The sequence below is a fragment of the Alosa pseudoharengus genome, unplaced genomic scaffold (genome assembly GCF_046254945.1).
Source record: "Alosa pseudoharengus isolate Yale_2024_CS ecotype anadromous, Long Island Sound unplaced genomic scaffold, YU_APseudo_1.1 YU_APseudo_1.1_scf_6, whole genome shotgun sequence".
NCBI classification, from domain to species: domain Eukaryota; kingdom Metazoa; phylum Chordata; class Actinopteri; order Clupeiformes; family Clupeidae; genus Alosa; species Alosa pseudoharengus.
Window position 1 is genome coordinate 40,175,549 of NW_027468848.1, and position 121,835 is coordinate 40,297,383.

The 121,835-nt window shown below is 39.2% G+C and overlaps 2 protein-coding genes across 4 annotated transcripts; both read right to left on the reverse strand.

Annotated features, from left to right (window-relative positions):
* Positions 1–38,561: 38,561 nt before the first annotated feature.
* dbnlb (drebrin-like b) lies at positions 38,562–110,769 on the reverse strand. 3 transcript variants are annotated; one of them, XM_076270668.1, is made up of 14 exons: positions 110,507–110,769; positions 99,979–100,034; positions 97,508–97,620; positions 95,739–95,813; positions 89,608–89,754; positions 86,127–86,204; positions 85,782–85,933; positions 84,886–84,940; positions 76,249–76,339; positions 74,980–75,096; positions 71,786–71,851; positions 48,092–48,171; positions 47,200–47,275; positions 38,562–41,275 (listed from the first exon to the last, which is right to left on the reverse strand). In XM_076270668.1, the coding sequence occupies exons 1-14, from the start codon at positions 110,587–110,589 to the stop codon at positions 41,139–41,141; spliced, it is 1,326 nt and encodes a 441-aa protein (XP_076126783.1). In that variant the 5' UTR covers positions 110,590–110,769; the 3' UTR covers positions 38,562–41,138. The 3 variants fall into 3 exon arrangements, with proteins under 3 accessions (XP_076126783.1, XP_076126785.1, XP_076126784.1); XM_076270670.1 differs by lacking the exon at positions 74,980–75,096; XM_076270669.1 differs by lacking the exon at positions 71,786–71,851.
* Positions 110,770–113,706: 2,937 nt separating this feature from the next.
* Positions 113,707–121,829, reverse strand: LOC143106159 (AP-1 complex subunit beta-1-like). Its single transcript, XM_076270367.1, has 6 exons — positions 121,743–121,829; positions 121,505–121,634; positions 117,266–117,350; positions 116,804–116,890; positions 116,458–116,612; positions 113,707–114,942 (listed from the first exon to the last, which is right to left on the reverse strand). Exons 1-6 carry the CDS (start codon positions 121,811–121,813, stop codon positions 114,868–114,870), a joined length of 603 nt encoding a protein of 200 aa, XP_076126482.1. The 5' UTR covers positions 121,814–121,829; the 3' UTR covers positions 113,707–114,867.
* Positions 121,830–121,835: the final 6 nt, after the last annotated feature.

Below are 121,835 nucleotides of genomic sequence, written 5' to 3' on the forward strand. Positions count from 1 at the left end.
GGAAAGTACCCCATGCCAATCGTGAGATATGGTGAAGGGTATGTGATGTTTTAATTCCAAAGGACAAGGGAAATGTATCAGAATGCATCCTGGATCCATTAAATAACTGCCCTTTAAAAATAAAAATGTGCCTGCCTCTATGGGAATTTAACATATGGGTATATGCATAGGCCTACTTATGAGCCCCTGTATTTTAAGAAAAACCTTTATTTATTTACGATACATTCACAAAGAAAATTGGTGTCCTTAAAGGTTGGATTTTTCCTCATTTTTTTTAATTAAGGCATTATTAAGATCAGTTTCCTCTTTTTTCAACTTTAGCATGTAGTACAGGGTATGTCAACTTATGAGTGCAACTGTATGTTTCCCCTTGATTTTTCTGTGTCTTCAATGCCGGTTTCCAATCTAACCTTGATCCTTGTGCTCAATTTTTGAGTTTAAAGACAAACATCAATGTTAATGCAACTCCCAAGCATCAAATGGCCAGGATTACAGTGTGCTCATAAGTTCAATGTGCTCATATGTAACCATATGTTTGTAAAGTATTGCCCAGTTTTTTGACTGTCATTCAGAAACTAATGACTGATCATGCAGAAAACCTTTCTATTATTCAGGGGTAGTGGTCAGGTGAAGCCAATTGTTATCCCATAATTTTTGCGCCCTTTGTAATAATTAAGTGTGCTTGCAAAGCAGCAAGTTTTATTATTTTTCCCGTCTCCCTAATTTTTTGTCAGCTCTAGCGCCTAGGCCCTTTGAGACAGAGACACCGTTCCAACTTTAAAACGTCCGGTCAGTACTGGTGTAAGTTGGTCGCGAAGATGACGTCAGGTGGGCGTGTCGTTCGTCCGCCATATTGGATTGAACAGAAAGCGAAACTAAATTTTCACAGGTCACAAATTTGGTCCGAACGCCACGAAACTTGACGTACATTATCTTTGGACCAAGCCTCACAAAAGTTACCAGAAGGATTTTTGATTTTCGAAAGCGTTTGCCCGTCACAGCCAAATGAAATCGGCGGCGAAGCTCCGAAACAGGAAGTCGTCCATATCTCAGGAACACTGTCACATATCGATACCAAATTTTGTATATGAACTGGGGACTCCAATGTGAGGGTGCATAAGCTAAAAAAAAAAGAAATATTCCAAAAGTTTCCATCATTTTGCAAACCACCCACAGGTATTTGGTAACTCTCACCATTCACCTTTGCACCATTCACCTTCTATCACAACGCCTTCCAAGTATGCTCAATGCCTCTGGGCAGCCACAATGTCTCCGGGCAACCTTGCCCAATCATGAAATCCTTGCTCTGCCATGGGATAGTATGGACTTACGAACTGAAATAGCAAGGAGAACAGTAGCTATATATAGCTTACATAATAGAGTTGTTTTCACATTGACGGTATTCAAATTAATTTTTTCATTATTGTTAAATATCATGATGGGAGAGTATTATTAAAAATGTTACAAGTATGCAAATGCATATGTTTACGGGCATTTAGGTTTTACTGTGTTGTTTTGTTGTAAAGACATGCAAGGCATTCTGGGCCGTAATGAACAGTGGTCGGCAGCACTCCATAGGCTACGTATTAATAGGTGTTTCTGTAAACCTAGGGACAATAAACAGCTATCTCCGTTACAAAAACGAGCTGGTAATCGCTCATTGAAGAGGGAACTATGATAAAAAGATTGTTTTCCTAAAAGCATGGAGTTGACGAAAGAATAAGCAAGCAATGTCACGTTAATGTTAAATACATCTGAACGCTAGGTGGCAACGTTGTATTACATTTTACTAAATACGGTGGCATTAGTGAGCTTCATAAGTAAGGAAGGTGCAAATATGTAATTTATCATGGGAAATTATTGGAAATGTTATTTCTTGTTTATTCTAATTGCAAACCACACACATCCATTCGTAATCACTTGTACACTTTTGATACCATTGGTATCAAAGACTGTCATTTCGTTTATTTGTTGTTGCCTAGCAACTCTGGGAACAACAGAGCAAAGATTCTAGAACAGAGCTTCAGAGAGACACATTTTGAGTTCATGGCCAAGTGCCTAAAATATCTGTTTCCATGTGTATGTGCTGGATGGTGTGGGTCATTTATGAAAGTAAGTGTTTTATACAGTTACAGATATAACTAGAAAAGCATTTCCTGAAGGAAATACAGTGCATGAAAATGCAAAAATATGATGTAAAATATCATACAGAGTAAAAACAAACTATATTGGTTGCTAGGTAGATGAGGTTTAATATAGTTGGAATGACTGAACAGTTAAATAGGTGGATAGTTTAAATGGTTAAATTATTTAGGTAGATAGTTGACGATAACTGATAGTTGGAATGGCTCTAATGTTTGCTAGCAGTTGTGCTAACTATGTTAACAAAGATAATAATGCTAACCAAGTTACTTAACTTAGTTAATTTAGCTAATGTTTTCTAGCTGTTTTTTTAAATGTTAATGATGCTAATGCTGTTAACTATGTTAACAATCCTAACTGTGACTTAGTTAACTTAGCTAATAATTTATAGCAGTTATGCTAACTATGTTAACCATGTTACTTAGCTAACTTAGCTAATCATTTTAGTAGTTATGCTAACTATGCTAACTAACTTGTTAGCAATGTTAACATGCTAACTATGTTAACCATGTTACTTAGCTAACTTAGCTAATCATTTTTAGTAGTTTTGCTAAAAATGCTAACTAGCATGTTAGCAATGCTAATATGTTAACTATGCTAACCATGTTACTTAGCTAACTTAGCTAATAATTTTTAGCAGTTTTGCTAAAAATGTTAACTAGCATGTTAGCAATGTTAACATGTTAACTATGCTAACCATGTTAACTAGCTACAGTGGGTAGGAGTCATAGTTGATGACAAGTAACAGTTACAATGGCTGAACAGTTAAAAAGTTCAGTAGTTTAAAGGGTTAAATTGTTTAACAGTGAAATATTGTAGTGAGGACTTTTATTTTGAAACAGTTTTTGGCAGAGGAAGCAGTTGGACAGGGTGTGTAGTCTTAATAGGGCCAGTTTGTATGCTTAAAGCCTGAGACTGGCAGTTGATGCAGCTGGCCCGAACACCTGCCATAGGATTCTAATTGCTTAACGGCAGTCTTAATAGAGCCATATTGTATGCTTAAAGCCTGAGACAGAGTATATAGTTTAAAAGTTAAATGTAGATAGTGTAATGGATGTTGATAGACAGAAAGTTGAATGGATGTTGATAGGCAGATTGTTTAATGGATGTTGATGGATAGTTTAATGGGTGGATGAGTGAATGGTTTGAAGAGGATGAATGGATAGAAAGTTGGAGGAAATGTGTCTTATATCCTTGTAGAATGGAGAGACAGAGAGAGTTGGTCTAGTTCAGTAGAAAGCAGTTGATACAGGTGCAATCAGTTGAACTGATTCTTTGATGGGGCCTAGATGAGCAGCTGGAAGATAATACCAGGTGCAAATCAAGTTAATTAGTCCATTGTGATGTCATCAGCCCATGTTAAGTCTATGGGGAAATTTTGAGCAGTTTTTAATTAATAGTTTAAAAAGTATAAAAGTTACAAAGATGAAAAATACAAAGCCCACATGTCATAAGTAAGACCTACGCAACGCAGTTTGAATGAAGTTTCTACGTTAAACGGTTGAAGCTGCATTAACTGCGTTAGAAGAAGAAAAATAATAAGAATAAGAAGAAGAAGAAGCCTAGGAAGAACAGTAGAGTGCATTTTCATGCACTCTAACTAGAAAAGCATTTCCTGAAGGAAATACAGTGCATGAAAATGCAAAAATATGATGAGTTCATATGGTTAAATTATTTGCTTAGTAGATAAGGTTTAATATAGTTGGAATGACTGAACAGTTAAATAGGTTAATAATTGAAATGGTTAAATTATTTAGGCAGATAGTTGACGATAACTAACAGTTGGAATGGCTCCAATGTTTGCTAGTACTTATGCTAACTATGTTAATAAAGATAATAATGTTAACCAAGTTACTATGCTAACTAGCATGCTAACAATGTTAAAATGTTAACTATGCTAACCATATGACTTAGCTAACCTAGCTAATCATTTTTATTAGTTATAATAACTATGCTAATTAGCATGCTAACATGCTAACTATGCTAACCATGTGACTTAGCTAACTTAGCTAATCATTTTTAGCAGTTTTGTAAAAAATGCTAACTAGCATGCTAACATATTAGCATGCTAACTATGCTAACCATGTGACTTAGCTTACTTAGCTAATCATTTTTAGCAGTTTTTATAAAAAATGCTAACTAGCATGCTAACATGCTAGCATGCTAACATGCTAACCATGCTAACTAGCTACAGTGGGTAGAAGTCATAGTTGATGACAAGTAACAGTTACAATGGCTAAACAGTTAAAAAGTTCAGTCGTTTAAAGGGTTAAATTGTTTAACAGTGAAATATTGTAGTGAGGACTTTTATTTTGAAACAGTTTTTGGCAGAGGAAGCAGTTGGACAGGATGTGTAGTCTTAATAGGGCCAGATTGTATGCTTAAAGCCTGAGGCTGCAGGTGGCCTGAACACCTGCCATAGGATTCTAATTGCTTAATGGCCGTATTATGATGTCATAATCGGCAATGTTAAGTCTATGGGGAATTTTAAAAAGTTTTTCTTTGATAGTTTAAAAAGTATAAAAGTTTAAAAAGTTGAAAAGACATAGCAACCCGATCTGTTTGAAGACCTACGTTACAAAGTTTGAATGAAGTTTCTAAGTTAAACTGTTCAAGAGAAATTGCGTCTAGAAAAAGTGGTAAGCGGAATAATAATAAGAAGAGGAAGTTGCCTAGGAAGAACAGTACAGTGCATTTTCATGCACTGTAATAAGAAACATAAGTTGTTGCCTAGGAAGAACAGTACAGTGCATTTTCATGCACTGTAATAAGAAGCCTAGGAAGAACAGTACAGTGCATTTTCATGCACTGTAATAAGAAAAACTAGAAATGCAATTCCAAGGAATTACCAGTGCATGAAAATGCTAAAGTTGTGATGTAAAATATCATGCATAGTTAAAACAGATAATACAGAGATGGTTACTACGGTGATGCTAGGATAGACATGGTGGTTGCATAGCTTAATAAAAGTTGATAGTTTAATAGACTTTTTAAAAGCTGAATGTAGATAGTTTAAAAGTTGTTGATAGACAGTAGATAGTTTAAAAGTTGTTGATAGACAGCTAGTTTAATAGATAGTTTAATGATAGTTTAAAAGTAGACCGTTTAAGGTAAATAGTTTGAAAAGTTGTTGACAGACTGGAAGTTTAATGAATGTTGATATTCAAATAGTTTAATGGCTGTGTATTAGGGCTGGGACAACGCGTCGACGTAATCGATGACGTCGACGCAAAAAATACGTCGACGCAAAATATGAGCGTCGATTCGTCAAGCATAACGCGTGCCGCTAAATATTTTTACTTTTACACCTTCAGTGTTTTCCATACGTTGACTAATCTGTGGCTGGGCACCATGAAATCAAAACCGGCCACCACACATTGATGTTCTATGTTGTAGGCCTGCTATTTAAATTAAAGATAAGATAAAATAATTTCATTGAGCTGCACTTTTTACTCACACAGCCTTTCCTCGCCCCGCCCGCTCTCTCTCGTAACGAGCCCGCTGCTCCTCCTCTGCATGTGCATTTAACAAAATATTCACGATTGTTGCCACATAGAAGCACTGCATAGAACACAGTGAGCTACATTGGTACTAAATCCGCTTAGCATCGTGACCATGCTGCGCAAATTTGTTCAAAACCGCTGCATTAAAGTTAAAGTAAACTCTGCTAAGGTCTTATCACAACATAGTACATTGAGGAGACTAAACGAAGTTAAGTTACAGTATGCAATCAAGCAGTAGTCCTATCTCAAAGCTAACGTTAGAATACTGTTTGGATGTCAAGTTTAGCATGCTTACTTGCAGCTGCTTGTATTACTCATGCAGGGCTCATTTTATTGACCGATGGAAATGGAAAAGTGTTTTCCAAGACTCAAAAGTGCTTGTCCAAAGGAGAAGTACAAACTGTTATTTGAACTACGTTATGAATTGCATCCACACATGATTCCCACACGAACGTCTTAAAATGACAGGCACTCAATTAGACATACACTAGCCTACTGAACTTTATTGAATGCTACCTCTGACTAAGAATACATTTCTTTGCACTTGTAGTTACTTGCACTTCAGTCTTTTATTTTGGAATCTTAAGAGCAATAAACATATATTGCAATGTTAAAGAATTCATGTTTTTTCATTCAGATATGTAAATAAACATGTATAAGTTGCTATTAGTGAATTAATGGGGAGATAATCGATAATCGAATCGAAATCGAATCAGACTGAAAAAATGAATCGTTAGATTAATCGATGCATCGAAAAAATAATCGCTAGATTAATCGTTTAAAATAATAGTTTATCCCAGCCCTACTGTGTATAGGTAGATATTTGACGATAACTGAAAGTTGGAACGGCTCTAATGTTTGCTAGCAGTTATGCTAAGATTTTTAATTCTGCTAACCATGCGGAATAATAATAATAATAATAAGTTGCCTAGGAAGAACAGTACAGTGCATTTTCATGCACTGTAATAAGTTGTTGTTGCCTAGGAAGAACAGTACAGTGCATTTTCATGCACTGTAATAAGAAGAATAGTGGATGGAAAGCTGCTAAAGTTGGTGGGGAAATTCCTGAAAAAAAAAAAAAATCACTTAATCTTTGAGTTCATACAAACCCTCATACCAAAAGACCTTGTGTGTCAAGGCGTTCTTGAGATATAACACTCAAGGTGTTTTTGACCTTGACCTTTGACCTCCAACATCAACTCACTTCATCTTTGAGTCCATACAAACACTTGTACCAAATTTGAAGCACATGCGTCAAACCGTTCTGGAGATATAATGCGCAAAGCATGAGATATGGCTGTGACTTTTATTTTGACACACGGGAAACACTTAAACAGGATGTGTAGTTTTAGGGAGCACCAGATTGTATGCATTAGAAGCTGAGACAGTTGAATTCACAGGTGACACCTGTGTCAGTGTTCTAATTAGCCCGGGAACTACTCTGGGAGCTTAACAAGCGCAGCTGCCTTTAGGCCATTATGACATCACAGCCTTTGAAGTCTAAGGGGGAAAAATTAGCTTTTTAAAATTTTTAATCCCCTATTTCTCAAAAAGTATAAACTTTTTAAAAAATCTGAAAAAATAACTCTCTTGCCCCACTCCAGATCTTCACAACGGTTATTTCAACATGTCTGTACGTTAAGCGGTTAGAGTCGCATTAATTCTTGAAAAGGTAAAAAGAAAAAAAGGTTATAAGAAGAAGCCAGGAGATTTCAAGATAGTGGATTCCATCCACTATAATAATAATAAGAAGAAGAAGACAGGAGATTTCAAGATAGTGGATTCCATCCACTATAATTATGTTTCCCATTGTAATCGTTGGTGTCAGCTGGTGTGCGTTCATGAATGATAGAAGGATGGTGCGTGCACCTGCCAATATGACTGTTGACATGCGCTCTTAAAATAGCATATGAACAACTCGCCATTGACTTCTGACCAGGTTTAGGTGGTGTATGATAGCGATTTTTAGACAACGCGCTAGGCCCCTCCCTAGGTTTTTAATTGCCACACCCCTGGGCGCAATGCTTAAAAAATAAACATGCAAAATACCGAATTCAACTTTGCGCGGGTGAATAACGAACTTTACGCCATGCGCTGGTGCTCAAAATACAGCCCCATAACTCCGATACGATATAGAGGGAATGGACCGACAAGATTTATGAATTCCTGTAGCATAGCAGCTTTTTTCCATTTTGATTTACGAGGGGGGGCAGTGTTCCTACCCAAAAACCAAGCTTCCTATTGCTGTTTTACAGTAAGACCTGCTTAAAGAGCGGCAGAAGTGCCGTTCACCCTATTGAGAGTTTATGTGCCATAAATGATTAGGGTGACCGACGTCCCGAAAAATTCGGGACAGTCCCGATATCCAAGCAGTTGTCCCGAATCCCGAATCCTGCCCTAATTGTCCCGAAAATTATACTCAATCAGAATACTGAGTAGTTATTTTCTGATAAACATTAAAAACTGTCCGTAGAGAGGTTGAGTTGACTGCATGCAGCCCCCGACGGCAGCTAAGTGTCTGGATGCAGCCCGGCTACTTTGTTTCTTTTTGACGTTCTATAATTAGGCGCGAATATGCACTGATTTTGCAAAGCCGAGGACAGCGTGTGTCCAAAAAAAAATACGTCGGAAGTTCGGCCTAATGTCCATGTCGTTTTAACATAATCTACTTAATCTAACAATTATTTTGTATTCTTATGACCCATACTTTTGGCAAGGCTTGTTATTAGCGTTAGGCTATTATCCTTATTCTGAAAGGTCTGATTTCGCAGTCATTGTTTTTTTTGTTTTTTTCCCACAATGACATTTTGAGTTCATGATTTCTCTGTTGTATTTTGAGGCAGACTTGCTGTTTGAATAAAAATGTGTTTTGGTACAGGTTTGAAAATTCGCTGTAGGCCTAGCACCCCCCCCTCCGCAAAAAAAAAGCGTCCCGAATTTCAGCCAATCTCATCTGGTCACCCTATAAATGATTCTGAAAACGTTATTTTAAGGTAAAATAAACTCTTTGGGGGCACAGATCTCATTGTAAGGTTAATTTAAAAATCACATCTGAGGAAGCATAAAGTTAGCATGAGAAATGCATGTGTGGCGTTAGGGAGTGAGATGTCTCAATTGTCAATTTTCAGTTGTCAACTAGACTGCATTTCCGGCGGGAACTGCAAAAGTGTGCTTGCCCTGGTCCGGTCACCAACGTGAGCAGACAGTGGCATACGCTATGCTGAACCTGGCTTGATCCAAGCATTCTAACAGTGCCTTTCAGTGTTGGAGCAGTGGCAATACCGCAAAAGCTCTAGGAGAGGGCTATTCAACTATTGGCTTGCGGGGTGAATGCGGTTTGTTGGATTTTACCTGTGGCCTGCCTTTGAATTTAGCTTCTATGACTAAGATCAAATCAATAAAATAAAACAACAGCAGTGATTGGCTGCAAAAATAAATAATGTCACGCGTCTTGCACCTCTCAAACTGGGCTATCAGGTAACCTAGAAGAATTCAAATTATGAAATATGACTAAGGAATTCAAATGCTGCTTGTTTGTCAGGATACTTTTTCACTGATTTATTTTAAAAATATGAGCTATGAGTGTGAATGTTATATATTCCATCCCCTAATTCTGTTTTACTGGTTTATTTGACAAATAATCTATATGGATTTGCTCTATAAAGACCTTATGTCTGTTTAGGATTGTTTTGAGAGCCTATTGATGTATCTCAGAATAAAGTAATGTCCACAACATTAGTGATGTTTTTTTGTGTGTGTGAATGTATTTTACTTAACTCATTAAATGTAGCTGGACACTCATGAACGCATGTCTCTAATAGCCACAATAGGAGTCATTTTAGCAACACCGTATTTTGTGTGGCCCATAACGACCCAGTGGATCATGAAAACGTGCCAAAATTCACATTCCTTGCTTGATGTTGGTACATTATTCCCATTCAGATTGCCACTTATCTGTGATGTAAGAGTTCAGTATAGGTTTAAGGTCTAGGGCACGGATTTGACATTCTGTGACTTCTTCATTGAGGGCTTGCTTAGCAGCACTGTCCGCTTTCTCATTTCCCCTCAGACCAACATGGCCTGGGACCCAGCAAAAAACTACACTGAAGTTCTGGTTCTTTAGACATTGTAGTTGATCAAGCTCAGCTTTGGTTGTACTTTTTGCGTGACATTAAAGCCTACTGGAAAGATTTTTAATTGCAATTTAATTTAATGCAATTTACTTTTACGATTAAATAAAATTAATTTATCCCTCTCACCCATAGTTTTCTATTTATTTACAAATGTACATAGGCCTACTGTAATTACATTTATACATAGTTATTCTACTGATCTTCATACTATTCATCCTGCACATAGACTTATTCTTACTACTCTTATGATGTTGTTTCTGCACTACAATGACACTGTTTCCACACTGCACATAGCTGTATGTTATGTACATATCTGTTATATATTTGTCATATTGAATATCCATAATTATTCTGTTTTATTATATTCTGTTAATACACTGCATATATCTATATAATTATTTCTACTATTATACTGTTACTGCTACATCTACATACATTATTCTACTTATTGTATGAGGTAACTGCTAATACACTGCACATATTTATATTTAATTCATATTACTCTAAACCACCTTCTGTAAATCAACTGTATACTACTGTCTACATTGCACTATATTTCTTGACCTGTCTCTGTATATTTCATCACCTTTCTATACTTTGCATCACATTGAATGCATACTGTAGGCTACAGCTAAGATCTTTGGTTGCTATGAAGGCCAGTCATTCTAAATGGATGGTTGCTATGGCCAAAGGCCAGTTCTATCTCTGCCGTTGTCAAGCGGGCATATCCTAACCACAGTCTATGATCCTAACCCAGCGGTTCCCAAACTTTCCCCCCCACGTACCACCGCCTACATTCCGACTCGGCTCGCGTACCCCCACCATCCGACACATAAACACATAAAAAACCTAACACATTCTATAACCCCCCCCCCCCCCCCCCCCGACAATATTTGTCCGTTTCCCGGTTTTAGGTGCGTGCATTTGGTCAGTTAAAAAGTTATGAAAAGTAGCCTGCATAGTAGCCTAACTACATCCACATACAAAATCTTATAATAGGCCTACAACAACGCCTGACAAGGATGTATTCGTTTGGACAACATTAGGCTATACAGCCTAGAAAGGCTAAACTTAGGCTACCTTTAGTTTGTTATGTAAAGCCTAGCTTAATGTTACCTTTCTTGCCCATGAAATAACTCCTAGCTTTGCTCCTTCCATCCTTTCTGTTTTTGTTGTTTTCAAAAACCTGTTATCCGCGAAACTTTCCCCCCATGGACCACGGACCATCCAACGCATTCAAAAGTAACGCATTCTATTAGCTATTCCAGGCGTCATGTTTAATAAGCTGCCCTTTTTTTGATGAACACATACAGAGTTTATAAATGATATCCTTTAATTTCATGTTTCCATATCATTATGACCTGATTCGAAATTATGTATTTATTCATGAATTAATTACAAAAGATTTAAAATTTTCATTTTACACCTGTCCGCCATAGCCCTTTGCATCTCGCGTACCCCCTAGAAGCAGCTCGCGTACCACAGTTTGGGAATCCCTGGGCTAGATAGATTGATAGATGGCCTACTTTATTGACGCTTGGTGAAACAGCATGGAGTGCATGTTTTCGGTTCAGATGCTTGTTCTTTTCCTTTTTTGAGTATGTAATGATCCCAAAACTTTACTTGAAAACTTTAGACATTCTCTGCCGTTTATGGACATCTTGACTCCGCCATCGCGCCAACTAATTCAGAACATAGACATAATCTATGATTCAGAATGTATCACGATTCACGCGCTAGTGGTGTGCTTCCCGAACAACGGTCCGTGTTCCACAGTTTGGGAATCCCTGTCCTAACCTTATCTTATTTGAAGCATCTCTATTTTACCTAGCCTACTTCCATACAGCGAGTCCCATTAAGAAGTGCCCACTTCATTCACACTTACCGTGATCCACGCAGCAACATTATTAAATTAATCTGTCACCATATGCCTATGCCAACGTTTGCAAGGAGGAGAACATTTTAATTTGATTCACAATGAAACGTTACATTTAATGTACATGTTGACAATGAGTAGGCTAGTTTTGGTTGTTGTTGGTGGGGTTACTGCATCCCTTAGTTATGCCTACAATGCAAAATTGTTCCCTCGCGATTGTTAGCTCCTGCAGACGCATTTCAAAACATCGCGACGTGAAATGCCACCACAAAAAATTGTTCGGTCTTAGTGAGTTAGGAGTCTTCGCGATTTCTTTTAAGCTGTCACAGACTCAGGCGCTACTTTTAGGGCTAAAATGCTTCCTGAATTACTCTTAGTAAAAAAAAATTAAATAGGAGTCCTAAAGTTACGAGTACAAGCATCTCATATCAAATGACCATGGCATCACGCTAAGCAACATAAATCCCACACAGCAACATCTCCTCCCTAGCTTCTAGCCACACAATAAATGAATAATGTTAAATCTCTGCAGCATGCTTCTCCGCTTAGCATTCTAATAACAGAAGGGGCACATTTATGTTGACCACTACAATATGACTCATTACAGTGCATGAAAATGCACTGTAGGCTACTGTTATTCCAAGGCTTTTTATAGTGCATGAAAATGCACTATACTGTTCTTCCAAAATGTCTTATTACAGTGCATGAAAATGCACTGTACTGTTCTTCCTAGGCTTCTTATTACAGTGCATGAAAATGCACTGTACTGTTCTTCCTAGGCTTCTTCTTCTTATTAGAGTGCATGAAAATGCACTCTACTGTTATCCGAATTATTAGAGTGCATGAAAATGCACTCTATTGTTATCCGATTTATTAGAGTGCATGAAAATGCAATCTACTGTTATCCGATTTCTTCTTATTACAGTGCATGAAAATGCACTGTACTGTTCTTCCTAGGCATTTTATTCTTATTCTTCCGCTAACGCATTTAATGCAGCTTCAACCGTTTAACGTAGAAACTTCATTCAAACTGCGTTGCGTAGGTCTTACTTATGACATGTGGGCTTTGTATTTTTCATCTTTGTAACTTTTATACTTTTTAAACTATTAATTAAAAACTACTCAAAATTTCCCCATAGACTTAACATGGGCTGATGACATCACAATGGACTAATTAACTTGATTTGCACCTGGTATCATCTTCCAGCTGCTCATCTAGGCCCCATCAAAGAATCAGTTCAACTGATTGCACCTGTATCAACTGCTTTCTACTGAACTAGACCAACTCTCTCTGTCTCTCCATTCTACAAGGATATAAGACACATTTCCTCCAACTTTCTATCCATTCATCCTCTTCAAACCATTCACTCATCCACCCATTAAACTATCCATCAACATCCATTAAACAATCTGCCTATCAACATCCATTCAACTTTCTGTCTATCAACATCCATTACACTATCTACATTTAACTTTTAAACTATATACTCTGTCTCAGGCTTTAAGCATACAATATGGCTCTATTAAGACTGCCGTTAAGCAATTAGAATCCTATGGCAGGTGTTCGGGCCAGCTGCATCAACTGCCAGTCTCAGGCTTTAAGCATACAAACTGGCCCTATTAAGACTACACACCCTGTCCAACTGCTTCCTCTGCCAAAAACTGTTTCAAAATAAAAGTCCTCACTACAATATTTCACTGTTAAACAATTTAACCCTTTAAACGACTGAACTTTTTAACTGTTTAGCCATTGTAACTGTTACTTGTCATCAACTATGACTTCTACCCACTGTAGCTAGTTAGCATGGTTAGCATAGTTAGCATGTTAGCATGCTAGCATGTTAGCATGCTAGTTAGCATTTTTTGTAAAACTGCTAAAAATGATTAGCTAAGTTAGCTAAGTCACATGGTTAGCATAGTTAGCATGCTAACATGTTAGCATGTTAGTTAGCATTTTTAGCAAAACTGCTAAAAATGATTAGCTAAGTAAGCTAAGTCACATGGTTAGCATAGTTAGCATGCTAGCATGTTAGCATGCTAGTTAGCATTTTTTATAAAACTGCTAAAAATGATTAGCTAAGTTAGCTAAGTCACATGGTTAACATAGTTAGCATGCTAGCATGTTAACATGTTAGTTAGCATAGTTAGCATAATTGCTAAAAATAATTAGCTAAGTTAGCTAAGTAAAATGGTTAGCATAGTTAGCATGCTAGTTAGCATAGTTAGCAAAACTGCTAAAAATGATTAGCTAGGTTAGCTAAGTCACATGGTTAACATAGTTAGCATGTTAGCATTGCTAACATGCTAGTTAGCATAACTACTAAAAATGAAAACATTAGCTAAGTTAACTAAGTTAAGTATTATCCACCTATTTAACCGTTCAATCATTCTAACTATATTAAACCTTATCTACCAAGCAAATCATTTAACCATATAAACTATCCACCTATTTAACTGTTCAGTCACTCCAACTATATTAAACCTCATCTACCTAGCAACCAATATAATTTGTTTTTACTCTGTATGATATTTTACATCATATTTTTTGCATTTTCATGCACTGTATTTCCTTCAGGAAATGCTTTTCTAGTTATTCTTCTTCTTCTAACGCAGTTAATGCAGCTTCAACCGTTTAACGTAGAAACTTCATTCAAACTGCGTTGCGTAGGTCTTACTTATGACATGTGGGCTTTGTATTTTTCATCTTTGTAACTTTTATACTTTTTAAACTATTAATTAAAAACTACTCAAAATTTCCCCATAGACTTAACATGGGCTGATGACATCACAATGGACTAATTAACTTGATTTGCACCTGGTATCATCTTCCAGCTGCTCATCTAGGCCCCATCAAAGAATCAGTTCAACTGATTGCACCTGTATCAACTGCTTTCTACTGAACCAGACCAACTCTCTCTGTCTCTCCATTCTACAAGGATATAAGACACATTTCATCCAACTTTCTATCCATTCATCCTCTTCAAACCATTCACTCATCCACCCATTAAACTATCCATTAACATCCATTAAACAATCTGCCTATCAACATCCATTCAACTTTCTGTCTATCAACATCCATTACACTATCTACATTTAACTTTTAAACTATATACTCTGTCTCAGGCTTTAAGCATACAATATGGCTCTATACACAAATCCGGCGAAACACGGAAGTAAAGCAGCGCCGCCATTACTGCGTTGCCTTGCTGCTAAGGAAGTAGCAAAATAATGTGTTGGTCCCGTAGGCGGCTGTAGCAGACGTTAGCTGTAGATGCGAAATCTTCTTCTTTTTCTTAATTTTTATTTAGTACGTATGCTGTTCAGTGATGCCGGGAAAAGCGTGTTGTGTGGTCGGCTGTTTTAACAACAGTAGGAATATACAGACCTAGAATTAAAGCGTTTGTGAAATTCACAAACCTTTGTTGCACATTGAGTGCCCATGTTTACAGGCTTACGGATTACACAGAGTTCCTTGTCGAGTGGAGGACCAAGATGTGCGTTAAAAGTGGATGAAATACATACAATTAATAAAATAATCCTGAATACCTGTAAGAACATGTATTTTACTGCTACAAGTGGTCGTGGCTAATAGTTATTTGCAACTTCTGAAGCTTGTGAACATATTAGCAACACAGCTACTAATGATAGCATTCAGTTTATTGTTGTCATTAATTAATACACGTCTTAATACATTATGTTGTCAATAAATTACCTTAATCGGTAAGTTTTGGCCACTGCCTGACATCATCTACCCAATGTTCCCTTTCACCTGACATTTTTTCATGAGCAGGATCTCCTATTTGATATTCTCTGACAAGATGCTTTCATTGAAAAGCCATTAGCAAGTGTCACACCGTCACACTCCGCAGGCACGCAGTAATGGCGGCAGGCAAGATGGCAGCACCCATAAAGTTCGCGGCGGATTGGTGTATAAAGACTGCCGTTAAGCAATTAGAATCCTAGGCCAGGTGGCCAGGCCACCAGCATCAACTGCCAGTCTCAGGCTTTAAGCATACAAACTGGCCCTATTAAGACTACACATCCTGTTCAACTGCTTCCTCTGCCGAAAACTGTTTCAAAATAAAAGTCCTTACTACAATATTTCACTGTTAAACAATTTAACCCTTTAAACTACTGAACTTTTTAACTGTTCAGCCATTGTAACTGTTACTTGCCATCAACTATGACTCCTACCCACTTTAGCTAGTTAGCTAAGTTAGCTAAGTAACTTGGTTAGCATAGTTAGCATGCTAGCATGTTAGCATGCTAGTTAGCATTTTTAGCAAAACTGCTAAAAACAATTAGTTAAGTTAGCTAAGTCACATGGTTAGCATAGTTAGCATGCTAACATGTTAGCATGCTAGTTAGCATTTTTAGCAAAACTACTAAAAATGATTAGCTAAGTTAGCTAAGTCACATGGTTAGCATAGTTAGCATGCTAGCATGTTAGCATGCTAGTTAGCATTTTTAGCAAAACTGCTAAAAATGATTAGCTAAGTTAGCTAAGTCACATGGTTAACATAGTTAGCATGCTAACATGTTAGCATGCTAGTTAGCATTTTTAGCAAAACTACTAAAAATGATTAGCTAAGTTAGCTTAGTCACATGGTTAGCATAGTTAGCATGCTAACATGTTAGCATGCTAGTTAGCATTTTTAGCAAAACTGCTAAAAATGATTAGCTAAGTTAGCTAAGTAGTATGGTTAATATAGTTAGCATGCTAACATGCTAGTTAGCATAGTTAGCATAACTGCTAAAAATGATTAGCTAGGTTAGCTAAGTAACATGGTTAATATAGTTAGCATGTTAGCATGCTAATTAGAATAGTTAGCATACCTACTAAAAATGATTAGCTAAGTTAGCTAAGTCACATGGTTAGCATACTTAACATGTTAGCATGCTAGTTAGCATACCTACTAAATATGAAAACATTAGCTAAGTTAACTAAGTTAAGTAACTTGGTTAACATTATTATCTTTGATAACATAGTTAGCATAACTACTAGCAAACATTAGAGCCATTCCAACTGTCAGTTATCGTCAATTATCTACCTAAATAATTTAACCATTTAAATTATCCACCTATTTAACCGTTCAATCATTCCAACTATATTAAACCTTATCTACCAAATAAATCATTTAACTATATAAACTATCCACCTATTTAACTGTTCAGTCATTCCAACTATATTAAACCTCATCTACCTAGCAACCAATATAGTTTGTTTTTACTCTGTATGATATTTTACATCATATTTTTTGCATTTTCATGCACTGTATTTCCTTCAGGAAATGCTTTTCTAGTTCTTATTATTCTTCTTCTAACGTAGCTAATGCAGCTTCAACCATTTAACGTAGAAACTTCATTCAAACTATGTTACGTAGGTCTTACTTAGGACATGTAGGCTTTGTATTTTTCATCTTTGTAACTTTTATACTTTTTAAACTATTAATTATTAACTTTTATAAAATCCCCATAGACTTAACATGGGCTGATGACATCACAATGGACTAATTAACTTGATTTGCACCTGTATCTTCTTCCAGCTGCTCATCTAGGCCCCATCAAAGAATCAGTTCAACTGATTGCACCTGTATCAACTGCTTTCTACTGAACTAGACCAACTCTCTCTGTGTCTCTACATTCTACAAGGATATAAGACACATTTCATCCAACTTTCTATCCATTCATCCTCTTCAAACCATTCACTCATCCACAAATTAAACTATCCATCAACATCCATTAAACAATCTGCCTATCAACATCCATTCAACTTTCTGTCTATCAACATCCATTACACTATCTACATTTAACTTTTAAACTATATACTCTGTCTCAGGCTTTAAGCATACAATATGGCTCTATTAAGACTGCCGTTAAGCAATTAGAATCCTAGGCCAGGTGGCCAGGCCACCTGCACCCTATCAGTTTCTCAGGCTAACCGTTTAAACTATCCACCTATTTGACTGTTCAGTCAGTCCAACTATATTAAACCTCATCTACCTAGTTCAGTCATTCCAACTATATTAAACCTCATCTACCTAGCAAATAATTTAACCTTTTACACTATCCACCTATTTAACCGTTCAGTCATTCCAACTATATTAAACCTCATCTACCTAGTTCAGTCATTCCAACTATATTAAACCTCATCTACCTAGTTGTCATTCCAACTATATTAAACCTCATCTACCTAGCAAATCATTTAACCATTTGAATCCTATGGCATTTGTTCGGGCCACCTGTTTCAACTGCCATTCTCAGGCTTTAAGCATACAAACTGGCCCTATTAAGACTACACATCCTGTTCAACTGCTTCCTCTGCCAGAAACTGTTTCAAAATAAAAGTCCTCACTACAATATTTCACTGTTAAACAATTTAACCCTTTAAACTACTGAACTTTTTAACTGTTCAGCCATTGTAACTGTTACTTGTCATCAACTATGACTCCTACCCACTGTAGCTAGTTAGCTAAGTTAGCTAAGTCACATGGTTAGCATAGTTAGCATGCTAGCATGTTAGCATGCTAGTTAGCATGCTAGTTAGCATTTTTAGCAAAACTGCTAAAAATGATTAGCTAAGTTAGCTAAGTCACACGGTTAGCATAGTTAGCATGCTAGCATGTTAGCATGCTAGTTAGCATTTTTTGCAAAACTGCTAAAAATGATAAGCTAAGTTAGCTAAGTCACATGGTTAGCATAGTTAGCATGCTAGCATGTTAGCATGCTAGCATGTTAGCATGCTAGTTAGCATTACTGTTAAAAATTATTAGCGAAGTTAACTAAGTCACATGGTTAACATAATTAGCATGTTAGCATGCTAATTAGGATAGTTATCATAACTAATACAAATTATTAGCTAGGTTAGCTAAGTCATATGGTTAGCATAGTTAACATTTTAATATTGTTAGCATGCTAGTTAGCGTAGTTACTTGGTTAGCATTATTATCTTTAACATAGTTAGCATAACTACTAGCAAACATTGGAGCCATTCCAATTGTTAGTTATCGTCAACTATCTGCCTAAATAATTTAACCATTTCAATTATCAACCTATTTAACTGTTCAGTCATTCCAACTATAGTAAACCTTATCTACCAAGCAAATAATTTAACCATATGAACTCATCATATTTTTGCATTTTCATGCACTATATTTCCTTCAGGAAATGCTTTTCTAGTTATTTTTCTTCTTCTAACGCAGTTAATGCAGCTTCAACCGTTTAACGTAGAAACTTCATTCAAACTGCGTTGCGTAGGTCTTACTTATGACATGTGGGCTTTGTATTTTTCATCTTTGTAACTTTTATACTTTTTAAACTATTAATTAAAAACTACTCAAAATTTCCCCATAGACTTAACATGGGCTGATGACATCACAATGGAGTAATTAACTTGATTTGCACCTGTATATTCTTCCAGCTGCTCATCTAGGCCCCATCAAAGAATCAGTTCAACTGATTGCACCTGTATCAACTGCTTTCTACTGAACTAGACCAACTATCTCTGTGTCTCTACATTCTACAAGGATATAAGACACATTTCATCCAACTTTCTATCCATTCATCCTCTTCAAACCATTCACTCATCCACCCATTGAACTATCCATCAACATCCATTAAACAATCTGCCTATCAACATCCATTCAACTTTCTGTCTATCAACATCCATTACACTATCTACATTTAACTTTTAAACTATATACTCTGTCTCAGGCTTTAAGCATACAATATGGCTCTATTAAGACTGCCGTTAAGCAATTAGAATCCTAGGCCAGGTGGCCAGGCCACCTGCACCCTATCAGTTTCTCAGGCTAACCTTTTACACTATCCACCTATTTGACTGTTCAGTCAGTCCAACTATATTAAACCTCATCTACCTAGTTCAGTCATTCCAACTATATTAAACTTCATCTACCTAGCAAATAATTTAACCTTTTACACTATCCACCTATTTAACCGTTCAGTCATTCCAACTATATTAAACCTCATCTACCTAGTTCAGTCATTCCAACTATATTAAACCTCATCTACCTAGTTGTCATTCCAACTATATTAAACCTCATCTACCTAGCAAATAATTTAACCATTTGAATCCTATGGCAGGTGTTCAGGCCACCTGGATCTCAACTGCCAGTCTCAGGGTTTAAGCATACAAACTGGCCCTATTAAGACTACACATCCTGTTCAACTGCTTCCTCTGCCAAAAACTGTTTCAAAATAAAAGTCCTCACTACAATATTTCACTGTTAAACAATTTAACCCTTTAAACTACTGAACTTTTTACTGTTTAGCCATTGTAACTGTTACTTGTCATCAACTATGACTCCTACCCACTGTAGCTAGTTAGCATGGTTAGCATAGTTAGCATGCTAGGACATTAGCATGCTAGCATGTTAGCATGCTAGTTAGCATTTTTAGCAAAATTGCTAAAAATGATTATCTAAGTTAGCTAAGTCACATGGTTAGCATAGTTAAGATGCTAGCATGTTAGCATGCTAGTTAGCATTTTTAGCAAAACTACTAAAAAATGATTAGCTAAGTTAGCTAAGTCACATGGTTAGCATAGTTAGCATGCTAACATGCTAGTTAGCATAGGTAGCATAGCTGCTAAAAATGATTAGCTAAGTTAGCTAAGTCACGTGGTTAGCATAATTAGCATGTTAACATGCTAGTTAGCATAGTTAGCATAACTAATAAAAATGATTAGCTAGGTTAACTAAGTCATATGGTTAGCATAGTTAACATTTTAACATTGTTAGCATGCTAGTTAGCATAGTTACTTGGTTAACATTATTATCTTTGTTAACATAGTTAACATAACTACTAGCAAACATTGGAGCCATTCCAACTGTTAGTTATTGTCAACTATCTGGCTAAAAATTTAACCATTTCAATTGTCAACCTATTTAACTGTTCAGTCATTCCAACTATAGTAAACCTTATCTACCAAGCAAATAATTTAACCACATGAACTCATCATATTTTTGCATTTTCATGCACTGTATTTCCTTCAGGAAATGCTTTTCTAGTTATTATTCTTCTTCTAACGCAGTTAATGCAGCTTCAACCGTTTAACGTAGAAACTTCATTCAAACTGCGTTGCGTAGGTCTTACTTATGACATGTGGGCTTTGTATTTTTCATCTTTGTAACTTTTATACTTTTTAAACTATTAATTAAAAACTACTCAAAATTTCCCCATAGACTTAACATGGGCTGATGACATCACAATGGACTAATTAACTTGATTTGCACCTGGTATCATCTTCCAGCTGCTCATCTAGGCCCCATCAAAGAATCAGTTCAACTGATTGCACCTGTATCAACTGCTTTCTACTGAACTAGACCAACTCTCTCTGTCTCTCCATTCTACAAGGATATAAGACACATTTCCTCCAACTTTCTATCCATTCATCCTCTTCAAACCATTCACTCATCCACCCATTAAACTATCCATCAACATCCATTAAACAATCTGCCTATCAACATCCATTCAACTTTCTGTCTATCAACATCCATTACACTATCTACATTTAACTTTTAAACTATATACTCTGTCTCAGGCTTTAAGCATACAATATGGCTCTATTAAGACTGCCGTTAAGCAATTAGAATCCTATGGCAGGTGTTCGGGCCAGCTGCATCAACTGCCAGTCTCAGGCTTTAAGCATACAAACTGGCCCTATTAAGACTACACATCCTGTCCAACTGCTTCCTCTGCCAAAAACTGTTTCAAAATAAAAGTCCTCACTACAATATTTCACTGTTAAACAATTTAACCCTTTAAACGACTGAACTTTTTAACTGTTTAGCCATTGTAACTGTTACTTGTCATCAACTATGACTTCTACCCACTGTAGCTAGTTAGCATGGTTAGCATAGTTAGCATGTTAGCATGCTAGCAAGTTAGCATTTTTTGTAAAACTGCTAAAAATGATTAGCTAAGTTAGCTAAGTCACATGGTTAGCATAGTTAGCATGCTAACATGTTAGCATGTTAGTTAGCATTTTTAGCAAAACTGCTAAAAATGATTAGCTAAGTAAGCTAAGTCACATGGTTAGCATAGTTAGCATGCTAGCATGTTAGCATGCTAGTTAGCATTTTTTACAAAACTGCTAAAAATGATTAGCTAAGTTAGCTAAGTCACATGGTTAACATAGTTAGCATGCTAGCATGTTAACATGTTAGTTAGCATAGTTAGCATAATTGCTAAAAATAATTAGCTAAGTTAGCTAAGTAAAATGGTTAGCATAGTTAGCATGCTAGTTAGCATAGTTAGCAAAACTGCTAAAAATGATTAGCTAGGTTAGCTAAGTCACATGGTTAACATAGTTAGCATGTTAGCATTGCTAACATGCTAGTTAGCATAACTACTAAAAATGAAAACATTAGCTAAGTTAACTAAGTTAAGTATTATCCACCTATTTAACCGTTCAATCATTCTAACTATATTAAACCTTATCTACCAAGCAAATCATTTAACCATATAAACTATCCACCTATTTAACTGTTCAGTCACTCCAACTATATTAAACCTCATCTACCTAGCAACCAATATAGTTTGTTTTTACTCTGTATGATATTTTACATCATATTTTTTGCATTTTCATGCACTGTATTTCCTTCAGGAAATGCTTTTCTAGTTATTCTTCTTCTTCTAACGCAGTTAATGCAGCTTCAACCGTTTAACGTAGAAACTTCATTCAAACTGCGTTGCGTAGGTCTTACTTATGACATGTGGGCTTTGTATTTTTCATCTTTGTAACTTTTATACTTTTTAAACTATTAATTAAAAACTACTCAAAATTTCCCCATAGACTTAACATGGGCTGATGACATCACAATGGACTAATTAACTTGATTTGCACCTGGTATCATCTTCCAGCTGCTCATCTAGGCCCCATCAAAGAATCAGTTCAACTGATTGCACCTGTATCAACTGCTTTCTACTGAACTAGACCAACTCTCTCTGTCTCTCCATTCTACAAGGATATAAGACACATTTCATCCAACTTTCTATCCATTCATCCTCTTCAAACCATTCACTCATCCACCCATTAAACTATTCATCAACATCCATTAAACAATCTGCCTATCAACATCCATTCAACTTTCTGTCTATCAACATCCATTACACTATCTACATTTAACTTTTAAACTATATACTCTGTCTGAGGCTTTAAGCATACAATAAATATGGCTCTATTAAGACTGCCGTTAAGCAATTAGAATCCTAGGCCAGGTGGCCAGGCCACCAGCATCAACTGCCAGTCTCAGGCTTTAAGCATACAAACTGGCCCTATTAAGACTACACATCCTGTTCAACTGCTTCCTCTGCCAAAAACTGTTTCAAAATAAAAGTCCTCACTACAATATTTCACTGTTAAACAATTTAACCCTTTAAACTACTGAACTTTTTAACTGTTCAGCCATTGTAACTGTTACTTGTCATCAACTATGACTCCTACCCACTGTAGCTAGTTAGCTAAGTAACTTGGTTAACATAGTTAGCATGCTAGCATGTTAACATGCTAGTTAGCATTTTTAGCAAAACTGCTAAAAATGATTAGCTAAGTTAGCTAAGTCACATGGTTAGCATAGTTAGCATGCTATCATGTTAGTTAGCATGCTAATTAACATTTTAAGCAAAACTGCTAAAAATGATTAGCTAAGTTAGCTAAGTCACATGGTTAGCATAGTTAGCATGCTAGTTAGCATTTTTAGCAAAACTGCTAAAAATGATTAGCTAAGTTAGCTAAGTCACATGGTTAGCATAGTTAGCATGTTAGCATGCTAATTAGCATTATTAGCAAAACTGCTAAAAATGATTAGCTAAGTTAGCTAAGTCACATGGTTAGCATAGTTAGCATGCTAACATGTTAGCATGTTAGTTAGCATAGTTAGCAAAACTGCTAAAAATGATTAGCTAAGTTAGCTAAGTAATGTGGTTACATAGTTAGCATGCTAGCATGCTAGTTAGCATTTTTAACAAAACTGTTAAAAATGATCAGCTAGGTTAGCTAAGTCACATGGTTAACATAGTTAGCATGTTAGCATTGCTAACATGCTAGTTAGCATAACTAATAAAAATGAAAACATTAGCTAAGTTAAGTAACTTGGTTAACATTATTATCTTTGATAACATAGTTAGCATAACTACAAGCAAACATTAGAGGCATTCCAACTGTCAGTTATCGCAAATTATCTACCTAAATAATTTAACCATTTAAATTATCCACCTATTTAACCGTTCAATCATTCCAACTATATTAAACCTTATCTAACAAGTAAATCATTTAACTATATAAACTATCCACCTATTTAACTGTTCAGTCATTCCAACTATATTAAACCTCATCTACCTAGCAACTAATATAGTTTGTTTTTACTCTGTATGATATTTTACATCATATTTTTTGCATTTTCATGCACTGTATTTCCTTCAGGGAATGCTTTTCTAGTTCTTATTCTTCTTCTTCTAACGCAGCTAATGCAGCTTCAACCATTTAGCGTATAAACTTTATTCAAACTATGTTACGTAGGTCTTATTTAGGACATGTAGGCTTTGTATTTTTCATCTTTGTTACTTTTATACTTTTTAAACTATTAATTATTAACTTTTATAAAATCCCCATAGACTTAACATTAGATTATGACATCACAATGGACTAATTAACTTGATTTGCACCTGTATCATCTTCCAGCTGCTCATCTAGGCCCCATCAAAGAATCAGTTCAACTGATTGCACCTCTATCAACTGCTTTCTGTTGAACTAGGCCAACTTTCTCTGTGTCTCTCCATTCTACAAGGATATAAGGCACACCGTTTGACACATATGCTTCAAATTTGGTACAAGTGTTTGTACAGTGGGTCCCAGTTAAGAATTGACACTTCATTCACCATCAAGGTGATTCACGCAGCTGTGTGAAATGTAAGTACAACTGCAGCCACTTGGGGGCAGCATAGTCCGCTGTGGCGTTCCACGGTCGAACCGGACGGAACATTCGACAGCAAGGGCTGTGATTGGCCGAGTTTTCAGTGCGTTTCTCTGTGTTTTTAGCAGCCCCTACAACATGCTAGTCCACTGTAGCCTATAAGCTTTGTACATAATGTTAAACATAGTTTTGGATTCAGTGGCAAGATGTCTTGATTGTACAGTGCCTGTCTCTCAGTAATGTTTTAAAATGAGAGCTTCGTCAGCTGGCAGTAGGATACTTTGTCGGCAGTCATGAGAAGTTCGCTTGCTAACAGAACATAAATATGCTGCCCAGAAACCTCATGAATAGTTCTGATTTGTTTTACTACACTAACGATGTTAAATATAGCCTTTGCCTACAGCATCTCCTTAACAGTAATGTTAACAAAATGACAGCATTCATATGACAAAGGAAATCGAATTCGGTCACTCAAGACTGTGCCACAGCAACCATTGTAGGCTACAGTCCTACCCAATAGGCCTACTCGAAGCAGATAGCGTTGTCTGACGGTCGAGTGGGTTAATGCGCGTGTTTCCAGAACAGGTCTGCAACTTTCAGGCAGTTCTGAGTTCGAATCTAGGCAGGAGCAGAGCCATATAAAGGCCTAGGCCTATTGTTATCATTTTTTGCAAGGTGTTACTCCTGGCAATACTTGTTTATAAGACGTTTGGTGATTAGTTAATAGCTGTTTTTGGGACACGTTAAACGTTCTTTATAATGAGCGCATACAGGAGTAAAACGACTGTTACGCGCTGTTACAACTGTAGGCTACAATGATTGCAATACCAAAATATGCGCGTTACCCAGCTAACAATTTATGGTTTCCAAAACGTTCTGGGAACCATAGTTTTTGGTTTCGGAAACGTTAGTTTTTGAGTAAGTTTTGGTTCCCATGGAAAGTTTGCTGAATGTTCCAGAAACGTTAGTTCTTGGTTATATAAACGTTCCCTGAACGTTCCCCTAACGTTATCTAAAGGTTGCACCCTTTAGAGAACCTTCCCCTAACGTTCCCCAACTGTTGCAAACTTTAAAAAACCTTCCCCTAACCGTTGCAAACTTTAGAAACCTTCCCCTAACGTTCCCTAACTGTTCCCATAACGTTCCCTAAACGTCGTAACATTTAGGGAACGTTCCCCTAACATTGCAACCTTTGCATACTAATTGTATTATTACTTTAAACAGCATGAGCAGGAATGCATTATTATATATTAGCAGGAAAGAATGAACAGGCAAAATCGATGGAACTTATAACTTTAATATAAGAGAAAAAAAACAATATAAAAGGCCTAATAATATATATATATATATATATATATAAATTAGACTTAGTGTTAGCTAAGTATATTAACATAAGGCATTTGACTTTGCTAGGTGCTACATTCAACAAATAGACACACACTGTACAATAGACAACAATATACATTGTGGCAGATACCAACACAATATACAAAGACATAATACCAATACAAGTACACATGGAGTGGGCTGTTGAGTGCAAAGTAATAGTACAAATGTTGTGTGCAAGACGTATATTGGAATGATAAGTATTTGCAGGTGTGGTCAAAGTGGGGATGACCCCACTTATCCACAGAGTGATAACAGTGCGAAAGAAGCTGCTCCTGTGTGTGGTTGTTTTTGTGTGTAAAAAATACAATTGATGTAATACAAAAAAATACTATAGCTTTGATAGACAATACTATAGCTTTAATAAAAAAAAACACAAAAGGTTTAATACAAAAAAAATACAAAAGCTTTAAAAAATAATAAAAAAGAGCTCCAGTCCTTCAACAGTCCGAGTTGAGTCTCAACAAGATCAGTCCTCAGCTTGCCTAAAAAGAAAGAAAAAAGTTTGATGTCATACTAAGAATGAACATGTTGAAAAAAACAAGACAAAGTGCCTTACTAACAATCCTGTTTTATTCTGATCACAAAAAAAGTAGTTTTCCCAATCCTTTGATTGTTATGAACAAAAACATTTAGTGCAGGGAAGTTTTTCTGGGCCGCAGCTATAGTAGAAATCAACAAATGAGAAAAGTTAAGTCAAATTAAAACTTCTTATCAGCCAAGTTAAGCATAATACTGATGTGAACAATAAAATAACACCTGCCTGTTAAAACCCTGCAGAGGGTTAGGTCCTGAAAGGATTTTTTGGCCTTCCTGCCCCGCAGGCTGTACTCCTTTAGAACGTTGTTGGTTGCCACCCGCCGTAGCATACGAAAGCCATGAGAAAGGTGATTTTCTTACGTTTCAACAACAAAGAAGCCGATCTGCCATCGTTGTGAGAAGTTCCCAAATTTGTCGCTAATCGCTAAAAAGGTTTTCTATCGCTGGGGATGGCTAAACGTCGCTAAATACTGTAGGTAACGCTGACAATACAGGAGAACTAGTTTAGCGCTTCAGATCCCTGTACCAAGATGGCGGCGGTGTTGACGCATGCTGAGAAGCAGAATGCGACATCTAGTGTATATATCTATGACAAAGCCCTACGAGTGAAGGAAGTTACAGTTGAACTCCAAATCCGTACATTACAACCACAACATCATGAAACTGTAATATATTTCACTTACTTTTTCCTGAGATCGTAAAGCTGAGAAGCGAAGTAATCACGAGTAAATCCACGAGTAATCCACGAGTAAATCCAATCGAGTCAGTCGTGTCTCCAAGACTTCCTGGTAGTGAGCGGTCTACCGGGTTCTACGTAGACTTATCCAGCCTTCCAGCCAATCAGGAACGTCCGTGTTGCGTCACGTGCTTCGACGTCAGGCCACATTACCAATCAGCATTTTACAGGGTAATTTCAAACTAAAGTGGAGTGTGTTGCTCTCTCCGTGATATCCATGAAGCTCCTTTTTTATGTCTGTAACATTAGATATGGAGTTTGTTTTTTAATTTAATGTTTAAACATAAAAGTGTACGTAAAATGTAATGTGTGTGACATTACACATCCTTATTTGTTCGAGTAAGCAGACATACTGCATCATGGTTTGAGTCTACATGAGCAAAAATCGTTTACTGTCTATGGCAAAAACACAGATGCGACATTCCAAAATGCACTTTCTGATGGCGTCGAATGTCGAAGTTTAGAGAGAAGAACGTGTAGTGAAATTAGTGAAATTGCTGTTTTAATTTCACTTCACTGTTTTAGATTTTCAATTTCAGGGATTGGATTATGTCGACTATAGCTGTTATTGTCTCCAGTTTCTAAAGCTGATTGAGGCGCAATCAATCACACAATGCCATATAACACATTTAACAAGGCATGGAATTGGAATGAATAGAGACGCATTACCATTGACGTCATTGCCACCTAATCAGAAGATCAGAATGTGTGAATGTAAAATGGTAATGGTAGGCTACATGAACAAATGAAACATGTTCTGAATGTATTCTAGTGATAGCAGAAAACTATTATAAAAACATTTTATATTTTATTTACCGAAGTATTATTGTTTGTTTAATCCAACGTGAAACTGCAATCGGTTCTGAATGCAGACCAGGCGTTGTCTTCCCCCTACTGGCGTGGGGGTGTAACGGTTGGACTTTTATATTGAGCCAAGTGAAATGTGAAATGTAGAAGTGAAAATTGTTTTATTGATAGATTCGTGTTTTAAGCATTTTCACTTCATACGGTTACAAAACTGAAATCAAGCACAAAAGTATTGTTTATAGCAAAATTGATATCAGCCTAAAAATAAATATATTCTCTTACTCCTTATCTTAATTTGATTACATAAGGCCAATCATTTTTAGTGAATATCAAGTGACTGCAAACCTTGTATATGCTAGGCCTACTTCAAAAAAACTTAAACGGAGCTGGTTAACATAAACATGTCAAAACAGCACTCAGAACAACCAAAAACAACCAATAACAACCAAACGGGAACGTTGTGAGAAGGTACTGTGCAACCACAGGAGAACGTTTTGGTTGGTTGGTTCCCTTAACGTTTAGGAACGTTAAGGAACCCTTAGGTAACGTTCCCTAACCGTTAGTTTTTGGTTTGGTTCGAACTACCCTTTAGGGAACCATACACTAACGTTCCCGAACGTTCCCTTAACGTTTTGTGTTAGTGGGGTAGTTTAGTTAGTTTTGTGATGTTTTGCACTTTTGCATCATGTGTTTTCGGGTTTGAGGGCTTTTTTGGCAAGATTGACCTTGGTTAGACTGCATATGTTATTTCTACGTATGGAAAATAAAGTCAATTTTCGACACACGTCTGTTATTAGTTCAATAACAAGTGTTCCTTGTTAAAACATGTGACTAGTGAAACTCAAATGATTTTAGAAATATTTAGCCAAAGCCAAAAAGTGTTAGAGAGGAGAGACGCCGGTGCAGCTCAGATGTCTTCTTAATTTTCTTTATTCTTAGTAAAAGGTGCAGAAAATTATTAAACTTTGACTAACGTTTCGATGTTCGTTAGTCAAAAACATCGACACATCGAATCGTTAGTCAAAGTTTAATAATGTTCTGCACCTTTACTAAAGAATAAAGACAATTAAGAAGACATCTGAGCTGCACCGGCGTCTCTCCTCTCTAAAATATCTGTCCTGGCCTGGTTGCACCGGATTGTCGCCAAACGACAGAAGCACGGAGAACCCTCCTTTGTCTACCCCTCCCCCACTGCTTGTGAAAGAAGGGGGTGGGGGAGGGGTGCTTAACGTGAAAAAGCTTAAAGGAACACGCCACCCAAAATCAGTAGTAATATATGTTCTTACCTTAACTTTCACGAGTTGAGTCATACCTCTCCCGCGCGGCGCGAATGTGTTAGCATGTTGCTATGCTAGCGGGCTCTGCCGTGGCCATAGAGAGAGGAACATAGCAGTAATCAAACACCTCCACGTTTTCCCTACTTAAATACAGTTGCACGAGTAGTTGATAAAAATGTGTACGTCACACAACATGAAACGTGGCGATTTTCCAAGCGAATAAACAGGAGAACTACAATGTGTGGCGCAATAGCACTTGGGAGTACTTCGACCTAGCGTGGTAATATTATTAACACCTAATTGTAGATCCTATCCACCACAGAGTTTAGAATCCATGCTGGATCGACCCTCAGCCTCTCCCTCCCCTCTGAGCGAGAGAGAGGCACACACACTAGAGATGCGCTGATGGGCTATTATTTCAACCATAACTGCATAGCAAAACGTATCATCCATCAGCCATCCATCAGCACCAAAGTTTGTTGACCAATTTTCAAAACCGCACCCGCCCACCATCCGTTGGTTGTTTTAATGTAGGCTATATGGGTGATGCAGCGCTGCTGACGTGAGGCTAGAAAGCTCTTGCCTGTTCTAGAAAGACTGATCTAATGCAGCAAATATATTAAAAGGCTAAAGTCGTACATTGGCTAGGCCTATCCCCAGAATATCAGCAGCAAACGCAGTCTCTGTCGCGCAAAACAGTCTCCAAATAAAACGCACATCGGCCTGTTGCCTATTCTGCCATGCAGCTTGTGACAATATATCATCCAAAATGCTTGATTGCATTGCATTCTCCACATTTTTAGCTACATTTTCATGTACCACATCAGCATTTTTGTTCAGTGAATCTTTTGTAAATTGCTTTACAATTACCGTCGGGCCTATAGGCCTATTGCCTGGCTTGCCTCAGCTTCGGTCACGTCCTTTTACAATTTTATCATTGTAATAAAAAACGCAATTTGCCACATAATTAATGCCTATTGTACTTTATTTTTTGCAAAAAGAAAGAAATCCTTGATAAAATAACAAGTCATTCACATTATAGGCTACTTTACATACTGTTATGTCAGGTTGACTGACAAGCCTGTTCTGAAGACTCCCATTCATTTTGACTGCACGAGCGCGTCTTTTTCAGACAGACATCGCAATTCATTTTATAGCAGGCCATCGGACAAATATGACGCCTCGATATTAAAGAAACTCCGACTCCATTCATTCTGAAAGTCCACCGCACAACAGTGCAACGTGCATGTTCACATTTTTAGTAACAACCGTCAAACTTGCTTGCTTGCCTTACACATCTAAGTTTTCTGACTATTTTTCTTACCTTCTTTTTCCGCTGAGGATGTTATTGAGTTTGTAGAAGTTTTAGCTCTTACGTTCTGAACATCTCGCACTGCCATCGCCCGATGTCATTTCTGAGTCATATCACTCTCTGTCTCTCTTTTAAATGCCTATTCCCTGAATGGTAGGCTACAATTATGTGTTTTATATATAGGCTAATATCTAAACAAAATAACCCAGGCAGTCTCATCTAGGATATAACACAGGTTGAAGTCAACGTCAAGTTGGTTCTATTTAGGGAGGTGAATGTGTGTAAACATCTGTAGATGACTCAGAAATGACATCGGAAGAAAAGGAGTGAATAGTGGCAAGAGGCAAGCCGAAGTCTGCTGACAAGGGCCCGACGGTAATTGTAAAGCAATTTACAAAAGATTCACTGAACAAAAATGCTGATGTGGTACATGAAAATTTAGCTAAAAATGCAATGCAATCAAGCATTTTGGACGATATATTGTCACAAGCTGGCAGAATAGGCAACAGGCCGATGTGCGTTTTATTTGGAGACTGTTTTGCGCGACAGAGACTGAGTTTGTTGCTGATATTCTGGGGATAGGCTACAACATAGCCAATGTACGACTTTAGCCTTTTAATATATTTGCTGCATTAGATCAGTCTTTCTAGAACAGGCAACGGCTTTCTAGCCTCACGTCAGCAGCGCTGCATCACCCATATAGCCTACATTAAAACAACCAACGGATGGTGGGCGGGTGCGGTTTTGAAAATTGGTCAACAAACTTCTGATGGATGGCTGATTGATGATAAGTTTTGCTATGCAGTTATGGTTGAAATAATAGCCCATCAGCGCATCTCTAGTGTGTGTGCCTCTCTCTCGCTCAGAGGGGAGGGAGAGGCTGAGAGTCGATCCAGCATGGATTCTAAACTCTGTGGTGGATAGGATCTACAATTAGGTGTTAATAATATTACCACGCTAGGTCGAAGTACTCCCAAGTGCTATTGCGCCACACATTGTAGTTCTCCTGTTTATTCGCTTGGAAAATCGCCACGTTTCATGTTGTGTGACGTACACATTTTTATCAACTACTCGTGCAACTGTATTTAAGTAGGGAAAACGTGGAGGTGTTTGATTACTGATATGTTCCTCTCTCTACGGCCACGGCAGAGCCCGCTAGCATAGCAACATGCTAACACATTCGCGCCACGCGACAGAGCCTTTGAGTGCACCTACCGGCGCGGGAGAGGTATGACTCAACTCGTGAAAGTTAAGGTAAGAACATATATTACTACTGATTTTGGGCGGCGTGTTCCTTTAATGTCCCAAAACGGCAACAAGTCATATAGGCTACAGGAAGTGGGGGGAGGGTATGGGATGACCAGAGCCGTCTTCGCTGTGCTATTCAGAAAGCATCTTCTATTGTCTTTCCAGGCGCACACAGCTCGTTACCATATAGCCTATCGAGTGGCTTAACAGATAGGCTCTGCTCTTGGGTTTGGCCTCACAGCGAACTCAACCCTCTTGTTGCTTGCAGTTTGTTAAATAAAGCGATGCAGATTACATTATTTATTTCTGATTAATTGTGTCTTTTGATGTCTTTTGCAACATCTGCTTGTTAGGCTGGGCTACCGTCAATGTCCTGTACAGTTAAATGTTCAACAATTGCTGGTGTAGGCCTACAGGCTATAATCAATTGGGACTGTTCGTTATTTATTTAAGGGGCTACCGGAGGAGTTTTGGGAGCGTTAGTCAAAAAAGACGTGACCCTCCCTCGCCAGCAAGACATTTTTCTATGACCCTCCAAAGTGATTGAGAAAAAACGCAAACGAAAAAGCCGACAAACACGGGACGTCCCCCGGACCTTATACCGACATTCACGACGTCCCCGATTGGTCCCGAACGTCATGTTGTCTAGTGGACGTTCCGGTGACCTTATTGACGTCCGGAGCAAGTTATCGTTTGGTTATTGCGTGACGTCCGGTGCAGGACTTTCTGGGGACGCCACCGTCAGGTCCCTCGGATGACATTTGCATTTGGTCATTTCAAATACCTCCTAAGGACCCGACAATAACGTTATACCGGGGACATGGGGGGGAAGTTTGTTTATTCACACATGGCAGCGGAGTTGAGAGCGCTCTGGCGACCGCCTGCAGGACGGAGACATCACATCCATGCACGACTTCACGTTACACGTCTGGGGATGACTAAAGTATCTATCTATCTAGTCTCTAGCAGTAGCTGTATTAGCCTACCGTAGTCTAAGGCAACATATCATACAGTTTATGAAGTTGTGTGTCTATGAGCAAAGTAGAACCATATGTCTACTTTGCTCATATAGACGCACAACTTCATAAACTGGGAAAAGGTTTATTAACGTTAAACTCAAAATGTATGTGCTACATAATTCAGCATGTCTGCATATTACATATTACGTTACAAACTAGGGAAGGGATTTTATCAAATTGTTAGCTGATGTGATGCTTGGTGTAACGTTAGCAAAGTCGCTGTTAGCGTCTAGCTTAGCCTACAATGCGCATTTCTTCAGATAACTGGCATTACGTGATGCATGTAACATGCTCTAAATAGGCAGTGGTTTATTTAACGTAGTCACGTACTTATTATCTGTTTTATTTTCAGAAACACACACACGGCCGAATTGGGACTGAACCGACTTTTGGAGCTGTAAATACGATGCAATAAAAGTAGAGAAATGTTAAAAACAGACCACGTATTTGTTTAGGGTTGTCTAGCAACAGAAGTGACTACTTAATTTGTAAAGCAAAACGATCTAGCTCTAGGCCTACATTGCAGAAGAATTAAGGATAGGCTACCGCTTCTTCATGACTTGTTTAAATGTCATTGTAATTTATTTGACGCATGCTCACGTTTAAAAGTGTCACGCATAGCTGTCCCCGATGTTACAGCAGCTTCTTGTGGAAACAGCAAAGAGTGCATATATCCGATGAGATTTCTGACAAGGAGCAGAAGCTCTCTGCCTCACCAGAGCCTTACTGTTTATTAATAAAACAATGATTTAGAATAGAAACATCTGGAATCTATTTATTTCATCTTAAAGTTGGCTACAAAGAGCATTCATATAGCTTAGAGAAAACGATACATTTTTCTTTATCTGCAATGTTCCAGGAAGATAGGCTTACATTTAAAGGCTGTCCCTGTTTGATCACAGATCCAAGAAAACGAGTGGATAGGCTATAACGTCAATGCATTCTAGTTATGTTTCATGTAGCCTACTTTATTTCATGTTGAGTTTTGCTTCCCAGCATGCATTGCGATTCATTTAGTATTTTTGGCTATTATTAGTTTTTAATATTTTGAAACAATATGGTTTGAACAATTTATCTTAGGCTAGCCTAGGCCTACTCTGATGATGTTTTGAACAATATGCTACGGGATATGCCCATTAAAACGTCGTATTAGTTTATTAAGAAAATGACACCGTAGATGTGAAAGCAGCACATCCTAGCCCGGTATAAATGTCCATGTCTACTCATCATTAGTGTAATGCATTCGGAGGATGTGATTTCATACATGCGTGAAAATATGAGGTGAGTGAAGATGATTGTGTAGTTGTAGAACAAGTCAATAATGTGTGTTCATGTTCCGTCTACCTCTCTCCTAGCAACGCTGAGACTTACAGGATGTAATACCATACCAAATCACGCTTCATGTTTTTTTTTTTTACCATCGCGGAAACATAAACGTTGCGCGCATAACGTCACGGTGACCATTACAGGACGTCCTCTCAAAGTCTCGTGGATGTCTTTTAGACCTCCCGAACAGAGGTCCGCGGGACGTAAAGGGAACCCTACACAATGTCGAGGAGGTGACGTTCGCCAGGGGACCTTTAGGGGACGTCGCCAGGACTTTATTTTGTTCCACATGGAGCGACAGGCATTTGGACCAGTTGCCACTCAGTAGGAGAAGCCACCCAAACAGCCCTTGTTCCACCCAACTCCCTTCGCATTTGGACACAGTTCAGAATTCATTTTGGCTACAAGCACACAATCTCATTGATCCCTATAATCCGCAACCCTGTTTTCAAACCTGCCCTCCTGGACTCCGCCTTCCGTGTATGGTCCCGGAAGGGCCTGAAAAGCATTGCTGACCTATACCGTGATTCAGTTTTTATGTCTTTTGATTTCCTGGTCAAAAAATATGACGTTCCGAGATCACACTTTTTTAGATACCTACAAATTCGAGACTTTGCACAAAACTTCTCATCCTTCCCATTAGCCCCAACTACCAGCACCATACACAGCTGCTTATCCCTTGATCGGGGTGTATCTCCAAGCTTTACCATTTGATTCAAGAAACTTTCAGCCTGTCTCTCAGTCATGTTAAATGTGCATGGGAAGATGGATTACAGTTTGCCATTTCTGATGAAATTTGGGAGGCAGCAATTGAGAGAGTTCATAAATCGTCTCTGTGCATGGGCTACTACAGTTTACAGTCCTACACCGTCTGCATCTCTGCAGAAGCAAACTTGCTAAAATCTATGCTGACACAAACTCCACCTGTCAAAGATGTCTCAGTGCACCTGCTACTTTATCCCATATGTTTTTCTCATGCCAATCAATAGCCCACTTTTGGTCTTCATTATTTGACACAATGTCTCAGATATGTGGCCAGAAAATCACGCCTAACTCACTGACCACCATCTTTGGTGTGGTATCAGAAGAGGTGTCCCTCCCTAATAGTATCCTTTGCAGTTCTTTTAGCGCGTCGACTCATCCTTCTTAAATGGAAGGATAGGCTCCTACCCTCACATGGCCAGTGGGTCAAAGATGTGATGACCCACCTTAAACTAGAGGAACTAAGGTTTCACATTAGAGGCTCCTCTAAGAAGTATTATAAGGTTTGGCAGACCTTCATAGTCTCAACATAGAGGCTCAACATAGTTCAACAACTTCCCTCCTGCCAGTCTCATGAAAGAAAACAATCACAGAGATATTAGCCCGAATCTCGACATGCAGAATGAATGAAGAATGACCAGCGAACTAGACTAGATTTCTATACTGTACCAGCCAAAAACATATCCTTAAAGTGATGTTTTTAGTGCCGATTTATATGTCAGTTTCAGTCAGTCAGTTTTATTTGTATAGCACATTTAACATGCACAGAGTGCAACCCAAAGCGCTCCACATATAAGACATTGTCATTGACACATAGGCTAACAAAGACAATAGATGCCGGAGGGAGCGGCCTCGTCGCCAGCGTACCCGTGACACCAAGACATACAAGACGGACAACAAACAAATTAATAAATAAAAATAAAAAATAAAATTAGTCCAATTTCCAACCAGCTGAAAATGTCCAAGGGAATGATGACTCGCGTGAAACTGCACAGCTGTGTCTTCAAATCCGATGCAACGTCAACAAAGTTCTTTACAACTGACCAACCCGGTGAACTCACTGGCAGTCTATGACCCTGGGTCATATTCAGAACTACTGTACCATGACGTACAGTTTTTTTGTCATAAAGTGTGTGTATGGATGCAGAATTAAAATTTCAGCAGTGAGTTATGAACCCAATAAGCAAAACATCTGGGGCAGCCCTTTCTATTTCCTAATTCCAAAGCCTTATACAATCTTACTTCTAAAACCTCTTACCAGTAAGTGCTGCCTGCAACCAAAATTGGCTATTTGAACTGACAGCACTAGACATTAAAATAAATATTGATTTTAATATTTTATTTTTTAAAGGTTTTAGTTAGGCCATTGATCTCATTAAAGCATCAATATGCTAATGTTGATATAATAATCAATAATCATAATAACCCCTTCATCATAATATTGTAACGATTTGATAGCGAACCACACAGTTGTCCAATCAAAAGGTTTATTCACTGGGAACGAGAGCCGGGACACAGATCGACACAGAACACAATGCAAACAGGGCAGGTCAAGCACGCACACACACTACACATACAGGGGAGGACGCAGCCTCCCACACAAAAAGGATCACACACGAGGGAGAACTAAAAGGGAAACATGTTACAATAAAGACGCTAACATTACACACAAAACTAAGGAGAATAACGACATAAACCCCCCAAATGTTCGCTCTCGTATCCCAGGATCCCCTGCGCGGGAGAACGCGAACACTGTCTTTTTGCGCCGACGTTACACAGCTCCCCCAACAAGCCATTGCCGTCCTCGGCAATGCCCACGAGGTAGCCACATGCTAACGTCGGCGCGCGTCGCCCGCCACTCAGTTCAGTGCGACAGTACCGCCAACTCACGTGGGGTGCACGCCGCAGGAGCTCACTCAACGGGCGCCACGCTGCTAGCAATCCAGTACGGGCGTGCTAGCAGCCACGTGGCCGACCCGCTCGTCACCAGCTCCCTCTCAGCAGCCGCCCTCAGGCTGCACTTTCCGCGGCGTGACACCGCGGCACTCCTCCTCTCCAGACGGGGCCCTAGGTGGCCTTACAACCGTCGACACTGTACCAAGCACCGGGGTTCGAGGGGGGCCAGATGAAGCTGCGCCAACGCCACTCCGCTCCGTCGAGTCGCCGACCAGGACAGACAGGCACCGACTCCACAGCAACCGGACCGCGCTGAGCTCTCCCGCTGCAGCTACCGTCTTCGGCGTCCCTCCTCGTGTTGCCATCTCGCAGAGCCGTACTGCTCTGTTCCCGGCCCGTTCCACTCCTTCGCGGCCTCGGCGAAGGCACGACCCCCGAGATGGTCGTGTTATCGAACTCCACACACAAACTTTTTCAAAAGGCGCCGGCCAACAGGCCAACTAGAACGGGCGCCCACACAGCACAGTGCCTCTCACACGCACCCAAAAGTTTTTTTTTTAAAGTTCAGACGGCATTTCCGTCAAACCTGCCCCACCGTCGTGAGTTCGCTGCCCTCAGCGGCTCCGCCAACCGTCCATCGTCTAGGAACCTCTTCCTCGCCGCACTCCCTCGGCTCTGCACACGCGTCGCGGCTCGCCGTGGAGTCACCTGGGCGGCCAGCGTCATCTTCTCCGCGACCACTTCATCTGGCCAGATCTCCTCCCATGGCAGCAGGCAGGTCTCGGCGATAGCTCCTCTCCTCCGGCGGCGGTAACGATAGAAGGCCTCAAGCTCTTTAGTAGCCCTTACAAGGGCTCTCTCTGGATCCTCTTGCGTGGGCCTCCACCCAGCGGTGAAGTCTCCCGCTCCCAGCTTCTCTCGCTGAGCGGAGGCCATGTTCGAAAGTCGCTTCTGACACCAATGTAACGATTTGATAGCGAACCACACAGTTGTCCAATCAAAAGGTTTATTCACTGGGAACGAGAGCCGGGACACAGACCGACACAGAACACAATGCAAACAGGGCAGGTCAAGCACGCACACACACTACACATACAGGGGAGGACGCAGCCTCCCACACAAAAAGGATCACACACGAGGGAGAACTAAAAGGGAAACATGTTACAATAAAGACGCTAACATTACACACAAAACTAAGGAGAATAACGACATAAACCCCCCAAATGTTCGCTCTCGTATCCCAGGATCCCCTGCGCGGGAGAACGTGAACACTGTCTTTTTGCGCCGACGTTACAATATTAATGAGGTGCTCACTAGTCAGAAAACTACAACCATTCGACTGGCCACAATTTCCCGATCATTTGTGATATATACACGGCACATCTAAAAGAGTGATTTATGAATGTTTTTTTTGTGTGTATGTTCATTTTCTTTGAATCACGTGTACAATCATTTGAGAAATGATTTAAGATCATGAGATGAAGGGTGGTTTCTACACAATTGTTTTTCAAAATGAAGCCCCTGATCTATTTAAATATAGATGAATTTACATGAAAATATAGATGAATTTACAAAAGTATAATGTTTTTTAAAAGACAAGATAGTTGAGGTGCTGCTTATCGACTTGAATATGACTTTGGGTGTCAAATAACTCAAACTGGTGGAAGGTATTTATAGATTCCTTTATTTCTGAACCAAACAGACAATTCAGAAATGTTATTTTTATCTTAGTCATCAGATTTTCAAGATCACAAAGCCCTGAACATATAAATATTAATTTTTAAATAGTTTTACACTGGAATCACAGATGATGTTAATATCTGTTTGTGAATCTTCTACATACTCTCTCAATGGCTGTAGATATCTGGACAGTAATTGAAATGCTGATACATGAATGCATAATGAAAGACTTCATAACGTTAAGGAAACAGAAGTCAAGTAGAACATTTCTTATAATGACATTACTAAAATAAAAGCATATTATCCTTATGTATCCTGCCTGCAATACAGTGGGAAACTAATACTTCACCATGGTTTGATAGTGGATTACATTTTCAAATCAAATACCACAGCAGCATCACTGCAACATGATTACTTGATGAACTCTTCCCCTTAAAATTTTTTTTAGATCAATATGTTCAGAATGTTAGCCACACAATTTACAGGGAGCACAATAAAAAACAATAGCTATGTCTGTCAGATGTACAAAATAGGGATACTGCATAATAGAGGAATGTAGCAAGTTACCTGATTAAGTTACTGATTTAAAATTGATTTGAACAATAATTAAACATTCTTTGGAAAACAAACTAAGAAACAACAAAGAAAATACTTACAAAATAATAGTAATTTTAAGTCTTAATTGGGACTTGGCTAGTATTCAAATTATAAACAGTATACCACAGAAGTGAGTAAACCCCAGTGTAATATCACTTATATGTAAAATGATTAAAAGATGGTATTGCCTCTCAATAATTGCATTATTTTCAAGTTGACATGTATAGTATTTCCTCTTATGAACAAACAAAAACAACAAACAACAACTTTAGAAACTCTATATTAGAAATACAGGTCTGAAGGTGCAAATTCAATGCAACAAGAGTGAATACACCTGTGATCGCTGACATGTAATGTGATTTACTGTGCTATAAAGTGACCACCAGAACTTTCTGAGTTTTGAACATATGAGCTGTATCTGTATGTGTCTATAATTCCATGAAATAATAACCATGGAATTGCCAGAAGAATTGAAAATCTAATTCAGAGCCTTCACAAAGATAGTAAAGGATACAGGAATTAGTGACCAGCTAAAAAAATCAGCACAATCACAGCAACACAATCACAGCAAAAAAGAAGAGGTATAGAATGTGCCATAGCACTACTAATAAGAGTCACAGTGGCTGTCATACTAAAATGACACCAAAGACTGTGCATTACTTGCACAGCACAGTATAACTCTGAAAACAGAAATCTGAGTATTTATGACCAATGAGAGTGCAAAGGATGCATTGTGCATACTGTCAATGCAGCATAAACCTGATGAATATTGGAAGCACATTTTTATTCAGATGAGATCAAATTATATTTGTTTGGCTTAGATGGGGAGCAGCATGTTTGGTGCAAACCTGGCCGGGACTACAACCATGGTCTCAATGACAATGCACAAAGTTAAAATTGGGAATGTGTTATGGTGAACAGGAGTTCAAGTGTTGTCCTTTATAGATGGCACCATGAATGCCTGTAAATACACCACAATACTGACAAGATTACATCCATTTTACTCTTATACTTACATTTTATTTAAGATTTTATTCAGTGGTTGTGTTGTATTTTCTTGTTAATGTGTAAAGTGTATTAGGACTAGCTTCATGGTGATATTGCACAATAATATACCAAATTGATTGACTGATTGATTGGTTGATTGTTTGGTCCAATCTCCAGAAGCTTGGAAAAAAAGAGTTTCTGAAGAAGAAAAAGTCACAACTATTACCTGGCCAAGTATGTCACCTGCCTTGAAGCCAATAGAACAGCAGTGTTTTAAAGGTACATTTAGAGGCAACACAACCACCTCAACAAAGTGCAGCTAAGTTAAATTGTTGCTGAAGACTGGTAGTACATCTCTCCAGAATGTTGTGTAACGCGCAGCGGAGCCCTTTCTCTCGGTCTCTCTCCATTCAGCCCGAGCAAAACGCTAGGAACCAAAGCAACGCCATAGCGACCAACACTTTGCATGCACAGGTATTTCCTTCAGGAACCACATCTCTAGTTTTACATAAGAGCACAGATCCTAATGTTAAACTTAAAAATAATGTAATTACGGTGATACAAACTTGAATTAAAGTTAAAAGTTAAAGTTAAATTGACTGATATTTAGCAGACGCTTTTATCCAAAGCGACACAGACTCATAACGGCGGGAATCAAACCCAGGTTGACTGATTAATTACTTGACATGTGTGTGACAATACACGGGCGTGTACTCACTTCTGCTGCATACCTGATAAATGTGAACACTCAAAAAACAAACAAACAGAAAGCACACACACAACAATAACTGCACCAGCAGTGAGACATAAGATGGAAAATAATCTCACATTACATGACTGTCATGAAGTATACTCATAGTTGCAGTGCAGGTGCTTCCAATAAAAAAGGGGTCTTTCATTGCTGGTTCCTTTTGAGAGATTCTGTGACTTAGTCCTGTGGTCAATCGGTGTTCTGCCAATTGTCTGGATTACTGTATTAGATGAGCTCAACATAATTCGCAGGAAACATTCCAAAGTGGCCATCTGGACCAAATCCCCGCCACCAGCCTTCATCAATCATCTCAATGCCAGTGATGATTTCATCAGGGTCAAAGGAGATCTCTGTGTCATCAGCTAGGGCAAAAACAGTAAATTGTTAACACAACCTCGAGAGTTTTTCCTCTAATCAAAAGATATAACCTCATATATTGTATTTAGCCATAGTTAGGGCTTTGTCTTTAGGTCTTCGGTATTTCAGTCAGAAAGAATTTATTATCAAATTAATTAGGACACAACACTTATCTGTCTGTCTACATTTGATAGAAATAGCCTGGACGTAAAGTAGGAATGAAAACACTGGGGTATTGGAAGTGAATTAGGTCGGAAATGTGCATAATTTCAACATGACACCATGTCCTAACCAGATGTGATGCGAGTGAACATTAGTGATATCCGTTTAATTCCGTTGTTTTCAAGCGACGCGAGCAGCATGATGCAACGCACAGGTTTGAGAGAACTTTTGTCGGACGCTCGGCTTCTATTTTCTTTCTGTCGCTTGCTTTGCTCTGTTATTTTGAATGAGAAATATGACTCAATAGAAGGGGAACTGGTTCCAAAGAGTTGGTGCGGACACACAAAAGGCCCTGTCCCCAAAGTTAAATCTGGTGCGGGGTATAGCCAGCTGGTCCTTGTTGGAGGAAAGGAGAGACCGCAGAGGGGTGTAGGGGTGGAGTAGGTCAGAAAGGTATTTAGGGGCCAGAGCATGGAGGGTATTGTAGGTGAGAAGCAGGATTTTGTAAATGATGCGGAACTTGACTGGTAACCAATGGAGCTACATGAGGGTGGGGGTGATGTGCTGCCAGGGCTTAGTGCTGGCTGAGTTCTGTACATATTGCAGAGTGGAGTTCTGTACATATTGCAGCCTGTCCAGGGCCTTGGAGGGAAGACCTGTGAGTATGGCATTGCAGTAGTCCAGACGGGAGGAGATGAAGCAGGTGATGAGTGTCTTTCAAGTGATAGTCTTGAGATGTTTTTTCAAGTGATAGAATGCAGATTTTGGTGTTTTTAATGTGGGATTGGAATGACAGGGTAGGGTCCAGGATGACGCCCAGGTTGCGGACTTCAGGGGATATGGCAATGGAACAGCCATCCACGTCCAGGAGAAGATCCCCAACCCTCCTGAGCAGTGGCTTAGGAGGCACCACCATGAGCTCAGTTCTATTGCTATTCAGTTTGAGAAGATTAGAGGTCATCCAGGTTTTAAGTTCTTGCAGACAGTTGACAAGTGGTCCAGGTGGAAAGCGGAGTTGAGAGTTTGGTGCTGATGTACAGTTGGGTGTCAACAGCGTAGCAGTGGAAGCTGAGACCGTGGTGACGTATAATTTGACCCAGGGGGAGAATGTATATGGTGAAGAGGAGATGGCCGAGTACAGATCCCTGGGGGACACCATGGTTAACTGAGGCAAGGATGGAGTTAATGTCCTTCAGGGTGACATACTGTTTGCGGTTGGATAGACATTGGGGACATGGGGCAGATGGTGGCAAGCAACCCAGAGAGCTCTGGTACAAAGTTGGTGGAGACTTTAGGGGGCCGGTAGACAAATACCACCTGGAGCTGTGTGGCACCAGCCAGTGCAAAGTGGAGGCACTCAAATGAGGTGGAGTTGATTAGAAATTCTTTGACCTGTATAACAGATCGGTGAATAACAGCTAACCCACCACCACGTCCCAAGCTACGAGGCTTTTGGATGTATACATAGTCTGGATGAGTAGCTTGTTTGAGGGTTACAAAAACCTGCTGGCTCTGCCATGTCTCCGTACAGACATGAAGTCATAGATGAGTAGGGCTTTGTTATTTAGTGAGCGAGTGTTCAGCAGCATGAATGTGGCAGCCCTGTTAGTGAGTGCAGCACTGGGTCACAGTGCTGTTGACACAGAGCAGGGGTCGCAGGTTGATGGTAGGTGGGCGTGGTTTGTTTTGATGCTGTTGCCGCAGTGAAGCATGGCACCTAACTGCAGGAACAGCTGGAGTACTGTCCATGTAAACAAACTTATGTCGGGCAGCCCTATGCACGTAGCCGGGGCGACGTAGTAGGCAGAGAGATGTAATGACCTCCTGGCAGTTCGGAGAGGTCAGAGTCCTAAGTCTGAAAAGTTCAGCTGCAGAGTATTTAATGAGAGTCATGGCAAAAAGGAGCGTCCGGCTGGGAACGCCCCTAGCTTGCTTGCTAGCGTGGCTGCTAACTACAAACAGGAGAAACCTCAACAAGGTTAGGCCTACAACAGAGGGGGCAGTCCGGATGACCTGGTCAGTTCACTGTAAATCTGTGTCAAGGCAAGGTGTACGTGTTCCGTACACTCGTTGGTAGTCCACAGATCAATTGTTTAGCATGGTCTGTGTTCCATAGTAGAGTAGGCACGGATTACACAGGCTGACGAGAGATGCGACGCGAAATTGATGCAGACTAAAAGTTAGAACATCAACTCGTAATTCATTAATTTTCAAATCGCAGAGGCAACAGTCTGTAAACCGGTAAGTTTAGAGTAGGCTATAAGTTCGGAATCAGAGAATAAGTTTGGAAACTGAGAAACGGCGACATTCACGCCAGCGTCCTCAGCACCAGCTCCCTCTCCACATCCGCTGTGCCTCTTCTGTGGGCCTGTTCAAAAAACACCTCAAAACACATCTTTTCACTGAGGCCTTAGGCCTCTAATTCCCTCACCATCCCACCCAGCGCTCCTGCGCACACACACACACTTACTACCACCCCTTCTTGTAAAGTGACCTTGAGTTTCTAGAAAGGCGCTATACAAAACGAATGAATTAATTATTATTATTATTATAGAAGGGCATATTTAAAGGATTCAGTGTAGACAGATACCATTGACAGTCGCTCGCTCGGATCCTGTTAGGACATGGTGTGAGTCAGTTACATATATATTTCTTTCTAAATTGTTTGAATATCCTGTGAATTAATAATTAATGTGTGACCGCTACCCGTCTTACACATTGGAATCAATGATTCTAGCTTGCATTCCCCTAAAAAAGGGCTTGGTACTGAAACTTCATAGGCTCATTCATGATGGCACATAGAAGCCATGCACCAAATATGACACAAATCAGTCAAAAGGGGATAATTTGTGAAAATGTGAAATTTGTTGTGCTTATTCTTTTAACTCCCATTAACTCACTCCTAAACTGCAGGTACCTGTTTTCATCTGCTCAACTTGTAAACTAATTTCAAATTGCCTCTAGTGGCAGCCAAACTACTTGGACCCCATTAATCACCATTTGAGGCTACATTTATTTTTGTTTCTTTTACCAGTGCAAAGTTTAGTTAATCTTCCATGTTCTTTGGCGCTCTTCACTAAAATGTCCAAATTGTTGGTGATTTGATAAGACCCAGACTTTCGTCCTTTCTTTTTTCCTTATTCTCCCTCCACCCTCTCCCAAACAACACAAAACTAAGGTATAAACTAAACTATAGCTCAACAATTGCGGTTTAAACAGAACCATCAATTTGAACAATCATTATAATGCTAGCGTTAATGGGTCTACGAAACTGAAGCTTTATTCCATTTCAAATACAAATAGTATCTCTACTTTTATCCTTTACAACTGTAAGTTCTCCATCAGTTTTGTGGCAACTGATCCAATAAGATTTACATATCCTGTTAATTTATATTAATATCAATCTCATCACCGTCTTGCAACTTGCACCCTTCACTGGACATAGCCCTCCATGGGGCAAAGTAGTACTTATCTCATTCACTAACTCATTGAGTGCCAAAAACGTAATATTACGTTTTTCCTTCCCATGCGTTGAGTGCCAAAAACTTAATATTCAGGCTATCTGCACATTTTCCAAGTGCAAATTTAAAGACTTTTAAGACCTTTTCAAGACTTCTAAATGGAAAAATTAAGACTATACCACGGCAAAAAGATACATACGACAACTTAAAACTGTTTTATGCAATAGATTTTTTTCTCTACTAATTTTAACCCCCACCCCATTTTGGATGTCTACAGAAGTTACCAAATATATTTTGGCGAAAGAAAAATAATTGTGTGTGAATTACCTTCACAGCTATAAATGCCCAATTTTAGGGTCTGGGCTGCTTGCTTTTGAAGCTGGCTGTACATATCTGGTTGTGCTTACTGGCAGAGGCTGACTGTTCTTCACCTGTGTCTGTATAGGCTACTTGCCAAAGACATGTGCACTGGACTGGATTCCCTTCAATATCCCTAAGTTAGACTAAGCTATTTAAATATTTTAATAGGACTGCTTTACATAATTCACTATGTGCATCTATTGTCCCATATGCAGTTAATCCACTACTTTACATTTTGCATACCAGTTGTATCTAAACCAACCAAAAGCTTGAGTGAAATATTGTAAAACCATTGACTTGTTTTAAATTAATTAAGAGACAGGTCCTCCTCGCATGATCCTCCTGAAAACTACTGGTTTCATCTCAAGAACGCACGTATTATGAACGCACGTTGTTTTTTTATGTAGCCAGTCGCCGACATTCAAAAAAAATATGCGGTTATTTCACAACTTTTGCGAAGTATGCCTACTGGGAAAGGCTGGCAAGCAAGCTGCTGACAGATATTACAGGTATTATAACTTCGATATGTTCTTCCCTAGGCTAGGCCATCAACACACGCTGGAAAGATGCAAACAGATCAATTTAACATGTACAGTATGTAACATGTACAGTATTTAACATGTACAGACATTTAAGAAATGTCCTCGGGGGTGACGCCCATGGACTCCCGCAAACTGTATTGCCGTTTTGTGTGTCGGCCGCTGTTGATTTCCTAAAGTGTTGAAGTGCATACATTACTTCTCAAAAACCGTATGGCAACAATACACATGGGCGTTGGTATCGGGCATTTAATTGTTTGAGCACCCACCGATGGAAACATAAATCGGCGCCTATGGTCCGTGGTTCCTTCATAAATTGTGCAGCAAATTATAAGACGGGTGACAGAAGCACTGCGCATAATTTGACCAGCAGTCTTCGTGTCCATAGTTTGTGAAACGATGCTGCGTTCGAGCAAAGATTCTAGATGCCCAGCACAACTACAAAAAGGAGAACAAATGAGCGTCCGGCTTGAGGCTGCGCCGGACGCCGGACAGGGCTTTTAAAATCCATGTCCGGCCTAAGTTCAAACGTATGGCCACCCTATCGCTAACTGGCTTACCAACTCTTTCTCCCACTCACGTAGGCTACCTGCGTATCTCAGGCCTCGGCTACACCACGAAAATGTCAGGCATATTTGTACATACTGTATTATTACCGTTTTCACACCTTTAACCACACCCGTGAAAAACATCTTCACTCTGCAACCACTACACTTCCTCCTGTAGCCTTATAGTCACTTATACAATTACGTTTTAAATACACGAAACCGGATGAAGACATTTCACTCGCTCACTCGCTGGCGGTCCCATACGCAAATTTAATACCTCCCTTTCGAAAATTCAAGACATCCCAGACAATTGTAAAGTTGTATTTAAGACTTTTTAAGACTTTTTAAGGATCTGCGGGAACCCTGAATATTACGTTTTTAGCTTTTTTTTTAAATTACGAAACTAGACACTCTAGTCCTTATATGTGATTTTGGGAACTCTGTGATGAATGGAAATGAAATATATGACGATCGATCGAAAACTCATGAAAACGCACCATCTGGACATTTTATCTGGACATTTTATCATAACTCGGTTGCCGCTTTGGGTCGAATCAGTGACGCATGCACGTCAGCTCAAAACCAGGCCTTAACCATCTCCATTTCTAGAAAAAAAAACAGCGATTTTGATGAAAACTAGCCACTGTTTAGCTTGGGATTTCTCAGGAACAGAGGCGTGTAGAAATACACGGTTTGCACCCACTGAGAGCTTAAAGTCTCACCTTTTAAACGAGCCAACGAGCACAGAATATGCTGTGGCTGTACAAAAATCATCAACAATGGTCTAGATTGCTGGCACTCTAGGACAAAGCTTCCGAAAACAGCTTGGCATTCAATGAGTTAATAATGGAGGGCTTACCTGCTTGGTAGTCATAAAGTGCACGTGCACAAATGCCCCTGTTGTCTACATCTTCATGACTGCTTTGCTCTTGCACCTGTAGATTGACATAATTGTCAAGCAAGGTTTATTATACTTCTTCAATTTACATTTATTCATTTAGCTGACTTACAAATGAGGCACAGCATTCAAGGTATAGTGCAATATACCGCTCGCTTTGAGACTAAAAACTACTTTTTGTACAACAAACAAGATAACCAAGATAATAGTGAGGAGGATTTAAGTAAAAACAAAGATACTGTAAAGAGAGATAGTGGTAGAAAGAAGAGAAAGAAGTAATAGTAAATAGTAATAGTAAAGAATTAGTAATACTGAGTTCACATGACATAAACTAGCAGTGTATTTGCAATACTCTTATCACATTCAAATTTGAAGAGCTCTTTTCCAAAACACTAAATTAATTTAGACATTAGTTTAAGTTATTAAGTTAACATAATTAAGTTATGTTATTTAATTGTGTATTTCAGGTAATAACAATACAAGTGCAGTTGTGTTGTTTTGATTGAGTAAAGATAAATCAAATAACAATAATCCAATTACAGTTCCACTTAAAATTACTTGGAAAACAAAATGTAAAAAAAAAGTATTAATGAAAATGCATTAAAATGAAAATTTGGAAAAGAGCTCTTCATTTATATTTTACATAATGTCTAGCATTGATGTCTGTGATTTCAACTCAGAAAACATCAACAAAAAATACTGTATTATCAGCTTTTGTTCTCTCTCTCTTTTTCTTTTAAAGAGTGGAGCATACAGTGCTACAAATATGTGCAAGTGCTCCACGGAAAGGGTTTTCGATTCAATTTAGTGCCATTTCCCTATGAGAATATGTCCTGTACTTAATGAATATTACCTGGGCTGGCTCCTCATGCAAGCTGTCTGGCTCTGGCTCACAATGCTTCTCTTCAGGCTCTTTGTACTGCTTAGTAATAACTGTAGAAACATTAAGAGTGAATGAATCACAGCGTTTACAGCTACTGAGGTTTTAATACAACCCCGATTCCCAAAAAGTTGGGACAAGGTACAAATTGTAAATAAAAAACGGAATGCAATAATTTACAAATCTCAAAAACCTGTTGTATTCACAATAGAACATAGACTACATATCAAATGTTGAATTGACATATAGGGATGTAAAAATCAGAGAATTTTGAGGTAGTTTCCCTAAAACATAGTACAAACTGATTAACGATTACCAAAGTTGCCAATTCATTCATTGTCAACAACTATTTGAGTAATTGATTATTGTTGCAGCCATACATCTCACTACTAACTTACTCAACTGTGCACACAATTGAAAGATTTTGGTGTTTTAACATTTCAACACATGAATTAGATTACTTTGTTTCATGTCATGTTTCCTACAGTATCTCCCTTTGTCTGCAACTGCTAATTTGCTGATTTGATTGCATTAAAAAGACTGTAAATAGTCAGGCCTTCCTGTGTGTAGCTTTATGCATGTGAATTCACATTTATTGTTTCCACTCACTGCCCATCGAGCCTCAGTCTTAGAACCAGCAGTCGGTTACACTAGTAAGTTCGGGTAAATTGTATGTTGGACATCTAGTTGGAAATTGTTTGTAGATACTCAGGCTGTTGAGCGATTAAAAAATGCAATCTCAATTAACAGCATGAAATTGCATTATAACCTAAAGGGTCTGTGGGTATTTCTCCCAGGGAATTTTTCACAGTTCTGGTGGCCCCTTTTTTCAAGCAGTTTGAGACAGAAAGAGTAGGCCTACAGGCATTCAGGGCCCCTCATCTGACTCACATCAAGCATGATAGTTTCCACTGACAAGGGACACGCAAGGAGAAACGGTTTTGTCTTGAAGTCTCTCTCTCTCTCTCTCTCTCTCTGACGCGCATGCACGCACAAGCACACACACACAAACACTGCATACGTAGAAGCCACATTTCTCTCTCACTGTCTCTCTATCACACACATAGCGTGCGTGCCATGAAGTAAATTAGAAAAAGCCTTGCAGCCTAATCATGACCTGTCCTTCTCACTAGTGCACTTTCGGGTCAAGTCATTGTCAAATGCTAGCTGCACCAACTGAAGCACCGTGGATCTATGGACATTTTCTTATATCAATTTTATCTATGTCTTTTCGGTCAACTTTATCAGTTCAAGTGTGCTTCTCTCCCTTAAACTATGTTTAAATCCAGTAACTGTGGCCTACGTTTCGCTTGTATTTATTTTGAAGTAACAAATCAAATAGCATCAAGACACCAGACCAGTCAGCACCACGAACTACGTCCTTCAAATTAATTTCATGCAAATATGTTTTGTTTTTATGTCATGACATTTTAGTTGATGTTGGAACATTTAATATGGATATATATTAAATACACATAAAAGGAACATTTTGGGGCTAAAGGCTAGGCCAGGACTCGACAGCTCACACAGCTCGACTCTGTTCTACCATCAAACTTTATAACCCCTATTGACTATTCCCTCCCCCTTTCCTTTGTGTGTATGTGTCAGAGGCGACTCTTAGACTACAAGAGACGCTCCACCTCCTCTGAAATATCACGGAAAAGTTTATCAAATGTTACTGTATATACATTACTATTCCAACTAGAGCATGCTAGAACGTGTTCGACTTCATGGCTAGTTCGTCCAGCAATAAGTTTTCGCCGGTCGTCTATCGTGATTTTTTTTCTCATACATTGCTGCGACTACATGATCCAATTAAAAACCCATAGAAGCTCAGCTTCACTGGATTTTCAATTGCACTTCATAATGTACTTTTCTCAGTGCAGCAAAGCTAGACGTTTATTGGACAAACTCTCAAGTTTGAAGTTTTCAAGTTTCAAGTTCAGTCCATGCTTTGCAAAGTGTTGGCAGGTGAAGTCAAGAGGCAGGCTGCAGCTCAAATTCTCACATATTGTCAGCAATACAGTCAGTAAATAAAGCCATAAATATAGGGTAGTTGAATTTGTCACTTGCTTTTGTTTCAGTTGTGTATTAAAGCTACAGTAGGTTGCACTGAACTAGCTCACTATATAGCTGTGTATAGTGGCAGGTAGATGATGCTAATGTTAGACAAGGTCTAGGCATTTTTGAGGAAAGGTTATTGTACATTTTTTTAAAAGTTCAATGTCTTCTAGGGCTGCAGCTATCGATTCTTTTTGTAATCGATTAATCTAGCACTTTATCGATCGATTAATCGGATACATTTTTTTTTGCATTTTTAAACAACCGAAACAAATAATGCATAACGAAAATGACATGGCTGTAAAATGATCAAGCAATTGGCACAGAGGTATTTATTCTAACTCCAACATTTGGCTCCAAAACTAAGCCCATTTATTGCAATTTACCCATTTAGTGTTTATAAGTGCCAGTGCCAACAATTAAATAATGTTCAAAATGCTCTCTGTAAAATTGCAGCCTCTTGTGCATGACTTAGCTGGGCGAACAAAGCTGTCCATACTATGTTGTGAAGTGCTGGGAGGGAGAAGAGGGAAAGCAATTTAATGTATTAATATGCACAACAAGTTTCATGCTGTAATCTAGACCTGACATCAAAGTAAATATCTGTTTTATGTACAGTAGATTTCTACACCTGCAGCATTTGCCATTAGGCTACTAACAAATAATTGTACCAATAGGCTACTTAAAAATAGCCTAACATTAGGCTACTAACAAATAATTTTACCATTAGGCTAAAATCATTTCTGGGGTGAGCCTATTTGCTATGGTAACCTAGCAACCTGTTTGTGTGTGTGTGTGCACGCGTGTGGTGCATGAGGGAAGATGAGGGTGCATGCATGTGTGTATAAGAAGGGGTTCTTTTTGAGGCACTGTCTTGCAATTGAACATGAATAAATGTACTACTTAACAACATCAAAGTTAAACATTATATCACGACATCGCTACAAATACAGTATGTGATTAAAATCAGCCAACTTTATTGTAGGCTATAGGCTACGTAGATAGGCTAGCTGCTAGATAGATTGATAGATAGCCTACTTTATTGACGCTTGGTGAAACAGCATGAAGTGGATGTTTTCGGTTCAGATGCTTGTGTTCTTTTCCTTTTTGAGTATGTAAAGATCCCAAAACTTTGCTTGAAAACTTTAGACATTCTCTGCCATTTATGGACATCTTGACTCCGCCATCGCGCCAGCTAAATTCAGAATGTATCACGATTCACGCACTAGTGGTGTGCTTCCTGAACAACGGTCTGTGTGGAACAATCAGATCCCTGCGCGTATAGTGCGCGTCATAGGAATTTAACAAAGCTTCGAGGCAGGGTTTTTGCCTCGAGTATTTTTTTTAATCGAGTTATTCGAGTAACTCGATGAATCGTTTCAGCCCTAATGTCTTCTGAATATGGATCCACTGTATAACAATGAAATAATGGTTTCAGTTTTTGTAATTAAGTGTGCTTGCAAAGCAGCACACTTATTGTTCTTCTTAAGTTTTCTTATTATTAAGTGTGCTTGCAAAGCAGCACACTTATTGTTCTTCTTAAGTTTTCTTATTATTAATATTATTAAGTGTGCTTGCAAAGCAGCACACTTATTGTTCTTCTTAAGTTTTCTTATTAGTGGGTTTGATCCAGCAAGACCACAGCATGGCTTTGCCCTTGTCCCTTGTCGTTTTCGCGGTATTCCCGTTTTTCTGCGTTTTTCGGCCCCATTGAAATGAATGGCGGAATGTTCAAGGATTCTAAATCCGATTGTGACATCACAGCTCTGATTGTTTAAGCTTGCACCTGGAAGAGTTCTAAGCCACCTGGCAATGTCTAATGGCCTGGGCTGGGCTGTCTGTGTATAATGAAGGTGTGTGCATGTAACTTTTGACCCGTATGCCGTATGGTCAAAGCGCTGTCTCATCTTTTTTTTAAAGCCAAACCATGTTGATACAGGTCATTAAAAAAATAATATATATATATTTTCCAAATCCATTCAGCCCAGTTCAATGCCTTGCCAGCACCAGTTGTAAAGCCAAACCATGTTCATATAGGTCATTAAATAAATAAATAAATAAAGTATTTCACCAATCCATTCAGCCCAGTCCTATGCCCAGCTAGCTCCATTCAAACTTAGTCATGTGTACAGTTGTATAGATTATTACATTGAGAACCACACTTTCATGCAGATATTATGCACATCCACGCATCATTACTATTCAAGTTAAGTTACTCATCATTGCCCGGCAAGAAGTCCACAATCAATTCAATTGTCTTGCCACGATCTGTGGAGCTTACAGACAACGTTATATTACTATAGGTTCTGTATGCTATTTAAAGCCGACCTAACGATGAGTCCCTTCATGACGGTGTGTTGCAATGCATTCTGGGTGCTGTGCTGTGATTCGACGGCTCGTCACCTGACCCACCAAACAACAACTCTCTGAGATGTGGCGTAAATATCGCGTAAAAACCTTGTTGCCGGAACAACAGGGAAGAGGCAACAGGATAGCAGCACGAAAGATACACAGGATACACACGGAATTTTCATGGACGTCCTTATCAATCTATGGTCTAACTTATAAACGTGTCGGGTCAACGTCAACGATATGTAAGTTAGGCTAATGTAAACGTTAGCTATTTGCTGTTGTCATATGCTTTACGTGATGGCCATTCATCACACTGAATCAGAATTACCTTAGCTCTCAGTAAGTTACAGTTTATTATAGTCATGTGATTTACATAAAGTAGTAAACAACAGTAATGTTTAACGTGTGAACAAGTTAAATTCTACCCCACAAGCCACAATAGGAACGTTCAAGTAAGCGTTAGCACATATACAAACCTTTTAATGTTAGCTAACATGCTAAGCATTGAAAATGAATGCGTTAGCAATATCCACTGCTTTTTTTGAGCTGACAAGCCCTGGAAATGCGTTAACGTAATCAGCCAAATTGACTCACTTCTTAAGACCCTTGGTATGGTGTTACAAGGATGTGCAGTCGACATGTAAATTGTTAGTATGGTTTTAATGTGTAAACAGACCAACCGTGATTTTGCAATGACGTCATTTTAGGTACTACTTTCACGAAGTCTGTAGTTCTGTCAAAGTTTATCTTATCATTGAACAGACTACATGGTTATCTTCCTTAGACTTCGTAGATGTAGTTACTACAATTTGGAAGCGAAATTCGAAGTGTAAATATTGTTTTAATGTGTAAACAGACCAACCGCGATTTTGCAATGAAGTGAATGGAGACATTTTAGGTAGGCTACTACTTTCACAAAGTCTGTAGTTCTGTCAAAATGTATCTTATCGGTGAACAGACTACATGGTTATCTTCCTTAGACTTCGTAGATGTAGTTACTACAATTTGGAAGTGCAAATATGGTTTAAATGTGTAAACAAGACGCCTGATGTTTAATATATGTTACTGAATGGGCACAGTATTATTGTGTACAATAATGGGCTATCAGTAGTATGTAAACAGTTCATGTGTTATGTGATTTACATAAACTAGTAAACAACAGAAATGTTAAAAGCTGGTATTGTGTTTCCTGAATTCTTACATTCAGGCATTCAAATGAAATGTAATTAAATAGCATATATATACTCTATCAGTGTATGATGCTTGCATGAGGGAAACATCCCAAAACAACGGCACCCATATAATTGCTGTTGTTTTGAGAAGTATTTCTCATGCAAGCATCATGCAACAATGCAAAAACAAAGAAACTAGTGTAGGTACTACTTTCACGAAGTCTGTAGTTCTGTCAAAATGTATCTTATCGTTAAACATACTACATGGTTATCTTCCTTAGACTTCGTAGATGTAGTTACTACTACAATTTGGAAGCGAAATTCGAAGTGGAAATATGGTTTAAATGTGTAAACAAGACGCCTGATGTTTAATATATGTTAATGAATGGGCACAGTATTATTGTGTACAGTAATGGGCTATCAGTAGTATGAACAGTTCATGTGTTATGTGATTTACATAAACTAGTAAACAACAGAAATGTTAAAAGCTGGTATTGTGTTTCCTGAATTCTTACATTCAGGCATTCAAATGAAATGTAATTAAATAGCATATAAATACTTTATCAGTGTATGATGCTTGCATGAGGGAAACATCCCAAAACAACGGCACCCATATAATTGCTGTTGTTTTGAGAAGTATTTCTCATGCAAGCATCATGCAACAATGCAAAAACAAAGAAACTAGTGTAGGCCTAATTATATTTTACATTAGTAAAGCAGTACTCTGATGTGCATGCTTTCACAAACTTTTGTGAACAATCTTAGCACTTTAAACATTGACTGTTTTGAAGTGCATGTAGGCAATATAGTATAAAAATAATAATAATTGTGATATCATTACAATTTGATGGGGGGGTGGGTTCATGTAGGTGGGCCCTATGACCCCAAAGTATGCCTTGACTGGGCCTCAGGTCAAAGAAGTTTGAGAAAGGCTGATGTAGACGACAAAGCAGCAAGGAGGCGTCGTGTGATCATTTAAACAAGTTTTATGACAAGGTCGATGAGGGTGGGAAAAATTGTACATTTCTGTGCAAACTTTGCCCGCACTTCAGTCACATTGTCTTTTAAGAAAATGCAGTCCATTTTTCGGTTTCAGCAGTCAACAACCTTGACTATTCGAAGATACTAATCTATTGTGTACAGTAATGGGCTATCAGTAGTATGTAAACAGTTCATGTGTTATGTGATTTACATAAACTAGTAAACAACAGAAATGTTAAAAGCTGGTATTGTATTTCCTGAATTCTTACATTCAGGCATTCAAATGAAATGTAATTAAATAGCATATCAATCATGCAACAATGCAAAAACAATGAAACTAGTGTAGGCCTAATTATATTTTACATTAGTAAAGCAGTACTCTGATGTGCATGCTTTCACAAACTTTTGTGAACAATCTTAGCACTTTAAACATTGACTGTTTTGAAGTGCATGTAGGCAATATAATATAAAAATAATAATAATTGTGATATCATTACAATTTGATGGGGGGGTGGGTTCATGTAGGTGGGCCCTATGACCCCAAAGTATGCCTTGACTGGGCCTCAGGTCAAAGAAGTTTGAGAAAGGCTGATGTAGACGACAAAGCAGCAAGGAGGCGTCGTGTGATCATTTAAACAAGTTTTATGACAAGGTCGATGAGGGTGGGAAAAATCGTACATTTCTGTGCAAACTTTGCCCGCACTTCAGTCACATTGTCTTTTAAGAAAATGCAGTCCATTTTTCGGTTTCAGCAGTCAACAACCTCAGAACTGACCCTTCAGGCCTCTCAGGAGGCGCTGGCCTTCTAACCTAGCGACCACCTGAGCAACCAGCATGATTGCCCTAGCAACCAGCATAGCAACCACGTTATTTATGCGTTTTAGCTTATTGGATGTTGCGTTAATGCAGATAACTTTTGATCCGTGTGCCCGATTTTCATAAATGAGGTACCGTTGGAATCCTTGGATGAGGCCGAGTTCCGTGCCCCAGATCAAACCCACTCTTGCAGTTCCTCGGAACCGCAATTCTAGTTAATATTATTATTATTCCCGACTCCCTAATTTTTTTCCAGCTCCTGTGCGTAGGCCCTTTGTACGGAGCCCTCCGGGTGACATGGGGGGAAAAAAACATGGGTTAGAAAAAAAAAAAAAAGTAGTGGGGAAAAAAAAACATGAGGAAGAAAAAAAAAACGATGCACTTTTGCAGGATCTTATTGCGGGATCTCGCAAAGTTTTGCGGGATCTCGCAAAAAGTTTTGCGAGATCTCGCAAAACTTTGCGAGATCTCGCAAAACTTTTTTTCTACTTTTGGAACTTGCTGGGCTTCCTACTTGACCCCAATAGGCCCACAAACCACTACCGCCAGATGGCAATCTATCATGATACTATGATTGCTCTATCCCTGTTGCGTGTTGTGGGTTTTCTGGACACATTACATAGGCCTATGACACGGGAGGGAGAGGGAGACACCTGCGTGCAGACACGCACACACGCAGGCGCGTAGCAAGCATGGGGGATGTGGGTGTTATAATGTACACAGTTTTGCTGGAACACGATTATATCCCTCACACTTTTTGTCAGATTAAATTGAAAGTAAAATATGGAAATAAACGCTCCCGTAAAGAGTTGGAACCGTATCTATAACGAACACACAGAGACACAAATAGGTCTGTTGATTTGATTGAACGGTCATCCAGCCAATCACACCAAGTTAGGTGAAGAACCAGAGCCGCTCTGATCAAATTCAAAGTGTACGTCTTTCAAGGCTGCTGCTTGGGTCTGCATTGTAACGTCTGCAGTGAGCAGATTTCAGATAGAATTGAAATGATAATTGTTACCGCATTATGCTAATTTAGTAAACCAAAATTCACTGTCTGACTGACAGTTTTTGCCACAATGCAGGGAGTCAAAGTAAAAGCGGGGTGCGTGCACCAAGGCACCTGTTTCTGCAGGAAAACCTTTGGCTACTGTTCTCAGAGCATTATGCTTTCTCTGCCTATGATCTGCAGCTTTTCTCAAACTATGGGCCTCCTCAACAATGAACCTACTACTGCTCCACGTAGCCGCGAAATTAAGTTATGCCCGGTGCTTCACACATCTGCTCATTTGCAGCATACTGTAGGGAATGGCTACTCGCGAACGTTGTGGATTACTTGCGAACATTGTTGATTACTTGCGAACACTGTGGATACTTGCGAACTCTGTGGATTAGGCTACTTGCGGACTCTGAATTATCTCTGGACACTTACGGTCAGTCTCATAACGCTCCAGGCTGGAGCTGCTGTACAGACTAAACCAGTACTTTCTCAAAGCCGGTCATAGGACCCTGTGATCTAGCGCAGTCTATTGATTGCCTTGTTATTGCAGTCTAGTGTGGCCTACTGTGTGTGTGTGTGTGTGTGTGTGTGTGTGTGTGTGTGTGTGTGTGTGTGTGTGTGTGTGTGTGTGTGTGTGTGCGTGCGCGCGCTTTGAGTTTAGCCCCCGGCCGGGGTTAATGGCCAGTCCCTTCCCCTAGTTTAACTCGGCCATAGAGAGGGCTAGTTTAAGCGGGTTGTATGAATGCGGGGTGGTTGTGTGTGGGAGGTAGTGGTGTATTAATTAATTCTTGTGAATAAACTGTGAAAAGTAAATCCCGAGTTGTGTGTGTGTGTGTGTGTGTGTGTGTGTGTGTGTGTGTAACTCCTCCTCCGACTACCAATAACATAATTACAATACTTATTCATTTGGTGTCATCAACTATATAGACATAGCCCAGTCAGCACACATACAGTACGTCTCCAAGACGCTTGGAAAGGAACAGCTTAATTACATCGCGTTCCATTTAGAACGTTTTATTTGATCTGATCTTACAAACGGCGGCGTCAAGACACATTTGAGTTCTACATCGGAGATAGAACGCTTATGATCGATCATGCAATGTGTGCGTCCCTGCAGCAAGTGAAACTGGAGGTAACGTGGGCTAGAAGCAACAATAGTTTAAACAAAACGTGGCTTCCTGTAACTATCAATGGAAAAATGCATAGAAACTGCTAATCATAATCTTTAAATTGACATTAATTAAGCTGGCTATATGCAACACAATTTATATATATTCCCTTTGCATATGTTTGGGTAGACTTCAAACGTTTTTGAATTTGAGCTTACAGTTCTGTGTCCTTTACATTTATTTAATAGGTATTAGTGATACCCAGGGTGCGATTTGTGTAAAAAACAGAGGGGGGTGGGGGATTTTGAATATGTTTGTAACCCCCCCCCCCCAAAAAAAAAAAAAATGAACGAACGAATAATTTCATAGCTAATAATAGCCTATATTAATTTTGCCAACTTTGTAACATTTACCTTTAGCTTAGTTTTAGTTTACCGTTGTGTATGACTTTAAACAGCGAGTGTGCTCAGCTCCTCTAATGCAGGGTTGGACTACGTTTTGAGAAACATACAAATTCACCTTGTTCTTGACCCATCTGAAATGACTCCTCTACCTTTGCTGCCTCCATCCTTTCTGTATTTGTTATGTAAAATGTTGTATATGATGACACTGAAGTCTTGAGTTAGTGAATTGGCTAACAGTGTTAGTTGGTATACAAATAGCCTACACATTGCGCTACACGCTGCGTAGGCTGCGTGCATTCTCTCTCCTGCAGATTTGCGTTCAGTAGCCAAGTGCGTAATATTGTAAAAGTTGAAAAAATATATGTGTTTATTGAAGCCTACAGAAAATAAATAGCTTACTATCATACTGTCAGTTAATTGGCTACAGTGCAGTGAAGAGTTTGGAGAGAAGTTATAGGGCAACTTGAAGTTTTATGAAAATAATTTACGAACCAGAACATATGGGCCATAAGCTTCTATTTCTTGCAGCTGTTAAAACACCCGCTAGATAGTTTAAATACCCACCAACATTTGTTTTTGCTGTACAGATTATTTCTGTAAGTTATTTGTCTACTAGGCCTAGCCTACTGGCTTATTTATCAAACGAGTGCTTTCTCGTTTCTCGAATCGCACCCTGGTGATACCTCGAAATTAGGCTGCTGTCTGTTAGGCAATTTATTGTAGCCTGCTGTGTGTGCGTGTCTGCACGCAGGTGTCTCCCTCTCCCTCCCTTGTCATAGGCCTATGTAATGTGTCCAGAAAACCCACAACACGCAACAGTGATAGAGCAATCAGAGTATCATGATACGATTGCCATCTGGCGGTGGTGGTTTGTGGGCCTATTGGGGTCAAGTAGGAAGCCCAGCAAGTTCCAAAAGTAGAAAAAAAGTTTTGCGAGATCTCGCAAATGAGATCCCGCAAAAGTTTTTTTTTCTTCTTCATGTTTTTTTTCCCCCACTACTTTTTTTTTTTTTTTCTAACCCATGTTTTTTTCCCCCATGTCACCCGGAGGGCTCCGTACCTTTGAGACAGAGACACCGTTCCAACTTTAAAACGTCCGGGCAGTACCGGTGTAACTTGCTCGAGAAGATGACGTCAAGTGGGCGTGTCGTTCGTCCGCCATATTGGATTGAATAGAAAGCGAAACTAAATTTTCACAGGTCACAAATTTGGTCCGAACGCCACGAAACTTGATGTACATTATCCTTGGACCAAGCCTCACAAAAGTTACTAGAAGGATTTTTGATTTTCGAAAGCGTTTGCCCGTCACAGCCAAACGAAATCGGCGGCGAAGCTCCGAAACAGGAAGTCGTCCATATCTCAGGAACACTGTCACATATCGTTACCAAATTTTGTATATGAACTGGGGACTCCAGTGTGAGGGTGCATAAGCTAAAAAAAGAAAAGAAATATTCCAAAAGTTTCCATCATTTGGCAAACCACCTACAGGTATTTGGTAACTCTCACCATTCACCTTCTAACACAATGCCTTCCAAGTATGCTCACTGTCTCTGGGTAGCCACAATGTCTCCGGGCAACCTTGCCCAATCATGAAATCCTTGCTCTGCCATGGGATAGTATGGACTTACGAACTGAAATAGCAAGGAGAACACTAGCTATATATAGCTTACATAATAGAGTTGTTTTCACATTGACGGTATTCAAATTAAATTTTTCATTATTGTTAAATATCATGATGGGAGAGTATTATTAAAAATGTTACAAGTATGCAAATTCATATGTTTATGGGAAATTAGGTTTTACTGGGTTGTTTTGTTGTAAAGACATGCAAGGCATTCTGGGCCGTAATGAACAGTGGTCGGCAGCACTCCATAGGCTACGTATTAATATGAATAGATGTTTCTGTAAACCTAGGGACAATAAACAGCTATGTCTGTTACAAAAACGAGCTGGTAATCGCTCATTGAAGAGGGTACTATGATAAAAAGATTGTTTTCCTAAAAGCATGGAGTTGACGAAAGAATAAGCAAGCAATGTCACGTTAATGTTAAATAGCCTAACGCTAGGTGGCATCGTTGTATTACATTTCACTGAATACGTGTGAGCTTCACAAGTAAGGAAGGTGCAAATATTATGTAATTTATCATGGGAAATTATTGGAAATGTTATTTCTTGTTTATTATAATTGCAAACCACACACATCCATTCGTAATCACACGTATACACGGGTTTCCCGTTTACCAACAAAACTAGATGCGCGCGCAGCCGTGAGGCAGAAGACGCTTGGTGGCCGTCCACAACGTTATAAACTTAACCTAAATAGTCGGCTGCTGTAAGCTACAATCGGATTTTTTTTGTATATCCCTGTTGTCTCAATGATAATAACATCTCATTTCAGACTATATTTCAAAGTTTGCCGTTCATTTGGATTATTAATATAACATCGTATTTTGTCATTTTTGGCGAAGACATGCATTCCGATATTTAACATTCTCTAACCATCGTGATTTCGAATTGGTGCCGTTTTCAGCACAAAAACTCATTTTATTCTTTTGCTCTTTTGCATTGCTCTATGCTGTTCTATGGTGCTTTCTGCCTCTTGGTTGCGCACGCATGTTTTCGTGACGTTCCATAGAAATCCATGTATAGGGAGGGAAAGTAATCTCATCGCCATCTAGTGGTTGCGTTCCTAGAGTTTAGCAGAGGGGATGGGATTTTTTTTTTTAGAAAAAATATATCTCGGTGCACATTGGGATCTTAATTTAATGCCTTCCATATGTTAGGCACTGGGGTCACCTCTATTGCTTCAAGTGGTCATACCTTATTTTTAGGATCAGTTGAATTGTTTTGAGTTTTTGTCGTAACATGATGATAACAAACTACAGTTGCATGTGACGTCACAGGTTTGGGCGCTTAATCTCTAACTGATCAATACGGCGAATTTGCTTAACTGGCTTACATATTTTTGTAATAACGGAAGGTGATGTAAACCGCGTGGTGATAACCTTTATGTCTGGATAACTGGTGTTGTGCTTCTACTCACATGAAGAGCTGGCAGTAAGTGTTAAGTGGCAATGCTAACCAGGCTAATAAACAAACCATGCTACGTGAGTAACGTCGAAGGGTAAAGTCACGTGGCTTTTTTGTAGTTCGTTTATGAAACAAAAGGAGCAATTTCGATTTTTTTAAATAAGGCAAAATAGGGTCTGACATTTTCACAGTTAGAAGATTATTACTGTATAGACACTGAAAATATTTTTGGTGGATAAGATCGCTGATTTGGCTTCACAGTATTTTTTTTAAAATAGGTCTATGGGACTTAACATTGGAGCTGCTCTTCGATAGGAACGCAACCAATTGGGGCGCTGGTTTTCACTTTCCCTCCCTATACACATTTAATACTGGAAGACTGTCTATTCGTTTATTTGATGTTGCTTAGCAACCAAGACTTCAGAGCAAAGATTCTAGAACAGAACTTCAGAGAGACACGTTTTGAGTTCGTGGCCAAGTACCTAAAATATCGGTTTCCATGTGTATGTGCTGGATGGTGTGCTTCCTTTATGAAAAGTAAGTGTTTTATACAGTTAACGTTACAGACATAATGAGTCATGTTGTAGTGGTCCACATAAATGTGCCCCTTCTGTTATTAGAATGCTAAGCGGAGATTTTAACATCATTCATTTCTTTGTGGCTAGAAGCTAGCTAGCTAGGTCATAGGGAGGAGATGTTGCTGTAACGTTATGAGATTTATGTTGCTTAGCGTAATGCCATGGTCATTTGATATGAGATGCTTGTACTCGTAACTTCGTCACTCGTAACTTTAGGACTCCTATTTTGTTTTACTAAGAGTAATTCAGGAAGCATTTTAGACCTAAAAGTAGCGCCTGAGTCTGTGACAGCTTAAGCGAGGACTCCTAATAAGACCGATTCACAAACAATGTTTTGTGGTGGCATTTCACGTCGCGATGTTTTGAAATGCGTCTAACAATCACGAGGGAACAAAAACAAAAAGGCCTATGTACATTTGTAAATAAATAGAAAACTATGGGTGAGAGGGATAAATTAATTTTATTTAATCGTAAAAGTAAATTGCATTCAATTAAATTGCAATTAAAAATATTTCCAGTAGGCTTTAATGTCACGCAAAAAGTACAACCAAAGCTGAGCTTGATCAACTAGAACGTCTAAAGAACCAGAACTTGAGTGTAGTTTTTTGCTGGGTCCCAGGCCATGTTGGTCAGAGGGGAAATGAGAAAGCGGACAGTGCTGCTAAGCAAGCCCTCAATGAAGAAGTCACAGAATGTCAAATCCCTGCCCCAGACCTTAAACCAATACTGAACTCTTACATCTCAGATAAGTGGCAATCTGAATGGGATTAATGTATCAACAACAAGCAAGGAATGTGAATTTTGGCACATTTTCATGATCCACTGGGTCGTTATGGGCCACACAAAATACGGTATTGCTAAAATTACTCCTATTGTGTCTATTAGAGACATGCGTTCATGAGTATCCAGCTACATTCAATGAGTTAAGTAAAATACATTCACACACACAAAAAAAACCCATCACTAATGTTGTGGACATTCCTTTATTCTGAGATACATCAATAGGCTCTCAAAACAATCCCAAACAGACATAAGGTCTTTATAGAGCAAATCCATATAGATTATTTGTCAAATAAACCAGTAAAACAGAATTAGGGGATGGAATATATAACATTCACACTCATAGCTCATATTTTTAAAATAAATCAGTGAAAAAGTATCCTGACAAACAAGCAGCATTTTAATGCCTTAGTCATATTTCATAATTTCAAATTTTTCTCTAGGTTACCTGATAGCCCAGTTTGAGAGGTGCAAGATGCGTGACATTATTTATTTTTGCAGCCAATCACTGCTGTTGTTTTATTTTATTGATTTGATTGTAGTCATAGAAGCTAAATTCGAAGGCAGGCCACAGGTAAAAGCCAACGAACCGCATTCACCCCGCAAGGCAATAGTTGAATAGAGCTTTTGAGGTATTGCCACTGCTCCAACACTGAAAGGCACTGTTAGAATGCTTGGATCAAGCCAGGTTCAGCATAGCGTATGTCACTGTCTGCTCACGTTGGTGACCGGACCAGGGCAAGCACACTTTCGCAGTTCCCGCCGGAAATGCAGTCTAGTTGTTATTGAAACAATATGTGTATTGTAATAGGCGAGATAGTACAGGTGAGTAGGGTGAACATTTAAATGTATAGATATCACCATGAAACTTTCCCAGTTGGTTACTTACATTAATACCAGTATTTTTTTTGTATTGCAAGTTTTCTGAAATGTTATTGAAATGATTCTCTATGCAAATTATGCTTTATGCACTAATTTGCATACATTTCCAAAAACTGAAATCTGAACACTGGATGAAGACAACTTCAAAATTAATGTTTCATTCTGGATATCTCCATCATTCAATAAATCAAATATTGCTGTCATTAGTATTTAAACATTGGTACATACCTTAGCACAACATAGATAGGAATACATCTGGAGAGTTTGATGTAGGTAAGTGTTACTGAAATGTTTTAGAATGTGAAAAACAATTCTTTTCAGGAAACTGTCTCTAGAAATATGTACTGGAATTGAAATCTGCCAACTCAAATCAAAAGTGTAGTAAAGCATTACTGCTTGCGGACGACACCAGGATCGATAGCTGCTTCTTCAGGCCTCGCCCCATGAAGACAGTTGAGACACTAAGATCTTGACAGGACTCTGCCTGCTCTGTGTTGTTGACTCCTGGTAAGTACGGCCACCACAGCTAGACTCGCTGCTTGTGTTCATGACTGCTAGCCTTATATGTGGCACACTCTGATGGCAGTTTAGGACAAGACATGATTGTCCATTGTCTCTAATGAGGAACTGTAGGTTACTGTATCAATATAAGGGTACAGTTTGTCACATGATTGGATAACGTTTCATGTTCTCCATGAAAGAACTGAAAATATATTCATAACCGTTAGATTTTCCATCATTTACATGTTTTAAGAACCTGTAAATGTACAGTATTGTTTTAATAAACTTAAGATTTTAACTGTACTACACACTTTTGGTTGGTTCTTTCTTGACTTGGACTTCAAATGGGTTAAAGACGGTTTTGGGCAGTCATTTTCTTTTTATTATTTATGACTAAACAGTAACTTTTATAGCTTGTTATACAGCAGAAATAGCCTGGCTAGCGCCACCACTTCTTAATGAGACGTGGTCTGGGAACAAAGCGTTAATTTTCTCGTATTTGAAAAAAATGCCCAGATCCGTTTATTGGGTGCCACGGATGTCTATCAAATTCGTCTGTGCATAGCTCATCATCGTCTTGCTTTCCCCCTTGTTCTGTGATTGGTCCCCTATCTCAGGCGAAAATTTGCTCCATGGTCTCCAGGCTGCCTTAGCAGCGTGAATCAAATCGCGCGCAAGGCAGCATGGGAACACCCAGGCTACAGCAGAAATGGATTCGGCACCTAAAAATCATCACGACACAATACAAGGTACTTTTCCTCAAAAATGCCTACTACATTTTTTCCTGGGCCTATTTCTCAAATTTCGATCCGGACTATATTGTTTACTTGAATGTTTAAAGCGATTTGATGGTCTTCTACACAAGGAGAGATTCAGAATAAAACAGCAAGGCAGATGCACGCCGAAAAATGATCTAATAGTCTATTTCAACTCCCCCTAAAGGCATCTGGCTGACTCGTAGAGCTGTGAGCCAAATGTAGCCAATGTTTGGTCTAAACTGGGTTTTGGGATAACTTCAACCCTCAAAGAATAATATAGTACTTTAATATTAATTTGATAACAGCTTCCCCTATTTCAAAGAGCAGCATCCACCACTGTGTGTGTGTGTGTGTGTGTGTATGTGTGTGTGTGTGTGTGTGTGTGTGTGTGTGTGTACAGTGGGCAGTGCTTCGACTTGGCCAGCTTCACTCGCGGTCCGCGCGTGGGATCACGCGACTTTAATTTGTATTTTCCCAGTGAGACGCTGCAACAACCCAAACAACCGGTAGATGGCTCAAGTGAGCAGGGTGTCTCGTAAAAAGAAATGGAGCCTGGAAAACCCTACACAGACTTCACTACAGACTTTATCAGACTGGTTTAGAAATAATTTAATAGCCAGAAATATGCCTGCCCTGCCCTAATAAAGAAATATTTGGTTAACTGCGAGTGAATCCCGTTTGCAGCCGTAGAAGAAATGCAGGACAAATTAAACATTCTGGTTTTCTCCGAGTGCAACGATGATAGACAGACATCATTTGTACAAAATATAGAGCATATTAACCTCCGTTGCTCAGCCAAATGCCTTCCTGTTACGTCCTGTTATCACGGAGTTACAGGCGATAAACGATTTTTTAAGGTCACAAGTTTACTTCATTAGCGGTTTATTTTTTTGATTATTAAAGAGTGTTTTTCATTTAAAGGTTTGACTTCGTGCTTATTCAGTAGAGCATTTAGTGCTCTTCCCAATCCCAGACGTTCACATTGCATGTTTGTTTGTAATGGATGCAACCGCGAGATAGGCTACGCGTTTGACGGCAATGAGTTGTGAACGGACATGAACCAAGACATATAGCCCAGCAACAATCTAGGGACTGTTCGTTATTTATTGAAGGGGCCACCGGAGGAATTTTGAGTGCTTCAGTCAAAAGTTGCATGACCCTCCCTTGCCTGCTAGAAATTGTTCAATGACCCTCCGACAGAATTGTTAAAAAAGACATGACCCTCCCCTTGCCAATTGTCGCATGTCTTCCGCCCGCGCTGCTTTGCGCCACAGCCACACACTGTGATAACGTTCTTAAATCAATCTTTCGTGAGCTTGCATGCTACCAGTCCTTCCTTTTCAAATGTGTTGCGCCTGTTTGCACAATTTCACAAATAATCATATGTGATTAATAATATGACAAATAATCCCTGTGCATGGGGACCGAAACAATGCATGCCAACTTGTTCCATGTTTATCACGTATTTTAACTTTCCCCCGCTGTCTTGCCGTAGAATAGGCTATCCCAGATTTTAATACTCTCATAACAACCCTGCCATCGGGCCTGTCTCTGTGTTGCCCTGTTGCTACCCCTTGCCCTTCCAACGAAACAGATGTCTTCAAATCATCGTTTTCCTTGCTTGAATGTCATAAACATACAACTTTATGCAGCAGAATTAGGCTACTGGAACATAACACATTTGACAAAGGACAGATGTATGTAACACTCCCAATTATCACCACTTTTGTTCAGAAATTCTAAAACAACGATGTTTTTTAACACTTCAAAATAACATTTGCTAAATTAACCTTACATTTTTCAGTAGCCATAGGTGTGTAGATTTGAACAAAATCTGGTTTGGTTTTTAACGGCACATGGACGGTTAGACCGAGAATTCTTGTCGTGAAATTAAAATTCCACTGGAGCTCCAAGCGGTTGTGTACACGCAGCCTTACAACACTGTTTACAGCTCTTTGAGTCACGGTAAAATGTCGTTTTTGGTACATAGCTAATTTAGATACACCTATGGTGTGGGTGGTTGCGTCTCTTTAGGAGCCCGCTGTCTTGGTTTGTATAAAAATGGATATAAGTGACACGTAGGCCTACACGCAAGACGGTGGAAATACGGGACCGACGGTAATAGGGGGAGTTCCGATATGTTGCTAGTGACAAAATATTAACTTTCAGTGTTTTACGATGTCTTTGTCATGGGGAAGTGTTTTTCCCCATGCATTTATTCTAGGCTACTGTCAGTGACTGACGCGAGAGAAGCGGTGTCTGTATTGTGTTGATTGCGTTGCGTTAACTAAAGCAGTTTAATTAAATGGAATGTTAGTTGTGAACAAACGAGCTACTTGGTGAGGCTTGGCCTCACAGATGCGCTCGTGCCTTAGATCAGGGTCCCCAACCTTTTACGTACCATGGACCGGTTTGATTCCCATTTTTTTTCCACGGACCGTGGGGGGGGGGTTGGGGGTTCCATGTTCCATATGTGTTGTGCATGCATTACTTGAAAAGAACTAGCTCCAGTTATGTATGAACAGTGACGGTAACGAACTCTTAAAACGTGAAAAACGTGAACTTGAAGAAGTGAAAATGGAACAATATGAACTATGAAAATTGAACAATTTGAAGCTACATCTATCAAGTGTGAACATGCTTAACAAAATATGGGAACAAAACATGGGAACTAAACGTGCATTACGAATATAATCAGTGGGAGCCCTGTGCTTGTTTCCCTGCAACAAGACAGTGACACCCTCTAAGACCACCGTCATTTGCAATTTCGATCAACTGCTCTTCCTCCTGCGCTGACATGTTAGGACTATTCGGGATATTGACAAATGGGTTGCGGACCCACTCATTGGTTTGCCGTGGATCTTTGGAGGATGGGAAGTAGCCTAACGCTCAAACTCATTTGAAAGCGCAACAAGGTGATCGCGCACCAGCTGCAAGAGAAAGGGCCCTGCCTCAGTCTCTCCCAAAACCCCCACTACTGTTTGGAACATATCAAATACACCCCGTCCCCATTTGTCCCCACAAATCAAGCTTGGCTTTAAATGCAGCGACTTTATCTGTCGTCATTCTCCCCTGGAGAGGCAGGTTGAGGTCATTAAGCAACCCGAATATGCCACATAGGTATAGCGAGTTTTGACACCCAGTCCTCATCACTAAAATGTGCAGCTAACGGTGACTTTTTTTCTGTAAGAAATCTCTGCAGCGGCTCTCGCAACTTAAACACCCTGGCCAGTGTCTGCTAAAAGATGCTTGTTTTTTGTTGCTCATTCTAGCAGTTTAGCTAACTTCGTGTGACTACCGTTAGCCAAGAACTGATCAAGTGAAGTGAGCTGACCTGAGGCTGCGCAGCGCTGAAGGCAATATGTAAAGTGTTGAAGGCGGGACAGACGTAAGAAAATAGACCTTGCCAAATGCAAACATGCGTGCAATCAAACAACTGCATATAGGCCTATGCCATGTAAAAACGTGACATTATTGCGAATTAAATTGAGTTTAGTTTGCATGCATTTTTTTAAAACTCATGTCGTAGGCTACGGCCCGGTTACGGGCCGCGGCCCGGTGGTTGGGGACCGCTGCCTTAGATGGCAGGAAAAATCTTCAGCCTATTAACTGACCACCCGATTCACGTTGGCTGGGGGGGAAGGGGGGCCATCAGACATTTGTGACCAGTTAATCCGGCCCTTCCCCCCAACAAATCACACCTTCCCACCTCTGACAGCTTAAAAGAACTCACAGACCTATTCACAAACCTGCGGCATTTTGCCGTGTTTTGAAATCCTATGCAGCTTTCAATAGTGAGGAAGCAATTTTGTATTGTAGGCATAACTAACATGCAATAACGCCACCAACAACAACCAAAACTAGGCTAATCATTGTCAAAATGTAAATTAAATGTAACATTATTGTGCATCAAATTAAAATTTTCTCTTTTGCAAACGTAGGCATAGTAACAGAATAATGTAATAATGTTACAAAGATACTACATCAATCCGTATGTTTCATTAGGCTACTAGGCTATTTGTTTTGCCTTATTCTTGATTCATTTAGGCTAGGCCTTTTTATTCAGGGGCCGTATTCACAAAGAATTTTAAGGCTAAAAGTAGCTCCTAACTGGCGAATTTAGGAGCCACTCCTAAAAATAATGGGCGTATCACTCCTAACTTTAGGACTCCTAATTTTTTTCACAAAAAAGTAATTCACGAAGTATTTTAGACCTAAAAGTAGCACCTAAAAGTCTGGGACAGCTTAAAAGAATTCGAGAGGACTCCTAACTCACTAAGACCTATTCATAAACAGCTTTTTGTGGCATTTTACGCTGCGATGTTTTGAAATGCGCTATGTGGCAACATGAGCTTCCAATCGCGAGGGAACAATTTTGCATTCATAAAAGGAATGCAATAACGCCACCAACAACAACCAAAATGTTAACATGTAAATTAAATGTAACATTTCATTGTGAATCAAATTAAAATGTTCTCTTTGCAAACGTAGCCTAGGCATATGGTGACAGATTAATTTAATAATGTTGCAAAGGTACTGCATCAATCCATAGGCCTATGTTTCATTAGGCTACTAGGCTATTTGTTTTGCCTTACTCTTTATTCATTTAGGCTAGGCCTTTTTATTCAGTTATTAATCATCTTCCGTCCTTCTCACTACTTGTGTAGCGCACGCATTCTCCGGCCTGTCACCTGTCACTCATCATCGGAAGGGAGGTGTTTGGAATCATTCCCGCGTTACAATCGTCAGCCAATCAAGGTGGTCACTTCAGTCAAGCTCGTGCATGAGTAATGACGTCATCTATAGCAACGAAGACTCACTCCTAGTTTAGGAGTTGTCTGAAAGGCTTTGTGAATAACTTTTAAGAGAACTCCAAGCTAAAATCTTTTAGTGCGATTTAGGAGTAGCCTACTCCTAGTGGTAAGATAAAAGCCTTTCTGAATAGCCTACGGCCCCAGTTATTCATCATCTTCCGTTCTTGTGTAGCGCACGCAGGGCTTAATTTGAGCCGGAACACGCCGGAACATGTTCCGGCACCTCCGACGTTGGATCCGGAAAGTTTTTTTATTGGATCCGTCAACTCTTACGTCAATATAAAAAATAAATCGCCTAAAAAAATAAAATAAATAAATTACTGTTTGTGTAGTGTTCAATGTTAATATCTTTCTTATTAGTCTTTAGAAATAGGGGAAAGACCAAACAGGATACAACAAGCTAATCGAGGATTAGAAAGTGCTTTATCCACAATATTGGCCACAGGAGGGTGACGCGCTGTTCGGGGAGAGAGAAGTTGAGATGCTCTGCCAGCAGTTTTGCATCGATAGCCGCGCATTATAATGGATAATTGCTGTTTTTTTATTTAAATTTTTTACATTTTACACCCATGAAGTGCAGTGTTGCAAGTTCTGAAGTTAATAAACATTGCCCTGGTGTACACACCGCGTTGTTTAGTTTTTTTTAGTCAGAGCTATGTACGCAGGTTTTTTTGTTGTTGGTCCGTAACCTCAAATCCCCGTTTTGAGTCGCCGGATCCACCCCCCCTATGCGCTCCGGCACCTCCCACTTTACAAATTAAGCACTGAGCGCACGCATTCTAAGACCTGTCACCTGTCACTCATTATCGTAAGGGAGGTGTTTGGAATCAAGCCCGCGTTACAATCATCAGCCAATCAAGGTGGTCACGCTTGCCCATTTACACAAATGAATGGTCGAATATTACTGATGATCATTGTTATTTAAGAACATGCAGTGTGCGTAGGGCACCAAAAACATCTTGCTCGTAAAAAAGCATCATACCGCACATTGTGGCGGGTCTGTTATTTACTGTAGGCTGCCCAAACCACAGGGCAAGCCTGCATTCGAGGCCTTCTGTTGAAGAATTTTATATAAAGCCTGCGCTAACAGTAATCCGCCTGCCCCTGATAGGCCTACCACAGCTGTGGATATGTGTGGAATGTTCAAGTAATAACACAATCCAATGTGTGTCTCAATTGTCCCCCGCTGACCACCTCACACATTTCTCTAGATTTTGCAACGAATTTACATAACACAATGCCATAAAATATGCCAGTTTTAGGACACAGAATAATGTTTGTAATGATACCAGTTAGGCCTACGTTTAACAGTAGCCTAACAAGTGTAATGAGCTATTCATTGTCGAAGGTGCATGGTCAAGTGAAATTCTTACTTCGGAAAACAAACATTTGCCGATATCATCGCCGATCATCAGAATATTGCTCTGGACTGTAGGTAACTTGTTAAGCCAGTGGTTCTCAAACTTTTATTTAATTCCCCACTTTGATCAAGGGGCATGACTGATGATAGTGGAGATAACGTGTTATCCCGAGGCCTTTGCCAGTCAGCATCTCCGACGGTAGTCTACCCTATTAAAAATATAAGTTTTCGATGTCCCAAACGGAGAGACATAGGCTACTTTATTGTTTTTAACAATCTCTATGCTACTCACAAAAATGTAGGCATGGGGACATGATGAAGTAGGCTATCCAACTGTCGTGTGTTAAATTATTGTGATTACGAGCCAGTGGTTTTCAAACATGCGTGACTCGGACATCTAACTAAATGCAACAGGCTCATATCGTCCTCGCATTCGCAAAATGAGGACCAGTGTTTTGTCAAATTGCAAATAGCTATTCGTTTTAACGAATTTTTATGATAGTATGCTTTTTGTATAGGCTACTATCTTAATCTTGGAATATCGGGAGGGAAGTGGCGCGTCTGCAGTCAGCCAAATATGAATGTAATTCTGCGGCATAAAGCAGATGTATTTGTTTATTGTACAGAAAAATAAAAATGACATGTCAAGCAGTCAATTGACTACATTGCAGTCAAGAAGTAGGCCAAATTAAGACACTGTTTTGATTTGCGTAGTTGCATTGCCCCCAACACTGACAATAACATAGCAGATTTCGATTTTCGCTACCACCGTGTAGTCAAGCCTTAAGCCATACCCAAGTAGCCTTAATCGAGGTAATGTTTAATTATGCATGATTTATTTTGTTATTGAATTCGTAGGCTGGGATTCCTCTCGGTAACAATTATGTTTGGTAGCCTCCTGCTTTTTCAGAGGGGGCGGCAGTCAGGCTACTGACAGAGCGATGTACAGTAGCAGAGCGACGCACAGTGGCTGAAAGTGGTACTAAAGCTTCACGCAGCTTCACGCCTCGTAATGCGCGACTGAAGTGGCCATTTGAAAGCGATGCCCACTGTAAGTCTGTGATCCTACCTTCACTTTCTGTCTTGAGGGTGACAACCTTACTTTCGTGGTTGGGTTCATCTTTCACATTCAGCTCTAAATACATGCATAAACAAAAAAGACAACAAAAGAATGTAAGCTGAACAAAAAGGAAACATTCGTACATTACCATAGGTATATTTTAGCATAATTAAGTTATTTAACACAGTGGTTCTCATACTGTATGAGACGCAGACCCCCTCTAGTGGTACTCAGGGAGTACTTGGGATTTTATTTTATAAAGAAGAAATAATCACTTTGATTAAATTCAAAATATACTGTATATAATATAGTAGAAAACCACACAATCACTGAAGTTAGTGAAGGCTAGTTAAAACTGTTTGGAGCATTAGCAAGTGGTTGACAAGCTAAGTTGTGATGGCAAAGGAAGCATGATGGATGTTGCCATCAAGGCTCTAAACAGGAAGTATTAAAAAGAGAAGTGCGGTGAATATGTCGAGCAGCAGAGCAGTTGGCAACAATGGCACAAGTGCTAGTGGCGACTTAAGCACCTTCTGTGTTAACTACATAGTTAAATTTAAAGCCGGTCATAATGGTGGTACTCATTGTTTTTTCTGAGGTGGTACTCATTGTAAAAAGTTTGAGAACCACTGATTTAACACATACATAAAGGGGATAGGAGAAGGAAAGCAAATAGAAGAAGGAGAAACATATGAAGAGATAAAGACATAAAACAGATAAGGGAAATGGAAAGGTGTAGCGAAGCTAGAGAGCAGTGACCCCACCTGGCCTCGACTTGGTCTCCGGGGTATTAAACCTGCAGCTTGACCGCAATGCCAAAGAGCCAGGCTCGTTGGTATGGCAATCAGAAGGCATACTCAAATATAGTGAAGGCACTCCATCACACTACCCTCTCCTTCGGGAAATGTGCCCATGCGCTTCACGCACAATGACATTCCTCACGCAACCACCAGCCGTACTTCTCCCATCCCAGGGTGCCCCACACACACACACACACACGTGCTTAATCCATCACTGGGGTCCTTCATGCAGGGGTTAACCTTTGTTTGCTGATGGGACGCAATTATATTTTGTGACGTATAGTAGGCATGTAAGCTCCGTATGAAGAGTTCCAAAACGCTAGATCTCCATTTTTAGAAACATTTAAAAGTCAAACGTTTTTTGTAACCCCTACAGGTCAATAGCCATTACAGACAGGTAACAATTCACGAGAAAAAATGGTTTCTGGCAGCATGACTACCTTAAACTTCCTTTTTGTGTTTGTATTATTTGTCGAGATGAGACTGTAGACAATATATATATATATATATATTGTGGACTATTGTGAATATTGTGACATTGCTGCACCCTTTGGAGAAGATGCGAGAACAAACCATTGACAAGGTATAATTACTATGGGCTGTATTTTGGGTCACCAGCGCATGGCGTAAAGTCCGTTATTCACCCGCGCAAAGTTGAATTCGGTATTTTGCACGTTTATTTTTTAAGCATTGCGCCCAGGGGTGTGGCAATTAACAACCTAGGGAGGGGACTAGCGCATTGTCTAAAAATCGCTATCATACACCACCTAAACCTGGTCAGAAGTCAATGGCGAGTTGTTCATATGCTATTTTAAGAGCGCATGTCAAGTCATATTGGTAGGTGCACGCACCATCCTTCTATCATTCATGAACGCACACCAGCGCACGTCCATGCAAAACATTACAAATTGCACGATTACAATGGGAAACATAATTAGAACAAAGATATTACAAAATACTGTACATCTCATGATGAGTAGTTATTCACCATCATTTGCAAATTGGTAATGACGGTTAAAAGTGATTAGGGGAGAGGCGAGAGACACGTATGGAGCACAGCTGAAGACGCACTGTCACGAGATATAAGCAACTCCTCTGCAGGATAAATGTTGTTTTATTCAGTCATTTGAGCAATATTAGGGTAAGTGTTGCTTTTTCCAGCCTATGTTTTCGGTGGTAACCCATTGTCAGTCAATAGTGAAAGTAACTGCATATAACTGTCTTGTCGTTGACTGACTCCTTGGTGAAGTTAGTTTCACTTTGCCAATGAGTTCAAATAGACGAGTGCAAATGCGTGAAGGCTATGCTAGGTTTTAGTAAAGCATGGTTTAAGAATGACTATTCTATACGGTCTCGCAAGCAGCCTCCTTCAAATGCGTCTTTGAATGCCAAAATACCGATGCATTTATTTGACATATCGCGCGTTGCGCCATTGAAGGGAATGACAGATGTCTGACAGATTGGTTTAAAATGATGTTACGCCCCAAACACACCCATATGACTGATTAAAAGACCTACGCCATGCGCTCCACTTTTGATAGCGAAACCCCTCCCAATGTGAACTGGACATCCTACTAAATTTGAAGACTTTTGACGAGTGACGATGCACTTTAGAATGTCATGATAGGGCCCTAATTGTGTTTTTTTTAGCTATTTACTATCCTTAGATAAGATTAGTAGATTACTTAGAAGTATTTAATGGTCACTGAAAAACATATTGTAAATTCGTCATATACCATTTACGTAACTAGTTATTACGTTTTTTGTAGCCATCAGATAGCACCGGTAGATTGCTTACAAACAGTTTATACGTTTTAAGCTGATGGTCCAGCTCTATGTCCACTCTCGATCACTGTAATCCTCTAATGAGCATCTGCTGTGTCAACCATACACAGTCAAAACTGTTCTCTATTTTAAACACTATTTTACTCTAATTTCTGTCTTGCAAACATTGCTACATTAAAGAAGCACAATCATTCTATTTCCTTTCTTCCCCTGCCGAGTGCAGTCCTGAGATCCCCAATTGTTCCATAAACATCATAGCTTCTGAACCAAAAAGAAAGCGTACATAGTACTATGCAAATATAGAAACATTAAGCCCCTCGGGTTGCGGATAACAAGTTATTTTGATCATGAGGTCACATGCTGAATGGTCCCCACTGGCATTCATTGACCCAAACATTACTCACTAGAATTTCACACACACATTTCCATTACAAATGCATGAAAACACAACATGTTATTTTTTAACTTTAAGTGGTACCTGGTATATCAGAACCAGAAGTACAGAAGTACTTTACCAATTCATTAGGCAGCGTTGGAAAGGGTCTGACCATATTCATGGGTAAGTGTGAATGCACTGAAGTTGTGAAGAGAGAACAGAGAGACAAACACACTGTGTACCTGTGTCAGGTACAGATGTGACAGATGTGGCAGGCATCAGGATTGGTTGGCGAAAGGATGATGGTGGCCTATCTGGCTCACATTGCAGCTTAGATAGAAAAGGGCTTTGCAATCGCCCTGAAGCATAGAGACAGAATGGGACAGATGTTCATAAAAGGTAGCAGCAAGCACAGAGGTTGCAGACAACAACACTGACTAAGGCTATGTCTACATTATTGTGGATTCCTTTGAATCAGACAGACCTTCTTTACGCATCGCTGTCGAATACTCGATTGTATTCAAGCTCCTGAAACGTAAAGATTAGAATCTGCTGTCGACCCTGTATTCATTTGAAGACACAGGCTTTGCGAATTAGTGTGGACAATTGATAGTGTGACGATTGTTTCCTTCCCCGATTCATTGTGCTCTTATCACCTGAAAATGGCCATGTGCTCCTTCTGTAGAAGTAAAGAAATTCTCCACGACAGTCTTTTGAACTCCAATAGTGGTGAATGGAAATGGATTTATATGCAACTTAGTTCAAAGACTCTGTATACTATTATAACTGTATATTTGACAAATAAATGTAGATCGTTTGTTCACTTACCACTTGCTCGCTAACGTAAACTATTATGTATTGTATGTATTGCTATTATGTGGTGACTATTTCGTCCACCATATCCATAGTTGTTGACTGTACATTTGTCATAATTTTGGATTCGGTCTTACTGTGGACGTAGATCAAATTCGATAATGGAATCCATTACAAAACGGAATTCGCAATAATGTAGGCGTAGCCTAAACAAATCATTTTAAGGCCTTAGGACAGACAGTGTAGAAAAGACAGAGAGGACAGATGACAATTATTTATTGCATGCAGGTAAGATGAAGAAATAGAATGTAGTTGGACTGTATGCGAGTAAGTATTCCTTTGCTGTTACTGTACATATTAAGTTTGATACCATGACACATTTAACAACTTCATTCCATAAAAATGTATTTACAGTATGTGACATCCTACATGGCTTCTTAACACGAGGTTACTTAACAACTTGTAAATGTTTACAAATAGCAGGTACTTCCATACTTCCATACTTCCTGATCAAATATATTAATTCATAGACTTACAGTATGCTGGCTTTTTGAGATGCCATGGTTACATGACCACCCCTTTTCAAATATGTTAATTCTATCAGCCTGAATGCATTGGAAGTATTAGAATACTGCAGCGGTCAGTATACTCTTTTTTATAACTGCAGTTGCATTGAACAGGAGTGAATGCTGAATTACCTGGCTGTGGACAAGATGCAGTGGTGTCAACATTACCAGGAGTGATGCCCCTCTCCCTCTGTTTGAACATCTCTCTGGTGTTGCTGATGCACTATAATATAATAATTTAGATACATTTTTATAACAACAATATGGCCAGGCACAAGTAACAACAATAGATTCATCAGGTTCCCAGAATTTTTATGAAATGTGGCCAGGTAAAATTTTTCAGGTCGATGAGTGCTTGAGATTAGGGATGGACATTCGATAAAATTTTCTTAGTCGATCGTCGGGAGAATTAACGATTGACTATCGATTAATCATTTAATATTTTTATATTAAAATTCATTATTTATTTCACTTTTTATAAATTCAAAATGCAATGGAAATACATAAATACATTGTGTTTTTCCTCGATGAGATCTTTATTACAAGAAGAACAATTTGTGGCAGTTAAACTGGACATTTGGGAGTCCTCGTCACGAAATCAAAATTCCACTGGAGCTCCAAGCGGATTTGTACACGCAGCCTTACAACACTGTTTACAGCTCTTCGAGTGACTGTACAATGTACACTTATGTGGTGGGTGCTTGCATTTCTTTAGGAATCCGCCGTCTTGAGACTGAGAGCAGGATGCACCACCAGAGACATTAACCAGGGTCGGATGCACGTTAAGTGGTAGCCTAGTCTACATCATTTGAGTCGTGGCCATATTGTAGGCTACTTATACACGGCATCACAGTGTTTGCAGTGAACTAAGTCGTTATTTTTTTAAATCAAAATGGTCGCACGCCACACTTTGCCATGACCTCTTCATGATTAGGCCTACTTTTGAAATCAAAACGGAAACTTGCAGGTAACTGACTATGGCGTCAAATATTGCCCCCGGTTGGTAAAATGTTTAATTGCTGCCATACAGTGAAATTCATTTCATTGCTTCAAGACTCATACTACACAACGCAACCTGCATTAGTTTAATCGATAACAAATTAACGTGATCTGCGAAATTCTTAATAATCAATTATCGATCGTCGATTAATCATACCCATTCCAACTTGAGATATCACCATACACTCTATCAGCCATCCAAGGATAACGCAGAGTCCTAGAAAATGTCAATGACAATTTCCATTAAAAAGAGCTTTTAGACTAGGACTAGGTAATCCATGACCATATGTGAAAATGTGTGCCTGGTACACAATACAGTATGAAAATTTAACATGACGATTATTTTGGTTGTCGGTATTATCGCAGTATTTTTCAAAATCAGGACAGGGAAGAGAGTGACAGGAAGCAAGTGGGAGAGAGATGGGGTGACTTGAACCCTGGTTCCTGTGGGTATGTGGACCCGAATGTGGTATGGGCGCTGTAGCCAGTTGCTCCAAAAATGAGAACAAAAACAATAGGATTCCCACAGCTCTCTGCTTGGACCCCTAACAATAAGTTGCATTTATATAGCACCTTTCTCAAACGCAAGGTCACTTAAAGTGTAACTTGAGCGAAAATTGACCCCAGGGTCTTTTTCTGCATTAAAACACATCCAATAAGCCATAGAGTCAGTATTTTTCATTGATCAACCACTACAGAGCTTACTCCGGTATACACTACAGTAACCTGACAATATCCAGATGAATTTCGCTCCGCCTAGCTCCACTCATCCATCTGGAACCGATCCATTGAAGTGTTGCTTCAGAAGGCTGGGCCTAATCAAAAAATGCTTGCATATGATTGAATAAGCCACTTGTCCGTCATCTATTGACGTGCTACTTCAACCACTCACATCGAAGCCAACCCGTGACACTGATAACAGTCTCACAGTCGCTTCTACGCTATGTCACATCTATGAAACTCCCGCCCTGCATCCTGATTGGCTGAACCATAAAGTTGGTTGCAGAAATCACTCTCAATGGAAGAGGTCCCAGATGGATGTGAGTGAAGCTAGGCGGAGCTAAGCGGAACGACATTCATCTGGCTATTTAGGCTAGTGACAATGGCCCCAATTTTTTTAGATACCCCTACCGGAGGTAGAACTAAACCCAACAATGTTTTTCCTCATCTCTAAGGTCTCCCATATATGAAATGGATTCTTAGCTAAAAATATTTTACTGCTAAGATTGTTAAATTAACAGATATTGTTATACACCCCAAAACCAAAAAAGAACTAAAATATAGCCTGTCCGTATTGGAGTTAAGGCATGTAAATTAGTGCAGATCAATCACACAAGCTCTGAGACCTTTGAAACTTGGCATGTTTATAGTCAGGAAGTTGCTTTACCTACTAGAAAAGACTGGATGTGAATATCTTAATGTATGGAATGAGTAGAGACATGTAAACATACACCTAAAATAAGCGGACATGCAAAAAATTAATATCTATGCAGAATGTTTTCATTTACTTTGTGGCTGCTTTGCCAGGGATTATCATAGAAACACATATGATGGCTTGTTGGAAAGGTGGGGTTGTACTGAATCCAACAATACCAAATATATAAATATAGTATGACGAATTAGGGTGTTTGATGTATGAGGTGTCCAAAATGAAAGAAAACGGAAAACTGGCAAAATACAGTCTCAAGTCCAAATCACATTATCAGTGGTGAGAAGAATGTTGACAAATTCATTGTTACTGCAAGGTAAGTTACATAAGGTAAGTGCTGCTCTATATTTACATTTAATAATGATACATTTCATATGTCCCAGTATTAAACAATTCATATGAAACACAGATCCAATTGAATCAGGTTAACATTGGGATGGAACACCTTTATTAAAATATTTATATTCACTTGAATTTTGTTTTGGTCAAGTCATTACTGAATAATGGAAAATAATATTGTTAGCTTTTGTCTGTCCAGACCAGCAGTGGACAGTAGAGCCTACACTGCTTACTTCACCCCTAAGTAGCTAAACAGTTAGTTGTAGAAACTACTTTCCCTAGCTAAGAAAGTACTTAGCCCTCTGACCAATGTTGCATGTGTAATTCAACTTTATTTGCATTTCAATGAAAATTCTGAAATGTATAACATTTTTCCTTTTCACTAGTCTTTTGAATTATGGAGAATGTCTTACAGGCATTGGATTTTGAAAAGGGCAAGAAAAAAGATCCCTATGTCCAAAACCCCACAGTAGAAGGCCTCCAACGCATACTTACCCTTGCTCAGCAGAGAGAGAGATGGTGATGTCCATAAAACTCTGGCTCCATATACAGATGATATTTCCTCCAATATCAAAGTTTCATACCATGTATCATGTAGAGCGAACTACTGCAGTAAGACAAAAATCAGTGAGCAGCAGCAAGTTGCAAATGTTGAGAGTGAGAGCACATCTGCACCAAGAAGGCTGAGTAAGGCTGAAACAACATCATTTCAAATATGGAGAGATTGTTTCATTTGTGGGAAGGCCAGCTCTAAACCAGAACCTCTGACAGCAATTTCAACTGGAACAGGCGCAAGTACCAGAGACAAGGTCCTTCGGGCAGCTTCTGAAAGGCTTGATGAAGATAAAAAGGGAGATCCAAGGTCTAACAAGAGCCAAGGAGCAGGACCGGAGCACTCAACCTACAGCAACAATCACATAGTGAAATTTGCTGACGACACAACTCTGGTGGGTCTCATCACCAAGGGCGACGAGACTCAATACAGGTTGGAGGTCGACCATCTGACCACGTGGTGCAGGGACAACAGCCTCCTGCTGAACGTCAGCAAGACCAAAGAGATTGTTGTTGACTTCCGGAGAGGTCACACCCAACACCTGCCACTGACCATCGACGGTGCTGTGGTGGAGAGAGCGAGCAGCACCAAATTCCTGGGGGTGCACATCAGTGAAGACCTCTCCTGGACCACCAACACTGCATCACTGGCGAAGAGAGCTCAGCGCCGCCTGTACTTCCTGCGGAAACTCAGGCGAGCAAGTGCTCCACCAGCCATCATGACCACATTCTACCGAGGCACCATTGAGAGCATCCTCTCCAGCTGTATCGCTGTGTGGGGCGGAAGCTGCACTGAATACAACAGGAAAGCCCTGCAGCGCATAGTGAACACAGCTGGAAGGATTATTGGTGCTTCACTCCCCTCCCTGAAGGACATTTACACCACCCACCTCACCCGCAAGGCGACCAAAATTGTGAGTGATGCAAGTCACCCCGCTCACAATCTGTTTGATCTACTGCCCTCTGGGAAGAGGTACAGAAGCCTGCGCTCCCGCACTACCAGACTCACCAACAGCTTCATACACCAAGCTGTTAGGATGCTAAACTCTCTCCCTCCTCTCCCCCCTCCACCCTCAGCTACATAACATCCTGGACATTGGACCCACAATGGCCGCCTGCACCACTCCACTTGCACACTTGTACACTTTGCAACTTGTTGTTGTTGTCCTGAAAACACAACACTTCTGCTGCTCTTACATAACTTGCACCACTATGCCACTTTATTTCTTACTTAGGTCAAACAGAACTACCTCAGCCTTTTATTGGCCTGACTTTGCACTAGTATTTTATTTTATTTTATTGACTGTCTATGCACAATTTCAACCAAATTTTGCTGCTCTTATTTTTTCATTATATGTGCCCTCTTATTTACTTACTTTTTTGTTTACTTGAATGTTATGTTTGTCTGTGGACTTAAATTGGTAAAATATGTCTTGTCTCCACCGTGGGATAGTGAGAAACGTAATTTCGATCTCTTTGTATGTCTGGAACATGTGAAGAAATTGACAATAAAGCTGACTCTGACTTTGACTTTGACTTTGACTTTGACTCAATGCTTAAAGTGATTTTTATTAGTGCAAACTGACTAACGTTCCGACGCCCATGCGTATTCTTCAGAGTCAAAACCAAAGATGATGAACCAAAGAGGATGAAGATGTACATCTTTGAATTCTTTCATGCCCAGATCTCTTTGCATATGATACCAAATACCATAAAATGCCTTGCACACTACATATCTAAATTAAATATAGCAGAAGCCATAGAAAAGAATACAAAAAGCAGACCAATGTCTATAACAAAGCCTTTATTAAGCTCACTGAAGACATTGATAAAACAGTATTGTCCAAAGGTATGAAAGTGAGGACTCTCAACTCGTTCACTGATAGCTATGAGAACATACTAAAGACCATTGCTGAGCAAGAAGGTGTGTCAACACAAGAAATATAGATCAAGGACAGTGGTGTCTACATCCCAACTGTTCTCACTTGAGACGCTGAACATGGAATTGTTAATGCAGCCATCAACAACTTTTACCAAAATGAAGACACCCTGGATGGGAAGCATACAACTCATGTTATGGCGTCGTTGTGTTCCGAAGAGGCCAAGTCTCCACAGCAGATAAATGCCTATAGCACAGGTTCCACAGAGGTCCCTCACCACCTTAAACATGTTTGATATGAATGGAGATAAACTTTACAGGTACATTTTGTCCATTCTTTTGTCCATTCTTCACATCCAGGGTGTCTTCATTTTGGTCAAAGTTGCTGATGGCTGCATCAAAAATTCCATGTTCAGCAACTCCAGTGAGGCCAGTTGGGATGTAGACACCACTCTCTGTCCTTGATATCTGGTCTGCTGCAACAGATGTCAGAAGTGCCTGACTTCTGTATAGGAAACACAGTGCCCCATTGCACTGAGCTCATTGATGACTGGCTTACTACCAAACTCATGATGTATCAAAATGGAAGGTCCCAGTGCGATTGGCGTATGGATGTGACAGCTCTGTTCAATGAGATGATGACAAATTGCGATAACACACAGATTCTCCTTTGAAGCTGGGTCATCATCACATGTTTGGTAATCTCTGTGGGCATGTTAATCAACACACCAGTTCACAAGTCATACAGGATGTTGGGTACATATTGGCTGCATTGGAAACATAATAGACAGTCACTGCTGACATATTACTCACTGTCATACTCTACCTGATCCATGCTTTCCCTCAATATGTCTGCCGCCCTGTGTAATATTTGGATTTTATGTCTGTGAGTTTAGCAGCTTCCCTCAGTGCACAATATGGTCATACTATCTGAGCAGATCAGATCTGACAGTCTTGGACGTGGAACAAATGCAAGCCTGTCTTTGTGCTGTATCACCTTTTCCTTTAGTTTCCAGGATCTATATTTATTGTGTTGAACTATGGACACACCTTCTTGCTCACCAATGGTCTTTAGTATGTTGTCATAGCTATCAGTCGAAGAATTGAGTCCTCACTTTCATATCTTTGGACAATACTGTTTTATCAATGTCTTCAGTGAGCTTAATAAAGGCCTTGTTATAGACATTGGTCTGCTTTTTTGATTCTTTTCTATGGCTGCTGTTATATTTCGTTTAGATATGTAGTGTGCAAGGACATTTTATGGTATTTGGCATCATATGCAAAGAGATCTGGGCATGAAAGAATTTGAAGATGTACATCTTCATCAAGCCTTTCAGAAGCTGCCCGAAGGACCTCGTCTCTGGTACTGGGGACAGCCGTGGCCTACTGGTTAGGGGTTCGGGCATGTAACCGAAGAGTTACCGGTTCGATCCCCGACCCAGAAGGAAAAAAAGGAAAAAAGGTGGGGGAAGTGGTTGAGCACTGCTCTTCCATGCCCACATCCATGGTGCCCTTGAGCAAGGCACCTAACCCCTCACTGCTCCCCGAGCGCCGCTGTAATAAAGCATCTCACTGCTCCGGGTTAGTGTGTGCTTCACCTCATTGTGTTCACTGTGTGCTCTGTGTGTTCACTAATTCACGGATGGGATAAATGCAGAGACCAAATTCCTTGTATACGCAAGTACTTGGCCTATACCTGTACCAGTCGAAATGGCTGTCAGAGGTTCTGATCTAGCATTCCCACAAATGAAACAATCTCTTCGTATTTGAAATTATGTTGTATCAACCCTACTCAGGCTTCTTGGTGCAGATGTGCTCTCACTCTCAACATTTGCAACTTGCTGCTGCTCACTGATATTTGTCTTACTGCAGTAGTTCACTCTACATGATATGAAACTTTGATTTTGGAGGAAATATCATCTGTATATGGAGCCAGAGTTTTATGGACATCACCATCTCTCTCTCTGCTGAGTAAGGGTAAGTATGCGTTGGAGGCCTTCTACTGTTGGGTTTTGGACATAGGGATCTTTTTTCTTGCCCTTTTCAAAATGTTTTCCACAAATGATACAAAGCTTTGGATCCAATGCCTGTAAAACATTCTCCATAATTCAAAAGACTAGTGAAAAGGAAAAATGATATACATTTCAGAATTTTCATTGAAATGCAAATAAAGTTGAATTACACATGCAACATTGGTCAGAGGGCTAAGTACTTTCTTAGCTAGGGAAAGTAGTTTCTACAACTAACTGTTTAGCTACTTAGGGGTGAAGTAAGCAGTGTAGGCTCTACTGTCCACTGCTGGTCTGGACAGACAAAAGCTAACAATATTATTTTCCATTATTCAGTAATGACTTGACCAAAACAAAATTCAAGTGAATATAAATATTTTAATAAAGGTGTTCCATCCCAATGTTAACCTGATTCAATTGGATCTGTGTTTCATATGAATTGTTTAATACTGGGACATATGAAATGTATCATTATTAAAGGTAAATATAGAGCAGCACTTACCTTATGTAACTTACCTTGCAGTAACAATGAATTTGTCAACATTCTTCTCACCACTGATAATGTGATTTGGACTTGAGACTGTATTTCGCCAGTGTTCCGTTTTCTTTCATTTTGGACACCTCATACATTGAGTGACAGAACACCCTAATTTGTCATACTATATTTACATATTTGGTATTGTTGGATTCAGTATAACCCCACCTTTCCAACAAGCCATCATATGTGTTTCTATGATAATCCCTGGCAAAGCAGCCACAAAGTAAACGAAAACATTCTGCATAGATATTCATTTTTTGCATGTCCGCTTATTTTAGGTGTATGTTTACATGTCTCTACTCATTCCATACATCAAGATATTCACATCCAGTCTTTTCTAGTAGGTAAAGCAACTTCCTGACTATAAACATGCCAAGTTTCAAAGGTCTCAGAGCTTGTGTGATTGATCTGCACTAATTTACATGCCTTAACTCCAATACGGACAGGCTATATTTTAGTCCTTTTTTGGTTTTGGGGTGTATAACAATATCTGTTAATTTAACAATCTTAGCAGTAAAATATTTTTAGCTAAGAATCCATTTCATATATGGGAGACCTTAGAGATGAGGAAAAACATTGTTGGGTTTAGTTCTACCTCCGGTAGGGGTATCTCAAAAACTAAAGCCCTTTCTGACCATTTGTCACTAGCCTAATTGTCAGGTTAACACTACAGCCCCAAAATTGCAAACTGTGGATAAGCTAAGGGCTATGAGCGAAACGCTTCCCAAATAGAATTTTTTTGGTTAATCTATTATTTGTGCTGGGGTTCGCTAACTACGTTGCTGGTGCTTCGTTTTATGTGTAGGGACACTGAGCAAGCTACTGACGAGGTTTGGTGCTGTTTTGAACAATATTACTGGTTAAAAAATGCTATTTGGGAAGCGTTTCTCCACGGCTTATTTGATGTGTTTTAATGCAGAAACAGATCCTGGAGTCAATTTTTGCTGGAATTACACTTTAACTAAGAATTAGTACAATTAGATATAGAAGAGTTGCTTAAACTGGCAGATGGGGGAAGACTTACTGACTGCTGTCTCTCATTTTCGCTCTTATCAACTTCCTGTTGCTGCTGGTATTTCCTGGGGAAAAACAAAGCTTAGTTTGGCTTCCTTCAAGTAGTCTTGATAAATAAAAAGTGTTCTAACAGGAGGTATAATGACTTCATACAGGAACATAAGGCAACAAGACTATTAGGCCTGCAGACGTTGGTCAGGTCAGCCTGACACACCACTAGGAGTTCATTTTCCGACCGAAAGACTATTTACACTAGCCCAGATAACAAGAGGCTGGCGGACCACTGTCGGTCCATTGGGGGCATAGCTGGCGGTCCGCTGGCATTTTGCTCATCGGTTCTCTGGCGGTCCGCTGGCGGGTTGCAGACAAATTACCTAATATCTTGCCACTATTGGTCTGTACTCCATATATCATTTTATTAACTTTTCTTAATATTCATGACATGTTAAATTTAAAGAGATGGTGGTCCAACGGCGGACCACAAGTGGCACGCCATCGGCGGCATACCACCAGCGGTCCGCTATCTGCCAATCTGATTTTGCTATCTGGGAGGAGGTGTCGGTGCAGAGCCAACAAAATCAAATCAAAGATCCCACTCATCCTGACAATAGCCTTTTCTCTATGCTACAGTCAAGGAAACATTACCGTTGCCTGAAGGTCAGTAAAGCGAGACTGAGGAAAAGCTTTGTAAACATGTGTGAATCACAATACATTTTTTTATATTTTATATGTTTGCATAAGTTGTATATGCACACAGTCATTGGAGTCAAGCGACTAAGTCTGACCCATGAGTAGTAAAAAAACTCCCCCCCCCCCCCCCCCCCATCAAAAAAGGCTGGTAAAGCCAACAAATATAACTTACTTTAATATAGACAACCTGAACATATGTGAATCAATGCTACTTACTTCTGGTCATTAATTTGAGATGCTCTCTCCTTGTCCCTTTTCTCCCTCGACATGGCTTCCTTTGCCTCCCGATCTTTTCTCTCTTGTTCCAGCAGCTGCCGCTCTTCTTCTGTTTTACGCCGTTCTTCTTGACGTCTCTTTTCCTCATCTCTCTGAGATAAAAAAAGACAAGCAAAGAGTGTGACAAAACTGTAGGTGAGGGTTAAAAAAGGGGACATTAGTGGGGAGGAAAACAATTAAAATTGACTAATTTAAGAAGATAGAACAAAGTAATAGTGATAGATAATAGTGTCATTATCACTAGTCTGGAATAAACACTTGAACAGGCAAACAGTATGGTGTTACCTCAGCTTGAGCCCAGAAATTGTCTTTATTGATTTTCTTTATTTCTGACATGGCATTGGTCTTCTGATACACTGAGCCCTGTTAAAAAAGAAAAAGTATGAATTAAACCAACCAGTTGTATTAGACGTTTTTGAAACCTTTTGAACCCAACTGCATTTTTATCCACTGATAAATATTATTACATATTACTTATGGAGGCAAAGTAAAGCAAAGCCAAATATTGACCCTTCATCTAATTTTCTTTTATTGACATTGCATGGTTTGTCCACCAGAGAGCCCACTGGTATGACCTTCTTAACTTTTAGGGCACAGTTTTGAAAATGAACGTTAAGGGTTGTTTTAAGGACACTAGTGCAGTGCCCGTTCAAACATGCTATTCCTGTAACCCAATTACATGCCTGCAGGTAGGCCTGCTTTCAAAATAGAATAGGGAAAAACATAATTCCAGGTAAGCATTCAATAATGAATAGGCCTACAGATAATATAATAATATAATAAATGTGAAGTGAGCAGAATTTAAGCATTTTTTACAAATCAAAATTACATAATCCTAACAGCTGTTTTGAGTCAAGGCTATATGCTTAGCCTATTGAATAACTTGATGATAGAGAAAACAAACCATTTTGTCTCTGGTGGCCTATAAGTGACATCACACTCTGTCTGCCACTCGTTGCTTGTCGCTTATGCTTTGCATGTGTGGCATTCTGAGACGTTCTTTAATTCGGGACCATTATCGCTCGTTTCAATTTAGGACCTTGCAGTTGGAACTGTCGTTTGCTTATTCAAAGTCTAAAAACAGTCCAAAGTAGCCTGGGTTATTCATATAGCATCACACTCTGTCTGCCACTCGTTGCTTGTCGCTGGTTATGCTTTGCATGTGTGGCATTCTGAGACGTTCTTTAATTCGGGACCATTATCGCTCGTTTCAATTTAGGACCTTGCAGTTGGAATTGTCGTTTGCTTATTCAGTGTTGCCAACTATTTCAAATGGAAAGTAGCTAAAGCCAGCTCCAAAAGTCGCTAAATGTCGCTAGATGACGTCACGCACTAATTTGCATATCAATTACGTCACCAGGTCATGACCCCCCCCCCCCCCCAAAAAAAAAAAAAAAACGGTGATGGCCCTTTAATTCCCCTTTACACCTGTTTGCTTTTCTCCTAGGCCTACTCAAATAGGCAACTAAGAGCCTAATTTAAATATATTTAATTTAATATACTTATATAGGCCTATAGGCTACACCAGAATGAGCATTAAGTGGCTGAAAATCAGTCATTTCCAACCTATTCCCAACTGCTGCATTTGCTTTGCACAGCTTGAAGTCTGATTATAACTTCACCAGATGCTACACACAATTTAACCTTACGACAATGGCTATATTTTGGATTTATTTAGTTAATGTCACTTGGACAGACCGACAGAATTGTTTTTCCCTCAGCCGACAGTCTGTCCTGCATTAACCCTAGGAAAATTTAGGCTACATAGCCTAAACGAATGCTTTAGGTTTTTCTAACTTGTATGCTCGATTTTGAACTATCTGCTTGTGAATGACGTTGTAGCCTACTTTCCTTTGTTAAACGGTGCTGGAAAGCGTGCCCCTGTTTCCCTGTTATCATTACTCTCGTCTCGTTGACTCTGGTTGTAATCTCACCCGAAGTTGCTGCACCTTCCAATAACGTTGTCTGAGCTGTTAGATCTATAGAACATCTACTTCCGTGGATAACATGGGCTGATACTACATAGGCCAGTCATTACTTTTATAATCATGGGGCAACGCTTTGGGCGAACTCAATGTAGGTTAATTCACAAATGAAACAGCGCTGAGACTCTTACACAGCACAGCCAAACTCACTGCTCACTCAGAAGAGTAAAAAGGGACATTACATGGCATCACATCAGAGTCTCAAAAAGTCTCCAAGAACGCCAGAAAAAGTAGCTAGATTTGTCGCTAGTCGCTTTTTACAAAAAAAGTCGCTTGGGGGGGTCTGAAATCTCATACATAAATATGGCGACAAAGTCGCTAAGTTGGCAACACTGAGCTTATTCAAAGTCTAAAGACAGTCCAAAGTAGCCTGGGCTATTCATATGTGACATCACACTCTGTCTGCCACTCGTTGCTTGTCGCTGGTTATGCTTTGCATGTGTGGCATTCTGAGACGTTCTTTAATTCGGGACCATTATCGCTCGTTTCAATTTAAGACCTTGCAGTTGGAAATGTCGTTTGCTTATTCAAAGTTTAAAGACAGTCCAAAGTAGCCTGGGTTAATCATATGTGACATCCCACTCTGTCTGCCACTCGTTGCTTGTCGCTGTCCAAAGTAGCCTGGGCTATTCGAAGTGTCCGTTTATTGCACATCATTTTTTACGTCATTTTGAAGAGCCACTATACCTGTGTGTCTTGGCGTGTTGTTGCAAAATCCGCGGAGTTCACTTTATTGTTGAGGTCAGTCATGTTAAGTTTTTAACCGTGTAACCTACACTGATCCAGCTCTGCCAAAGCCCTGCTTCTATCCTCACTGGTAGCTTACAGTACAGTGGTGTGTGGGAGGGGGAGTGGCTAGCGGCGAAAGCCAATGTGCTTCTTTTACCGATATATTTAACGATATCTTTTGCATTTCTTATTCAAACAACGTCAAATTTGGCACTGCACTTACTCATGCCCATAGCAAGACACCTGCCGTCTGACAAACGGTCAGCGAGATATGCGTGCCACAGACACACAGACAGACAGACACACAGACGCTTCTTGCTTTATAGATAGATGTTTGTGCATGCCCATAGACAGCCACTCTGAAACAGTCAAAGGCGATTCAAAACAAGTCAGAAAGTCGAGACAGGACCCATCGTCAAAATTTCTGTGTCCACCACTCTAGTTCATCCAAAACATACCAGAAAAGGGACTCAAAGTGCTAAATACCAGAATTATCCTTTAATGACTGTGTGTTGAGTTATTTTGAGGGGACAGCAAATTTATACAAGCTGTACACTCACCACTTTACATTGTAGCAAAGTGTCATTTTTTCAGTGTTGTCCCATGAAAAGATATAATAAAATATTTACATAAATGTGAGGGGTGTACTCAATTTTGTGAGACGGTATATGACCGCCACTTTGCTAGCGTGGCAGTCATAACTAATCTTGTGGTCTAAGTTTTAATTTTAATGCCATGCCATGTTTTGCCATGCCAAAAATGGATGTTTCTGTAGAATGACTCATAATTATTATTATAATGACTAATGATTGCATTATAAGGTGTTATGAATGTATGCATAACTCATTATAACAATGATCTTCATAAAAAGTGTTACCAAAAACAGATTTGATTATCATGGGAATCGACAATTAAGCAATATTAAAATGTATGGAACTTCAGTACCTAAACTCCTATTACTGATTATTATCAAAATGATTGAGATTATTATTGAGGTACAGTATCACACTCCATTTACAAGCAGTGCAAGTAAACACTGCAGTAAGACTTACCACAGGACCTTGAGGTCCATCATCTTTGAAGCGGTTAGACTCTTTATGGAAGCTGTAATTAGCACCAGAAGCCTTTGCCACTTTCTGCATAATGATCTCAGGTTCGACATCCTCATCTGCACGAGCATTTATGGTCACATGGGCCCCCTGCAGAAACAAAGTTTCATTAGTACAGATCTTTCTCACAACAGTCTATGTGCCCTCACATACACACAATAGAGGTGGGACAACATACCATTTCACTACGTTTTACAACGGTATAGTATATCATGTTGCCAATTGGCAAGACTGCAAGTCACTTTTTTGGGAGTGAGAGTTAGCCATCTAAGTTAGCCTAGTAAAAGTTAAAGGTCCCATATTATACTTTTTTAAGTCAAAATAGAAAACTGAAGCTGTTTGCGCAAAATCGTCGCCAGCTTCAGTCCCTTCCTAGGCTGTTCCTGGGGTCTGTAGCTTTAAATGCAAATGAGCTATTGCTGGCCACGCCCCAATCCAGAATTGATCCATGTTTACAATAGTGTCATTCGACTTGATGCAGTTCTTCAGGTTTGTTCGAGAATAACTTTGTCCTTAATCCAGAATGAAATAGATATTTTTCAAATAGTGTTCTGTACCAACGTTACATAGATGACATTTTTTTTCATCTGGACAGCCACGATGCTCTAAAACAATTTCATCAGTATTTGAACTCTGCCTGTGAACACCTTAATTTCACCTTAGAATTTAGTCCAGAGAAAATTAGCTTTCTAGATGTCATGATCATCAAACAAGATAAAACTCTCCAAACAGATCCATGCAGGAAACCTACTGATAGGAACACTATACTACGTGGGGATAGTTTCCACCCCACTCATCTCATCAAGAGTCTCCCCATTAGTCAATTTCATCGTGTCAGGAGAATCTGTAGTTCTGACACCAGCTATAAAAATCAAGCTACTGACCTATCTGACAGATTTATAGAGGCTGCTGCTGACCGGTTCAGTGCCATCTTTCAGAATGAAGCTCTACATCCTAAAGCTAGACACAATAGGACCCATTCTGTGTAACTAAATACTAACCAATAGGGTCTAAGGTTAGGAAAATTATCCAAAAGCACTGGCATGTAGTCAAATCTGACCCGTCACCGGAGACTGGGAAATATTTTTGAGTTGCTACCTAAGCTGGTTTTTAGACGCCCTCCTAATATAAGGTATCAGGTAGTGAGATCGTATACACCTGGGTACAAACTTCTGTTTGTAAAACTATGTTTTATCTGGTGACGGCATACTTATCCATTCCCTACCCCATGCTTAGGTACATTTTATTTGTTTGTAATATTTTCATAATATGTCTTATGTGTAATGTGTCATTTTATCTTTTACATCTAATGTGTGTAGACTTTCTTTTAGGTGCATCTGGCCTGTTAACATCAGCCAATGGACAACAGATACAAAATAGCCTTTTTGGCTAATTCTGGCACATTTACATTTTTATGTTCATTAATGTGCACTGTCCATCTCTAAATAAACCTTAAATAAATAAGCTGTTGTTGACCACGCCCCACTCCGGAACTGATTCCATGCTTAGGTCAACGGACAACATGGTCGAAATCCAGGGAATACGAGTCAGTTGGTGACACGGCGATGGAGGATTCTCCACTGGAGAGCATCCGACTGCCAGTGATAAAATGCAATTTGTTATGCAGGAATAATAAAGAATGTGTGACAAACGTCATTGCCGGTTCTGTTTGAATGTCCGTAGTAAAGTAGACTAGTCAATTGGAATTTAGCCGAAACGTCTGCTAAATACAATAACCATAGCAGAATCAATTCAGACAACTGTCTGCATGTATGAGGTAACATGGTCTAGCAATGTCAAATGATAATGGCTAAAACTTTATTTGGGTCGGTATATAAGCTCAGTAAAGGTGTTTAAGAGTTTAAAAGAGTTTAAAAGCATTTGTGAAATTGGCTGCCTACTACCGGGTGGCCTGGGTCGCATCCAGTGAAGGCTAGGCTAAGTGGGAATTTTCAGATGGGGGTGGGAACATTCACATTTCCCTTATTTTGACTAACCCTATCGCAATAGAGCTGCACAGTCCCGCCCACAGCCGATGCCAGAAGTAAAAATTCAATGCAATTTCTCCATTGACAATTGCGGTATAAGCCATAAAAACTTAACTGCACATGGTAGACTTAAAACCAGCTACGGCTGTACTAAGCGATTGTATATGCTCATATAGACGTCAAGAGTTCATGGGGCACTAACCTTGTTTTCAGATAAATGCCTTTTATTCGCAATCTCTTGGATAAGTACTTCATTACCCACAATCCTGAACAATCCCACAATCCCACAGTGATGCCTCTGATTGGTGGAAAGGCCGTTATGGTCATAGTTTGAAACTTTCTCAGCGAAAAATATTGACAAAGATGGCGGAGTCTTTTACTGCCTATGGCGAAAATCTTAATGTGATTAAAAACTTTCTTGACGAATATTGGTACTTGTATCAACAAGGATTGGGGTTTATACATCACACGAACTTAGTCAGGGCCAATACACTATCAAATAGACCACTGTAAATGTTAAACACTCAAACTTTTCAGGTAGCCGACAGGCTAACCTTTAGCATTTCCGACATTGTATGTCATCATAGATATATACACTAGATGTCGCCTTCTGCTTCTCAGCATGCGTCAACACCGCCGCCATCTTGGTACAGGGATCTGAAGCGCTAAACTAGTTCTCCTGTATTGTCAGCGTTACCTATTTAGCGACGTTTGGCCATCCCCAGCGATAGAAAACCTTTTTAGCGATTAGCGACAAATTTGGGAACTTCTCACAATGATGACAGATCGGCTTCTTTGTTGTTGAAACGTAAGAAAATCACCTTTCTCATGGCTTTGTCATTTTTGAATTCAGCTACATCTCGTTTGCCCATGGCACTGACCCATGATTATAAAAGTAACGACTGGCGTAGCCTATGTAGTAGCAGAGGTAAATGTTCTACAGATCTACAGCAACTGCTGGTGAGATTACAACTTACATGAGTAAACGAGACGAGGGGTATGTGGCCTCAACCAGAGCCTGTCTACGAAGAGCCTGTTATGTTTACTTTCATTGTATCGAACCTGTTTGCAGTTTACTCATTGTTCCTCTAGGGGCCGCCGCTAACTAGTGCAGAATGAATGGGAGTCTATGGGGCTAGACGGGTAAAATGTATCTTTATTATCGTCTTAAGCTTAGTTTTCTCTAGACTCAACCATATATACATGCCTGTCAGTTGGAACAACCCAAAAAACTAGATAATTGCTTGAGATTTTGACGATTTATGGTGATTTTATTTTCGCTAGATCTTTGCCCAGATTGACGCTAATGCATTATAGAGGAGTGGATCACTGAAGCAAGATGGCGTCTCGATTGACGCATTCGTTCCAATAAACAGCAGTAGTCATGCGACATCTAGTGTATATATCTATGGTATGTCATTACATAATGCAGCTAACATTAGCCTACATGCTGCAACACAGGTATGAAATATATTATGTTTTAGTGAGTGTCCAAAGGGGTGAAAGCCACTTTAAATTGGGTCACATTATTGACTGTTGTATGTCCGAGAGTCAGTTTGTGGGTTTTGTAAGGGCCAGCATGAGGGACAAGACCTACAAAGTTGTGGTGAGTTAAGCAGGGAGGTTGGTAACGTTAATGCTGCTAGCAGTGCTAGTTAACATTAGCTAGGCTACTGTAGCCTTCATACTGTATGATTCATATCAATCATTAACCTAGGAATACTTCTTCGTGCATTTAATGAACATTTTGTGTAATAATTCACGGCAAATCACGCGGGTCGGTCGGGTCAAGTTCGGGCAGAGAATCTAAACTCTATGGCAATCATGAACGCCTACTTTTACAACGTGAAACTTATTATATACATGCCCTTAATACTATGGGACCGTTTGGATTAAATTAGGAATTTGATATAAAACACTTTTTATAATTGTTTTCTAAAATTTATGTTATCTGTCTCTCTACAGTGTTTGATATTGGCCATACTGCACAATCACTCTCCTTTCCAGGGGCGTCATGCAAGGCAAAATTCAGAGGGGGCACAATCAGGCAAATTTTTTCGGGGGGTGGGGGGTTCCTGTTAGAGGGGGGCCGGTGATCAAATCCATAGTTCTAACTATTTGATCATCAAGTCAAAATTTCCTGGTCAACTACAAATAATTCCACTACTTTTTATTGCTTACCTAGACTACTTACCACTTCAACACCATTGACTGTATCTGTTTAAACTGTAACTGTAACAGTTCAACTGTTCAAACTGTAGCCTAAAGTTAACTGTAACAGTTCAACACAAGCAAAACATTGCGAGCTGAATGCACGTGTGAGTTGTTACGGGAACACAGACACTAATTTTAGGAAAAGGGCTGTTGACTGGTCTTCAGCTATTTTGCTACGGTTTATTACACATCTAGAAGAATACATTTGAGTCGTTATAGGCTCTGGCTTATTATGGAGCATAATAGGAACAAAGTTATGATCAAAAAAATGATCAGGGACGAAAAATCCGAGGGGGCACGTGCCCCCTTAACTTCAGTGGGCATGACGCCACTGCTCCTTTCATCAGCTACAAGACATTGGAGACTTTGGAATATCTACTCTTTTTTCCTCTTTTTTCTTTTGTTCTTGATATGTGTGGCACTTGTACAGATGTGAGGGATTGAGTTTATTTTTTCTATCTGTTGTATAATGATATATTCAAAATATTGAATTGATGCAAATGTAATACTTGGTGGGCTAATGTAGGCCATAGGCTATTTGCTCAAAATTGTCTGATTCATTGACACGAAGATCTGACTGATTGGTGGACATGGGGCATTGCCCACTATTTTGTATATTTATATCTCCACCCACTCATCTGCTTGATACCTGACCAAGACCTCTTGTCACTTACAAAACAGTGTGCGGGTATCTCTTTATTTTTTCATATGTTGATTCAGCCTTATACCCAAGCACTTTTTTAATTTTTTGTAAATGTGCGTGCACTTTCAGTCAATAAATACTTTGAAATACTTTGAAATTTGAGTCGGATCAGCTCCAAAAAATAATGGGTTTTCCTCAACATGTGCTACAACTTTCCACCATTCCACCGAAAATTGTACCCGTACTTTTTGCAATGTTGACAGACGGCTACCGCACACCACTAACGTTTATAAAAATTATATATTTATGGAATATTACTAGACAGGTACATCTGATTAGCATTACTGTTTATTGTTAAACTGCAATGAAGTGAGCACCAGCCAGCGGATGACTCTTATAGTCTACCATGCACCCGGACAATATTGTGCGCCTTGCCCTAAATCTAAAGCAGCGCTACAAAATGAAGAGGAAACACTGCGGAAGAAAGTTTATGTATTTACAATAAACTAGACTACATCACAATATGGGGACTATGAAACTGGACTGGCCATATTAACCTCTGACACAATCTACTTATTGTTAAATTGCAACGTGAGCGGCAGCCAACAGGGGAGGATGGATACGTCGGCAGGATCATTTAAAAGGCAACCACACCTACATTGTGTGTCTGGCCTAATTCTGATACCGTGACAGCATTAATTTTGCCGTGGTGGGCCGCCATCCCAAAATCAACGTAGAGGAAACGCTGTTGACCAATAGCATAAATGAATCATGAATGCCTTGTCCACTCATGAAAGCCATATCCACTTAACTTTGGTCTCATACTCATTTAACACTAGCCTAGAAATCTAGACGCACCTTAGCGGCAGCCAGGGTAGTCTAGCAACTTTCTTTTGGCTTGAGAGCTGGAAAAATTAAACTCCGATAAGGCCAATCACATTATGTTGAGGCGGTAGGCGGGCTTAACATAATGATTGATGGCAACGGTTCGGCGTGAATTCCCTACTTGAAAACAAAGAAGATGCTATTGTGTACAGAGGGTATTTGAAAGACAACCGATTATCCCACCCCTCGGACTGAGCACTGTGAATGGTGAGTCCCCAGACCCTACAGTACATCTTGATGTGGGTCTGGCTCGTCAGGCTAATTTAACACATCATCAAATCAAAAATTATTATTATATGGGTATACTGTACTAAATAATGGGCACCATAGGAATTTGCTGTTACCTTGAGAAAATTAGCAATGGAGCTAACATGATTGGCACAGATTCCTTTTCTGGCATCCTTCACCCCTTCACCTGTCTAAAAGAGAAATAAAACAATAGAACAAATTGTGAACTAACTCTTGTGTCCAAGACACTATGATTCTACAAATAACTCACTCTTGCAGACCTGCTGTTTGAGTACCAGTAAAAAAAATCATCTTATGTAGGCCTACATGCGAGCAGCCAAAGCCAGATGATGTTGACAAAAACAACAAATACGCCTGTCAGAGGTGTGAAGTAACAAAATACAATTACTTTGTTACTGTAATTTTCAGGTACTTTACTTGAGTAAAGTTTGTCTTTCAGACAATTTTGAATGTTTTCTGCAAACACTTACTATATAATATAACTTGGAATTTACACTGAACCCCTTAATTTAATTTAAGTGCCATTGAATTTTCAGTGGACTGAGTAGATTCATGCACAGATGGGGCAAAAACACAGTGAAATGAGCCCTTATTTTTTTTACCTTAATTTCCAAATAACTGTAAAAAGTAGCCAGGGATTAGTCTTGCATTCATGCACAAACAAAATCTTCTACAAAATCACATATACTCTCTAGTAGGATAGCATATTTGTAATAAGCCTATTTGTGAAAACATAGACTATTTAGTTAGTTCAAATTAACATGAAATCACACTGCATTAACTAAAAGCCCTAAACAATAATTTCTCAACAAATTCACACAACTAAGGTAGGTGACCTATTTTGAAACGAAAATTACACATTCACATCACACTTAATGTAATACATGATGGGAAGTGACCACCATGCACTATTGCCAAAGGAGTACTTTCAAAAATAAAAAACTCACCTTTTTGTAAAAGTTAAAAAATGGTGATTGCTTTCTATCAGCTGGAAAATACTAAAACTATCCATCTAGGGGTGTCACGATTCTCCAAAACCTCGATTCGATGTAATTTTCGATTTTAAAGTCACGATTCGATTCGATTTTCGATTTTTACAAATATTACTATTAATGCATTCCTTATATGTTATTTACTCTTTTTGGCCTTTTCCTTTTCTTTTTCAGGGGGCTTTTATTTTGAAACCGCTTTGAAACCGTTCCAACCGCGAGGTTGTAATGTAACCAGAACTAACATTAGGCTAAAACAGAGACGTGAACATAGTAAAATGAAACAACACAGAATGTTAATTTGATTGTTTCAGCACACTCCGAAGAGACCCAAGGTTAGTGTTCATGGAATATGTACTTATAAATGTACATTTTAAGCCTTAAAGTAACTTTGGACTGTAATTAGACCATCTTTTCACTTGCTAAGTTGATTAGGCTAAGTTAGGTTTAATTGACGTGAATGAACGAATACTTCCACACCGGTGATTTCAAAGTAGCAAGAGGGGCTTTGATTTCGGTAGGTTGATGTGTAGGCCTACATGTATATTTTAACTGGCTGCAGCCTAAAATTAGAGGAGTGTTGATGCTGCAGTTCAGCACGTGCATGTGTGTTTGTGCGTCTTGGCATACATGCTGGACGTGATATTGGGGGTGTGGCTGCATCGTCGATTCTACTTTTAAGTTCGAAGTTCGAGATTGAGATGTAATTTCGATCGATTTCGAAATAAAATCGAAATCGTGACACCCTTATATCCATCTACTTTATCTAATGATTGATGCATTATTATTAGTTGATTTTCTGCCATTAACTCACCATGCAGACTTCTATGTGTAAACACATCTTAAAAGAAAGTGAAAGAGGACAGGTAACTCACCCAGTTGATCAGAACATACTTGGGTAGGCCAGAGTTAGGGTCTTTAACGCCGCAGAACCCATACATCACTTTACCACTGTTCAACTCTTCTATGAGCTCTTCCAAGCCACCATCTGGAAAAAATACTTCATTTAAACAGGTGCAATAGAGTGGGGAAAGAACCCGTAGCTTATAGTTTCTAGCATTAGCATTTTAAAGGTGCTCTAAGCGATGCCACAAGTTTTTTAGGCTAAAACATTTTATGTCACTTACTGCAAACATCATCTAACCAACCGCTAGCTGCCTGTGTCCTCACTGTAAAAAAACGTGATCTCTGTGGACAGCCCAGGCTCCAAAAACAGCAACAAAAACAACCCGGGCAAACCTAGCCCATAAAAACATAACAAACTGTTCCACCAAATCACAGACGAGATGCGCGTTTAGGAGAGTTTCAATTGCACGGGAGCAGCACAGGAGGGAGGGGGAGGAAGTAGTGAGCTAGCTCTCTGTTTGGTTTGAAAGTCAACAAAAGTGACATTACCCAGCATCGCTTAGAGCACCTTTAACCCTTCCTGGTTCGTAAGAAAAAATCTCAATGGGATCACATTAACGATCATGAGGAGAATGGAAATGTTCCATAATGGATGCCTCCGACGAATATGCCAGATCTTTTGGCCTAATAAGATTTCCAACAATGAACTGTACAACAAAACGGAAAGGCGGAGCATCACCAAAGAGATTACGCACAGACGCCTGAGATGGCTAGGACATGTGTTAAGGATGGAGCAGAACCGCATCCCAAAAGTTGCCTTAAGATGGACACCACCAGGCAAAAGAAAACCTGGGAGGCCCAAAAAGCGTAGAACTGTGACCCAAGCGCTGGAACAGATGAACCTGTCATGGGGAGAGGCCCAACATGCTGCCAGGGACCGAATGCAATGGAGAGTGCTCATGAAGCCTTATGTCCCATAGGGGATGAAGAGGAGTAGTAGAGTCAACTTGAAGGAAACAACGTCGTCTTCTAATGTGCCAGCAACAGTCCTCATTTGCATGACTGTGAATGTTTGGATTTATGGGCATGCTGAGCAGGTGCATGTCCATTATGAGAGAAAGTGAGAGCAGGCAAGGAGAGGCTGCCTGAAGGTGCAAATAGCTCTACAATGAAAGAGCTATGACATTATGAAATTATTATTTTGAACAACGTAGTTATGGTGGGAGGCGTGTGTTGCTTGTAATGCGCTTCAGGAAACACCGTTTTTAACCCTTAGAGGACTATTGACGCAAAGTGCGTCAAAAACCACACCTATTCTTCTCTGTTGAATTGCTCCGGAACTATTTGTCGCAGCGATATGAAACCTTTATCGTGTGACATTGCAGAAGTGGGGCTTTCCAACGAGGCACTTGTCTGTACAATCAAGTATTCAAAGAAGAAAAAATCATGAAATTAAACCTAATTGCATCATATTTAGTCTATACTTCTCTGCGTTCACCTGCGCACCCATTACTCTCGTTTGAATTACTCGCGAACCCGTGATCGCATAGATATGGCACGTCCTTCTGGGTCAAAGGGATCACGTTATAAAAACAGACGAAGTGACAGCAAAATATTAAAAATCAAATCAAATCAATGCAAGCATTAATACATGAAATGGTGGCAGCCTGGGTAGCCTAGACCCAATATATACAGTAGCATGTGTCATGGCACTTACAATGACCAGGATAAATACTTAAACTAAAGGTAGTGAAAATAGAGCGGGCCTCATAGGGTTAAGTAGCAAATGATTTGTAAGGAGTTTTTCTTCTTTAAAAGGCAGCTTCCCCAGTCGGGACTTTGCTTCTTCATTTCTCGGCTGTCCTTTCCCTCGGTTGCATTATGACACTGGTAGGTTGTGTAGCTTTATTTGCCAACCTCAGTGCTAGCACATAGGATATTAGCCTGAGATGGGAGGGATGGTGAGATGGAACATCTAACCTTCTGATTGTTTGCTTTAGCCAGCAGGGGACACTACAATTTAAGATCATTCATTGCATTTAAACTTAAAAAGTGAAGATCTGGAAAATCTAAGGCGGGAAACATTTTACCAGTAGTGTATTAGGGGTATGATCTGTGAATTATCTGTAAATGCCCAGATAATGGTAAATGGTGGAGACAGGCTCAAAACTAGGGGTGATAATTGTAAACCGATTTTCAATTCCTCTCATCGATGCGGGCATGTTTTTTGGCAGTTGTACTGTGCATTGCAAGAACTCAAGTGTCGTGACATTGATATCAAGTCTGATGGCAAGTGCAAATATCATGTAATTCCCAAAAGCATTCATTTAATATCCATACAGCCACTTCAACAGAAAGCAGCCTAGCCAACCCAAGAGGATTAATTAACAAAATCTATATTTTAACTTTTCAGGGACCATCAACATCTTTAACATAGCACAACATTTAAAAAAAAAAAAAAATGCTTATATATATAATATAATATAAATGACTCTCTCACCTCCCTTTTCTGCAAGCCGAATGTCATTGGTATTTCCTTCATAGGTGAACAAGGCCCTGTAAAAACAAAAAGCATATATAAATGCTCTCTCACAACAAATTCTGAAATATTTTACACACCAATAATCTGACTTCAGAAATAAGCATTAATAGCACATCTGACATCCAACATGTTGCCAGCAGTTTCCAAACTGAACAACTAAGATATGATACTATGACACATGATTATATATTTTTATATACCCATTTAAATGTCCATAAATACAATTGGTTGGATGGTGGTTAAATAAAAATGGGTATATAAAAATAAAAACACAGCATTCACTGACCAAAGTACTGTACAAAGAAAAACAAATTATAATAAGTATGCAGTTGACATATTAGACTGAAAAGTTTTTTTAAAAGAAAAAAAAAAGTCCCATCTATTCCATTGAGATTTTTATGATTTAGAATGCTATACCCCAAAAGCTGGGAATTCCGGCGATTTTTCAAATGCATCTCCATTTTTCGAGGTCATCAAGTACTGTCGGTATGGAAAAAACCCCTGAAAACAATCGGTTTTACCTAGCTCGAGTTGCTGCAGCCAACAGCTAAAGCAGCAAGGCAGCTACAGCGCTACACTCTGGGGGCATGTTGATGAGCCCCCATGTACACATCATATGCGCTTTTTTCCGTACTGACAGTACTCGGTAACCTTAAGAAACGGACATCTATGTGAAAAACATAGACGCTGGAAAAAAATGTGTATGCATTTCACAAACAACCAGAGGCGGACAGAGTACACAGCTTCATTACTTGAGTAAAAGTACAGATACCCTTTGCTAAATTTTACTCAAGTACAAGTAAAAGTACAACAGTCAGATGTCTACTTAATTAAAAGTACTGAAGTACTTGTTTTTAAAAGTACTTGAGTATCAAGAGTACAAGAGTACATTTTCTAAATATTGCATTACTACTGCCACAGTGCTTACATTTCAGAAACATCCTACATGGAGTTATGAAAAATGTTAATGTTAATACTAGGGGTGTCACGATTCTCCAAATCCTCGATTCGATGTAATTTTCGATTTTAAAGTCACGATTCGATTTGATTTTCGATTTTTAAAAATATTACTATTAATGCATTCCTTATATGTTATTTACTCTTTTTGGCCTTTTCCTTTTCTTTTTCAGGGGGCTTTTATTTTGAAACCGCTTTGAAACCGTTCCAACCGCGAGGTTGTAATGTAAACAGAACTAACATTAGGCTAAAACAGAGACGTGAACATAGTAAAATGAAACAACACAGAATGTTAATTTGATTGTTTCAGCACACTCCGAAGAGACCCAAGGTTAGTGTTCATGGAATATGTACTTATAAATGTACATTTTAAGCCTTAAAGTAACTTTGGACTGTAATTAGACCATCTTTTCACTTGCTAAGTTGAGTAGGCTAAGTTAGGTTTAATTGACGTGAATGAACGAATACTTCCACACCGGTGATTTCAAAGTAGCAAGAGGGGCTTTGATTTCGGTAGGTTGATGTGTAGGCCTATATTTTAACTGGCTGCAGCCTAAAATTAGAGGAGTGTTGATGCTGCAGTTCTGCACGTGCATGTGTGTTTGTGCGTCTTGGCATACATGCTGGACGTGATATTGGGGGTGTGGCTGCATCGTCGATTCTACTTTTAAGTTCGAAGTTCGAGATTGAGATGTAATTTCGATCGATTTCGAAATAAAATCGAAATCGTGACACCCTTAGTTAATACCTTGGAGAATGTAAAAGGAATTGAAAGTAAAATCAAGTCATTTATATCTTTTTACCATGTTGCCAGGAATGGGCAGTATTTCTAATACATGTATATACGTATTTCAAATACAAATACTTTAATTTAAACATTTGAAGTGAAAACTATCATTAACTTGTTCAAAAAATTGAAATAGTCTGGCAAGGTGGGGCCACAGGTTGGCACATTCCCGGGATGGACCTGCTGCGTCTTCATCCATTGTTTCGTCCATGGTTTCATCTCTTATCTAAATCTAACCATGGAGTTGACTTTGGCGGAAAGCTGAAGGTGATTGCTGATAGGCTGTCCCAATCAGTGGCGCCTGCACAATCCAATCACATTTGAGAGGGAAACAACAAATTGAGGGTTTCCGAGATTTTTGCTTTTTCCTTTTTTTTAGTAGTAGTAACGGGTACTCACGGCTATGGATAGAAATGTAGTGGAGTAAAGAGTACAATATTTGCCTCTTAAATGTACTTTAGTAAAGTCATGAGTACTCCACCAAAAATGATACTTGAGTAAAGTACAGATCCCTCAAAACTGTACTCAAGTACTGTACTCAAGTAAATGTACTCCGTTACTGTCCGGCTCTGCAAACAACCAAAGGCAGGTTAAGACAGGTAAATCAATTAGAAAATTGAATAGCAGACTTACAAGCACACGTGTTATCTTTATCGTTATGTCACTGTGACTTGTGGTTGGCATATAGTTTTAGATGCACGCACCAAATTTGGTGGGTGTATGTAACTCCCAAAAACAAACAACTTTTATATTAACATGCCATTAGCCACGCCCACAGGAAGTGAGGTAATTGAGATTTTGTGCGTTGTGGACATGATCAATTTTAACGAAATGGACAAAATGGACAATGCCTTAACTCATACATGGGCAACATACGGCCCGCGGGCCAGATCCGGCCCGTGGGCTTTCCCTGACCGGCCCGCATAAGGTCCGTGTAAGAACAATAGTCAAGAGCCTAGCATAGAGATAATGCATGCAAATCAATATCGTTGCTTTTATTTTGAAAGCGACTGCTATTTGTACGCCCATACATTTGTGCGTGGATGCATACGACGTAAACACCCTCACTGATGTGCTGGTGAATAGAATTTATGCTTCTGCGTCGACACAATGCAGTTGCCTTTACGTCGGCGTAAACCTTTCAAAGTTTTGTGTCTCTTATGTCTGCGTCGCTCACCACCGCAAAGGTTGTTAGAATGAACTCCTACTGCTGCTCGTTGGCGATACGAAGTGTTCATTTCAAAACGTTACTGGCAGATAGACAGTTTACAATCGGATAACCCCATAATTGTAACCAAAATATGTCTGAGTTTATTTGCAAAGCTTATGTTAGCGAACTAGTATGATGCTACTACCCACAGGTTGCTTGAAGCAGCCGGCTCAACACACAGAGCGAGTTGACCAATCACAGTTATGTGCTTAAAGTTAAAGCAAAAACATAGCCTACATTTTTTAAATAGTTTTCTTTGTGCATGTTGATTAACTAATGACAGCCTACTATTGTCTGCTCCACATTTTCGTAGTCTAATTCTGTAGTCTAATTAATTTAATGATGGTAATGATTTAATGATGAAATATTGCTGAGTGTTGATGAAATGGTGGCACAGGCCTATCGGTTGTACTGACTCCTCCACATTTTCATAACCTAGCCTAATTATATAGATATTGTAGTACTTTTTTATATCAGTCTTTGAAAACTGAAAAAAATGTCAATGTCAAAAAATCATTTTCGAGAATGAGGATTAAATACTGGACATAGATTAAATATTGCTGTTTTTCCTTTGTCTCCCTCACATTTTCATCTGTTCTTACGACTAGTAAACAAAACCATATGATTTACTTAATGTTATACAAGAACAGAATAGAATTGAGTTCAGACTTGAGTTCGGTATTTTGGGTCCGGCCCTCCTCAACAGTCCCAGTTTGTCATGTGGCCCCTTGGGGAAATTAGTTGCCCACCCCTGCCTTAACTGATTAATCTGAAACTATATAAAATATTGGATATTATTGTGATGATATTCACATGTGTAATTCACATGCCTAGCATAGCGCCACCATCTGGCCAAGCAGGAAATGTGCCAGAAATGTTCTATGCTTTGAATGAATGGTCTGAAACTTCTCAGGTTAACCCTTAGAACCCGATTGACGCAAAGTGCGTCAAAAAACACACCCTTTCTTCTCTGTTACATTGCTCCGCGGCTGTTCATCCTTTATACCTTTATAGCATGACAGAGAAGAAGTGGGGCTTTCCAACGAGACCACGCACTTGTCTGTACAATCAAGTATGACATTTTTTAAAAATCATGAAATTAAATCAAATAGCATTAGGGCTGAAACGATTCATCAAGTTACTCGAATAACTCGATTACAAAAATTACTCGAGGCAAAACCCCCCCCACCACGCGTTGACAATAGTTGTCCGTTACCCGGCTTTAGGTGGGTGCATTTGGTCAGTTAAAAAGTTATGAAAAGTAGCCTGCATAGTAGCCTAACTACATCCACATACAATATCTTATAATAGGCCTACAACAACGCCTGACAAGGATGTATTCGTTTGGACAACATTAGGCTATAGCCTAGAAAGGCTAAACTTAGGCTACCTTCAGTTTGTTAAATGTAAAGCCTAGCTTAATGTTACCTTTTTTTGCCCATCTGAAATAACTCCTAGCTTTGCTCCTTCCCTCCTTTCTGTTTTTGTTGTTTTCAAAAACCTGTTATCCGCGAAACTTTCCCCCCACGGACCATGGACCATCCAACGCATTCAAAAGTAACGCATTCTATTAGCTATTCCAGGCGTCATGTTTAATAAGCTGCCCTTTTTTTGATGAACACATACAGAGTTTATAAATTATATCCTTTAATTTCATGTTTCCATATCATTATGACCTGATTCGAAATTATGTATTTATTCATGAATTAATTACAAAAGATTTAACATTTTGATTTTACACCTGTCCGCCTTAGCCCTTTTCATCTCGCGTACCCCCTAGAAGCAGCTCGCGTACCACAGTTTGGGAATCCCTGGGCTAGATAGATTGATAGATGGCCTACTTTATTGACGCTTGGTGAAACAGCATGGAGTGCATGTTTTCGGTTCAGATGCTTGTTCTTTTCCTTTTTTGAGTATGTAATGATCCCAAAACTTTACTTGAAAACTTTAGACATTCTCTGCCGTTTATGGACATCTTGACTCCGCCATCGCGCCAACTAATTCAGAACATAGACATAATCTATGATTCAGAATGTATCACGATTCATGCGCTAGTGGTGTGCTTCCCGAACAACGGTCCGTGTGGAACAATAAAATCCCTGCGCGTCATAAGAATTTAACGAGGCTTCGAGACAGGGTTTTTGCCTCGAGTAATTTTTACATAAGAATTTTTATAATACGCTTTTTATATTTTAATTCTTTAAAAATGAAAATAAAATCAATGCTAGTACTAATACATGGCAGATCTGGATAGCCTAGACTCTGCTGAAAAAAACAATATATAATATGTGTGTGTGGCACTCACAATGACCAGAATAAATCCTTATGAATAAAGGTAGTGAAAATGCCCTAAAAACAGCTTAGGGTTCTAAGGGTTAATAGATATTATGATTATGATGATATCCAGACACCCAATGGGCCTGCCTGGTATAGCGCTACCACCTGGCCAAGCAGGAACATGTGCCAGAAATTGCCAATGCCTTTATTGATTGATCTGAAACTTTACAAAATATTAGATATCATTATTGTGACGATATTCACATGTGTAATTCACATGCCTAGCATAGTGCCACCATCTGGCCAAGCAGGAAATGTGCCAAAAATGTTCAAGGCTTTGATGGATTGATCAGAAATTTTGTGTGCCAGAAAAAAAAAAAAAAAATAGCACACGCATCAAATATGTACATTTCAAAAACGGACCACGTCGGGGCTTTGTTGGATTCCGAAATGTCACGGGTTGCGGCCCGCCATTGCCGCTTGCGGCTATATTTTTCATTGTTTTTATTCAAAAACAAACTGTGAAATGTGCTTAGGACAGTTACGCCATATGAGCTTTGTCTGGTTTGGTTGAAATTTGTGAAAAACAGGAATATGAATGGCATGCTCTATACGTTCATATAAAACAGCATTTTCTGAAAAAAATGACCACATTTCTTTTCTTTACAGATTTTGCTATTATTTAGTTATGTTTGACACTCAACGAAAAAAAAGACCATGCCACGTCAACCACCCCAAATACAGAATGAGACCTACTGTACACCAGCAAACAGACACATTAACAACAACCAAAGAACAGGGGGTTAGGGGGTTAGAAAGCCCAAATAATAAAGGTGGTAAAGACTTAACTTAAAAGCAGCGATGAAGGGAGCATGTTTTGTGTCAAGGGGTAACTGGCTCCACAGACGTGGTGCAGCAACTGCAAATGCTCTGTCACCTTTATTCGAGCTGTGACTGAGGTACAGACGTGAGCTTTGCCCGCATACCCGAGAGACCTGCGGGCTATATCTATCTAGCCTACCTATTAACGACAGGAATGTCTGTGTGTGTTTGTGTGTAGTGTGACCACATCTCTCTTGAACCGTAATCAAACTTGACAGTTGTCTTGTCAAGGACATTGAGTGCAGTGCCAAGTTTGACTTTGTTTGGATAAATTATGCAAAAATAATATTGTTTAAAAAAAGCACATGTTGGCTTTTGCAGCACGGAGGGGGACGGGGGGCGGGGGCTAACAAGAGTTAAGATGCAAGATGCTGACTCAAAGGTTCGTGTCACATAGCCTACCCATCTATGTTCTGCCCCTAGCTTTGGAGAAACCAAAAGTGTGGCACCGCCTCTCATCTCTGGGTCATTCCGTGTGAAATCACCCAATTTCAGCACAATTTGGCAGGTGACCCTCTCTGAAATCTGAAAAAAATCACAGGTGTTTGTAGACCAAATACATGCATACATCTAAAATAGTATATCTGTATAACTAATCGTTGCAAAACTACAGCCCTTTGAAACTTCAAGTCATTTTAAGCATTGTGGTGAACAATCCTTTTTGTTCAACTTCCAACCTTATTGGCTCTTTTGCTATTTCACACACATTAGTGAAACTATGTGAATAGAAGTACATTTTCCTGTTGAATTAAAAAATCCAATCGGATCAGACGTATCTTGTGTACTTTCCCCTCTGCAAAGCTCTGAAAATGGCTATAAATTCATAATGTGAAAAGACATCATCATCTTTGAGGGCTTCTCATTCAATAAGTATGTGACACAAATTCATCAGATTTTTTTCCTACTCATGTATGTATTATAAGGTCATGTCCATGCATTAACTTTGGTTGTTATCATTATCATATTTTCAGAGCATTTCTTTAAAATTGGGCTTGATTTTCAAAAAGCCTGTTTTCATCTTCTCATTTCACCACGTGGACAGTTAACATGATTTTTTTTAATTTTCCCATATATCATTCTGAATGTGAGGATCATCTGCCCAAAATGTGGGCTTGTTGCTGAGTTTCTTCATTGAGATAAGATTTTTTACAAATATTGTCTATAAATCCACTGAATTTGTACTTTATCTGCAGTACCACTTTGCACCACACGTGGTGCTCTTTTAATACAATGGAAGTCAATGGAAGAGTAAGAGAGTCACTTGTTTGCTGCACATATCCAATCTAAACACACAGTTTATGGTTCATAGTTAAATTGCTCCAAATAATTATTGCAACATGAACAACATACTACTCATACATACATTTTATTTAGAGAAAATAAACTGATCAAGTAAATTATACACTCATAAGACTGACTGGTCATCATACATGCAGCAAGAGGATTTAGCATAATTACCATCTTTGTAACGGGTTTTCTACACCAGCTTCAACCTATCAGTGCCTATGTGAGTACTTTAATAATTACTAGCCAGCTGGTTAGGCAAAGTCTATATCCATCGTCATATGCATGGGATGCAGTCCTCTGTGATACACAGACAAAGAGCATTAAGATGGAGATCAGTGCTTTGTCTCCATGTGATCTGGGAGTTGGAAAATTAATGTCATAAAGGAACATATTCAAGAAACAATGGTTTTCTAAAATTCAGTTCATCAAGGTATTTCACTTGATGAAGATGACCATGTGTGTTTCCATCACAAGTATTCATAACAAGGTTTGAGGACTCGTGGATCCAAGAGGCATTCGTAAAAAGATGATAACTCTTTAGTATTGATTTTTCTGCATCTGACAATGCACTGAATTTTAGAAACCCCTTTTTTACTTGAATATGTTCCTTTATTACATTCATTCTCCAACTTCTTTCCTAGATCACATGGAGACAAAGCACTGATCTCCATCTTGATGCTCTTTGTCTGTGTATCACAGAGGACTGCATCCCATGCATATGACGATGGATATAGACTTTGCCTAACCAGCTGGCTAGTAATTATTAAAGTGCTCACATAGGCACTGATAGGTTGAAGCTGGTGTAGAAAACTCATTACAAAGATGGTAATTATGCTAAATCCTCTTGCTGCATGTATGATGACCAGTCAGTCTTATGTGTGTATAATTTACTTGATCAGTTTATTTTCTCTAGATAAGATTTATGTATGAGTAGTATGTTGTTAATGTTGCAATAATTATTTGGAGAAGTTCAACTATGAACCATAAACTGTGTGTTTAGATTGGATATATGCAGCAAACAAGTGACTCTCTTACTCTTCCATTGACTTCCATTGTATTAAAAGAGCACCACGTGTGGTGCAAAGTGGTACTGCAGATAAAGTACAAATTCAGTGGATTTATACACAATATTTGTAAAAAATCTTATCTCAATGAAGAAACTCAGCAACAAGCCCAAATTTTGGGCAGATGATCCTCACATACAGAATGATATATGGTAAAATTTAAAAAAATCCTGTTAACTGTCCACGTGGTGAAATGAGAAGATGAAAACAGGCTTTTTGAAAATCAAGCCCAATTTAATAAAAATGCTCTGACAATATGATAATGTTAACAACCAAAGTTAATGCATGGACATGACCTTATAATCCATACATGAGTGGGGAAAAAATCTGATGAATTTGTATCACATACTTTTTGAATGAGAAGCCCTCAAAGGTGTAAAATGTTTTTTACATTATGAATTTATAGCCATTTTCAGAGCTTTGCAGAGGGGGAATTACACAAGATACACCTGATTTGATTGGATTTTTTAATTCAACAGGAAAATGTACTTCTATTCACATAGTTTCACTAATGTGTGTGAAATACCAAAAGAGCCAATAATGTTGTAAGTTGAACAAAAAGGATTGTTTACCACGATGCTTAAAATGTCTTGAAACTTGAAAGGGCTGTAGTTTTGGAACCATTAGTGATACAGATATACTATTTAAGATTTATGCATAGGTTTGGTCTTCAAACACCTGTGATTTTTTTCAGATTTTTTAGGAGAGGGTCACCTGCCAGCCACTGGGTGATTTGACACGGAATGACCCCTCTGGGCTCTAGGCCTATTTGCACAGCTAGACACTAGCCTGGCTCAGTGGCCCAGTGTCCATATACGGATTAAGCCTAGTGCTTCATACTCTTTCACAATGAAATTCTTTGACGTTCTCCTTAACTTTGGGACTAAAACATAATGCATGTATGGGAAAGCAGTCCCCTATGCAATAATGACATTATGGTTAGGCTATCTATGGTTATTACTTGTCTGTAATAGATGCAGGTTTTTAAGCAAGGTCTACATACAGGTCCATCTAAAAAAAAATAGAATATCATGGAAAAGTTCATTTTTTTCATAGTTAATTTCAAAAGGTGAAACTTTCATAAGCTATATTCATTACACATAAAGTGAAATATTTCAAGCCTTCATTTTGTTTTAAACTAGATTACTCTAATCTTGATGATTACGGTTTGCATCTTATGGAAATCAAAAATCCAGAAACCTCAAATTATTAGAATAAAGAATTTATGACACAGAATGGTCAACCTAAGATGAGCTCTTAAGTCAAAACACCAGCAATAGTTTCCAGAGCCCTTTAAATATCTCAGTCTATGCAGGACAATGGACTTTTACATGATATTCAAATTTTCTGAGATGCATCAGTATTTTATGAATGTAGGCCTGGTAATATCAAAAGTGCTAATGTGCCCCTTTATTTGAAGATTTACAAATAAGATATAAGATGCCAACATGTATAAATGGTCTCATATGCAAAAAGTGGAGAAATAAAAGGTTCCAAACGTTATACCATCTCCAAGACAGTGTTAATGGCGAGGTTCAAGCACAAAATTATGACCAACATGCTAACGTGACCCCTAACAACTGTAACGTTAGGCTAACCAATGAGGAAGTAATACATTTATTGCAACTAGCTAGATTACAACCGGAAGATGCTGTCTTTGGATGTATCAGTACCAGAGAATGTCAGCGAAACCGTTATAACTACAATAACAAACAGGAAGTGTGCAGCCTGTCAAACAAACTAAACTCATTTAGTTAATAATCACACTGAAATACCTTGCAGTAACCGTTTAATAACGAACGGTTTAAACTAAGACCCAAATTGGTTTTGCCAACGTTAAAGTCTATCCAACTTACCTAGCGATAGCGATCTGAAACTGCACGAACCAGGATACGTTAACTGGACCTAGGCTTTTGTAATTTGTGTCGTTAATCAAACATAGAATGTAGAACTAGCCTTACGTTAATTGTAGAAACCCTACCTAGTTAACGATCTAGCTGTCGGAAAAGGAATCGGACTTACCAGTTTGTTTTAGATTTCTCATCCACCACTTCTTTATATGCTGCTGTAAGGGCAGGGCCGTTTTTACTCAGATTTACTGACATATTGTGTGATGTCAGTGTTATAAGCCTGTAACGAGTTCAACAGAACTGGTTGCTGGGTGTACGAAAATTACGATAGCTGTGCAGTTGTATGCAGGGTTGTATGAAAATGCTTCCTCTAACGTTATTCTATCAGTTTCTAAATAACAAGCGTTCTCATTGCGTTACTGTACCGCATGCGTATTCGCATCTTTTGCGAAACCGAGGCAGAGAGCGAGGCATTGGCTATGGAATGCCGGGTAGTTCAAAAACACGCGTATGTGAAATTCACGCGTTTTATGTGCACTCCATGGGGTATTTCATGGCATATCCACATCGATTTCTAATACACATTCTATACACATCAATACATATTTTGCACTGTGATCTACTTTGCACTTGAAATATGTGTGAAATACGTGTTTAATACATGATACTTACCAAAATCATGATACTTTCCATCATCAAGTTTGCAGATGACACAGTGATCTTGGGCCTATTAGTAACAACAATGCCTACTTGGATCAGGTTGATGAGGTGGCACAGTGGTGTCAATCTAACAGCTTGACACTGAATATCAATAAAACCAAGGAAATGGTAGTGGATTACAGAAGGAAGCAGCAGAACTACAGTTACACCCCACAGTTACACCCCACTAATGATCAGCGGGCAACCATCCCCAACACACACACACACACTTACATCATCACGGTCATCACCTCACATACATACAGCACACTGCTTGCTACAGTAAGCCTCCTCTACATACTTACAGCACACTGCCCCCACCTACCCACACACACACTACACACACAGTCACTGCTCCACTCCCCTCCCGCCCACACACACATCTTCACTGTCATCACTCACATACATCATACATACAGTACTCTGCTTGCAATAGTAAGTCCCTTCACCATACTTGCAGTACACTGCCCCCCCCTACCTACACAGCACATTATTTCATCAGGAAGCTTCTCCAACACACATCCCCAACATACTTACAGCACACTGCCCCCCCCAATACACAGCACATTGTCTCATGAGGAAGCTTCTCCAACACACATATTGCACACTGCCCTCTTCCGACATATACAGCACACTATCCCAGCTCCCTTGTCATCCCCCCCAACACACACACCAAGACCCCTGGCAGCTGGGTTAGCCCCTTGAGCCGTGGATCGATCTGCCCAAGGTTTCTTCCTTGGTAAGGGAGTTTTTCCTTGCCCCTGTTGCTCGCTCTTGGGTGCTCCTTGTTGGTGCCCCCCCAATCCCAATCCTCCCCCACCTTTCTTATGCAGCCCTTGCCACTTAATCTACTAAACCCCTCTTCTACTGCACTTTTTACCCCCCCCCCCCCCCCATAAATGCACAAATAGGCTGACACCAGACATAATTTCACTGCATTTCTTACTTCCAGTAACTATATGCATGTGACAATACACTTCCTTGTATCCTTGTATCCTTAAAATGAAGCATTTCATAGAATTGAAAACTTTGTTGACCTTGGCATAGGCCTAGTTGAATATTGGTTGGCTAGTTTGGTATGTAAAATGGACACATACAGGGAACCTCAACATCCCATAATCATCTCCTTCAATGCAAATCTGACAACTTGAAACTACAGCTGCTAAACGAGCAAATCACAATGAAGCCCCACCGTATAAGTAAAAGTGTATATACTCTTTTGATCCCATGAGGGAAATTTGGTCTCTGCATTTATCCCAATCCGTGAATTAGTGAAACACACTCAGCACACAGTGAGGTGAAGCACACACTAATCCCGGCGCAATGAGCTGCCTGCAACAACAGCGGCTCTCGGGGAGCAGTGAGGGGTAAGGTGCCTTGCTCAAGGGCACTAGTGATTGGCACTAGTCGTGCCTACTGGTCGGGGTTTGAACCGGCAACCCTCCGGTTACAAGTCTGAAGCGCTAACCAGTAGTAGGCCACGGCTGCCTGTGACTAAATATTCCAGGACTGCACCCCGAAATTTACATTAGTAGGGTGGCTAAGAGCAGTTAATTCAGTGGAATTCAGAGTTATTCAGTGGAATCGTGCACATAGTGATGCAAACACCAAATTTGGCACAGTTGTTCTCTAGGGCATAGGCCTACTAAAACAATTTGTCCGATTGTCCACTGGAAAATCCAAATTTCAACACCTAGGAAATAGGGCCCTATTTTCACTGGCGGAAAGCCGATTATTGTTTTTTCTTATCTTGCACGTCTCTTTTTTTCAGCAACGCGCCAAGGGGTGTGGCAATTAACTACCTAAGGAGGGGTCTGGCGCATTGTCTAAAAATTGTTATCGCTGTCGTATAGCCTACACCAGTGTTTCTCAAACATTTTCAGACCAAGGACCACTTAACCAGTAAAAAATAACCTCACAGACCACTTAATTGAAAGAAATAAAAAAACAACAGTAGACCCACCTCAACAGTATATTACACAATAGACCTCACTGAACAACCTTGCTTATTGTTGGATCATAGGATATTATTTAAACTAGCGTAGCTTGCAGTGTTGCAGAACTGTTTGAATTTACATACAAATTTGTTCAATATTGCAAACAACTCATCTATATTATATTTTACCATGTCTGCTTGCGGACCACCAGTGGTCCCCGGACCACACTTTGAGAAACACTGGTATACACTACCTAAAACACTACACTACGCCACTGACCAAGAGAAACCTGGTCAGAAATCCATGGTGAGTTATTAATGTTATTTTAAGAGCACATTATCAACAGTGATATGGGTGGATGCCCAATGCACCCTGCTTCTCTCATCCACAAACGCGCACATTCATGCAAAACATTACAAATGACATGATGGGAAACATAATTACAGTGCATGAAAATGCAATGTTCTGTTATCCGAAGTCTTCTTATTATAGTGCATGGAAATTAGTCATAATTGTGTAATCTCTGAATAAGATCTGATTCATTTCTGAGACAAAGACAACATGGTTGTATGCATTAATATGGGCTAAGGTGAAAAAAAATGATCATGCTATGTACGTACTGTAGGTATGTATGTATACATACATGCATGTGTGTGAATGTGTGAGTATGTGTGTGCATGGCAAAGCATTTAGAAAAGCTGTGTGTTTGTTTTAAATCTGAAAACAACTAATAAACTTAATTTCATATTTTATTACACACAACAGATCATGAACATGAAAATAATGGACATTTCAGACCACATTATCTATTGAGGATTTCCATACAGCAACATTGTACTTTTGATTCCTATATTAAAATTCAAAGTTTCATATTCTCTCATCTACTTTGAATTTAAGGAAATAAAGGAAATATGAAAACTCATTTTGGTGTGTATTTTGCTTTTCATTTCACTGGCTGAATCTGTAATATGACTGATAGGTCAAGGGTTGTATTCCATTGATGTTTTGTTGCCTATTGGTTCTTTTTAGCCTAACACAGTCTGTGAAAAAGGTAGTGTTGTCTTCACAAGAACAGGAATGGAAGGGCCTGTCCTAGGAATACCAATATACTGTAGTCACATCATATCTGATATGAACATAAACTAAGGGATACAAATTGGAATGATTCAAAGGTGAGAAGAGGTGGGGGATCTGGTATCCAAATATCCAAAAGTGAGAAACTGATGATAGCACACACTTTACAAACAAGTAAGTGCACACAACCACTTCAGTTACATGTGGGAAGTTGCAAAATGGTCAACAAGGAAATGCTATACGAAAAACAATATTTAATAGTTATTATTAGTGTTTCTCACAAGGCCAAAAGGAAACCAGTCCCTTTAAAAGTAAAATCTAAAGATTTTCCCTACTACTGAATTAGAGCTAAAGGCTCACATGGAAATGGGGCCCTAATGCTAAGGCTGACAAAACATGCACATTAACAACTTACTTGAGTTAAACTTGAGCACAACAGAAATACCAAATTGTCAAAGTGTTGCTCTGTAAGAGGAATATGTGGGATCTTATATGTATCAACTGACTAGCTAAAAGGTGTCCCAAACCATGAAGTCAAATCTAAATGGGGAAACAGGGAAAAATGAAAACACTGATTTTGATGGTTGTGAAAAACAATACAAAGGAGTTTCAAACTAGCATATCATGGTCAGAAAAAAAAGTCTAAAATCATAAGAACAACCTGATTTGTTTTAAAGAACACAAAGTGATCAAGAGATTAAAATGTGTTTGAAAAGCCAGAGTACACTGCAACATAGAGAAAATATTTATGCAGGGATGGGCCAAGTCATTTTTCTTTGCATGCTGAATGGTGAGGTCATCTCTGATCAATCTTACAGCTGGTTCAGTTCTTCAGCACCATTTCATAACACTGGTACACAAGCTGTGCGACTTCAGGTGCTCTGCATTTCACTGAGAGCTAGGGAAGAAATAAAGAGAAAAAAAGAAAAGGTATGTTTTTGTAGGTTGCTGGTTCTATAACCTTCATAATCATGGTGATGTTACTGTATGTGCAGAAGGGGATAAACTGTTGATATTTACTTTAGCATTTGCTTGCTAGTGTTTTGGTTGTATACAGAAATTCCTTCCTGCCTCTTTTACCCCCGAGTTCAGAAGTACTTTCAGGCATTTCTCATACACATTGATTTTCTAGTAAATATGCAGCTCTCATACAAGTGGCTATACTATGTAGCCTATGATATTAGCTCATGGTACAATTTTACCATATGCTGAGCAGGTGGAGGAGTTGAAATAGAATAATAAATAAATGCATACAAAATGTATAAGAGTGGTACTCTAATCATAAATGTAATACACTACCGTTCACAGGTTTGGAGTAACTTTTTTTTGAAGGAAAGTATTGTCCATAAAAATATATAATTAATAATAAAAACATACACTGTTAAAGGTGCTATATGTAAGAACGACTACTAGCATTTAAAACGGACATTGCAGTCAAAAATCAAAACATTTGAGAGCATTAATTAGGCTAATCTGGCAATCCAAAGGTCACAATGCTACTAGCTTTGTGACTGGTAAATTGGCGGAGGGTGGCGCAGCAGGCCAAAACACAACCTCAAAACAGTATTTGCACCAAAGTTTGGTTTGTGAATATCCTGTCATTGAAGCCAGTATTTGGGGAAAAAAACATGTTTCTTTAATCTCTGATGGCATATTATTTTCATTTTATGATTTATTACAACACATGTGTTACATATAGCACCTTTAACATTGTGAAGGACTATTGCAGTTAGAAATAGCTGGTTTTCATGAAACATCTTTATAAGGACACAGGCCCTTAGGCAAGGATCATTCCTATGTTCCTACGTGCTAGTCAAAGTTTTTCCTTTTAAAAGGGTAACTGATCATTAGAAAACCCTTTTGGCAATTAGGTTGGGATAGCTGAAAACTCCTACACCGAGTTGAGCATTTGGGGCATCAGCAAATGTGGGTTCAATTACAACTAAAGTAAAAAAAAGAAAAAAAAAAGAGAGCTGCACCTCAAAGCGGTACATGATGACCGCTGCTTGGTGTTGCCATTTGCCACGCAAAGATAATAACACACACTTCACATGTTTTCACCATTCCCTAGTCCTGCAACGATTTATAAACCGCTTTCCTCTTCCCTTTGTTAATGTGAAATGTCTTCGAACATAAATGTTTAGGTCATAGTTTGTATGTTTATGGTTATTTATATTATGATGACTTGCTATCATTATTATAATTATTATTGTCATTAATATTAGTCTATCATTACATAAAAAAAAAAAAGACTTTACTTTAAACTATGTTTATTGTTGCTGTGTCGCTGTGGAGAAGAGTCTGTGAAGAATTCTAAACAAACAAATATATAAAACACAATATGGAGATGTTAAATTTATAGTCAAAACAAAATGGACACAGCAGGTTTGGCCCTTAATCCCTTTACACTTACCATATAATTGGGACTACCAGTCTGCACTCTGAGTTCAACAAGCACCCAGATACCATTGGTAAGCTTGATGGACTGGTACAGCATGTCCTGCCCCTCCACTGTCCGTTTGGCGATGGTGAAAATGTTACTGCTCTGTAGTCGAGTGGTTGCAGCATCTGATTTAGCACAGCAGCCATTAAAAATGAAAAAAATAAATACATTGCACAGGTGCCCTTTACACTTTGACTTACACAACAAGAAGCCTAAGAATAACAGTACAGTGCATTTACATGTACTGTAATAAATTTAGTGCATTGCTTTGCATGTACATGTAAAAATATCACATTATTTCCTTGTAATTACTAACCTGAGTTGAGGTGACAGTCTTTTATCTGGTACTGAGTTTCATTGTCATTGGGAATGTCCTTCCAGGTTGCAAGAAACACCTGACGCTCTGTTATAAATAGAAGATACACATTGAAAAGGAAGAGAGCTGATTGCGATCCACAACCCCAGCAACTCATAGGCCATAAGAGAAGCCTTTGGTCCTATGACCAAGCCTTAGCAATAATTTACGGTAGTCAGGTTTTTAGAAAAAGTACTGCACCAATGAACACCTCTGCATTGATGAAGCCATGGTTTAATTTCCATGGATTCATTTCTGCCAATACATGCATAAGAAATGTAATTAGGACATATTCGATCTCTTAAAGCATTTTCCTCAGGGTATCCCAATGAGCGCATCATGTTCTTTTCAGAAAATATCTTTCAAGAAGACTTGAAAAAGTTCCATCAGAGCATGTGAGGCTACAAACAAATGTTCGCTCACCCATTTTCCCTTCCTCCACAAAAAGGATGCTGATAGGGTACTGGCAGCTGAAGTAAAAGACATCAATGTTGTTCTTCACAGCCACCTGTCATATAGTGAGGAGAAGCACATTCATTTTAACACTCTGTAAAGCGCCATGAGACATGTGCAATTTCAAACAGCATTTCAAAACCTTTAAACTCATTTCAAGTTAACAAAAAACCTTTTCATAGTAATGCAAAGTGTATATTACAACAGTTATCTGCATGTCACTGCACACAAAAAACAATCCCAAGCTTTGGTGCACTATGCATCTTTGTCATACGCTTAAGTGAGATGACAAGTGATCATTTCTGTGAAATGAGCGCAATGCTTATTTATAGAAACACTACAAATTAATAGTTCTATTCAGAAAAGGTGCCGATTTCCAAGCATCCTTTCAACAAAGCATAGATGAAACCATATTGAGAACCAGTGCTCTAAACAACCTGTCCGCTGGTAGTTTTACAGTTATATTGATTGATATATCACACTAATTAATCACCGGGTTGGTCAGTTGCTAAAGAACTTTGTTGGCATTGCATCGGTTGTGAAGACACAGCTCTGTGTACAGTTTTCACGGATCATCATTGCCTTTGGACATTTTCAGCTGGTTTGGAAATTGGACTAATTTTAACATCACTTTTTCCCCTTTTATAATATATTTTCTTTTTTTATTTGTTTATTTGTTTTGTTGTCTGTCTTGTATGTCTTGGTGTCACGGGTACGCTGGCGACTACGCCGCTCCGTCCGGTATTTTTTGTATTTGTTATTTTTTAAATGTATTTGTCTTGTCTTGATGTCATGGGTACGCTGGCGACTACGCCGCTCCATCTGGCATCTTGTGTCTTGTTGTTATGTGTCTTGTTTGTGGAGCGCTTTGGATTGCACTATGTGCATGTTAAATGCGATTTAAAAATAAATCTGACTTGACTTGACTAATTACCACAAGGGTTAGCGTATAGTCCAATAGAGCCTCAGGACAACTGTGAAGTGGGGTAGAAATGCAAATTAGCAGAAAATGATAGTTCAGGAGGTGCGGTTTCATAATTTAAAGGGTGCCGCATTTCCAGGGTACGCCCCTTTTCCACCACATAGAATCTACCAAAAATGCTGTTTTAAAGATAAGCATGGTTGTATTTGACAGATTTGTTTTTTAAAGTGCATGCAAATTTGAATTTTACAGATTAAAATGACAGGCCTATAACAGCAGGCCTACCAGCTGTTTTGAGATAAGGATATGTTTAGCTTATTTGAATAACTTGATGATACAAAAGACATTTTTAGACCTGGCAACCTAGATGAAATTTCTTGAGTACTACCTCAAACCAGGAACGTTGGCCTTCATGTACTGTATGCAGCCAAAAACAGACCTAACAACATAAATGTTTAAGATCCGTTTTAAAGCCTAATCTTGATCTATGAAAAATCACTGGTGTTGATAGACTAGAGACCAGAAAATGGACATCCACAGTCCTTTTCTATCATGTCTGGTTCATTGTTACCTCTTTTCAATACATTATTAATTGATATTAATTTCTTTTGTGAAGATGTTATCCTGTTATGTCGGTTTCTTTCTGCTTCTCTCGTGACTGGCCATTAGCTGCAACTACTACTTTGGTAGCACCGATTTTGGTCGTAATTTTTCCTATCGACAGTACTCGGCGACGTCTAGCGATCAAGATCCATGTAAAAATCGGCCAGATTTCTCCTTTAATGTACCCATCCCTGCACAGGAAATGACTTCCTTACAAACATCCTATGGTCATTTCAGTATACTTCCTGATTGGTTTGATGATCAGATAGATAGATAGATACTTTATTGATCCCCAAGGGGAAATTCAAGAATTATCAAAAAATAATGATAAAGCGATGTTATGTGAGTTTTCCCCCCACTATTATATTTTCGCAACGTCTTTGACACATTCCGGTCGCGGTAAAAATGTACTTGTTTTTTTTTTGTATATCAATAACATTGGTTGTACTTCATGGATCCGAAAACCACTTAGCTTAGCGTGATCCCTGAACCCTCCCCTTTCAAAGGGCACCTCCAAACAACGAGTGTAAGTCTGTTAAAGTTAGTCATTTCCCAAGGGTGTGTCAGTGGCACAGGGCCGTGCGGCTGGAGTTCTAAGGCAGGGGTCTCAAACTCAAATGAGCTTGGGGCCAATTCTGCCAACGTCATCTGATTGGAGGGCCGGCTATTTCTGAAAATGCAATGTTCTTTTTTTCAAATATCACACAAAACTGCAAACAGAAAGTGCAAGTGTTTTTATCTAGTTTTAGACAACTGTGCTAGCAACCTTAGCTTATAAATAAAATAATGATAAAATAAATATTAATACAAATTATAAAACAAATGAAAAGCATAAAAACAGGTATGTGTGTGTTTCACACCAAATAAAAATATTTTCCTCTTATAACTTTTTTAAACCTGGCAAACTATAGGCGTCAGGGTTAAGAAAGCAACACCATTGGATTTTTATATCAAAATTTCAAAAGGCCATGGCTTGAAAGTGGTCAGAGAGTAAGTCCTACTGTAAATGTAAAAATCTTTGAGTAAAACAAAAGTTTATGAATGGGGTAAATTTACCCATCTAATTTGCCACTGGATGGCAAGCACCTCAAATTATGCACCTTTCAATAAATACTGGATGAACATATTTGAGCAGGTTTACTTTACTTTTTTCATATTACCCACATAACAAATTAACAGGAAAAACCTAAGATGTATACCAACACCTGGTTTCTAAACCACAAGGCCTACAATAAAGTATTCTGGTTAAATCAGTTCCTATCGCAGGTAATCTGAGTACCCAGAAGTTCGCATCATATTGCGGGTGACTTTGTAGTTTAGAGCCCTATTTCTACTAGCCCTGCTGTCTGTACCACGTCCATTACGGACACTATCATCACGATTACCACTGCAACCTCCAAGCTATGTTGGGCAGAGGGTCGAAATAAGCATGGTATGCTTAGTGGACACCGTCGTATACACGCAGACGCACCTCCATTCAATAGACGATCGATCATAATCTCCAAAAGGATATTCTCCTTCAGATTTAGAATAGGTGAATAACATAGCCTACCTAAGACTTCATCACACGTAAACGTTTTTCAACATTTGGTGTAGGCCTATTTCTGCTTAATTTCTGCAACACTATGGCCTGCATCGCTTCTGCGTCATTACAAATGCACGTCTTTGTGTTTCTCGCATGTAATACAAGTATTTACTGAAAACTTTGCGCAGCGATTTTGGGTTTGAATGAAGCTCTGGATGTCTAGCACATAGTGGAGCAGAGTACAAATGAGATTTGTAACCGTACTTGGAACTATCGTCTATTTTAATCAGTATCGTTGTTTGTCACAATTAAAAAGTCTCAAGGGCCAGATTACATTATTATTTTGACATACATCACGGGCTGGAATTGGGCCGGACGCGGGCCGGGTGTTTGAGACCCCTGTTCTAAGGGTTAAGGAAGACTATGGGATGACCGTGAAAGGAATATTACATAATAAGAATATACACTCACACATTCACAATTCAATACAGGTTGGTATTTATAACTCAGATTATTGGAGTGTGCCAGACGGTAGAGCCCGACCGATTTATCGAAGAGATTTAACGAGAGTTCTGAGCTAACATTAATTCCCAAACACCCACTACTCCATAGTTTGCCTTCAATTTCTTGCATTTCAGCAAAGGTATTTACACCAAGTAAGGAAGTGCATGGTTTACAAAGGTTAAAAGTAAAGTAACAGATCATATTTCAAATATGTTTTGCTTGCATAAAACGAAAGAGTCAAAGCATAAACTGCTCACAATGTAGATTACGGCAATGTGGTTATCACAGAACAAAGATCTGATACTCCTTATTTCATAAAAATAAATTACTGTATAAGAACCTTTCTTTAGGAAACCAGATAGTTAGGCCTTTTTCATTACATAATGTCCCACTTTGATCAGAACTTTGTTATGGGAGAAATTATTTTCTCCCATAACGATATATCGGTTATATATCGGTTATCGTTTTTTGAAAAACTCAAATATCAAAATCGGTATCAGCCTCCAAAATCCAATATCGGTCGGGCTCTACCACACGGTTTTATAAATCTTAATATGTTTGCACACACATAAATTCTGAGGTTTGGACGTATGCAATTTTGAAGGAATCTTACACCAACTTCTATAAATGAAGCCCCAGATTTTTGAAAATGTACCTGCAAGTTGTTGAGGGGCTCCATCTTCATGACCGGTCCAACGTTGCTGAGGGGAAGGCTGATCTCAGTGGTCTGATTTGGGCTAAGGGGAGTGAGGACCTGAAGAGGCCCAGCAGGGGCTAATCCAAAACTAGGACAAGTAAAAAGAAAATGTAATAAAAATAAAAACATGTGAGGAGAGTAATTAATTAGTGACAGTATCATTTGGATAAATCAACCAAATTAAGTCATGCAATACCTATTCCTGTTGAACTGGATAGCAAAATCTGTCATGACACTCATGGCCTTGTTGGTGAGGGAGAGCTCCATCTGTATGACACCAGCACGGCGA

Bases quoted from the DNA above. Each gene is read 5' to 3' on its own strand.
- dbnlb (XM_076270668.1), bottom strand. From the start codon at position 110,589: ATGTCAGTAAATCTGAGTAAAAACGGCCCTGCCCTTACAGCAGCATAT. The intron at 76,340-84,885 runs GTAAGTCTTCCC...ATTATATTATAG, and splicing joins AAAATGAGAGACAGCAGTCA to TGCATCAGCAACACCAGAGA. The intron at 75,097-76,248 runs GTAATTCAGCAT...TCTATGCTTCAG, and splicing joins TGCATCTTGTCCACAGCCAG to GGCGATTGCAAAGCCCTTTT.
- LOC143106159 (XM_076270367.1), bottom strand. From the start codon at position 121,813: ATGGAGCTCTCCCTCACCAACAAGGCCATGAGTGTCATGACAGATTTT. The intron at 121,635-121,742 runs GTATTGCATGAC...TACTTGTCCTAG, and splicing joins ATCCAGTTCAACAGGAATAG to TTTTGGATTAGCCCCTGCTG. The intron at 117,351-121,504 runs GTACATTTTCAA...ACTATATGACAG, and splicing joins AGCCCCTCAACAACTTGCAG to GTGGCTGTGAAGAACAACAT.